General features: G+C 39.2%; 4 long non-coding RNA genes across 8 annotated transcripts; 1 reads left to right on the top strand and 3 right to left on the bottom strand.

Moving 5' to 3' along the window:
- Positions 1–38,383: 38,383 nt before the first annotated feature.
- On the bottom strand, positions 38,384–41,498 carry LOC110349133 (uncharacterized). Of its 2 annotated transcripts, XR_002394886.2 has the most exons (3): positions 40,898–41,340; positions 40,031–40,246; positions 38,384–38,798 (listed from the first exon to the last, which is right to left on the bottom strand). It is a non-coding gene; the product is annotated as an uncharacterized LOC110349133 (long non-coding RNA). The 2 variants fall into 2 exon arrangements; XR_015443532.1 differs by lacking the exon at positions 38,384–38,798 and having other exon boundaries at positions 38,975–40,246; positions 40,898–41,498.
- A 4,410-nt stretch (positions 41,499–45,908) lies between these two features.
- LOC147823572 (uncharacterized) lies at positions 45,909–53,205 on the bottom strand. Its single transcript, XR_015443535.1, has 3 exons — positions 50,452–53,205; positions 50,259–50,349; positions 45,909–47,921 (listed from the first exon to the last, which is right to left on the bottom strand). It is a non-coding gene; the product is annotated as an uncharacterized LOC147823572 (long non-coding RNA).
- Positions 53,206–53,221: 16 nt separating this feature from the next.
- On the top strand, positions 53,222–74,928 carry LOC101724169 (uncharacterized). Of its 3 annotated transcripts, XR_015443531.1 has the most exons (7): positions 53,225–53,432; positions 54,551–54,697; positions 60,687–60,848; positions 61,225–61,599; positions 62,288–62,449; positions 64,027–64,073; positions 74,654–74,928. It is a non-coding gene; the product is annotated as an uncharacterized LOC101724169 (long non-coding RNA). The 3 variants fall into 3 exon arrangements; XR_015443530.1 differs by having other exon boundaries at positions 53,223–53,432; positions 61,225–62,449; XR_015443529.1 differs by having other exon boundaries at positions 53,222–53,432; positions 61,225–64,073.
- Positions 64,373–120,657, bottom strand: LOC147823571 (uncharacterized). 2 transcript variants are annotated; one of them, XR_015443533.1, is made up of 4 exons: positions 120,545–120,657; positions 67,473–67,670; positions 65,401–65,510; positions 64,373–64,462 (listed from the first exon to the last, which is right to left on the bottom strand). It is a non-coding gene; the product is annotated as an uncharacterized LOC147823571 (long non-coding RNA). The 2 variants fall into 2 exon arrangements; XR_015443534.1 differs by lacking the exons at positions 64,373–64,462; positions 65,401–65,510 and adding an exon at positions 66,547–66,783.
- Between the last annotated feature and the right edge of the window lie 23,522 nt (positions 120,658–144,179).

Here is a 144,179-nt window from a genome sequence, read left to right as displayed (position 1 = left end):
CGTTCAACTTTGGTAATTCCTATGTATCTAGGAATCTGTCCATTTCTTCTGTGTTGTCCATCTTATTGGCATATAGGTTCTGGAAGTAGGTATTGATGATTCTCTGGATTTCTGCTGGGTCTGTTGTAGTTTCACCCTTTTCATTCCTAATTGCATGGATTTGGGCCTTTTCTTTCCTTTTTCTGATAAGGTTGGCTAAAGGTTTATCATTTTTGTTGATTCTTTCAAAGAACCAACTCTTGGCTTCATTGATTTTTTGTATCATTCTCTTAGTCTCCATTGCATTGATTTCTCCTCTGATCTTTATAATTTCCTCCCTTGTATGAGCTTTGGGGTTTTCCTACTCTTCTTTTTCTAGAAGCTTGAGGTTCAGCATCAGGTTGTTTAATTGGGCTCGTTCTGTTTTCCCAATATGCGTATTCGCTGCTATGAATTTCCCTGGTAAGACTGCTTTCATTGTGTCCCATAGATTCCAATATGTTGCATTGTCATTGTCATTTAATTGAAGGAACTGTCTGATTTCTTCTTTCATTTCCTCTGTGACCCGTTGGTTATTCAGAAGTGTGTTGTTCAATTTCCACGTGTTTATGAAATTTTTTGAGTTTCTTTTGCTATGGATCTCCAATTTCATCGCACTATGGTCTGATAATATACAAGGGATAACTTCAATTCCTTTGCACTTACTTAAACATGTTCTATGTGTGAGTATGTGGTCTAGTTTTGAGAATGACCCATGTACAGCTGAGAAGAATGTGTATTCTGATTTTGTGGGTTGGAAGACTCTGTAAACATCTGTTAAGTTCATTTGTTCAAGAGTTCGATTGAGTTCTAGTATTTCATTACTTATTTTTTGTCTAGTTGATCTATCTATTTGTGACAGTGGGGTGTTGAGGTCCCCCACTACAATTGTATTAGTGCATATATGACTTCTCATGTCTGTTAGTATTTCTTTTATATAGTTGGGTACACTAGGGTTTGGTGCATAGATATTTATGATTGTCATCTCTTCCTCTTGGATTCTTCCCTTTACAAGGATGTAGTGTCCTTCTTCATCTCTCTTAATCAGTGTTGGTTTGAAATCTACTTGATCCGCAAAGAGGATAGCTACTCCTGCTTTTTTTTGGGTTCCTGTCACATGGAGTATTGTTTTCCACCCTTTAACTTTCAGTCTATGAGTTTCCTTTTGAATTAAGTGTGTTGCCTGTATGCAGAATATTGTTGGATTTTGCTTCTTGACCCATTCTGCCAGTCTATTTCTTTTGATTGGTGAATTGAGACCATTAACATTGATGGTTATAACTGAAATGTATTGACTTGTCATTGCCATGACTTTTTCTTTTTGTTGGGTTCTCCCCCTTTACATTTAATTTCTTGTCATGCCAGATGGGTTCATTCTGCTTTGCTTCCTGGGGTTGTGATCCTCAATGTCTGTTCCTCAGATATTGTGTAAAATTCTTTGGAGTGCTGGTTTGGTATTCACGAAGTTCCAAATGTGCTCTTTGTCATGAAAATTTCTTATTTCTCCATCAATTTTGAAAGATAGTTTTGCAGGGTACATCAATCTGGGTTGGAGGCTGTTTTCTTTTAGGGCTTGGAATATGCCACTCCAAGCTCTTCTTGCCTTGATGGTTTGTGTTGAGAAGTCTGCTGTGATTCTGATGGGCTTTCCTTTGTATATGATTTGTTTCTTTTCTTTAACTGCTTGTAGAACTTTCTTCTTGTGTTGAGTTTCTGGAATCTTAACAATTATATGCCTATGTGTAGATTTTTTTTGATCAAGGCTATTTGGAGTCCTATATGCCTCTCTTATCTGTATGTCAAGCTCTTTTCCCCTGCTTGGGAAGTTTTCTGCCATTATTTCTGTGAAGAGATTTTTTATGTCATCTCCACTCTCTCCTGTTTCTTCATTGACTCTGATGAGTCTTATGTTATTCTTCTTTGCATCATCTAGCAGCTGCTGGATTGATTTCTCATGTTCCCTTATAATTTTGAAGCAATTTTTCTTTTCCTGGTCACTAATTGCAATCTTATCTTCTATATCTGAAATTCTGTCCTCACATTGACTCATTCTGCTGTGTAGACTTTCAATGGAGTTTTTCATATCCTGGAAATCTGTTTGCATCTGTTTTATGGATTCCATTTGTTTCCTATGTTGAGACTCCATCATGTTCCTGAGCTCCTCTCTAGATTTATTAATCATGTCTTGCACTAGGGGCACAATTTCTCCTGTTATCTGAGAAATTATTTCTGATTTCAATTTTTCCAAATCCCCTTCTGTTGCCAGTTCAGTGGGTCCAGGTGGTTGAGTATCAGAGTGTTCCATCTAATTTCCCCTTGGGGTTGTTGTAGGTGATCTGGAAGTCTGGTTTTGAGACTTATTTATGTTTTTTCTGATTTCACCTGGGGTGGGGGCTGTTGGCGCCTGCACGGATTACCTCCTCTGAGCTGGGAGAGGTGGGACAGGGGCTGGGAGCAGCGGTAGTGATAGTGGCCCAAAAGCCCTTTCCTCTGTGCTGGGAACAGCGGGAAGGAGGCTCAGCAGCCCCTACCTCTGGGCCGGGAGCAGCGGGATTCAGTACCGTGGTCTGGTGGTCCGGTGTCCTCTGTGTCTTTGTAGTGTGGAACCAGGTGGCTGTATAGGGGAGTGGGGGTGGTGGTCTAGTGGATTGGTGCTGGGGCCTGGACTGATTCGGCATGTTCTGTGTGACTCGGGACCTCGGTAGGGCATGCACAGACCTGCCTGTCTGCAGCGGGCTGATTCTGTGTGTTCCACGTGACTGGGGACCTCGGCAGGGTGTGTGCAGACCTCTATTTGTGGCTCTTTTAAAGATTACTATGAATAGATTTTGGGCAAGGACAAGAACAAAAGACAAAGAAAAGACACAGAACAGGAACATAAGAAAGGAAAAGAGGGCTGGGGATTTAGCCCAGTGGTTCCGCTGCCTGCCTCGCAAGTGCAAGGACCTGAGTTCGATCCCTGGTACCAAAAAAAAAAAAAAAAAAAAGGAAAAGAAAGGAAAAGAAATGCTAAGAACCTAGCTTGTCCATTCAATTTTATGGGTGTAGCAAGTAATTTGTGGAAAATATTTTTATCTTTAATTTTTGTCTTTTTTATTTTCTCTATGAGAAGTTACTATTAAATTGGTATTATGATGAGCTCTGACTGTTTTTATTTTAGTACAAATAATCAGATAAAATTATTTTTTTAAAATTAGTTTTGTTGGTGCATTTTAGTTATACAATATAACCACATTCATCATTGGAGATTTGTACCTTTACATAATATAATCTTGCTTCTTATGTTTTACTCATTCCCTTGCCCTCCTTTCAACCCCTCCACCCCTCTCTATTTACAAAGACTTTGCTTCCATTTTTTTCATTTTCTCATATTAATTCCATTTACTTCTTTCCTATCCCTTACCCCTCACTTCCCCTACCCCTTTGTCCCTTTAATAAGGATCAGATAAAATACTTTTTGAAAATTTATTTTTCATTCCAGAAAACGAAATCTCCTTCCATCTGATGGGCACATCTAGCAAAGATAAAAGGCAAGTGACTTTGAGCATCTTTTAAATCAATAAATGCAGAAGTTAGCTTTCTGGTTTCAGTGCTTGACTTTCCCACACGACTACATGTATATCTTCCTAACAATATATACTTGGATAAAAATAAGGGATGGAACATCCAAATGGGAATGAATCATTTTTTCATTAAGTACATAGTTCAAAGTTTGAATTCAACTAGAAATAGTATGAAGGGTTATGCTGCATAAGAAGTCACCTTTGAATCTCAGCACCTTGGATGAGTAAAAGCTGACTTTTGCCCATCTTACCAGTTGACCGTAGGTCAGTTGGGACTGTGTCCCTTGTCCTCTTCATTTTGAGATCCAGTGGATAGAAAAGACTCATCTGGGGACTTAATGAGCCTTGTATCAGAGAGAAATGATAAAGGTGTTGGAGCTTTGTAATAGCTCTCAAAGCTTCTGGGTGTGTCTCTTCCTCTCCATGTCATTTATCAAAGGAAAAAGCTTGATATAAATTCGAAATCCTCCTTTATGGAGAGACATTAGATGTTTTGAAAAAATATAATCTATCAGAGAACGTATGAGACACAATTATCTAATGTCTTGGTCTCTGCTGGAGAACTAAGTATCAGGCTGACCAATACCTTGCTTGTCCATCTCTTAGTTCATAACTGTCTTGGTTACTTTTTTCATCACTAAGACAAAATAACTGACACCCAGAAATTATTGGAGGAAAGGGTTATTTCAGATCACTGTCTGGAGAGTTTTCAGTCCATAGTTGGCTGGCTCTAAGGCAGGGTGGCATGACAGAGGGGCCTCTCAGAGGGGAAACAGTCCATGGCATAACTGGTAGAAGGCAGTGAAGCAGCAAGCAGCAGTAGCAGTAGTCTGCCTTCCCTCTTTCCCTTTATATTCCCTTCAGGCTATAAATCTATTGATTGGTGCTGCCCACACCCAGGGTGAGGTTTCCATTGTCCACACCAAAGCTTTGCTACTTCCAATCAGTGAACTAATTTAGTACCACACATCCTTGATCCCAGTATCATATACAATAGATACATCCACCTCCCAAAACCCTCACCTATTAGCACATGAGGACTGGTGAGGGGAATGCATCTAGATACAAGCCATGATAATTACTCTATCTTTTTTAAAACAAAAAAGGAAAGCTAAGGAGCAAGATTTATGGGAAGATATCTTGTTGGCATTCATGGTACCAAATATATTTCAAAGGAGTATTATGAAAAGACTTTCAAACTATAAACCAAAGACCATCTCTTCCAGAAAGACTTCTTGGGTTAGCCCTATATTATCCTGCTTACCAGTACTTCCCTTTCATTTCCTGTCCTCTGTGCATGAGCCTTTTTCCTTGAGGTAATATAAAACAAGGAGGAACATGTTTCATGTTTGTTTTGTCTATTGGAGTGGAAATGGTCTGAGAGCCAAAGATGGTATGCAGCAAAGTAAAAGACATTGCCTAACTGTGAAGTTCCTTAAAGCCTTAACAAACCCTGACTTGGTTATTCTACTCACTACCCCAAAGTAGGAATTAATTTGGTTTCAAGATCTTTTTATTACTTATCTTCCCGCCACTCCTATGGCAGCACAAAGCATAAGTAATATTCATACATCCATATTACAAATATCATGAGTCCATTGTGTGTCACACTCTGAGGAAGGTGCTGAGCTATGGCAACCTGGTGCCTGTGGACCCTACCTTTTAGTAGGAATGATCCAAGCAAATCAAATCATCACACAAGCATATTATCAGATAACAAGAACCACAAGAAAAACAAAAGAGGGTTCTAAGAACATAGATCTGATTTATTTTGTTTTGCTCTACAGCTTTGCTGAGGAAATATGACAATTGAGGTGAGATCTGAACACAAAGTAAAGAATGAAAGGAAAGTAAGACCACCACCCCCAGCACTAAGGAGGTGAGCCATGTGGGCACCAGCAGCTCACATCCCCCCTGCCCCGTTGCAATAAGAAGACACATAAACAAGTCTAAAAACTAGACTTCCAGATCACCTAAAGCAGCCCCAAAGGGAAACGAGATGGAACACTCTGGTACTCAACCACCTGGACTCCCTAAACTGGCAACAAAAGAGGATCTGGAAAAAATGAAATCACAAATAATTTCTCAGATAACAACAGAGATTGGGGCCATAGTGCAAGACATGATTAATAAATCTAGAGAAGACACAGATTAAAAATATAGAGGATCTGAGGAACATGATGGAATCCCAACATTGGAAACAAATGGAATTCATAAAACAGATGCAAACAGATTTCCAGGAGATTGAAAACTTCACTGAACGTTTACACAGCAGAATGAGCCAATGTGAGGACAGAATTTCAGATATAGAAGATAAGATTGCAATTAGTGATCAGGAAAAGAAAAATTTCTTTAAAATAGTAAGCAACCATGAGAAATCAATCCAGCAGCTGCTAGATGATGCAAAGAAGAACAACATAAGACTGATTGGAGTCAATGAAGAAATAAGAGAGAGTGCAGATGACATAAAAAACTGTTCACAGAAGTGATGGCAGAAAACTTCCCAAGCAGGGGGAATGAACTTGATATGCAGATAAAGGAGGCATATAGGACTCCAACTAGCCTTGATCAAAGAATATCTACACATAGGCATATAATAGTTAAGATTCCAAAAACCCAATAGAAGAACAAAGTTCTACAAGCAGTTAGAGAAAAGAAACAAATCACATACAAAGGAAAGGCCATCAGAATCACAGCAGACTTCTGAACACAAACCATCAAGGCAAGAAGAGCTTGGAGTGACATATTCCAAGCCCTAAAGGAAAACAGCTTCTAACTCAAAATTGATGGAGAAATAAGATATTTTCATGACAAAGAGCACCTTAGGAACTTCATGAATACCAAACCAGCACTCCAAAAAATGTTAGACAATATCCTAGGAAAAGGCAACAAAAATCATAACCCCAGGAAGCCCAGCAGAATGAATCCATTGGGCACAAAAAGAAATTAAACACAAAGGGGGAGAATCCAACAAAAAGAAAAGGTCATGACAATGATAAGTCAATATGTATCAGTTATAATCATCAATGTTAATGGTCTCAATTAACCAATCAAAAGGAATAGACTGGCAGAGTGGGTCAAGAAGCAAGATCCAACAATATACTGCATACAAGAAACACACTTAATTCAAAAAGAAACTCATAGACTGAACGTTAAAGGATGGAAAACAATACTCCATGCAACAGGAACCTGAAAAAGAGCAGGAGTAGCTATCCTCTTTGCAAATCAAGTGAATTTCAAACCAAAATCTGAAACTCTTCTGGTCCCAAGAATTTCAGATAAGGGATAGTCAACTTGTATGTAGAATTCTATTGTGAATATGTGTTTTCATTTCTCTTAAGTAAAAACTTAAGAACAGAACTGTTGGTTCTTAACAGTAATACAAGAAATTTCTATATTGTTTTCCAAAATGATTTTATCATTTTACATTCACGTTAGCAGTAATAGAAAGTTCTAACTGGTTGAAACCTAAGCTGACATTTGTTCTTTTAAAACTTTTAACTTAATTTCCCTAATGAGTGTATAATTCGATCTTGTTATTGTACTGATTAGTATTTTTCAGATTATAGTGTTCTACACATTTCCTTGTGCTGTACTTGCTATTTATCATCTTCTTGTGTCTACTTTTTAATTTGGTTGTCTATTAATGAGCTTAAGTGTTCTTTATATACTCTGGTCATAGGTTATATGTATTATAAATATGTTCTGTTTGAGGACTACTTTTCATTTTCTTAATGATGTCTTTTAAATTTCTAAATTTTGATGGAATCTCATTTATCATTTTTTTCTTTTATACATCATGTTTTTTGTATCCTAGGATATTCTTGCCTACCCTAAATTCATGAACATTTTCCTGTATAATTTCTTCTTAAAGTTTTATTGTTTTAGTCTTTCATATTTAGGTTCATAGAGCCTTTCAAATTATTTTTATATATGGAAAAAAAGGGTTGAGGTTAATTTTTTACATACAGATACCAGGTGTTCTAATACCATTTGCTGAAAACATTATCTTTTCCTCTGCTCTTGAGTTGAGTTTATGTGCTATAAAATGTTAATATTAAATAATCTTTCAAAAGTCAGTGGACCATATATGTGTGGTTCTATTTCTAGATTCTCTGTTTTATTCCATTGATCTATATGTCTTTCCTTACACCAACACTGCCTTGGTTACTGTAGCTTTAGAGGAAGTCTTAAAATTAGATAATAAATGTCTTCCAACACTGTTTTTTTTTTTTCTTTTTACTTTTCTGGGTCCTTTTACTCCTGCATAAGTTTTAAATTTCAATATCTAATTCTTCATTTATAGACCTGAATACATAGACCTGAATTTTTATATATACCTTGTGTTTTCTAATCCTGCTAAATTCAAATACAAGTTCCAGGGGCTCTAGAGATTTCTTAGTATTTTCTCTGTAGATGATCATTTTATCTACATATAAAGATTTTGCTTTTACCTTGCCAATCCTGTGCTGTTTGTTTCCTTTTATTGCTAGACTGTTTTGGTTTGGGACTATGTTTCAAAGTTTAATGAATAGATGAAGAGTAGGCATATCTGCCCTTGTTCCCCACCTTAGGGAGAAAGCATTGTATCTTTTTCCATTCATATAAGGCGTTTTTGCTGGAAGTATGGAGTACATGTCTTTTATCTGTTGAGAAGCTTCTGTTCTACTTCTAGACTCCTGATAGCTTTTATCATGAACAGCTGTAGAATTTAGTCCAATAATTTTTCTGCAACTAGTGACAGGATCATATGGCTTTTTCCTTTCCTTTGTTAAAATGATGACTTATGGGGGTGAATCTTCCAATGCTGAACCCACACTGCCATCTCTCTAATAAAACCACTTTCTACATGCACCCAGATTGGACTTCTAATAGTTTGTTTTGTTAAACAAATTTTTATCTATGTTCATACTTCTATTATCTTTATCCAGATTTTAGTATTACTACAATGTTGATTTCCTAAAATGAGGGGAGAAGTGTTGCTTCTTTTTTCTGCTTTAAATGTTTGATACAATTCATCAGTTAAAATGTGTATGAGCCTGTTTTTGTCATATAGGTAGGTTTTCAAGCTAGGAATATACTTTCTTTAATAGGTGCTATTCAAATTTTATATTCCTTCCAGAGTCCGTTTCATTAATTTGTCTTCGAAGGCACTTCATAGAAGTTGTCAAATTTATTTCAAAAAAGATTTTTGTAATATGCTTTCTATATCCTTTTAAATTCTGTCACATCTGTGGTAATGTCCCCTAAATCTTGATATTGTAATTAAAATCATGTATAATTTATATTGTGTAATAGGAAGTAAAGGTCTAAAGGAGTAGGGGAAGTGGGAGGGGTAGGGCAAATGAAAGAAGGGAAAAGAAAAAATATGAGAAAAGAAAAAAAATGGAAACAAAGTCTTTGTACATAGGGAAGGGTGGAGGGGGTGAAGGGAGGGCAGGGGAATGGGGAAAAAAACAAGAACTAAGATATGTCATGTAAAGATACAAGATTCCAATGTTGAATGCAACTGTATTATATACCTAAAATGTACCAATAAAATTAATGGAAAAAAATAGGAAAGCAATTCAAAAGGGGCACAAAGACATGTACAAAAGACCTGAGGTTGGAAGAGAGAGGAAAGAAAAGCCAACTGCATGGAAACACAAAGAGTAAAGAGGCACAGTGTGAGAAGCAGGGAGGGCCAGTTTGCTCAGGGTCTTGTATGTCATGTGAAGGATTTGGGTCTTTAGCGACTGAAAGCTTTTTAGAAGTGACATGACAAAAATCTGAATCTTTTATATGTCACTCTAGATGTGAAGTGAAATGATTTGGAGAGAGGTAAATGGAAGATGGGACACCAACAAAAGGTGTTTAGTAGTAGCATAGGTAAGAATTTTTGTAGTAGGAGAGGATTTATTTATATTACTAGATTTAGGACCCTTCACACTGGCGCATGACATACTTCCTCCATCACCAGATACCAATTCTGGTAATACAACCTGATTTGGTCAGAAAGGGTAACTGACTGCCTCTTTGCTGGTGAAGAATTTGCTAGAAGTGGAAGTCCAGCAAAGAGTGTATTTCCCAGTATGTCTGTGTGTGTGTGTGTCTGTGTGTGTGTGTGTGTGTGTGTGTGTGTGTGTGACAGAGAGAGAGAGAGAGAGAGAGAGAGAGAGAGAAAACTATTTCCAAGCAATAGAATATATATAGACATTTTTATCAGCACCTGTGTATAAGTTGAGTATATATCAGATGTGTCTATTTCTATAATCTTCCCATCTTCTGTAGTGACCGTGGATGTCAGGTTTAAAAAATGGTAACATCAAAAGATAGAAGAATCCATGATTTCTGAGTCATGGAGGCAGCCAGGAGAGCCATCCAACTATGAAGACCTGCATTGCATTTTAGTGAGTAAGAAATAAATTTTTGTTATCTCATGTAATTGAAATTTATGTTTTTTGGTTAGAGTGATGAATCTACTCTGGCATACAAAAATAACATTTTACATGGGAAGAGACAGTAAAATGGGTGCATTTACAGAGAAGAAGTTCCCTTCGGATTTCTTTCTGGAAATGAGGAACAGCACTATTTTTCAGGCCATAATTTCTTGGTGTTTGCAATGAGTAAGTCACTGAGCTCTCCCATTTCTTACAAGTCCCATCCTTGGCCGCTTGTCACATACAGCTAAGAAAAGTGACTTTTAATCATGTAAGACCAATTTTAGCAAGTTAAAGAGAGACTTGTTCTGAGTGGAGATATCCATTCCTTTATTTATGTAACAAATATTTTGTTTATTGAGTTTCATCAGTGTGCTTTAAAATGTACCTGGGATTTTGCTTTAATCAGATTGTGGTAAGGTGACAGACATGGAGTCATTTGCCTTGGAAAGATGAGTTTTTGCTCATAGTTTATTGCCCCCGAGAGTTTGAGGCACACCATGCGGTGTGGGCCTGCATTGGAAGCACCAGGCTTACTCAGGAGGCAGGAGGAGTAAAGGGCACGCCAGGACCTGTGTTTCCATTTTCACAGGAAAGGATGGCAAAGGTAAGGAACTGAGGAGGCCTGGGATTGAATAGCCTTTTGGGCAGGCCCTGAGCCACAGGAGTTCTTTCTATCAATACAAGACCTTGTCCTGGGGTGACTTATGGCAGGAGGGCAATATTCTAGACAGTGGGAGCCTAATAGAGGCAGATGGGTGTGGACTCTGGAGTGGTTTGTTTGCCTATGAAAGGTGCTCCAAGCCAGGTTGTTTAGTATTTTAGAAATTAGCTCATTCATCTCTAGTCTATAAGGCCCTAGAATGCCAAATGTCATAAAATATAAAAATTAAAACCCTAAATTAATGGATCATGTGTCAGACATATGCAAAATTAAGATAGTAGGGCCTATGTAAATCAAAATGGCTAAATAATTAGAAAGACACAGACTTAACTGACATTTGATAGACTCAGTTTATTATCCCATTACCTCCCTCCTTGGAAATCATTTTGACCACCGCCCATTTCTGCTAAAATTATCCACATAAATAAATACATCAAATTACTCAAGGTTAAGATAAAGTGATGAATATTTCAAATGTTACAAAGTAGTTCTTGAAGAATTGTGTGAGTACTTCCCTATTTAAGTTACAGTTTATATTGGAATATGACTCTGAAAACTATGCGAAGTCCATTGTGGTTGTAAAAGTTAAATGCAATCTCCCTTACCAAATCTCTTTAGCCTCCCTGGTTCCCAAAAGAACAACGTTCTAAAATACAGCCCGATGCGTAGAGCTCCTTAGAGGCTCCGCCTTTCCACTGCTAACATTGTCACATTTCAGTCGTCTAAGATAGTCGCCTTCTTTCTCAGTTTTTGCTATTGTTTTGGTTTTTTTTTTTTTTTTTTTGGTACCGGAGATCGAACTCAGGTCCTTGCTCTCGGCAACCTATGAAACCACTGAGCTAAATCGCTGGCCCAGTTTTTGCTATCTGTAGTACCTCTTTCTGTGTATTCCTAATTTTTCCTGCAGTTAATTTAAAACAGTGCTATCAACGTTACCTTCATCTTAAGCAATTTTTATACCTTGGTACTTACAGATTTAATGTGCTAGTTATGTGCTTTTTTTCTAGTTTGTATAAAAATCAATACAGAACTACTAAGTCTTTTCACATCCTTTTTCCACCAGTGGTATCCATGCCACCCTTTGGGAAATCCCGGCTGGGAAGGTGATGTTTCAAGAACACTGTCTAGAATCCTCATGAAGAAGGCCCCCATTCCCTCTCCACCATCTTCCTCAATGTTCCAGACCGCCATCATGAGGACTGCCTTAATTTCCAGACTGCAGTATGCTTTGCCTGGCCCCCACGCCTGCCTGAGCAGGTTCTATGCTTTCCATAGTACAGCTGCTCTAAAAGTCCCCCGTGGCTGTGTGTAAGGGCTTTGCTTTAAGTTCTCTCTCCTCCTTGCCCCAAGCCCGTGCTGCCTCCAACCTGCTTCCTACTGCTGGCTTTTGTCTTTATACTCGGTGCCTTTAGGATGATCCCTAGGTATCATTTTCTGCTAGGATTCAGTTCACTGCCACCCTTGGATGATGCTCATGGAACAATCCAACTCAATTGCTCCAGGTTTCCAGAACCCTTGTCAGGGTACAAGGTTGCAGACTGGCCCTCTCTCAGTGCATGCCTGCTTCCTTCTCTTGCACATCCTCCCTCTGTCTGACCCTCTGCTGTGTTCCTACTTAGCACACAAGGCTTGGTTTCATCATCACCACCTCCTGGAAGCTGTCCTTGCCCTCCCCAGGCAGGCTTAGGTGTGTGCTGTTCTGTCATCTCCGAGTACTTTCTGTCATAACTGTAATTCTTAGTCTGGACATCTGTTTCTCTTGTTTGTTTGAGGACATGCAAGGCAGGGAGTTTATTTAAGTTATCTTTGTTCTCCAGCATATAACACAATGTCTGGGTTCGTTGACAGTATTTATGTTTATGAAATGCATGAATAAATGCATAAACTAGAAATTTATCAATGTGTTGATGTATTTTGCAATGGGACTTTGAAATTTAGTTTCTGGGTGTGACATAAAAATGGTAGGAGAATGTTGCTATAATAAAATAATGCGAAAAATAAATATCCATTGGGCTTTCCCTGCCCGAACTCTACTATCCTATCTCCTACCCCTACCTCTACTTCTGGGCTGAGGAGACCCCAGGAATAGTGAGAGCTTTGACTCACGTGCTGGAGCAGGGAGCAACCTGTGACCAGAGGGGAAATGTCCTGTTCACACCCAATCCCAGGAGATCCACTAAGTCCTGTAAAGAATCCTATTAGGGCTAAGCTTTAAGAAAAACACTGGATGTTTACACAGTCCATTTTCCCCTGGTTTAAGATGAAGAAAAAAAAAAAACCTGAAAAGGGAGAAAAAGCCAAAATTGAATAAGCCAGCTGGTTTAACTTCTCTTTTTACATATTTTCCATTGGAATTCTCTCTTAGTCATAAAACCTTTCTCAACCACTTTACTGCTTTTCATTTGGCCGAAATTTTTCAGCTTTTTCTACATTAAAAAATGCTGAATTCAAGGTTGCATAGATTGTGCCTTGAGACTCTTCTTTTCTTCATCCCTTTCCGCCCATTAGACACACACACACACACACACACACACACACACACACACACAGAAACCCTCTTATTTGCTATCCAACTATGTTTGGTTAAAACCAGGTTTTGATAACAGCTACCGAGAAACAAGATCCCTGCATTTTCCTGAGAAAGCCCATCTTTCTTGAGGTGTAAAAACTGGTAGATGTCGCTCTCCGCGCTCACTGCCAGCCCATGTGCCTCCCTCCTGTCCCCAGCCCACTTCTATCAGGGCTTGCTGAGAAGCCAGGGGAGCAGCTGCTGAGCAACAATAGTTCCTGACAGAGCCAGGAAACAGACAAGGCCTAATTTTCTTGAACTTTTCCACCCCTGCTCAGTCCTGAGAATGAGTGTTTTGATTCCAGGCTGTGAGGGGGAAGGGGATAAGGGAGGCTCCTTATTCAATTTGTCTCTTTCTGCTGGGGGGGGTGTTTATTGGGGAACTATCAATCAAAAAATATATACCACATGGTGTGGCCACATGTACGCGCACGTGTGCATACCTATACCTTTAGCCGTTCTATTTTAAGAGGGGTTGCTCAATGAAAGCGGCCACGCTTTCTTTTGGAAGCTGGGTGATTTGTTCAGCAGAGGCAAATCTGGCTGGCATTGTTCTAACAGCTCTCTGTGCTGGATGAACAGGCTAATGAAGGAGACTAGGGACACTTGTGGCAGATCAGAATTTCCAAGTGGGTAAAAGTAATGTTAACTCCTTCGGAGAGTAAAGGAGGAAGCCATACGTTCCTTCAGCCCTCAGACAGGTACCGCCTCCTGATTGTTGTCCACCATGTGCTACTGAAGCCTTCCATTCTATGAACCTCTTGACAGGCTTTATTTGCATAGACCTCAAAGGTAAGGATGGGTTGGTGCTTTGCAGATTGCATTCTGGAAACCTCAATCCCGTGAATCCACTGCCTTATGAGTTTCCGACGGAGCAGCCTCATGTAGCAGATCCTTTCTTTGTGCAGAAGTTGGCGAGTGAGAAGTAAATCAGGGCTTTGAGCTTTGGCTGCTAGGCTGCCCGTGCTCACAGGGCTCAAAGGAGACATTGCTCTCCCTCTCCCCCTCACTAACAAAAGGCCCTCTAATCCCGATTTCCTTACACAGAAACAAAGTGTAAAGCCAGCCTAGGGGCTGCAAATAAAAGGCATGCTGGAGGAGCAGCTGGCACATTAATGCCCCCAAAAGCACTTGCTGGCACCTCAACATGAAACCCAATCGCCCTGTCTCCATGGGGGCTGGGGATGGATTTAGTTTTGCAATAACACGATGAAGTATATTTTACCAAATAAACACAATTTTGGCAGAAGTGTAAACATCTTCAGCCAGTAAATACTTTGTGTACTGCTCTCAACTCTTCAGCCCCCTCCCCAGCCACTGCCCCCACCAAGAATAAAATGAGAGCTGGGAAGAGCAGCAAACTCCCACCAATGCATGGATTCGGAAAAGATGCCAGGCCCGCCATTTTATGATCAACTATTACTTCTCCTGATTAGCCACTACCTAAACAACCCTCAGTGATTTTGTTTGCATTTTCTGCAGTCTTAAATCTTGCCTACTAGCTGGCCATGTTGGTATTTAATCACATGTTTTTGAATTTTGTCTCTGGTGTGTTTCACCTTTTCTTAAAGCAAACCCAGCCCAACTTTTGGGAAATCAGAGGCGGTTAAACAAAGAGTTGCGCTTTGAAGAGCACATCCCTTCTTGGAATGACTTGAGGCCAGTGTCGGGTGATTCTTTGGGACCCATGAGGAACAAGATTCAGGAATATGGCCAGCTTTTCTTAGAAACTCTGCCAGGCCCATGCTGGGAATTTGCAGCTGCTGTGTGTCAGCTCGGGGGAGATTTATTGGGAAGTGTAAGTTTTAGTTAATTCCAACAGCTCATGGAGTCACATGTAACTGTCACCCAAGGGTCCAGATACTTCCTCCAAGGGAGAGATAATTTAGGAGAGAGAAGTGAGAATAGGATTCTGAGAGCAAGAAAACAGAATCACAGAACAGAAAGGACATCACACGGGCTTCAGGCAGCCAAGAGGGAAAATCCCAGAGAAAGAATCTCTTCTCTTTTTCTGAATGCTACTCCCGATTCCCCATGGCTCAAAGCTGCTCATAATTGAGCTTTGAATTGGAGTGCCTCCCTAGCTGCTGAGTGTGATCACACTTAATTTCAAGTAGCAAAGTCCATTTCGACCCATATTTTCACACTGACAGGGTGAATCTGAATAATAGCTTGTATTGCAGCTGGTTTTGGAATGATTTGCTCAGCTGACATGAATGTTACTTTTGAAAAAGAGGATGTGTTTAATAGTTCAGAAACAACCTTTGCCTGACCCTAGAATCACTTCATGAATCCTTTTAAGGGCATCTCTTTGACTATGAGGGTGAGAAAGGATTATTATCTCCTATTGCTCCCTCCTGGGTCCAAATCACTCTGTCTTTGCAGAGGTATTTCACCCCAGCCTACTCTAGGCCCTGTCAAAATGTCCAGCTTCTTTTTAGTTCCCTGACACCTTGGCTTAAGAGCCCATCTTGATTTTCTTCGTCTTCCCATTTTCTGACCAAGCCTTCTCTGGGTTTCCCTAGCTTTGTTTCAGATCTCTGAATTGGAGTAATTTTCCAAGGTTTGGTTCCTGGTGCTCCAACCCAAAGAAGCCTGACTCTTCCGAGGCCCAGGATGGCAGAGCAATTCCGGGTCTTTTGTGAAGACAGAGGAAGAGCAACTTCCAGAGGAAAACTTGAGCCCATCTCTTCTCCTGCCTCCTTAGCCTGTTTGGGAGACTCCTATCTGACTCCCCCAATCTCATGGCCTTGTGCTCTTAACACAGATTGGAAGGACAGCAGCTGGCTGAGCCCAACCAGGATCCACCCTGGATCTGAACAGCTTCCATGGAAGCACATACTGAAGGCAAGGTTTAGTTGAACCAAATGGGAATTCCTTTAGGAAGCTTGAGGTGGGAATGAATGTTGGAAACCGGAACACTTCCCTTCTTTGTCTTTCCTTAGAATGTCATAGACTCTCTGGATTTTAATTCCCTGTCTGGATATGAATCCCAAGTCACTGGTTTTGGCCAAGATCCCTTCTTATCTTTAGCAACACATTCACTTCCATGTTATTATCTCTAATCCTACACATATGATTGCTATTCATCTTCTCTTTGCTCTCACCCACTTCCCTCAAACTGGGCCTACCTCTTGACTGCTCTACTGTTTATGGTAACACCATCCTCCTTGCCATATAGGGTCTTCCTCATAATCTCCCTTCCCCCAGTCTATATCAAATTAGTCACTGAATCCTATTGATTCTTTCTTGGAGGGATGGCTCTCGTACTCTTTTCCCTTCCATTTTTTAGTCAGCATTTAGCTAAGACCACATGCCTAAACCATTGGTTTGATAGACCTTTTTTCCTTTAGTCTCTTTCCCTGTGATACACATCATGAACAGTTACCAAATAAATCTTTCAAACAACCCTTCAAACGTGTCACTTTAACTCAAAAATCTTTACCCTATTATCTCAAGATTTAGTACAAACTTCTCAGGATCATATTCAAAATGGGATTCTTTTTTCAGTCTGAATCCAATCTACATTTGGAATCAACCTACTTTCAACAAGTTTTCCAACTACTACTACTATAGGAACCTTTCACCAGCCCTAAAGTTTCACTCATAATCTCTCCAAACATACTTCCTATTTAAAGAGAGATAGGATAGGTTTGATTCCATAGTTTGCCACGTTTGTTAGTCTTCAGGCATATCATTTTGCTTTTTGGAGACTTAGATTTTTAATCTCTAAGTGGTTTATAGATGAGGTATAATTAAGATCATGCAATAAAACATGTAAAGCGCACAGCAGGTTCTCAGTAAAAGTTTATTATTGAACCATGGGTGGGAGTTCTTGACATTAAGTATTAAAGTACCCTTTTAAAGTCAGGATCTGAAACTCTTGACCTGTCTTGGAAGTTTTGTCCCTTTCTTTTTACCTTTGTTCTTACGATTTCAGTAACAGAGACTAGCTTCCCACTCCCTGGACAACACAAGCTCTGCCCAATATTCATGCTTTTATACATATATCTACTGCTGACAAGGTTCTTCCTCCTTTGCCCACTGAGCTAACTCCACTCATCCTTTGGGAAAGAGATTCAAAGTACTCTTCTATAGACCTTCCTTACGTTCATAGGATAAATAAATAGATCCATTTCTCCTATGGGATCCGACATATATGTAGTTTTAGGCCCCTATTTATTCTCTTTGTCCATATGCTTACACAATGCCAAGGGTAATTTTATTCCCTTCAATCCCCCTGCACTTAGCTTGGGCCATGTTTAATAATTTCTATGTCTTTGCTTTCATCTCATTGTATTTTAATCCAGAGGAAAATGAGTGATCAGAGATTACTCTGAATTTAAATTTTTTTTAATAGATTCCACATGATCTCCAAGCTGCTAACCATGGACTGTAAGGATCTGTAGTTATGCTATGAATGTTTCTTCAGCTTCCTCCTGTATTCCAGACATATTGGTCACCTTCAGTTTTTCAGACAACCTGAATTATTGCTTCTTCAGGGCTTTGTCACGTGCTCCTCCCAGGAGCAGCTCTTTCCTTAGCTCTTCATACTTCTTGCTTTTCATCCACCACAATTGGCTTCTTTTAGAAGCTTCCCCTAAGCAAACTGTCCAGAAAGGCTACCCTAGCACTGTAGTTGCTCTACCATATACTCTCTCATGTACCTATGTATTGATTTCACAACATTCATGTGTATTGCAAATTGTCTTGTCTCAATGTTAATGTCCACTATTTGAATGTAAGTTTCCCTACATTTAAATCCAACTTCTTACTCAGCCTTACAAGGACTACCTTCCCCACCACGTCTTCAACCACTCTTCTCTTTGCTTCCCACATAGTGGTCTCACTGGGTTTTTTTTTTTTCACACTTTTCAGACAAGTAGCTTCATTCTCACCCTAGAGTCTTCACACTCAACATTTCCTCTGCTGGAAAACTCTGTCCTCGGCTCTTTTGATGGAGGTACTTTCCTCCACTCACTTCTCAGTGTGGACAACTCATCTCATCTCACGAAGTCCTCTTCTCTGACTTCCCTAAACAGGGGCCTAGTTCTATCTCACACCATCCTTTCAATTTTCCCAATAGGATTTATCCTCTCTTAAATTGTCTCCTTATTCATACCTAATGTGTCAGTGACCTTGATATCTCCAGTGTCTAAAATAATGTTAGATTAGAGGAAATGTCTATAAATATTGGTTGAATGGACAGAACTAATAGGTAAATACTCTCAGGCTGCTTATGACTTAAGTATATTTAATGGAAATGTTTATCTCTGTACTTATCAGTTATACTGGTTAGTGTGTTAGCTGCTTCCTTATAACAAATCATTCACAAAATTTAAGGGTTAAAAATAAAATCTGTCTTACTGTCTCTATAACTCAAGAACTGAATGTGGCCTAGGTGGGTATTTTGGCTCAAGATATCTTTTGAAATTTCACTTAGGTTGTGGGCTGGGGCTGAGGTCTCATGTAAAGGATCAACTGGATGGGAGATTCACTTTAAGCTCACCCATGAGACGCTGGCAGGTTTGGGCAGCTTGCCACATCTACATGAGCCTGCCTCATACCATAGCAATTGCTTTTCCCAAGATAAATGATCCAAGAAAGAGTAGGGCAGTTACATCCAGCATGGAAACCATAGTGTTTTTATAAGATAATTTCAGAAGCAACAGCTCATCACTTGTACTGTGATCTATTTATTAGAAGTTCTTCAAAAAGTTGAGCCTATAGTCAGGGAGAGATTACCAAGGGCATGAACACTCCTGGGCAGAGGTCACAAGAGTTCATGTTAGAAGGTGCCTATCACGGTCAAGACTCTCGGTTGGCAAGAGTCTAACACAAATTATTTTAAGAAAGCAAGAAGTGTTTGGCAGAATATTGAAGCACCTCATAGAATTGAGAAAAAGAGGTGAGAAATAAAGGCTGTCTAGGACTGCATGGGGCGCATCAGTTATCCTTGCTCACACACCTGGCTTCACACTCACCTGGGACACCATTGATTTCTCCTGTCCCTACATAGATGCTTCCTCTGGACATGTTTGCTAACTTTCCTTCTCATTCTTGATGTTTCATTATTAAAGTACTTCAGGGCTCACTCTTCAAACCACTTCCACTTTCCATCTAACTCCACTTCCTACGAGTTATCATGTAACCTCATGTTTCAAATATCCATGAAAGGGTTCCTTTATTAATGAAGATAAGACTGGCTGCTGTCAGGAAAACTTAAAAACATTTAATGATCAAATATGATAGACACTTATTTCTGGCTGACATGAAGTTTGGTCTGAGGGTTGTGAGTCAGTTGATGGCTTTCTTTGAAGTGGAGATGTAAATCCCTCCATTTTTTTTCCTTTTTTTAATTCTGGAGGATTCAACTCATACTTTTCAAGCTTGTCATATCTGGCAAAAAAAAGCGTGAGAGAATATGGAGGATCAGGCACAAGGAGTTTTTATGTGTCAGACCTGGAATGCCACCTACTTTTGCCAATTTGATATTGGCTGGAATTGAGTCATAAGAACAGATTAAATTACAAGGGTGACAAGAAACTTTGGACATAAACTGAGAAGGAGAAGAAAATAAATTTAAGGATGAGTTTCTAATTACACTTATCATTTTTGTCTTTTTACTTCTTATCTTAATCTTTTTGTTTCCTTTTAATCCTAACTCACATATCTATTTGCCTAGTTGGCATTGGCCCAGGTAAGAACCTACAAACAATATGACAAAGCAAATAAAAGCAGTATTTCTTTTGGGATTTAAGTTAAAAATATCCCAAGGATGACTCTTCCTGGATCTGCCTGGGTCACCTGAAGACCTCCGTGGCAAGACCACCTAACCATCACTGTGGGTAGGGACGTTCTGATTGGTCTCATCCATTCTGTGACTAAGAAGACTGAAATTCACCACATAAGTTGGAGGCAGCGAGGGGAGGAATGGGCTGAGCAGACACCACAAATTGTTTCTTCCTCACAAAGTGCTGATGCTGATGTATGGCATGGAAATCGAGGTACATAGTGCTAAGGTACAAACTTCAACTCAGCTAGTTGAAGGGGCCCAGGGAGACTTCATAGCAGACATGTGGCACTAATTCCTTTTGTTCATATATTTTATGCATAGATTCAGTGTTTATTAAGAATGTGATATATACAAGGACCTGTGTGAGATGCAATTGTGTTGCTAAGGGCATAGTAAGTAGATACTGAGGAATCACAACTGATTCGCTGTCATATTCCTGTACCTCAGAAACTGTCCTGGTTGGCTTCATCTTAGCATTATGATTCAGTCTATTTAGTATGACCACCTGAATACTTGAGGGGTTTCTGCTGGCGGTTCTGAAATGTCATTATTGGATGAAGAATGAAACTTAGATTTCTATCAGTGTAAGACTTAGCATAAAATAATGTAGGGTTTCCCTGATCTTTTTCAATGAAGATTGGTGAGGAGAATCTGATTTCAAGCTCATTTCCTCCAAAAGGGAGGTGAATAAGTTGCACTTATTTATAATTGTTTGAAACATTATCTCCCATATCTCAACTTTGTCAGTTCCCCCAAAGCAGGAGAGCTAGGAGATGGATAGGTTAGGGTTCTGATCTAGAGTTTGATTACAAATTGATCCTCTCACCCCTAAAAGCATTTTAGCTGCAGACATTGAACGGGTTGAGTAAAGCACTCACATTTCTTTTTTTCCAATGATATCTTAAGGGAATAGTTCTCAAAGTGAGGTTCTTCTGACCAATAGTATCAGCTTCACCTATGAACTTGTTAGAAATGCAAAGTTTTGAGTCTTTCTCCGGACTCGCTGAATCAGAGTCTCTGGGGTTAAGTCTCCCCAGGAGACTGATGTCAGCTAAAATTTTAGAACAAGTGACTTTATCTTCTCCACAATACTGATTTCTCAGATGATGAATAAAATGGAAACATAACCTTTTCTTGGCTCTGCATTTCTTATGGTCTTTTGTGCAAAAATTAAAGTGGTTTTAGTTTACTTGATATCTTACCTTTAATAATAACTTCGTTTATGAGGAATGAAAAAATATCTGAGCAGTGGGTGTCACCTATATTTTATCTCTTATTCAGTCAATAAAATGTAGGCATGGTCTTCAAATAAACCTATTTCACTCCCAGTTGTTTGAGTGGGACATAAATAGAAGGAATAGCTTTGCTTTTTCTTCCACTCCCTCCAAAAATCACATACCAGGAAACATATACCCAAAATGACTTGGTAACTTTTGCACGACAGAAACACAATTAGTTTGAGATGTGGAATTTGACTGGAGATAATATTATGGTTGTTGTTTGTCCCTATGATTAAAACAACAATAATAATGGCCTTTTGAACACCCCTTTGAAGAAAGGAATATGAGAGCATTATTATGGAAGGTCCTCAGGTGATGATTTAAATATTCAGAATTACACTTGACTATGCATAGATGTTCATGTAGGGAGAAAAAAGAAAGCAGAGGCTATCAGCTCAAATAGCAGAAGCTGCTAATATCATGGAAGGTGATAGGACTGGGACTCTTTTTAGGAATGTCACTCTAGAGTTGATCAATAATCTCAGTGGAGAATTTGTCTCCCGGTATCATTTCAGTGCCTTTCTGCTTCCCCCAAGCAGAGTCTCTGAGTGATAAAATTCTAGCCCTCATTCTGGGTGAGCTCTTTTGACCAAGAATAGAAAGCTGGTGTGTTCTTGTGGACATTAAGACTTCAAAGATGGGAACCAAGTGTAAGCAGTTCCTCAGGATTTTAGACTCACTTGGGAAACTGCCAAAGGGGATTTTTCACACAGACCTGACGTATTTCAATAACATAGTTCTAAGACAGGGCTGATGGGAATGTTTGTAATCATCTACTTAAACCCTTCATTTTATAAGAAACTGAACTAAGAGAGCTTTCACAACTTATACAAAGTTACTTAGAAGATCCTCTAGTTCCCACACTCATTACATATTTTAAATAAAATTTTTGAAACTTTTCATCTAAAAAAATAAGCATTTCCCCAAATAACTTCTCTTAAAACTTTAGCTCATTTTGACATATTACTGGTGCTCCTTGCCGCAGTATTTAGTCTCCACCAGGACACAATTACTAAAACCTATTTGGGTAAAGCAAACTTATTTTGGGGGCTTTTCTTTTCTTTTTTGCCACTTAGAGGTTATCTAGTGGAACAAGTGACAATTGTAAGACCTACATGAACTGCCTAGCACTTAGCCAGGCATGGTGACAGATGCTTGTAATCCAGGCACTCTGGGAGGCTGAAACAGAAGGATCACAAATTGAGGGTAACCGGGGCAACTTAGCATCAAAACAAAAGTTTTAAAGAACTAGGAATGCAGCTCAGTGTAAAGGCCCTGGGTTCAATCCCCAGCATCGCAGTAAGTACATGAATAAATAATGCTGGAAGAGTTTTGAGAAAGTGAGAGAAACACTGGCCTCTCCTAACTGTAAGAAAGAGTTTTACAAAAAGCCAGTGGCAAAACTTTAAATTCTCTATCTATGATACAGTCAATAACCGGGGCATTTCAATAATTGCTATCAATAAGTCTCTTATTTCTAGAAACCACATATCAAATGGAGACAGGTCCAGTAGGTTGCTGAATTACAATGAATTCACTGCTTCATCAAAATTTTCAAGTACGAATAATCAATAACCAGTAATTCAGATATTTTATATTGTTTTGTCTTAAGTCTTTAAGGTCTCTTGTACATTCCACATCTCCTTCACATCTCAATTCAGACAAGTGAGGTTCAGGTGCTCAGGAGTCACATGTCGGTTAGTGACTGCCACATGGGACACCATAGCCCTGGGCCACAATGTCAGGAAGCCCACTCACCTCCTCATCAGCCACAGAACTCAAAAACTGGTCCGAGGGGATCCTCGGGCCCCGTGTGTAAGTGAGCACTTGGGTAATTCACTTTCAGTACTTACTCCTCCTTTTCCCCCTAGCTCTCCCTCAGTCCACTCCTAAAAATTCACTGGGTACTTCTATGACAAGTTGGATGGTAGAGAAGAAGAAAATTCCCAGACTTTTCCATGCAATGAGCTGGTGACAGCTGGAAGGGACTTGTTGAACCTGGAAGTGTAGATCTGCGGGGAAATGGGAAAAGAAAACTCACCAAGGCAACTCACATTTATTTTCTTGGAAAACAGGCATGTTGCTTCAGGACTGATAACTGGCAACATTTACTATGTGTGGCTTGGTCTATAAATGAGAGATGACTTCGGACTAGAGTTAGCCAGTCTGCAGAAGAGATAAGAAAAGAAAGGCTGCTCTGCTCATATAGATGTACTCTATCTGAAGCCTGTAGTCTATGTCTTTAAATTCCAATAATATTGTATTATGGTAGGGTAGAAGCTGATACTTCTGCACTGCAGTCTACAGCAGTTTGGATTGTGACATACATAAAAGGACATGGCCACACCCACATGGTGGAGCCCTGGCACAGTGGTGTTTAAATTTTTGTCCTCTCATTTGAGGTCACTGGTTGGATTCTGGGTAATTGCCTTTTTATCCAGGACTTACAAATAGACAGAATACAGAGGCTAGCAGATGAAATAAGGCCTTGAGATTTAAAATTAAATGAAGAATTTGACTGTGGTCACCTGCACAGAATCTCAACCATAGCCCATGAACTGGAAGCCTACTAAGTTTTTGGAGAACTTGACAACCAAAGATATCCCAAGCCTGTCCTGAAAGAGCTTGTGACTGTCAAAATGGCTGCAATATTTCCTCTCCCTTTACACTCCCAACCCTCAAAACAGAGGTTGTGGTTTTGCTTTGTTTTATAGTTTCCCTATTCCTTTCCTTGGCACTTTGTATTTGGAGTAATGGGGAACTTCTCTTTTGGTCTTACAGCATCTAAGGCTGACCCAGACAGTCTGAATTTTGAGCTCTATGTAGTAAATGGATGAGGCTTCTTTTATGCACAAGAATGAGTACATGTGTATGTTTGACATCTGAAAGGTGGAATCTACTACTTGCAATATTCCAATAACTATCCTATCCTCCCCTTCTTGCTTACCGTAACCCTAGGCAATGGCCAATCTGAAAAATCTATACTTCTTACATTCCTTTCTAGGTAGGTGGGGCCATATATCTATGTCTGGCTAGCGAGATGTAAGCAGAAGCAATCCAAATAGAAAGTAAGGACACATTTTTCTTGTACTTGCTTTCCTTTTTGCTCTTTGGAATACAGATGTAGAAGTATCATCTATTCTAGACCATGAGGTGGTCTTGGTGACAGAAGTCACTTGGGATGTAAGAAAAAGATAGAAGTCTAGCCCCATATGACTTTGCAGACCCTATTCCAGCCCTAGACTGCTACCCTTAGACTTGTTTAATACGAGAGAGAAATATCTTGTGTGTTGAAGCCGTTGAACTGGATCTCTGTTACCAACAGTGGAATACTATTCTGTTAAGAGTTATTCATAGCATATTATGATATAAATGAGGTGCTTTTGTGAATTCTATTCATTGGAAATAACAGACATCCAAATTAGCACGCTTAAGGGAAAAAAAAAGACTTTATTTGATGCATACAGGATATCAGGTGAAGTGTAGTGAGAGAAAGTACAGCTAAACAGCAGCAGGAACTGGAAGAAGGAACTGGAAATCCATCAGGAACTACACACAGTTTTATCAACTTATCTCTGCTCTCTTCCCCAGCTACCTCTTTGTTTCTGCTTTTGTGTTTGTCCCTGCTTCATTGTCTCTTTATCTCAACTTCTCCACTCATGTGCTTTGTGCTGTCTGTATAGAGCACCTGTCTCAGCTCACCATTTACACCACCAGAGCCTTGAGCAGCAATCATCATTTAGATCCAATAACACCATCAACTTTCTACAAGCCTGTGATGTCAAGTTACACTCCTAAGAAATTAACAATGAGTTCCTAATGAATAGTTGTGTCCCTTGATTCAACTAGCTGAATGTCAGAATGTGCGCTGAGCTATAAAATACAGTATGTGGAGCCCTTTCCCAGTGGTTGGTTGGATATCGGGATGGAAGAGAGATCCTTAGGGGAGTGCTGGACACAGGGCAGATATTCCTCTATGTCTATTATATTTTATCAGAAAGGAGTGTTAACTTACAAATGTGGATGCCTTAGTGTAAATCTCTTACTGCTACATTCACAGCTTGCTGATATAGATGTATTTATAATATTACTATGTATTTTGGCAGTTTTAAAGTGATTTTTACATATTTATCTCATTTTAGAAAGCTTCTACCATAACAAAATGAATAGGAAGTAGGAATTATACCCATTCTGTAGAACAGGAAACTGAAGAACCAGAAGGCTAATTAGAAAGAAGCCACAGCTAGTATAGTGGCAGATTCAGGACTCTGGTCTAGGCTGGTCTTGAAGTCACAAGGCCATGTCTAAGTTTGTGCTACACCTCACTGCATTCAGAAAAGTCCATCTGCAGTTCTTAAATACTGATCTGGAGGCTGTTTTATCCTAAAGCAGTTTTCAGTGTCTTCCGGTGTCTTCAGTTTTCAGTGTCTTCAATCAATGGTAGTTTGATCTTGTTTTGGGTTTTGCCTTACTTGTCAAACGAGCATTCAGTTATCCTAAAGCTATAAGCCACTTCATTATATAGACTGGTTTGTGTGGAATGCAGCATTAAAGCCATAACACTCACACTCAGAAACTGGCCAGTTTAAAACACTACGATTCATAACATAAGTATGAAAAGAACTATATTCAGACCATTTCCATTCACCTGGAGGACAAATGGTTGCATCTGATTTGGGTAATTCTCAAATGACAGATCGAGCTCTTTAATTTATTTATTCATGTAACATTTCCTCAACACATTAATGCTTTACTTAGTTTACTTAATCTAGTCTTTAAAGTAGCTATGTGAGATCAGTATCTCTATTTTAAAGATGAGGAAACTTTCTCAAAGATTTTCTATAATTGGTCCAAGGATATATGTATTAGAAATTTCTCACTAAGGAAACAGAGAAAACAATTTAATGGCTTAGATAGTTGAAGATCAACTAGATCAAGTAGATCAGGCTTCAGTTGATCTACTAAAGTTGCTCATCAATGTCAGTACAACTCAACTTTTGCCCTCATCTGCACTGACTTTCAAGGGGACATCCTCATTCTAAGGCTAGCTCACTTCGTGCTTGCAATATAGTAGCCAACAATTCCCAACACGATGACTTTTCTGATTCAGTATTCGTAATTGTATCTTGCCTGAGAATTCTCTCCTAAGAGCAAAGATGCTGTAAGGTAGAAATGCTCGCAAATGAACATTCACAAAGGAACCTCATTGATCCAAATAAAGTCACATAGCTACTCTTAAACTAATCAAGGGCCAGGAAATTGGCATTGATGATTCATTTAAACCAATGAAGACCCACAGTGCTAGCTAAGAATAATGCCAATTCCATTCAGACTACATGATTAAACAAGGGAAATGTCAGTTTTAAGAAGGAAATCAGGCTACTAATCCCATGAAGAAGAGGCATATGAGGCAGAATTTGGGTCCAGATGTTTCTGGCTCCTAAACTCATGATTTGTAAATAAACAATACAGCTTCTGTTCTCCAAGTCTTGTGAGAGACAGGTAAACTTATTGCAGTAATATGTCATTGCTCTGAGCAATGCCTATGGCAAATGTTATGGTCCACATCATGGTGACACATGGCAAAGCAGTCTTTAAAGAGTCCAGCCAATCTTTCTGCTACCATTGATTGTGTGAGCTTAGCTCAACTATTTTACCTTTTTTTACCTCAATGTCTTATTTGAAAAATAGAGCTAATAACAGTAGCCACCTATAAGGTAGTCACGAAGACTAAACTTGTAAAGTGCATAAAAATGCATGGTATGTAATAAATACCTGTTAAATAAAAGGAATAGGGAGCAACTTTTGCAAGAGTGGTGATGACAATGACAAAATCATCTACCTCTATTCGGTCCCAGACACTGTGAAGCTCTGAGGATGCAAATGTGTGTAAATCACAGTTTCTGTCACCAAATAACTCATAGTCTATTGGCAGAGGGAAGCAAAAATGAAAATATGATGCTATAAAATATGCAGTGCTATAAAGTCAATGTGACATTTGAGGTAATCTGGGGCCTTCCTGGTGACTAGGGCCAGAGAAAGGAAACTGAGAAGTGGAAATCCAGTATTTCCATATCCAGTTATGCCTATCTCATTTGCTAATTTGAAATGGTAAATAGGGCTAAATCTTAGGAGGGCTTAGGGAATTGAGAGACTAACATAATTATCAGTTTTATGTGTATTTCTTTCTTTTCTTCTCTTTTTTGTACTGGGGGTCGAACTCAGGACCTTGTGCTTGCAAGGTAGGCAGTGGCATCACTGAGCTAAATCCCCAGCCCTTATGTGTATTTCTTTATCCTCAACTGTCTAGTTTGATTCCATCTTTTGATCATATTAGATGGTAGTTACACATCTGAAGTATCCCAACTGCCATGTAAAAGTGATGTAATGACTTGTCTCAGTTTCTCTGATGTGTTTAAAAGTAAAGCAAAATACTTTCCTTAGAAGCTTCAACAGGAAGACCTAACATTCAAATAACTTGAAAATCGAAGAAATTTTCACTTCCTAAAACAACTTTCCTAACAGAGCTAAGGTAGAAAACTCATTTTCTTCAAGAAGATGTTCCTGTATTTCTTCTTCCTGGCTCCAATGCTGTGACTTGATTTCTAGAAATATAAGAATATCATGCTTTTTACCTCATTCTTCCAAATTATTGTAAAACTTAAAACATCAGTGATATAGGATAGGACTAAATCTTATAGAAAGTATTGTGTTTATAATAGTTTTCTTATATACTACTGAGATAATACTTATTCATACATCTTTCCATTAGAATGGTGGCTATAAAATTGTCCAAAGGAAATGAATGTCAGTAGTTGTTATGGCTTATATCTAGATGTCCTCCCACCCCAAAGCCTCATGCTGTCATAGGTAGGGCTTTTTCAGAGGTGGCTGGATCTAGAATTTTTGATGCTGGAATTAAGGGTGTGTGATTGCCAAATTAAGTCCATTGATTAGTTTGACACCTGCCCTAAGCCGAGTAGCCTACATAGAATATAAAAGGAACAGAAAGAAGCTGCTATTGTCGCTTGTAGCTTGGTGCCTTATGCCCTCCATGAACTGCTTCTCCTCTATGAGGCCTGTCTGCCATGCCACCCTGCCTTAGAGCCAGCCCATTATGGACTGAAACCTCTACAAACTGTGAGCCAAAATAAACTTTTTCTCCTTTAACTTTGGGTGTTGAGTGTTTTGTCTCAGCAATGAGAAAAGTAAGACAGTAATAGAATGGGCTTTGCAGTTAATCAGCTGTCAACAATTAGCGGGAAACATGGTGAGGCTTCTGAATGTCCAGTAGGATCTGATCACATCTGCTTGTCACATCTATAATGATCTGACCCTTGTATTTGTTGGCAGATACAGTTTACAATGAATATTCTTCACTTGTACAATGTTTGGCTCCCTTTGTATGCTCCAGATGGAATCTGGGTATGGTCCAGTTAGCAGGATTTCTGAATGAGCCTGTTTTAGTACTGAGATTAGAACTCAATAGAGATTAAGTTTTGATTTTGGATTTGGGCCTTCAACTCATATTGATGTAGTTAGAGAAATGGGTGAATAGCCTCATCCCCACAGTGTACATGGAATAGGGAGTCATTCAGTAGAAGATAAATCTCTTTGTCACCCTTTAACCTTTAAAAACAAAGAGATATTTGAGGCATATTATTTTAAAGATGGAACTCTTTCCCTCGTATGGCAAGAATCTGCTAATAATCTCATTTAATCTGACTGCTGTCACAAAAATGATGTATGAGAAATCTACCTAGATGGTCTGCTTTGAATTTTCTTAATTTTGAACACTGGATTTGAAACACATTCAACAACAACAACAACAACAACAACAAACTAATTTCATTGTAGTAGTAGAATTTCTCTTTTTTTCTATACCTAGCTACCCCCAAAAGAAGGAGGTTTTCCCAAGAAATTCCAGTACTGAGTCCAGGGCTCAAGCAGATGCCCCCGCTCCTTTCCTACATATAAGCCTAAAATGGTTGAGGAATGATACCGTGATAAGATGGACAAAGCAACACCAGCAGGGTGCTTTTCTTTCCTTCTTTTAAGCAATAATAGGTTTATTGTGCAGGCCTCTAAATGACAAAATTGCTTTCTAAAACTGCAGGTTGGAAGGAGTTGATATTTCATTGCAGTTTAAAAGCCCTTTCCAAGCTTAGATTAATGCATTGATAATGGAAAACTATCTGGACATGTTATATGTTCTCGATGTTAATCTGAGGTTTTCATGAGTATCTACACCTTCAGACCTTCACAGTAGCTAAATCCTTAAATCCTTTCTGAAAGATAGTAGGGTAGAAATAAATCCATTGCCTAAATTAAATTAAATAAATACAGTTGCTCCACACATTTGTTGAGATGGCTTTCAATCTAGAATGTATGTGTTCCTCTTATCTAATCAGACTCATTAAAGATTCAACTGCCCAAAGCAGCTTTATAAGAGTATTATAGTGTGATATAATCCAAATCAAATTATTTCTTAGGGTAATGTTAAAGAGCTTCCAGATAATTTTACAGCATAATGAGCCAAAGGCACTAACTTCATTGCTACTTTTCTCTTTAAAAAGTTGGAATTTGTCTTTTCTGGAGAGATGTGTACCATAGGATGGTTTGCTTACAGTTATTTTCATATGAACATAAACATCTCCCAGCCACGGAATTTCTTATAAATATCAAACAAAAGAAGGCTCTGCTGAAGATTTTTTATTCATAAACTGCCCGAGGCATTAGCTAATATCAATGGCAATGGGATTTCTACAGTTTAGGCCATTTCAGTGACCACTGAGGGTAAAGTTTGGATACTTCCAGTACATGGTAACTGGGTCTATACAACTGCCCTGAAAACTTAACTGAGTATGAGGTTTTTCTATGTAGTTTAAAATGAATCTCCAAGCCTTAAAAACCACTTGGCCCAGAATTCACATGCTTACAAGTCCTGATGTGTTTTATGAGAAAATGTAATAAAGCTCTGGCTTGTCTTTTTCAATAATGTCACTCTAAATAACAAACACAGAAAGACAGACTCTCCAGAGAACAATTATGTTCACTTGGAAATAAGCAGGATACATTGTAGTGAGTAACATGCATGCCATGGAAACCATGGGCATAGTCAAGAAGGGGAAGTTTTTAAAGGCAAAATGAAAAGGATTACATAAGCTAGTTTGAAGCAATAATTCTTGCTACAAGTATCAATAACAAAGGTGGCATTGGTCCAAGGCTGGACAGGCAGTTGTGAGACAGATGTCCTTGCAGTATTTTCTGTGTACGGTTGTGGTGGCTGTTGTGCAGGTTGTGGTTCTGGCAAAGTCCATTGTGACAGCTCCTATTACCAGTCAGATGTACACAAGAGCCCCTTGCTCCATCACAGCAGCCTGGCTTGATTATTTGCTGTTGTTCTTGTGAAGTTTTGACAAAAGTGACTCCATATTGACCCTGACAACTTTCACACTACTCTGCTCCTTCTTAAATCATCCTTTGTTGCATCTTTTAGTTTGTTGCCTTGCCTTAAGAATTACATGAACCACCATTGTCACACAGTATAATTCTAATTTTCAAAGAAAGACTTGGATTTGAAAGCAGTTTTGTAATTTTCCCCACACTTCGGCTGGGGCATGATTGTATTCAGTCTGGCTTTTATAGAAACACTGTCATTAAAACTTCTCATGGCCTTTAGGGACAGGATTTGGAAATGCGACACAGGTCTTTCTGATTAGGGTTATGAGAACTCTCACTCATTTGCAATGGTTTTATTTTGGTTTTGATTTATAATAACTCCCAGTTAATGATCTTCTCTTAGTGTTATTTAAAGAAATATTGAATTGAAATTGTGAATGAACTAGATGAGTCCCAGAAAACATTCACATAAGAAATAAATTTGTGCCTTCACCCCAGGCAGAGCACAGTCCATAGACCTTTCTCCTTATTTTTTTTTTTTGTTGTTGTTGTTCTTTTATTGGTACATTTTAGGTAAACAATTCATTTACATTTATCATTGGGTGCTTGTACCTGTACATGATGTATCTTGGTTCTTATTTTTTTCCCCATTACTTGTGCTCCCTTCACCCACTCTGCCCTTCCCTATTTACATAGATTTCATTTCCATTTTTTTTTTTTCTCATAGTTTTTCCTTTCCCTATTTTCCTTTCCCCTTCCCCTCCCTTCACTCCTTCATCTTTGGACCTTTTTTCCTATTTCAAATGATCAATTATTCATTTTAATCATTTTAACTCTTGTTTACACTATCAGTATCTCACACTAGAGAAACTATTTGGTATTTACACACGTGTGTCCTATTTATTTCACTTAAGAGTATGGCCTCGATTTGCATCCATTTAATTATAAATGACTTTAGTTTTTCGTTCTTTATGGCTGAGTAGTACTCCATTTTATAAAAAAAACCCCACATTTTCTTTATCCAGTTTCCAGTTGATGGGCACTTGGGCTGCTTCCAAGCTTTAGTTATTACAAACTGTGCTGCTATGAACATGGGTGAGCATATATCACTGTGGTATGATTCTTTTAATTCTCTTGGGAAGATCCCCAGCAGGGGAATAGCTGGGTCAAATGGGACCTCCAGCCCTAGTTCTTTGCGGCATCTCCACACTGATTTCCATAGTGGTCTCACCAGTCTGCACTCCCACCAACAATGGAGAAGGGTTCCTTTCTCCCCACACCCCCGCCAGCACTTGTTATTGGTTGATTTCTTGATAGCAGCCATTCTTTCTGGGGTGAGGTGGACTCTCAGTGTGTTTGATCCTTTTCTTTCATTTGACTTGCTGCCTCTTTTCTCCCTTCCTATCACCCTCAGGGGTCTGGTCATGCAGCTGAGAATTAGGTATTGACTTCCTGTCGTTCTTTATTCCATGATGGTCCTCAAGTCCTCCGTTCTGTTCTCCTGTGTCCCCATTAAGTTTTCTTGACTTCTGCTTGCTAATCCTGTTCTATGTTGCTGTGCCATCTTTCTCTTTTTGTTCTTTGACCTGAATCTCAGAGTCCCTTTTCTCTGCTTTCTGCCTAATTCTGCTGTTACTTAAAAGTCACCTCTTAACCTTGGAAGGTTTTGTTAATGTTACTGTTTCCCGAAAATCAGTTTAAATTGAGACAACTCTTTTCTGGAACTCTTCAGAACAAAAATTTCTGGCCCAGCAAAGTAAACATCAAATTACCTCAACCTTATCTTATTTTTCAAGAAATTATTGGTTTGGTTTAGGGATAATAGCTAAATATGCTGTGGACAATAGATAACTAGGTGCAGGAGGCAGATGGGAGATCAAACTATTAGCTGTTGATGAATATTGATAGTCATAAATAAAACTAGACTAAAAACCCTGGTTTGGTCTATGGCCAGAACCAAGCTTCCATCTTAAACTCTGGCTTCTGGTTATGGACAGAACAGCTACATGATCAAATATGGAGCTCCTTCCCCAGGTGCCTTACAGCATGGAGGAGAAGAGGGTGGGTTTGCTTGAACTCTTGTTTTTCACCCTGACCAGTGCTCCTCAAACACTGTACCCCATGGGGGACATCATGGTGAATACAAGCACACAGTTAATTCTTATGCTCAGTCCCTTATTTTATTGATTACAGTGACTCATTTGTGGGAATTATCGTAATCCATTCCTGTATCGAATCATTAATACATTTTAAATAAAATTCTAACTGAGCACCTGGTGACTTTATGAACATCGTGGACACAAAAATGAGTTGGGCATGGACATTGACTTTTTCCAATGTGGTACAGGGGCATGAAAATTAATCATACATAATTATATGCAAAAATATTATTTTCTAGGAGTCTGGCATGAAAAGATCTCATGAGATAGAGCTATCTTTGTTTGGTAAATGATAAATCCAATTAGGCAGAATTGGTCAGTTTTGTAAAGTCTAAAGTTTATGAAATTTGGAGGGTCATTTTTGAGAAAACACATTAGGAATTTAAAATCTAGCTCAAAAGAAAATATGTAGAATGAGATTAAAAACCACAAGAAATTAACTAAAGCCTTCTGTCCCTTATTTCTGAGAACCCTTGAGGCATTTTCTCTGAAATGTTTTGTATTAGCCACCTAGCTTTTCCCTCTAGAATAATCTAACAGTTCCTGGCAGATTAAACATCTCTAAAAAAATCATATTTATTTTTATCCCATACTCCTCATCTATATCAGATTTCTATTAATGGCAGTTGCATCTATGTTGTTTGTCCAAAGCAGAATCAGAAGTCACCAAGTTCTGTCCATTGCACTAATGACTCTTCAGGTTTAAGTGATTGTTGTCCTTTGACCTACTCTGACCTGTGCTCTTTTCAAAAGCTCTGCTGTCTCCTAAGGTGATGACAGATGCCAATAATTTACCATGGTTAAGATGATGACGCAGGCCTGGGGTACAATATGCCCTCCTCTCACGGTGTCTGAACTCTAATCCCTGGAATCTGTGAGTGTACTACTTACATACGAAAATTGACTTTGCAGATGGAATTAAGGGTGCAGATCTTGAGATGGGAAACTATGGGCAGACGTTATTTAAAGGGCCTTACAGTGGTGAGGCAGGAGGATCAGATTACAAAGGAGACTTGACTCTCACAGCAGAGAAAGAGGGAGAATAAGGAGAAGAGGGAGAGAGATTTTGAAAATGCTGAGTGGTTAGAAGAAGCCAGCGGACAAGGACTGTAGACAGCTTCCAGAAGGTGAGAAGGCAGGGAAGCCGTTCTCCCCAGACACCTTCCACAGGAGCTCAGCTCCAGCCACACCTTAATTTGAGCCCAGTAAGACAACAGTTGTGGACTTGTAACCCCTAGAACTCTAGAATCATATATTTGTATTGTTTTAAGCCCTATTTTTGTGGTCACCTTATAGCAGAGACAGGCAACTATTACTATGCTGATGATTCATGGTTCATTCATTAACCTAAAGTATTAAAAGTTAAGATTGTTCTGAAAATATTTAAGCTGATCACAGAAACTTTCACTTTTTTTTCCCTATTGGTTTCTCTCTTCTCTTTGTTTTGGCCTAGACTTGCAGGAACCACTCTGACCAAAGGTCACTGCAGTCAGTGGTCAGTGATGGATTGTGGCTTGCATGCTACCTCAGTGCAGTCCTTCTAGGTTGGTGTGCATGTGTGTGCTGCTCTGGTGGCAGCTCTCTCCCTGAGAGAGATCTTGTTCTCACAAAACATCAAGCCACTTCCCTCATTTGTATCAGAAGATATTTACAGTCTTAGCTCCTCTGAGTTAGACCCTCCTGATGTTCAGACTTCATCACTGGTCTACATTCTTTCCCTAAGAAGGATCTTTGCTGAAATACCTCAGCTGGTATAATCTCCATCCACTAAAGATGTTAAAAATCCATTTAATTTTAAAGAAAAATAATGAGATATGTATTTCTTCCATTCTTTGGTCTAATGCAAAATTTGTCCTCCTTTCCCTGGGACCAGCTCTGTATAGTAGGGATAATGGGGAAGAAACAAGAGACACATTTCCACTTGCCCCAGAGAAATAGGTGCCTCTTCCCTTTATCTTTCCTTAGAAGCAGGGACAGCTCATTACCACAAAGCCCATTTTTAATATTATGAGAAGAAACAACTTGACTGCTGAAGGTTGTCACTGAAAGAGCGAAACAATGGGGAGTTGGACAATATTCTCAGGAGAAGGAGTGGTTAGAGTCCCTAAGGTCCCCATCCCTTGTGTAACCGGAAGTAATGTCTTCGCAACCAGTCCCAGCTGGGCTGCAGCTGGGCTGGATTCTGCCTTTAGAAATCAAAAATTGATGGAACTGCCATTTGCTAAATGCTCCAGTTTCTCAATGCGAAAGTATGCCAAAAGCTGTATTTGAAATGATCTTTTGACAATTTGAAAACTATCTTTTAAGCTGTTACCTTGCTCATTATCATTTTCTGTTTTTTCAAAAATATTTCAGCTGTACGGGAGTGCCTCAATTCTATTAAATATTCCCTGTTGTTTGGGTTTATTTTTATTTTTAAGATATTTAAAGATTGAGCTCTAATGGCAAGAAAGAAAAAAACTTTTATATCACTACCAACATCTACCCTTGTTTTAAATTTCTCTCCCACACTTTTGTCTAGGCAAAACTAAACAAACACAAAAATAAACAAGGGCCTGAAGAGTTTAAAGGAAATTTATGAGATACATTCTGTCTTCCAGGCACTGTGCCATGTGGCAAAAATAGAAAAATGAATTAAACCTAGTCCCTGATCCACGGAAGCTCCTAGTTTAATGGTGGAGCAAAGCATTTTGCCATAGTAAAATGTATAATCCGTCACTCAGTGTTTGATTTCCTACTGTATGCGTATTTCTGATGTTTCAAAACTGAACACAATGGATATGAAGGGTACTCACATGTACCTTAGAATCTGACAGAGTGAGCAAGTATTGAACTAATTATTACAAATATGATTGTTTTTCAATGGAAAAACAAGCATTTTATGCAGAATGTTGAATGGGAACATTCCAACAGCATTGAAGGACAGGACAAATGTCCATTTGGAAACAGTGGTAGCAACTGGAGGTTGAATGGGGGAAGTTCTAAAGTAGTATGTACAGAAATGTCCTTCAGGCTGGAATATGTATGATGTGTCCTGAAACCAAAAGGAAGACATCAGGGGGCTGGAGTAGAAGAGGGGGAAAGACAGTTGCATGGCTCATGTTTCATAATCTTAAATGAAGGTGAACTTTCTCAAGAATAAAGGGATATCAATATACAGAACACTTTTTTTTACAATAGCACAAGTGTACTTTTGCATATTAATGTAGATATTTACTCATTCAATAAATGGTTATTGACTATATTAATTATGTGCTGGGTCTCTGGTAGACATTGAAAACAAAAGGATGAATGAGAATAAGGCTGGTTTCTGTACGCACATCAAGTAGTTTGTGCCACAACATGGGCAGATAGAGAATGTGATAAAAGCAGAGATGAAGCCAGGCATAGTAGTATATGCTTATAATCCAACACTCTGGGAGGCTGAGGCAGGAGGACCACAAGTATGAGTCCAGCCTGAGCAACTTAGTGAGACCCTGTCTCAAAATAAGGTAAATAGATAAATAGGCTGCAGAGTTAGCTTAGTGTGAAAACCTTGGGTTCTACTCTCAATACCACAAAAATATATACATACATACATACATACATACATGAGCAACAGAAATGAGAAAGCAGTCTTACGTTTATATTATTTAAAGATGAAGAACACTTCTTAGGAAGCTCTTCTGAAATTTCTGGCCAAAATCAAGTCTAAAAAGTAAGAAAGCAGAATTATCTGGCTGTTAAACTTCACCCTGGTCACACATCAGAACACTCTGGGCAGAGATTTAGGACTCTCAGCAAGTTCCTGAGTTGCTCCTTAGATGTGACTCACTGGAGGTCCTGGGGACCTTCGAATCTAGAATTAAAAAGAAAATGTTCCAGTGATGTCACATATATTCTGCAAATAGCATTTGGGAGCCATTGAAACAGAGTACAGTACCTGTAAAGCTTCAGTCACATTTCTCCAAGTGTATTCTGCAGGCTGTTAATTGATGACAGGTGAAAAAGGGCTTAGTGGTATTGAATTGTCCCCACCTCTGTCCCCTATGAATCCATATGTAAATTCTAAGCTCCAGTACCTTACAATATGACCTTATTTGGAGATAGTGCCTTTATAGAGATAATCAAGTTACAGTGCAGTCAGTAGGGTGGCCTCTACTCTAATCCAAATGATGGTGTCTGTATATAAAGGTAGACAGTGGAGACAGCTCTACAGCAAGAGCTCCATGTCAGCTCTCTACAAGCCAAGGAGGGAAGCCTGGGAAAGATCTTTCCCTCATGGTCCTCGTGTTGCTGGGGTCAAGTTTCATGGTGACCAAAAAGGAAACCACAGACAGAGGAGGTAGGGTGCAACCAAATTTATTTTTAAAATATAAAGGCAAGAAAGTAGATGATATAAAGGCATGGAAGTAAAGCTCTTGCTAGCCAGGAGGGAATTCTAAATAGGATACCCATGAGAGGTTCTTAAGGGTTTAATGGGTGGTTATGGAAGCAATGTAATCTCTATCCTATAGGAGCCTATATTTTCTAGTGTCCAATCTATATAGTGTTTATACAGTGTCCATTCAGGGCCTATGCAATGAGCCAATGGCCTCTCTGATCACATTTTGTCAGATAGCCAAAGGACAATTGGCAGATGTTTTTGTAAGATCCATGGAGGGTTGTGACTCAGCAGATTCCATTTTGTGCTTCTTGACTCCATTTTCGATGTGCTGTCCTTACTGTCTAATAGAATCTTCACTCTTGTCTCTCTAATTTCTGTTACATTCAGAAGAGCCAACTCCACCAATACTTCAATTTTGGACTTCTAACTTATAAAACTTGAGGCAATTCATTTCTGTGGTTTAAATCAGCCAGTGGGTGGTACTTTGCTAAGTCAGCTTAGGAAACTAATGCAATACTTACATATATTCAGGAAAGTTAGAAGAATTTGTCTTAAAAGGAAAGGCTCCCAGAAGCTCAGATGTGCTAATGTGTCCCTAGCCATTCCAGGTGCTGTGGAACATGTGCATCACATTCATAATTGATGGCAGTGTGCTTCCCATTTGTCACAGATGATTTCATAGAACTGATTCTCTGTGGTCCAGATACACAGAAATATTGAATTTATTTCTTTTGAGGAATTAGCAGTGTTGTGGATCTCATGACTGATAGGTCTCTCACTACCTCAGCAGCTATTAGGTATAGTAGCTGCCCTCTTCCTTTTGTGCCTTGCCCCCTCCCCTGTGTGACATCATGCCAAGATGGTTGCTCCCACCAAAGAACAAACCCTTCTTCCCAGCATGCACCTGTTCCTGCCTAGAGAGTAACCCAATACTCGCTCACCTCCTAACATTTAGTGATGTCACCGGCTCCTCTATTCCCTAGTCACTACCTCACTCAACCCCGCCTCAGCCCCTACAAACCCCACCCCAGTCTCTATAAAAGACTCTCCCTATCCCGGCCATATTGCTTTTTGTCTCTCCTTTGTTCAGAGACAGACTGGCAGATCTGTTTCCCTAATAAAGGCTTGTTGTGGCCTGGTCTGGTCTTGGTTTTTGGCCTTTTACCTGACAATGACAAAGGTCAGCCTCATAGAGTTGAGCTACCTTGAGTAAATAAGGGTGAAAGTTTTTGAATGCATTTAGTTCAAATCCATTGCATCTTTTGGAAAAACAAATAATTCCAAATAAATAACCTATTGAAATTTATTAGAAATCATCTTTCTTGATCCATGAAATCTTTGATCCTATTATTTTATATCAGTGACTCAGAAGAAGCCATTTGAAGGGAAAAAAGCTAAGAAGTATTATGCTCTCTCCCTTCATGGAGTACTTCAGGGAACGTGGAGAAAAAATATGCCACAGTGATCGTATCAGCTGAGCACACCAGTGTATATTTGTCTTCCAAGTATCCATTTATTTCCACTGTTGTTCACTCATACCTTGCCAAAACTGATCTGACTTCCTGAAAATGGAACATTGTGAGAGAAATAGACCACAGTTATTATCAGTGGTTAAAAAAATAAGACTGCAAAAATTTAACTTGGGTATTTCAGTTAGCAAACACGTGCATACAGAATAAAAGAAATGTGCACCAGCTGGACAGACTTTTAAAACTCCCACAAATTGCAATAACTCAACTTCTTATTTACTGATGTGCTTTATATTATTTAAGGTTAGACTTATACATATGAAAATTTTAGACGATATTCAATCTACAATTGTGACAAATGTTTGTGACTATATCTGGTAAAAGGCTGGGATCGGGGAGACAAAACATTCATCAATCTTTGCTTCAAATGTTTAGGTCATCTACCTATCCCCCAACCCATTTCATCTGCCACCTCTCAAGAGGCTGAAGCCTTTCCAACCATCCTTACAGACATGATGATCTCACACCTTCATCATCATTCAATATATGCTGCCAACCCGAACAATTCCCTGTAATCAGTTCCCATCAAGCAAAACCACCAGTCACTTCAAATAAAAATGTAGTTTCATTGACTCTGTTTTCAGAGTTTCTGATTTTTTAGGGCTGGGTGAGTTGAAAAAGCTGTATTTTAATAGACATCCCATATGAGTCTGATGGTCAGCAGCTGTGCTAATGATCAGCTCAGTTTGAGAATCAATAGTTACACTGTCTCATACTATTAGTGAGCCTTTCTCATTTGGGGCTATCCTTTCCTTGATTGCATTTTTAAACAATTTAAAGACTATGATTTTGGACTCTGGTGTCTTAGTTACTTTTCTCATTGCTGAGACAAAGTACTCAACAAAGTTAAAGAGGTAAAGGTTTATTTCAGCTCATAGTTTGTAGAGGTTTCAGTCTGTAGTTGACTGGCTCCCAGGCAGGGTGGCAAGACAGAGAAGAAATAGTCCATGGCAAGCAGGCAAGTGACCACAAAGCAGCAAGCAGCAGCAGCAGCAGCAGCAAATAGCAAACAGCCTACCATCCCTTTTATCCCTCCTGGACTACTGCCCTTTTGAGTGGTGCCACTCACACCCAGGGTGGGCCTTTCCATTATCCACATCCAGAACTATGCTAAACCAATCAGTGGACTAATTTAGTAGTCACATACTCTTGATTCCAGCACCACACACCCTAGACCCAGCCACCTATGACAGCATGAAGCTTTGGGGGGATATCTAGATATAAGCCATAACATATGGAAACTTATTGGAGTACTATTTTTCAACCTTTAAATGCATTTTTATATTTTGTTAAACTTGTTGTCCATCTCCTAAGCAGGTCAGGTCATGATCTAAGGGGACAACTCTGCTTTATGATAAAATATTCATTGTAGTGTGTAGATTGTTTTTCCTCCTTCTGTCTGGAGAGTCCTCTTGAGATAGTTGTGATTTTCATGACATCCTTGGTCCTAGTTGCCTGGGATATTTCCTGGAACCATGGAGCTGCAGGAATGGAAGGAGATTCAGCAATCTCAGTCCATGCTACCAAACTGTCAGTTTCCAGCTAAGGTATCTAGAGGAAGTCTCTTTCCACAAAGCTACAACATGCTTCATCAGTCAGTCTCAAGGTGGAATGGACCTGAACTTACATTTTCCACCCCTTCTAAACTTCTCCAAAGCCAAGAAAGCTGGCAGGTCCACCAAAGATGACCATGTAAGCTAGCTGAATTTAGAGGTTTGCAGTTCTATCACTCAGGGCCTCAGTCTCTCCAGGATGCATGGCATTCTGATTCTTGATCCCAGGGTCATGGGAATCACCTTATCACTGGCTTTCTCCAGCTGGATCCCAGAAGATGGGAAGCCTTGAATGCAAACTCCACTCCCTCCCTACCACCTTGCTCCCAAAAGTGCTCTGCTTAATACATGTGGTTTGAGATTGATTAGAATTAGAATGGGGCCTCATGGGGGACAGCAAGATAGGGGCTTTGACCACCATTTTTCCCAAGAACTTATTGCTGTAAAACTTTCTCTGTGCCTGTCTGATTTCTCCAGCTAAGGAGCTTGGCATATGTTCTCTGTTGTAGCATGTTTGAGCTGTTACAACAAAATACCTTACACTGGGTAATTTATAAACAACAAACACTTATTGCTCACAGTTCTGGAGGTTGAGAAGTCAAAGATCAAGGCACCATAGATCTGGTGTCTCCTTCGGGTTCACATTCTGCTTCAAAGATGATACCTTGAATGCTATCTGCTCGTGTAGCTAAAGGGGTGAATGAGCTCTTTCAAGCCTCTTTCATAAAGGCTCCGATCCCCTTTATGAGGGTGAGGCCATTGTGACCTAGTTACCTCCTGAAGTCCCTAACTTGTAATTCCATCTGCTTTGTGTTTAGATTTCAACATATGCATTTTGGAGTGGTACAAGCCCTCCTTCCACAGCTTCTCCTAGCCTAACTATGCCTCACTTTTCTTACTTTGAAAGCAGAAGTAGTAATAACCTCCATAAAAAATTGGCATTTTAATCACAGCTGCCACTTAGTCCTCACACTTTCTGTGCCAGGCACCTGGCTAAGTGCTTTGCAATTGCTAATGCCAGATGAGATAATCCAAATAGCTCAGCACGATGCCAGGCACAGATGGGTGCTCCACATATGCCAGTTGTTCTTTGTTTCTGTTCTTAGCTGCTGATCTCTGTGGGATTCAGTCTTGCAACCTCTGTAACATGTCCTTTGAACAGGATAGTGAATTGAAGCTCTTAACATACTTGTTGGTTGACTAGCTCAGTAGATCATATACTTCCAAAGGTAATTTCTTTTTCTTCCCAACTTGGTAACCTCAATTAATTTTACATGTCTATGAAGCCAAGCTAAAAGTTCACTTCTTTTGAAAACTGCATGCAATCTCTCTCCTCTCATAGAATTTTTACATATTATAGAGATTGTGTAACCCCAATTCTGTCTCATATTCAAGTTCCTGATGCACATAAACCACATCTCTTTTGGGAAACTGCCTCTTTTCTGCTCCAAGACAAAGATTAAACTTTGGAGGATTTTCAAAGGAAACAAAAATTAGAGGAATCTTTCCTGTGTTCTTCTTCCCAGAGGAAAAACCCATCAAACTGGGAATGGTTCACCCAAAGCAAGACAGCTATGCAAATTAGAGGGTACACATATAGGGTGATTTGATAGAACATTCTGATTAAAGTGTTAGGTTGACTAACTTTGGACATTTTGATTTCTCCTATTTTTCAAATGAGTTTTTCCCATTAATCCTCATGTTCTCAGCTGCTCAAATAAATTTTCATTTTCATCTCAGTGACTCAGCTTTCCTCTTAGATAATTAACCAATATTTTAATACAGGCATCTCGTATTTTATAAAAACTTTTGTTTATAGATGTTTGGCATACATCATTTTGTGTGGCAAAAAGCAGGCTTTAATTTATGATCAATAGTTACACAACTTATGACCACTGGTTACAAAACCAGTAGGTGCTGGGCCTCTGCTTGATATAATACACATTTCTTAATTTTCTGCTGTGGGCTCTGCCCTGTGCTATCAACTTTCGGGAGAATCAAACCTGCTTCTGCCTTCAGTGATTGGAAAACTGTAGAGCTCAGGAGGAAAGAGCATGAATTTGGACATTTCACACTCCAGGGTAGGTGTCCTGAAATACCACTTATGTGCTTTCTGAACTCATAATGAGTCTGACATATAAGCTTTTAAATAAGTATAAAATAAGAAAATGAGATTTTTGCAAAATTTGCTAAAGCTCATGCTCCTACAACATAAAATCTTCACTTCACTTGTTTTTTCTTTTAATATTATACAGTTTCTTATTATAACTGTGCAGTTGGCCCCTTCAAGAATGTGACGTCACAAGACAGTGGCCACCAATCACATCAGGAACTACAGTTCTCAACTATCTTGCACCTACGCGTGGTTTTGTGATTGGCTAATTCCAGGTGGCAGGAAACAAGTACAGCATCCTTGTTTTGGACCAATATAGAGGACTAGGAATCTCAAAAGATGGTGAGCCCATGACGTGTAATGATTCTGGCTCTGAATCCTGAGATTCATTCATTGTGTTCTCTTTTCATAAGTGAAAATTAAGTTATCACGTCACTGAAATTTGGAGTTTATTACACTGTCTTGCATTTCTTTAACTTAATACTGCTGTTCAATAAATTTGTTGAAGGAACAAATGAGCTTTGTAACTAAAGCACAGTGAGTACAATGCCATGAGGTACCTAAATATGGATTTACACTAAACTTATTGATCTTATTGTATCCATCTATTTTTGACCTCACATCAAAACAGTTATAATTGATCATAATGCAAAGTAGGACAGGGAAATGGAATAGTGAGGCAATATAATAGCTTTTAAAAAATATTTTTTAAAGTATATTGAATCCTTGGGAAAAAGAAGCAGGCAAAAGAACCAGAGTAAAGTGGGGGTGGAAAGGTTCTTGTGTATTGCTGGTGAGTTTCATCTTAGTGGTCAACTAAAGAATGAATTAGAAGGCATTTCTCTTTCTATATCCTTTTAAATTCTGTAAAATCTGTGGTAATGTCTCCTAGATCTTAATATTGTAATTTAAAAAATGTATAACTGATATTGTGTAACAGGAAGAAAAGATCTAAAAGAGCAGGGTGATTGGGAGGGGTAGGGGAGGGGAAAAAAAGGAAAGGAAAAAATATGAGAAGAGGAAACAAAATGGAATCAAGGTCTTTGCAAATAGGGAAGGGTGGAGGGGGTGAAGGGAGGGCAAGGAAAGGGGAAAAAAAATAAGAACCAAGAGACTCATGTAATGGTATAAGATCCCAATGATGAATGTAACTATATTTTATACCTAAAATGTACCAATAAAGTTAATGGGGGCGGGAAAAAAAGAAAGCATTTCTCTGTATGCTTTCTGTTCAATCTACTGTGTATTTTTGTCTTTAAAAAGTAGTATGGGAGACTGCAAAATATGGCCAATAATTTCCTTGGTGAACTAAAAGAGAATTAGAAAGGCTGCTGATAGCTTTTGTGCTTAGAAGTATAATGTCTTCCAGTGAATTATTTTATGGATGGAGTATCTGGAATTGCTTATGAATAGTGGATTATAGATTTTTTTCCCCTTCCTTTTTCTTTTCTTTTTTTCTCTTTCCTTTTTTTTTTTTTTAACTGAGCGAACTTAAATATGATCTTTAAAAAAAGCATTTTATCTGGTGGTAGAAATGTTAGCCACATTTCAATTCATTCTTAAGCTTTCCCTAAAAGGAATGACTTTTATGCATAACAATAGCCTTGTTTTTATAAGTGGCTGGCAATATCTGCAAATGTGTAAGGCATTCATTATCCTGGAGCTCTTTTTTCCCTGGTAACACACCAGGAAATATCAGAGTGTTGTTATTGGAATTCATTCTTGTGCTCTGGCTCCCGGATGAATTGAAATTCAACTTCACAGTCAAATGAGTAGCCATTTAAAGCTCAGGTGTGTATTTCTTAAGACCCTCTCAAAGGGTATATAACTGCCTATGTCTTTCCTAAAGACAGCAAACTGAATTTTAATTGGATCTCACCTTTCCCAGGAGATCATTATACCTCTGCTCCAAGGCCATATATTATAAAGCTTCAGTATGAATTGGAACATGAAGCCTGTGTTTGAGTTCAGTATTTAAAGTTGAAGTTATAGCAGCTGACACCCCAGTTGTTACGGCAACTCCCTAATGAAAATTTTATTTAATTTGAGTCTCTGAATAAATGACATGTCAAAATTACATTAACTTTCAGATTATTCAAAACAGTTTGTTTTGCAAGAAATAAGTCTCAAATAGGATTGGTTCCAAATTTTTCTTCTTTCAACCCCACCTTGACATTGTCAGATGGATAAAAAAATAAAGCAGTGGAAAAGATTACATATATATATATATATATATATATATATATATATATATATGACTTGCTGATTCCAAACAGCGTCCTGTGAGATCTTTCTGTGACACAGAATAGATATTGTTATCAGAGGGCCAGAGACTGGCAAAATATCTTAAGGGAAACCCAGGCTTGTGGGAACTAATTCACCAACCCAAATAAAATAGCCATGTGCTTCTTTGTTTTTTATAGTTTAATGATCTGCACAAGTTTCCTAAGATAAATTAAGATTATAAGGACTAAGGTTAAAAATAATGTGAAAACATGCCAGAGCCTGCTAAAGAGTGAAATTCATTCTTCAAAACTCTGAAGAGAAAACATTATGGTCTTGCCTTATGTCATAACAAAGTGCCCCTCTTGTATTATACTTAGTTGAGATTGGTTTTGGAATTTTTTTTTCTGGAAATTTTAAGTGGCAGCCTTTATTCCAGATTTGAATGTTTTAGAAACAAAGTCTTTGTAAATAGGGAGGATGGAGGGGTTGAAGGGAGGGCAGGGGAGTGGGGAAAAAATAAGAACCAAGAGAGATTGTGTAAAGGTGCAAATTTCCAATGATGAATGTCATTACATTGTATACATAAAATGTACCAATAAAATTCATTTTTTAAAAAAAGAAATCTAGACTTTTAAAATCTATAGATAGAGATGTGGAATCCAACTGGATAGAGAATATATTTCTTAGATTTTCAGAGGTGTGGTATCTACAATTTAACATGAGGGATTGAAGTTGGTAATCTGTAGACCAGTTAGAATTGAAACATTTTGTGGTTCTAAATTTCAAATGGGCTTTTCTCTATTTACACAAGGCTGAAAGTCACCAGCCAACAGATAACCCTGATTTCAGCATTTTTCTGTCACGATGTGATGGAATATGTGGATTACACATTTAGTACACACAGTACTGGAATATTTCAGAGGCTTCACTTTGTCCATTTATTTTTACTTAATTGTCTTTCCCTGAACTTGCTTCTTTCATCATCTTTCTTAATCTTTTAATTGTATAAACAGTTTCTTAGGCTCAAAACCTTGCTCTATTTTTCATTCTCCTTTGTCCGTTCTCTCTTTCCTTCTCCTTGTTTTTGGGTACCAGGGATTGAACTCAGGTCCTTGTGCTTGCAGAGCAAGTGGCAAAACCACTGAGCAAAATCCCTGGCTGTCCATTCTCTTGTTCCTAGGTTTGAATCAGATGCAGTGTTTTGGGGTACATCTCTGAAAGGTAAGACCAGTTTTATAGAACAGAACTGCATAACTGGAAGGGACTTTATTTATGACTTCACAGATCTCATAGAATTACTTGAAGGATGTGTAGAAATATAGGCACCATTCCCAAAAGGGGTTGAAAATAAAAGGAATCAAGATGTATTATGTACTTGTATCAACTCCATACAAGAAATACAAACATTATGTATTGCAAACATGTACTAGTAAAAATAAAATGTAAAAAAGAAAGAGAAAAAATACAGTATACAATTTTGTATATAATTTCCAAGGAAGCAAAGACTTCATGAAGTACTCCATGCATCTCAGATTAAGAATCCCTCAACTCAGCCAAATGTCCCTGGAGGCAGAATTTCACTAACAACCCTAATTGGTTGAGTACTTCTAGTGACCCAAAGTTCTCATTTGGAGAATTTTTGCTTCCCTTGTTTGTAATGGAACTTTTATTGTTGGAAAGTTTATTTGGGATTAAAATCTTTGCCTGTGACTCACAGTTGACCTAGGCTTTCAGTGTTCAAAAGTATTTCTACCACACACACCCACATCTATTTTTCATGTTAAAAATTTAACATCTCCCCAGCTGTTCCTTTTATTACTTGCCTTCCAGACTCTCATTCTGGTCATCCTTCTCTAGCAACTGGGTCCAGACATTCCTTAGGTGTCTTGATATAAATTTGGTTCTTTCAGACAAATAATATTCTCTCCATTGGATATAAATACGCAGGGCAAAGCTCTTGGAAAAGTTCTCTCATTTTTAACACAGAGGAAAGGACATTGGAGCCACCTAACCTTGGTTTAAGTCTTGGCTCTGACATTTGCCAGCCATTTTGCCCTCCTGATGGCTATTTAACCTGTTTCATTTTACCATCTGTAAAATGAGAATAGTTACAATCTTACTGTAACTTGGTTATTTTAGAACATACTAGGCACACAGTAAATGGTATGTGTTATTTTCATTGATTCAGATTAGGAAATGTAACAGATTAAGATGCAACATTATGTTGATGATGGACAAAATCCCTAAAATATTTTAAAATAATATTATACTTGTCCTCTCTTATTCCCCAAATTTATGAAAATAATTTTTTGTATTTAAATATAGAATTTCATAATTACTTAATTTTTGTGTTAGGTTTGTTTCACATGCTACGCTTCTGAGATATGACTGAATTCTGATCTTGCCATTTAGTGTGTTACTTCACTTTCCCTTATTGGTGGTCTTCAGTCAGGTGTAGAACCACGTAACAAGCTCCATAGTACACACTAGCCACTGCTTTCTACATTGACTTTAATTCTCTAAACAACTCTATTGTAGTCAGAATTTGTAATGTACTTAGACTATGACATTAGTGTGGAATGAGTTTTCTGTGTGAATTCACACTAACTCAGTTGTTTAACTGAATTCTTTTGAAATGCCCTCATCCTAGCAAAAAGGCTCAGAATCAAGCAGGCTTTGAGGCCATTAGATGCATAATGTGTCTCTTCGTCTCAAAGATCAGACTGGAAACAGTTTAGGGGGAAGCCCAGCTCTCCTAGGTCTGGCTCAACCCCTTCACAAGTATGGTGGCATTTCCTTCTTCCCTAGAACTTCTATAGAGCACAGCAGTGGGTCTGTCACAGACTTCCAGGAAAAGTGTGGCTGGCCAGATATGAGGCTTCTATCCTCTTCTAAACTCTGCAATCATCCATAAATTCAGGAAGGTGGAAAAATGGTAGACTGGACATTCATTCTCTCTAAAAAAACTGCTGAATAGAAACTCTCTGAGAAACTCTTTTACAGTCTTATGAATGAAATTTTTAGAGTATTTTGAAGAACTTTCCTTGAGGAAGAGAGAAGACTCAATGCTAATACTCTTCACATGAGCTCAGTCTATGTTGTTCTTGCTTCCAACTGTTGCTTCCAACTGAGGGTCCTATTTGGAAGGACAGGTTTTTTCTGCTTGAATGGTTGTAGAAGGCAGTGGCCAGACAGGAGAGCAAGCCAGCAGACACACCAGCACAGGGCTGCAGCCAGTTCCTCTTACTCTTGGAGCATTGCTGCCTGCAACAGAATCCAAGGATTGGGACTCAGGAGTGCAGGAGGACTGTAACCTCTCTCAGAACTTGGCAGGGGAGCTTTCCTAGAGAACTCATTTGCTTAGGGTCCCTCCTCTTGGGGGCCTCTTAGCTCTGAATTTACATTTATTGAGAGCTCTGCTAAGATAACTGAGTGCACCTTCCTGTCCCCACTGCCTACAAGTAAGAGGATATTTAAAAAGTTTTCTTTGAATTAGATTTTCTTAGAATCTGTCCTAAAGTTTTAAGGAATACGAAATGTAGGACACAAAAGGATTTTCGTTCTCCAGAGAAAGTTGCAATATCCAGTCAATATTTTTATCTTATTTCAGCAAAAAATAAATATGCAAAAACATCTGGCTCTCATTTCCTGGACAAAATACAAGAATAAGTTAAAATTCCTCAAATATATACTTTTTTCCTGCAATTTAGCACATAGGATAAGGCAATGACTCCTTCCATTAAGTATTTAGTTCATAAAATAAAGCTTACCCTCATAAGAAAACTTAAAATAGTATCCTAGCCAAAAACAAGGAATTAATTTAGCTCTCCAAAACATCAAAATGTAGAATTTTTTTCTGCATCTAATTGTCCCCTTTGGAAAAGTAGCCCTTTTATATAATTTGCATTATTTTAAAAGAATGATTATTATTAAAATTGTGTAACTTAGTGCAAGTTAATTTCCATTTTCCTGTGTCAGGTTCCTAGCCTGAAAAAAAAATGCACCCCGCTCCTACGCTGCATACTTGAGAGTGTTAAGATGCCACTTGACACACAGCTCCTGGCATAGATGTCCTTGGCAAGTAGCAGCTGGTCATTCTGCTCCCTGAAAGACAGTCAGAAGCAATGGTCCGAGGTGCTGGCCTTGGACATACCCTGTGGTTTGGAGTAACTCTGCTGCAGGAGATTCCCCCACCTCGGGTGAAATTGTCTCTTAATAATTATCTTTTAATGTATCAGGCATAAATTCTTCCTCAGTTGATTTTTACACTGAACCTATCATGGGCTAACTTCCATTCATCTTAAGCATTGTTTATTGAACTTTCGGGATCATGGAAATCATCAATTCAAAGCACTTTTCCTCCCACACCATTTGGGATTCATAAGAAATTCAACCATTCTTGATTACTGTCAAAGGGTCCGACAGAATGACATTTCCTGCTCTCTCTGACAAGGCTACTCGAGTCTAAGAGACAGCAGAAGAAATGGACCAGAGGAGGCTCTTGGGTTTGTTTTCTCCTAAGGTGAATGCCATTGCTGATTATGTTGCTGCCACCTTGCCAGCCATACCCACTTCACTGAACTCACACCCAGATCTTTGAAGTGGATCATCTCATGTTCCTTTAGGGTACACACAATAGCAGCAAAAAGGAAGTGATAATGTAGGGAGGTAGACGAGAGACCCAGAAAATCATTTTACTTAACTTGGGTTTTTAACTACAGAAATTAAATAAACATTTCAAATTTTAATATCTTCCCCCAACTCTGAAGGTTATAAAAATCAGAAGATTCTGTTGGGTCAATAAATGCTAAGAAGCTATCCATTGATCACTTCCTCTTATTTGACATGTTTAACCAGGCTAGATCAATATTTCTTGGAGTATCAATGAATTTGTTTTAAAAAATTAACACTATTGGGTGTCCGCAGGCATCACAGGATAAAAGAATCCTGTAGACAATTTGTTTTTATCTCTTTTCCCATCATGGAGCATCTATGATTAGAAATCAAATGTGTATGAATATATAGTTACTGGATTCATAAAAGTCAAAGAAAAAGAATTGATTCTTTTTCTCATTTCTCAGTGCGTTTACTGTCAATCAAGCTCCCTTAAAAGACACATACGAAAACAAAGAATCTGAGTTTTAGACTAAGCACAAGAGATTGAAAATGTATAGCTACATAAAATGTCAACAGTCTTACCCACTTTTTACAAGAACCTGCTTAATTCAAGCATATTTAGGAAGTAGTTGCCCTGCCTAATGTGTTTCTATTCCACCACTTCATGGATAACTTGCAGGTTTAATCATTGTAGTTTAATGAACAAAATATTTCAACCGGAAAATTTGAAACAAACTTGAAACAGAGCCTTTTTTTTTTAACCCCTTCAGAGAAAACACTATTAGGGGATATTCACCACTTCTTTTTATTGTCACCTGGATTCATCACTGTGGAACCAAAGAGAGTTTCATATGGACAGATGGCCCTGTTGGCTAACTGGGGCAGGGCTGGGAGAGGAATAAAAGAGCGCTCTGCTTTTATATAAGCAAATGAAGGGCAGATGCAACCAAAGGGCTGAACCAGCCATAGTGAACTGGACAGTACCTTGAAAAGTACCTCAACTTTCCTGGGCAGGGATCTGCTTCTCCCCAAGCCAGCTTGTCCCAGATGCTCCTGCTGAAGAGCCTAGGAATATCTGCAGGGTAAAACATTGCGTTTTTGCTTGGTGCATTCTGGAAGCCAAGAATGCTGTGAAAGATAACCAGCAATAGAGCAGCGAAGGACTGAGGGCACTTACTTGAGCCACTCTGTATAATTTGGGTTGGAGAGCGCATCTGGAGCAGTATTTGGCCAAATGAGCAGGGCCTGCAAAGCCCTTGCCTCCCTGCAGCCTGTGGAGAACCGGGCCTCGATGCTGGGCTGGTGACCGACCCCTGGGGAGAAATCCATGAGAATGCTTACTGCTAAATGGCGCTGGGCGCTGTCAGCAGAGTTTGTTTACTTGTCTCACATGTGAAGACTGCAGCTGTTTCTTTCAGTACCAAGGAGTAGGAGAATGTAGTAACCAACCTCCCTTCCCCCTCCCCAAATGTCCGTGGAGCCCAACAGCTGTCTTTGGCAATCCTGTCACTCAGGATCGGAATGGGTCTACATAATCAGGGTGGAGTGGTAAAGCTGAGATTGTTGGCTGACTGGAGGTGGCAGGTGGGCATGAACTGTTCCTTTAATGGGCTCACTTGATCTATTCCTGCTGGGATTGACTCAAAACAGAAAGAAAAAAAAAAAACCATTTAAAGTGGTGATGAAGGAAAGTTGAACACACACGTCTTGTATTTCATACTTACAGATCTGAATGGCTGCGAAGCATGAATTCACTGGTTGTTAGAATTGGAAGGGAGTTGAAGGGTTCTCTTGTCTAGGAGTCTCAAATTATTTTTAGCAGCAAAAGGAGTTTTTTTCTGCCTTAAATGAAATCTTAGACCAGGATATCATGTGATAAACGAAAATACCTGCACAGAACAGCCAGAACATCAATGGAAAAGTGGGCTATGTGTAAGGAAAGCAAGTTCAGTAACAAGTGAACTCAGTTCTGGAATCATGGGGACTGCAGTAAACTCAATGTCCCCACAGGGACACCTATCACTGTCTTGGGTATACTGGTGCCTTTGCCAGGCTGTGATTCACTCATTCATTTAATAAATATTTATTAAGTGTTTACTCTTTACCAGCTACTATTTTAGGCATATACAAAACAGACAAGATTCCCTGCTTTCCTTGTATTCATATTCTAGGAAATAATATATGAGGAAGGACAGCTAAAAAAGGGGAAAACATAAAAAAAAGTGTATAAGCAGTGATAAATACAAAGAAGAAAACTGAAGCAAGGTAGGGGATAGGGAGAGATTTGCAAAAGTAATAGAACTGTCCATCCAGGGTGGATACTTAAGGGCATATATTTGATTAGAGAATTAAATGATGGGAAGGAATAGGCCATGTGCATATCTGTAGCACGATGACAGGGTTAGGCTGAGTGGGACTGGTGCTTTTAGATTATCTGGTGCTTCAAGAGCAGTTGGAAGTCTTTATTTTCAATTAGTAATTATTCAAATGAGAAAAAATGGCAGCTCCCTTGTACCCCAATTACCCAGCCCATAGGCCCCTGGTTTATATTCTGGTCTCTTACACAAAGCTTGCAGAAAACAAAGCAGAATTTGTCTCTTTGGAGCAGGGAGTGCAGGAGAAGAACCATCGTTGCCTGGACTTGGATGTTACTGACCAACCAAGCACGGATTGCAATTCTATTCTAATTTGATCTCTTCTGTTCATCCTATGTGAGAGGCCAGAGGCATGATTACGCTTGCTCAAGGTTACACAGGGATAAACTGGAAGGGGATCCAATCTCTTCCCACTCCCACGCTGCCCTTTTTCCTGAAAAGCATCTGCATTCTAAGTTTTTTCCATTCCCAGTCTATAAAATGTACAGGACCAACGTTTAAATGACTACTGTAAAGCAACACAAATAGCAGTAGTTTTCAATTAGGAATTTAAGGCAAACTTCTTTAAATTTTCATAGTTCAGTCCCAATTCACCTTGCCAATTCTACCATAGGGTAGAATTCTATGTGGTTAACAGACTTCTCATCTTCTCTCTGGTTTTTGCAAATGAATACAGTTTAAGTCCATCCAATAGATTAAATCCCACAACAACAGAGGAGTCTGGAATATGGAGGGGAATCCAAGTTACTAATAAGGAGAACAAAAAAAATCAGTTACTTCTGAACAGTTTTGAGAAGCCTGGTGATTTTTTTTTTAATATACAGTGATTATCCAGTTATCTCACATTCCTGGTTCATTTTCCACTCAAAAGTTAGGTCAGCCAGGATCTGAAATAACAGTCTTTGATTATCTCAGAGTTCAAAGAACAGAACACAACAGATCGCTTCTGCTCAGCCAACCAAGTTCTTGTTTTTCAGTCACGCTGACATCTAGTTCATGTGGAGGAAGAATGTTTACATATTGGAGTGGATAAAATTTTATGCAGGTGGTAGGACATGCTTCATCCTTTCTCCCTCAAAACTGGCTGCAGCCAGCACTCTGCCTATTTGGAAGGAATTCGACTTATGGACTGGCTCCAAAACAAAATACATAGTGATCATCCAGGAAGGGTGCATTTGTCCTCTGTTATGAACTATAGCTCCTCTCTTCTTACTGTTTTTATGTAATATTTTTATGTATTTGGTTTTTGCCCATACTTTAGTTGTTTTTCAAAAATTTAAAGGTGCAAGAATGACAGAATTTTGCTCAAAATAATCTTGTTTTTTGTAGTCTGTCTTCCTAGTCAGTGTTTATGAAAAATAGAATTATGTCTCATTTGTTGAAATCTTTGAAAATGCCATTACACTTCCCCAGATCCTCCAGATAGCAATAAAGGAAATTGATAGAGATCTCCCCAAGTGGGGGGAATTTAACCAGCTACTGCAACCTTCATTTTGTTTAACCAATTAGAAGGCAGGCAGTTGTTAAATATTTGCTATTAATTCATTCTTGGGTGCTTATTTATTTTTCAGTAACAGATTGTATTTAATAAATACCAAGACTATCACAATGCCCAAGGGGGACAAAGAACAAAGTATTATAATTTAAATGTCTCTTTTATTAAAAGTATAGTGGAAAATTATCTGGACATATGCATGAATCATGGATTAGACATCTCAGAAAGCTGCTTGCTTTTTTGTGTCTCTGCTTAGTGGGTGTCTACAGTGGAGAAAGACAGGAAAATGTGAGTACCACTTAAGTATCTTACATGGTTGCCTACAATCCCTGTGCAGATTGGACTAACCCATGAAATAATACAAGTGTCACCAAGTATAAAATTTGTGCTAAGAAAATTCCTAAGGGCTAAAATAATTGGGGAAGAGATCATAGAAAATGGACATTAGATTAGTTCTGAAGTTATGGGTATGGTTTAAATCTGTGGAGAGAAATGAAACCTGAAAGACAGACAACTAACAGCAAAGATGCAAACAGCACACTCTCCGTGGAGAGGATGGTGGTGAAGGGCAACAAGATCAGAGGAATAGATGCATGAAACATGTTTAGAAGTTATGCCCGGATTATGGAGAAACTTGAGTCCTAGGAACGGAATCTTGGCTTTGTTCTGGGAGATCCTGGAGAAACTTTACTGAATGTTCTGAGAAGATTACACTTAAAATAGTATGTGGAAGAAATCTGAAAGAAGCAGAGTCAACGTTTCAAAAAATTATCTAGGAGCTTACTGCAATATTCCTGTCATAGTGGTCCAAAAATAATGGTAGCAAAAGGAAAGGAAATCTACAGAAAAAAGGAGGCAGAGTGATGCTCGATTCTATCATCCTTGAATTTATTAGGTGTGGATTGGATTCCTCCATGTGTTGTATAAAAATAGCTGCTATTGCCGTCCCCTCCCACCCCTGCTATGAGCATAGACTCTAGGAGATCATAACCAGGACTGAATTTGAGACTTGTGAGTGGAGTTGTTAGCATAACATTATGTTAAATGACTCTCGTGGAAAGTGAGACAGAGTCCAGAACAATACATTAAAATACTTGGCAAGTGACTAGGTTGCTCTACCTTCCTCCAAGAGCCTGGTAAACTTGTGGGAAAGCAAGCAAGGAGTATGATGTGCTTGGTGAGTCTTCAGCTTGACCAACTTTAGAAATGGCTAGAAAATGAGCTCTGAACTTGCAAAACCAGAAACCACCCCTCAAATCCCAGACATCTTCTGACTTCAAAACTAGTGAGAAAATGCTTTGGGCCAGTAGTCACAAGTTTCCTTATTTGTCTTGACCCTGTCACTCAGTAGTATGACCATGGGAAGTCACTTCTGCCAAATCTCATTCAGTTTCTTTGTTCATTAGACCAATACTACCTGTCTGGGAAACTCAGAAAATTACCATGAAGATCAAAGGAGAAAAGATATATTAAGACACCAGAACACACTGTGATAGAGAGAAGAGAAGAATGGCAAACTCCAGTTGGGTAACTGCCTTATCCTAGTTATCAAGGTGTGATTTTCAACAGTATAGTTTGTATAATTTTTAAGATCTCTGAAAGAACTCTCTGGAACCTTAAGTATCTGCGCAATTGCATTCAATGCTAGCACTTTGCATTGAGCATACAGTACTGTTCTAAGCACAGTACTTAGGACTTTGTTGCCTATTTCTTGATCCTTTCATAACCACTCTGTGAGGTGGACAAAGATCCTGAGATACACAGGGTCAAAGTCATTTTCTATAAAGCATGCAGATCAGGTGTCAAGCTTAGCTATGACATTATCTGGAGAATTTGGCATTTAGTAGGTGATTAATAAATATTCACTGACTGAATTTACCCTGAGGCTGACTCCTATCAGAAGTCCATCTTGTAGTGATTAATACAGAAGTTGGCAAACTACAGGCCATAGGCCGCATTTGGCCCACAATTTGTTTTTGTCGATAAAGTTTTATTGTAACACCGTCCAATGAATTGGATGTTTATGTGGCCCTCACAATTTACATATTAACTCCCAAAATGATGATATTAGGAGATGGGGTCTGTGGGTGGTGCCTTTATGAAAGAGACTTCAGAGAGCTCTCTCACTTTCTTTCTCTAAAAGAAGGACACAACAAAACAAGAGTCTAACTCAGAAAATACTTTTACCAGTTGCCAAAAATGCTGGCACCTGGATCTAGGGAGTCTAATCTGCAGAACTGTGAGAAATAAATTTCTTTTGTTTATAAACCACTCAGTTCCTGTTACTTTGTTATAGGAGCCTGAAGTAAAAAACATATGTGTGTACATTTCTCTATATGTTGTCTCTGATTGTGTTCCCTCTACAATGGCAAAGTTGGGTATCTATGACAGAGAGTTTATGACTCACAGTTTCTAAAATATTCACTATCTGGCCCTTTAGAGGAAAAGCTTGTTGATCTTTGATCTGATGTAATGACTGCATTTTCTGTCTGTTGACTTCCCACAACAGAGAACCATTTAAAGTAGCTATGTTAGTCAGCTTTCTGTCACTGTGACAAAATACATGAGGTAATCAATTTATAAGGATGAAGGGTTTATTTTGGCCCATGGTTTCAGCCCATGGTCATTTGGTCCTCACAGCTTTGGATCTGTAATGAGGCAGAACATCATGGCAGAGAGTACAATGCAGAACAATCAAGGGAGAGAGAGAGAGAAAGAGAGAGAGAGAGAGAGAGAGAGAGAGAGAGAGAGAGAGAGAGAGGGGTGAGGGTCCTAATATCCCACTCAAAGGCACACCTCCAGTGATCTAACTTCTTTGCACTGGGATCTATCTCCTAAAAGTTCCACCACCTGCCAAGAGTGCCACAGGCTGGTGAACAAACCTTTAATATTTGGGCCTTTAGGAATATTTAAGATCCAAACCCTAACAGTAGCCATTCAGGCATGTGCAATGCCGGAGAAGCAAAGGATGAGCATTCTGGTAAGCTGTGTGAAAACATAACTGGTCTTCTGGCCACCTTACTGGATCTGTTTGAGGTCATTATACTGACCCATTTTAGTTTTTATTAAAATGTTTTAGCATGCTTATCCATTGGAAAGCATGGTCATGCATATGAGAGATTTTTAAAAATTTGTAATTGAGAAACTCAAGTCACTGATGGCTCAGAAGTGAGTGAATAATAATGATTTTACAATGGGAGAACGGATTTTTTAAAAGAAAGTTTGGGCTATCATCTGTCATGAATGAAAACAAAACAAAGTAAATAGTATTTAATTGGATGTTATTTATGTTAAAGGGATTACTTCAGGTTTGATTGTATTTTGTGGATTTTTTTTTCAGTAATTAGGGAAGTGGGTCACATACTACCTTTCTTTCTGTCAAGAGGAAAAAGGCCTTTTTTAGAACCCACATATTCATAATTAGTTTTGTTAATTCATATCATAGTGACAGTTTCAGGCCTCATTCTTCATTTTAATAACATATTTGAAAAGTTATTAATAGCCAATTATTTGCTTTCCAATGATACAGGAATATATATTAGACTCAAGAACTCATTAGAGAGTGAACATTATGAGATTGGACTCTGAATTTCAAAATGGCCACCTATCTTTCCACTGCTTACAATCATAGTGAACTGTTTCTATGGGTTGAGTTTCCCTTATTTATGGAAATGTGTATGAATTTATAATACAAGGGTATAGAGTTGTAAATATATGAAGCAGCAACTGAAAATTTGAATAGAAATTCCTGTTGTTCATTCACTTGACAAATACACATGGAGCACCGATGGTGTATCAGACGTAGTATTGGCCACCAGTCACGCAGGACGTCCAAAGCACACAGGGTAACAACTTCAACAGAGCCAGGGAAGGAAGATAAGAAGCAATACTTTATAAGCACTGTAAAGAAAATGAATAGGGCAGAATAATAAAGAAAAAAAAAGGGAAGAACCAACTAAAATAGGCCACAGTGGTCGTTAGGTGTGGGGAAGAGGAGGCATCTACAAAGGCCCTAAAGCATGTCTGAGCTTGGGACTTCCAGTGAATAGAAAAGGGTACAGTGCAGTTGGGAAAAGCAGAAGGAGGTAAGGCTAGAGTATGTGTGCAGGGATTTGGGGACCATTTCAAGAGAGAAGAATGTGTTAAGTTTTTATATATTTTGAAGTGAAAACATAAAATTTCACTTCTTAAAAGAGAGACTAACACAAGGATTATTTTTCTGGACAAACTTCAATGCATCTTTTGCAGGACATCATTTTTCATCTATTTATCCCTAAAATCTCCAAGGGAAAGGTCAGGATTGTGCAATGTGACTCACACTTTTGTGACTAATTATATAACAATGCTACTAGAGTAAAGCATTTAGAGAGAGGAGATAATTTTACTCTTTTCAACCTAGAATTTTCAGTAGACAAAAACAAAAACATTTCAAGTTTTCTCCAAAAACATTGCCATCTCTGCAGATTCTAATTACTGTCCTTTCTCCCTTTTACAAAAGAGTCATATCCTAATTTATCACACTAAAGAAAAACATTTTTGTAAACCCTGTGTATTGCATTCCTGAGTTGTCACAAGAATGAAGATTATTAATACACATATGTATGTATATATATATATATATATACATATATATATAGTTTTCTAAAAGTCTATGTGGTGTGGCAATTTATAACATAATAAGGAATTTGACAGAGAATTACAGCTTCTGAAGTACTAGTATTTTGCAGATGGTAATGTATGACACTATCACTTAGTATATGTAAAAATATGAACGCAGCAGGTATTCCAAGCCAGATGAAATTTAGAGAATTCTTAATAGAACTGATAAAATATTAATGATCATGATAATTATTAACACAAAAGTCAATTTGTCCTAAGGAGTTGGGCAGAAAAGATTGGTCAGGATATAGTGACCCTTCTGTCACTTATGTAAGTGGGCACCTTTTGTGTTGTGGATTACTCTACTTTGAACAGCTGGGTTTTGAATCACTAGATGATTGGCACTTATCCTCGTAATCACTAACCATCAAATGGGATCAATAGAGAAATGTGAAAGATAGAGTTTCAAGCTCTATGGTTTCCACCTGCAATTTCACCAGGAAGTGGGAAAGCCTGGATGTTAATTACTTAGAAGATTAAATCGCTCTTACTGTAAAGCTGGTACTGGGAACAGATTATATGCCCTTTAAAGCATGCTTTTTTTTTCCATTATGTTTATTGGTACATTTTAGGTATACAATATAGTTACATTCATCATTGGGATCTTGTACCTGTACATGATGCATCTTGGTTCTTATTTTTTCCCCATTACTTGTGCGCCCTTCACTCCCTCCACCCTTCCCTATTTACAGACTTCATTTCCTTTTTTTTTCTCATATTTTTTCTTCTCCCTTCTTTCCTTCCCTCTACTCCCCCCACTTCCCCTACTCCTTTAGACCTTTTCTTCTAAATTTAATTTAATTTAAAATTTTATGTTTCCTCCAGAGTCAGTCTCATTAATTTGTCCTCCAAGGTACTTCTTAGAAGTTGTCAAATTTATTTCAAAAAAGATTTTTTAATATGCTTTCTATATCCTTTTAAATTCTGTAAAATCTGTGGTAATGTCCTCTAAATTTTGATATTGTAATTTAAAAATATATAATTGATATTGTGTAATAGGAAGAAAAAGTCTAAAGGAGTAGGGGAAGTGGGAGGGGTACGGGAAATGAAAGAAGGGAAAAGAAAAAATATGAGAAAAGGAAAAAAATGGAAGCAAAGTCTTTGCAAATAGGGAAGGGTGGAAGGGGTGAAGGGAGGGCTAGGAATGGGGAAAAATAAGAACAAAGATGCATCATGTAGAGGTACAAGTTCTCAATAAGAAATGTAAATGTGTTGTATACCTAAAATGTACCAATAAAAGAACTTTTAAAAATTTGAATAGCACCTACTAAAAAAAGTATATTTATCCCTAGTTTGAAAACCTACCTAGATGACAACAACAGGCTTATATACATTTTAACTGATAAATTGTATCAAACATTTAAAACAGAAAAGAAGGAACACTTCTCCCTTCATTTTAGGAAATCAACATTGTGCTAATCCTAAAACTGGATAAAGATAATAGAAGAAAAAAGTATGAACATACATAGAAATTTGTTTAACAAAACAAACTATTAGAAGTCAGATCTGGCAGGATGTAGAAAGTGGTTTTGTTATAGGGATGGCAGTGTTGGTTCAGCATTGGAAGATCCACCCCCAAAAGTCATCATTTTAACAGAGGAAAGGAAAAAGCCATGTGATCCTGTCAGTAGTTGCAGAAAAAGTATTGGACTAAATTCTACTGTAAAGCATGCTTTTTTGGGAGAACTGTGTGGTCTTGCAAAGAGTAAGATTAAGCATCAGAAGACGTAATCTTGCTAAGCTAAAACTAAGTATGACCTTGAGCAAATCACTCAAGCTCTTTAATTGCCAGCTTCCTCATCAGTAAAATGAAAATAAACCAAAAAAATTGTCTTTTGTCTGCTTTAGCATGTTTTTGAGGTCAAAAGAAACCATTTGGCTCTCTGTGAAGCATTATACATGTGTTTTAAGCACTGTATTTCATTTGACAGTGGGAAATCAAGAGAGGACCCTGTGATTGCTTTAGTGTGGTCAATGTTTATCCCAGGTCACACTGAGTCGTCCCAATTTTGGGGGTCCATGGAACATCTTACCTCGGTTCATTGCTCCTCCTCGCCCTCCCCCTCCCCTCCCTCTCCTTCTCCTCCTCCTTCTTCCTCATCTTCATCTTCTCGTAATGAGTAACACTCTCATCTCATTCTCTGCCAACCCTGAAACCCGGCGGTTAGTTTAGAGTTTGATTCTTGTTCAACTGCCACAACTAAACCCAACGCCAGCCCTTTAGGGTCTGTTTGCATCACCTAGCCTCATATTCTGTGCCCTTTGTGCTGCCTCTGCCTTGATGCTGATTCTTATTTCTTGCTAACTCATCTCCTCTGATGAGCTAGCGCTTATCATTGATGGCAGACTAAACTTCCTAAAGTAGAGACTTAGTCAAACAATTTCATTATTAAGAATTTTCTAATGTTTCTAGAGCTTTCAAAATACAGCATTTTGGCACACATGATTTTTATTCTCTAGCACTATATTAACCAAGTCTCATTCTCTCACATTCTCTGCATGTCCTTTACTCTGTTTATATCAATACCATTTCATGCTTCTGCGAGTTCGCACATGATCTTAACACAGTCTAGAAAATTCTTTTCCCTACTGGATGCCTGGAGCACTTGTTCATTCTTCAGGCTTTAACAGTATGGCAAACTCTTCCCAGAAGCCTTCCAGATACCCGTCCCTTCTCTGGACGGATGTGACTTCATGTATACCTTTTCTGTTCTTATTAATCCTGATCCCAGTCCTCCTGTTTTCCTATGCATCCCTAGATTCTAACAGGGACTAGTACATTAGCTGGCATTCAAAATCTTTCTTTTTGAATAGATAAACAGGCCAGATAGGTGATCAAGTTAAAATGAGGGTCTAAACTAATCTGTCTCCTGTTCCTGTAAGAACTTCGAAGAAATATGGACACAGAAAGAGACATCAGGGATCTTCATGTGCAGAAGAAAGATTGTGTGAAGACCAAGAAGGTGGTCACCTGGAAGCCACAGAGTCCTTCACAGAAGCCAGACCTGCTGACACTTTGACCTTGAACTTCTGGACTCCAAACCTGTGAGAAAAATAATTTCTGTTGTTTAAGCCCCTTCTAGTGTGATATTTTTATCATGGCATCTCTAGCAAATTAACAGAGAGGGACAGAATAGTAGATAAAGTCTGAGAAATAACAGAAGCTCAGCGGGGGTTATGGAAGAAAATTATGTTATGATACGCTTGTAAGGATTTACATTTCTATTTTAATGAAAGGGAAGCCATTGAAGGATTTGGAGATGGTAGCTAATATGGTCTGACTTTCACCTTCATAGTACTAGGAATTGATTTTGCAGGAGTTATACGACTGTCAAAATTATCGACTTCATAGGAGAGAAGGAGTGAAAAAACAGTAAAATGGAGAGAGCATTCAAGATGCTTCTTTGCTTCTATTTTACAGCTGAGAATACTGAGGATCCAGAAAATGAAGTGAATTACCCAAGATAATACAGTAATTGTATAGCAGTCCCAGAAGTAGGAATCAGGTATCTGATGCTCTTCACTACCTTGGGCTTGGAGGGAAACACATTGGCTTCTCACATAACGAACACAAGTTTGGCTTCCTAATATTTTAAGGAGGCTGCCTTTCTTCTTGTGAGGAGATACTACACAGGAGTGAATGACAGTGACCTTTTATACACTGTAGGTCTCAGCTGCTCACCCATATCTCTGTGACCCAAGGAGCTTGAGAGACTGGCAGGAAGAAGTGGAAATTTTTCACGGGCTCCAGTCAGACTGTTTCCACAGATGTCCTTCATGTTGGATCATTTCATTGGTAGAACAATTTTCAGAGATGATAATAAGAGGGATAAACTAGGAGAAGAACCTTCTGGTTCTAGATTAACAAAGAATTAGTGTATGTGTACGTATATATGCATATTTGTATTGTATACGTATGTACACCCTATTGTATATACACAAAATAGAGAAATATCAAGTATATAGATAATAAAATTGGCTTAAAGTGTACATACGCTCAACACCATTCATAGGCACTGGAATACTATAGCATAGAGATCTGAATTCAAATCACAACTCCATCTCTACACAAACTTGGAGAACTTAACTGGATTTCAGCAAGATGCAGTTTCTTCATTTGAAGTATAGGATAATAATCACATAACTCATAAAGTTGTGACAAGATTGGAAAAGGTATTGGGCATAAAAGGGAGAAAATAATGCCTGGGTCACAGTAAATGTTCGATAAATGTAGCTTTCATTTTTATTGTTTTCCCTTTTGCTTATTTTGGATTTAACATTCTCTTCTTTTTCTAGTTTCCTAAGGAAACTAAGATCGTTGATTTGAAATCCTTTTTCTTTTCTAATGTAAACATCTATTTAATACCATAAGCTCTAAGAACTGTTTTAGTTTCATTCCACAAATTTTGCTATGCTGTGTTTTTGTTTCTATTCAAGTCAAAATGTTTTCTAATATCCTTTGTGATTTTCTTTTTGTCCTGCAGGTCAGTCTCTAAATATTTGAAGTATTTTGCAGATATATTTCTGTTGCTGAGTTCTATTTAATTCTCTTAAGATTCAGAGAACACACTTCATATAATATTAATCCTCTTTAATTGACTGGGACTTGTTTTATGACCAAAATATTGTCTATCTTATTGAATGAGGTAAGCGTATTTGAAAAGAATGTGCATTCTGTTGTTGGATGGAGGGTTTCATCAATTTTAATTAGGTCAAATTGGTTGATAGTACTGTTAAAGTCTGCTACATCTTCACTGATTTTCTGTATACTTTTGTTATCACGAACTGTGAGTGAGGGGGCAGTTTTCTAAGTGTAAAAACTATACAATGTTATCTTATTACTATAGCCACTTCATCTTCCTTTTGATTGGTGCTTGCTTGACATAATTTTTGCTGTTCTTTTATTGTTAATTTTAAAAATCTATATGTTAAGTGGTGCCTTTCAGCAAACACGCAGTTGGGTATTTTCTTTTAATCCAATTTAGTAATTCAGTTCAAGTATACAGACTTTTAGCAAAATAGTTATTGATATTATTGATTTTATATCTTCCATATCACTATTTAATTTCTAGTTATTGATATTCTCTGTTTCTTTATTCTTTTCTTATTTTTTAAAATTAGGTAAATCATTTTTATTATACTACTTCACACATGATGTAAGAACATCACATCAGGACACACTCATTCATTTCCCCTTCCAACTTTTATGCTATACTGCCATACTCTTTACTTCTACATAAGACAGAGTCCAGAATTCACTAGATTTTTTCTTGAAGAATTATCCATCTTTTAAAGAAACTAGAAAACAATGTTTTATATCATAATTATTATATTTTTCTCTTTATATATTCTTGTCATTTTTTTTCCTACTTATTGATTTTTTTCCTGGCTTTATGGATTTTGTTCTATATATTTAAGTAATACTAGTTTTCAGTTGCTTCTGTTTTATTTCTTGGTATACAGTTAAGTTACCTGGAAGCAGTCAAATCCTATCAAGATCTGTTAGGATGGGTTCAGAACAGTCATTTGTCTAGAGCTCATTGGCTTCCGGGGCTAAGATAGTGCCCTCCGAGGATTCTACCCACTGTTTATTGAAGTATGAGGCATTTCCCTTCTTGCTTTCAGGATGAAAACTTAATCCCAGCCCCGTGTGAGCCCCAACAGTTTTCCAACTATTCCTTTCTGATGTTTCTTTCCCCAGCCTCTCCGGAATTTGCAGATCAGAACTCAGCCAGTGAGTTGAAGAAATCCTCTGTGTATCTGAATAGCTCTACCTCTTTCTTTGTGCAGCTTTCTTTTTTCTGGTACTCCTCAAATTCTATCTTCCTCAGCTCTCTAAACTCCTACCTCTATCTCCTCCACTCAAGACTGGGTAGCTACATTTAGGTCTCCCCCACTGTTTCCTACAAGCAACCAGGTAGTGAAAGCACAGGGTTTTAGGTGAACAAGTTATCCTGGTTTGTCCAGGACTTTTCTAGTCTTAGCACTGAAAGGCTCTTGTTCTGGAAACAACGTAAGTCCTAGGCAAACTGAGATCACTAAGATAGTTGGTCACTCTATATCACATTGTTGTTTTCCCTCATTTAGGGATCATGGTGCTGTATTATCTTTGTTTTACATCTGGGAAAAAATACACATAATCTTCTGTTTTCTGATTATTTCCAAATTACCCTATTACTTCATTTTGGCTACAAATTGATGACCTGATTTTTTTTTTTTTAAGATTATTTGTTCCAAATGAAAAAATCAACTGGAGAAGGCAGAATACAGGTACAAAGACTAATTGATACCTATGATTATGCTCTTAGCTGAGGGTGACCTAGAAATATGTAGTGATATGTATGGTCAAAAAAGTTAGGAGTTAAGAAATATTTGAGAAATAATTTGCATAAATAAAAGCTCTAAAAACAACTTGCTACAGTAGATATTAAGTGCTCCCTAAAGATCCATGTAGTGGAGGCTTTGTCCTTGGCATGGCATTGCTGAGAGGTGGTGGGCCCTTTAAGAGGTGAGACCTTTAGGTCATTGGGGGTGTGGCCTTGCAGGGGGCAGTGGGGACTCACCTCCTTTCACTTCTTTCCATTTCATCCCTGGCCATATGGTGAACAGTTTTGCTCTGATGCACATCCCCCACCATGATGTGCTTCTCTCCCCAAATCCTAAAAGCAAAAGGACCAGTGGGTTATAGACTGGAAACTTCAAACCTGAGAGTCAAAATAAACTTTTTCTTTTTGTAAATTGACTATCTCAGATATTTATTGCAATGATGACAAACTGACTAACATACAGCTCATAAAGCAGTTTTTAGGTTGATTTCATGAATTCAAGTAATTATGAAATGAACTACTTGTTATGATACATCCTTTGTATCTTCACCACATCAAATCATAGGTATGATCGTTAGACCTAGGGCTCACATCTATTGGACAGAGAATCTAGTAAGCGGGGAGGAACTTAGTAGAGGGGAATTAGCAGTTCATAGAGGGAGCAGGGTAAGTGATTGTATTTCAGGGGACAGGGTGGGACATTTGAGACTTTCCTGGAAAAGTCTCAATGGAAATTCCTACTGAACCTGTGATGACCAGTATGTAAGAATGACTGCTTACATGTCTAGAGCCATTGGACCATCTCTTTCGACATCTGATGTATTCACAGCTACTTGGTGAAGATCAAAGTCCTTGCTAATCTACATTATGTAGAAAGCTGGACATCATCATCCCAGGGTCCAGGGTAAAATGTCTTATTTGCATCCTACATATTTTTCTTCTCATCATGTATCAGAATTTACATGCCATAGTTAACTAGATGTAGACCTACTTATTGGGAACAGAGGAGCTCCACTGCATATAAAACTCTCAGAAGAGAATATATTTTAGGACATTTTATTTCTTAAGGTAGAGGAATTCCTGTGACTTAGTACAGGCCTCTTCCTTCAACAAGATCTTGAAGACCTTGGATTTGTCCTGTTTTGAGGAGGGTATGTGCACATGTATGTTTGTATACTGTGTGTACATGTGTGTTAGCTTGGTGAAGAAGAGAACAAGAGCCCCAAACTGTCTAGCAATAATCAACACATAGCAAACATCTATCAAAATACCTTCCAGTAAATCCAAACCAGTCAAAATGCCTGATGTCAGAGCCCTTCTGAGACAAGAGGGGGAGAAAAATGTGGTGATTTCATGACTAATACAGGGAGAGGAGTCAGACCTAAAGAAGTAAAAAAAAAAAGTGAAGGACTTAAACTTTTACTGAGTATTTTAAAATCCTTATCTAAAACTGATCAAGGATATAAAGAACTAAAGGAATAAATCACTTCTGTTATACTTGATTGTGACCCCCCCCTTTTTACATTTTACAAAAGTACACCCATTTTATAAGACAACTTCAGGTGATTTGTATCTGTTTTGACAAGTAGTTTTGCAGTATCAGAAATCTGGAAAATGGCATAAAATAGATCTCTCCAAAGAGAATTCCAGACTAATAATTGAGGAGTAAATAAACAATTCATTAGGTTAAGACTTTTACAGAGGAGACTACATCTACTTTATTTAATTGATCCCCAACACTCATCCCTATGCTTGCATATGATAGATGTCCAGCAAATATTAATTGAATGAAAGCCTAAAGTCTTAAGAATAATAACATTCCACAGACAAATGAGTTTAAAATTGTTACATCAGGCATTCCTTTTCATAGATTCACAACATGCATTAACCTATTAAAGGCTCTAAGAAGACCTACAGTAAATATATATATACATATATATATATATATATATATATATATATATATATATTTTTTTTTTTTTTTTTTTTTTTTTTTTTGGGTACCAGGGATTGAACTCCAGACCTTGTGCTTGTGAGGCAGGCAGCAGAACCACTGAGCTAAATGTATTTTTTGACTGAGTAAGTTCTTCACCAGTATCTTTGACCATGGAACTGGTTTCTAAGGAACATCTATTAATATCTTGCAGGAATGTTTCCATAACCCAATATATCTGTTTTTTGGGTTTTTTTTGGTACCAGGGATCGAACTGAGGTCCTTGTGCTTGCGTAGCAGGCATTGAAACCACTGAGCTAAATCGCTGGCCCAACCCAATATATCTTTGAAGTAGCAAAGCTGATCTTAAAAATGAAGATTTTAAAAGATGACTCTGACATCACATTATACTCTTATTGAATTGAATTCACACTACATTTTATCCATTTAATTTGAAATGGTTTAAAATATGAGTTGGACTGGATTGCAAGTAGAAAACAATTTATATTTTACTCATTCCTTTAAACCTGATATTTTGACTACTTTCCCTAATTCCCAGGTTCTACTACCCAGTAAAATTCTGGATAGTTCTCTGTTGGCATTTCCGATTACCAGTTGAAAAATATCTTTGTTCAAGGTAGTAAAAAGTCTAGTCCACAGTTTAATCCATGTAAACTTCAGCTTTGTCTCATCCACAGCTGTTATCACTCAGGTTGAAAATCTAGGGAGAGAAAGAGGAGTCAAGCTGGTTTCCTCATTTCTCCTCTCTCCATCTGACTCTCCTTCCCTAGCTAAGATTTCTGTCTTCCCCAGAGATAGAGGGATGTGGTGGAGCAACGGAAGGTGAAAAGGTGAGATAAGAAGTTCTAACTTGAGTGGTACTGTTACAGTCTTTCCTTGGGATTGTGGAGCTACCAATGGATTTTTTTCTCATGGGATATTTTGTTGAGCTTTTTTTTTCTTTTAAAGATACTTCTCTTTTCTTAAAGATCTCTCACAAAACAAACAAAACCACAAAAAACTATTCCCTTGGCTCCATTTTGCCTTCTTAGTTGAGTTACTTATGATTTCTCCAGTGTCAGCTTGTCACGGTACCTGACCTACCTTTCCACACAATTTCTCTAAAGATGACCCAATCTGCCCCTTTTGAGTAAAATTCTTATTAGCCCCATAAAGTTTTGGAAGTGTTGATTATTCACAACACAGCCCTGCTCCAGGCAGTAGGCAGGGACCACTCTGCCACTGTCTCTGTGTTTTCAGGTATGAGTCACACATCAGAACATCTGTTGCCAAAAGTCCAGGAAACATATATGCAGCTTTGCAGGTGATCTCACTGAAGTGTTCTCCCTTGGCTCATGTTAAAGAAGAAAGACACCTATCTAGGGAGGGGGTGAGGATGAGGATTCTTACTGAATTGGCAGCACCTTCCAAGGAAATCCTTAGTGTCAGCTTTCAAGTCTCTCTCGACAGGCTGGAGGTGGCCAATGTGGTGTCATGAGTTGAACTACCTTCACATCCTCTTCCCATGTCCATCTCTAGCTGAGCTACCACTTCACTTTAGATGGAGGGCTTCCTTGGCACCAGCTGTGTGGGCCTCTTCTGATACACCTAGACAAAAGGAAGCGCACCACTGAATGTCCCTTTGTACGTGATTTAATATACTCAATCTGCACTTGCAGCTTTTATGAAAAATATAACGAATAGCAAGAGGAACCACAGATGAAATAAGAACTAGCCATGGATATAACCACTTGGTCTTAATCGTGTTACTTATAATGCATAGGGCTTATGAAATAAGGAAGGAAACAACTGAAAGTATTACTTTTCTGCATCATTTATTAGCTTCATATGGTGGGTTTTACAGCCATTAGAATTCAGACAGAGATTAAATTACACTTGCAAAAGCCTTACTTTGCTCTATTGCCCAGTTCATGGCCATCAGACCACAAATGAATTTCCCCTATTAATACCTATCTGTTCTTGGGCTTGCACTTGTCCTTTTGTTGTGTTTGGCTTTTGCTATAATACCCATTTTTCCCATCGTCTCTTGTTAGCTGGCTCTTTGTGAGCCCAAAGACATTAAGGCCACCAGCAATGATACTGGAGAGTCAAGAGTGTCATTAAAAAAAGAACAAAGAGGGCCAGGAATTTAGCTCAGTGGTTCTGGTGCTTGCCCAGCAAGCACAAGGACCTGGGTTTGGTTTCTGGTACCAAAAAGAAAAAAGAAAAGGAAATAGCAGTTCATATTGAGCATCAATTCTCTGACCTACATTCAGGAATTATTTACATAATTTATCACATTAAAACTCACAGCTTTCTGAATTCTTAAATTTTCTCACAATATTCTAATACAGAGTTTCTCAGTCATGGTTGCATATTAGAATACCTGGAGGAGCATTTAAACTTCCTAATCCTTATGCTGAAACTCTCTCTATTAGATCAGAATCTTTGTGTTTCTACCAAAGTATGAGCAGTCAGTGATGAGTGTTGCTATCAATACCTCTGGTCTGGAATGTAACTTCTACTCTTTCATAGCAGAACAACTATTAAAGCCCTTATGAAACCTCATCTCATCTATTGTAAAGAAAACATGGAAAGATGAAAAGTATCTTGTTTAGACTGTATGCTTATTTTTGCCTACTCAGTATCTCTGTAAAAGTTAGACCCACCATTTAAAAAAATCAGCAGTCCTGTCAGGCATGGTTGCACACATATGTAAATCCCACAATTCTGGGAGGTTGAGGTAGAAGGATCGCAAGTTCACAAGTTCAAGTTCAACCTGGGCAATTTAGCAAGAACTTGTCTCCAAAGAGGACAAAAGAAAAGGAGGTAGGATGGGGGGGGTGCTTGAGGTGTAGCTCAGTGTGACAGCTATGGGTTCAATCCCCAGGATTGCGAGGGGATGCAAGAGTCCTAATGACAGAAGTCTAAATATTCAGTTTCTCTTGAAAACTCAGAAATTCTGTTGAAAGTAGCTTACTTCTCTGGATGACAAGCAGCCGGTGCTGGTAGCCCCCAGCCCCAGCCCCAGTGGGCTTCCACTTTGCCCACTGGCCTCACCCACCTGGGATCCCAGCCTGGCCCTGAGAAGCAGAGCTCTGGGCACCTGTTGTTGTCTGCATTTAGAGCAATCTGTCAAAGCTCCCTTTGGCTTTTCCATTTCAAATGCAGCAGACTCCAACTTGTGCCAAAAAGCCTTCTTTGATCTGAATGACTCAAGCCATCCCTTCACCCCTGGATTGTTTAAAAGGTTATCAGGTTCCTCTCTTCATTCTCTACCCGCCTCCACCTCAGAGAGTTTGTTCTGTTCCTTTGCTTTTAAAATGAAAACAAAGCATGACTATATATCTATTCTCCAAAGACTGCAGTTCCTGAAGGCTGAGAGCCAGACGCCTGATTTGTTTTCCATCTAGACCAAGGCACACAGAGAAAGTCAAGGCAAAGCCATTCTGCATTTGACCTTCCTAGGGCTGAATGCACGGCTTGTCAACAGTGGAGCTCAAAACAAAACTCAGGATTTTCAAATCATTGTTCTGCTCACTGGCCTGTGCTTCCTCCCATAAGGACTTGGTTAAGCAACGTCCTGTTTTGCAAAAGCAGAAATCATAATGTACGTATGAGAAATTGGACAAAGAAGAGACATGGGGCCCACCCTTGGGAAAGACGCACTGTAGCCTAAAAGCAGGGTGACTTCATTTCTAGTGGTATAGCTGCTAAGTTGGATGCACTCAACATCTGTGTGTTGAGTCATGTTGTGTGTGGTGTTCTGACCAAGTTTGCACTGGGTGCCAAGAATGTCTTTTCCTGACAATCCACAGAAAGAAATTTTAGAATACTAGAAAGGTTATCTGACAAAGACAGACCTGAATGTAAAGATGACGGGGGGCCTGGAATCTGGTGCTGGTTTTAAGGATAGGGTGGCAAGTGTCCTGAGGATTGGTGACGCTGTCCTTCTTCACTCAGGTATGTGGAGAGACCACAGAGGGCAGATAGATCTACACAACAGGAGGTGTTAGAGGTCAACAGAAATAGAGAGATGAATGTCTAACAAAGGAACTTTGATTTAAGAATAAACAAAAAATGGGATCACAATCCATGACATGCATACATCAGCCAGGGTGGCATCCAGTATGTCCAGAGAACAAAGGAAAGGTTGGGAGTTCCAGCAGGACAGAGAAATCTACATGGAAAAATTCATTGGTACTTTGGGTGCTGGCCAGAGTTGGCAAGCTCTGATTGGTGGATGGGGAGAGTGTTATGTAAAGCTAGTTTTAAGGTTATAGTTGGCAGTTTCTTGTCAATTGCTAAGAGAAAATAGTCTCAAAGATAGAGAGGCCATTGTTTTGGATTGCTTCTGGAGGGTAGTTCTGGAGTAGATGTCCATGACCTGAGTGTTTCCTGTTCTTCCACTTGGGCCCTTGACTCAGTCTTAGTGGGGTGTGGTGGACACTTGCTACAGTGACTCTTCTCACTGATACTTCCTGAGCTGGTGTGCAGTGAGCAGCTTGAGAGCACGGTGCACAGTTGGCATTGCTGTTGCCCACTTGTCTGCACAGCCCATCCCAGAAAGACAGTGAAGCAGAACTAGAACCAGACTTCTGAGTCTGAGGCCGGGCTCTGTCACCTCCCAGCTACGAGACACTGGAGAAGTACGTTTTGTCTCTGTGTCTCAGTTTGCTCACCAGTAAAACAGAGATGAAAATGACAATTCTTCCTTCAAAAAGTAATTATAAAATGTAAATGTTACCACTTGTGAAGTGCTTAGGAAAATACTTGGTCCCTAATAACCATTCATTATGTTTAGTTAGGGGCAATCAACACACATTTTATGAGTAGATAATTATCGTAGCTAACAATGTAGGATACTTGGAATATAGCAGTTGACTTGCTAAGCACTTTACATGGATCATCCCACTTAATTCCAGAAATATGTGCATGACATCCTTCATTCTATTGCTCCATGTTGCAGAGAAGGCAACTGAGGCACAGGAAGAGTAAGTAACTTACTCAAGGTTTCACAACAGAGATGTGACAGAGGGAAGATAACTGTATGTTCTGATGCTATACTTTTGACCACTGTTCTGCCAATTCAGCACTTATTTCCTAGGATGGGCTTTAAGGTAAAAGGTAAAAGCTGTTTTATGAGGCTTAAATATAATCATTTGCTGACATTTTGAAATATATATATAAATAAACACAGCAGAAATCCTGCACTTATTAGCTTCGTTTAGCAAATCAAAAGGTGTTAAAAAGAATAATGAGCCCTGGGAGCTAAGGAAAGAGTAAAGCCAGTCATTCTGACACCAAAGAGCACCAAAGTGCAGTTTCACAGGTGTGTGTCACCTACTTAAGACAACAGCCATTGAATAAATTAATGTTGAGAACTAGGGCACCATGCTCTTTTGCTTTGTTGTTTGTGATTCTTAAAACATACTTTGCTGAGATGTTTTTATCTTCTCAGATATTAGTTGGAGTATTCTAGTGTTATAAAAAACAAACCAGACTTGACGCTGGGAGATGAGAGTTCTAGTTCCAGCTTCTCTACCAAGTAATTTCCTTGAGATTCTACAGCGAGTTTCTTAATAGGCCTGGGCCTCAGATTTCTCTGATTTAAATATAGCTTTGGATTATCTTATATGTGGATTATATTCCATATGGGTTATATTTGCTATTGATTATAAAATTCTTAGTACCTTTAAATGTCTTTCTTTTCCCTTCTGGGAATTTTCTTATACAGTGCACTTTCCCCATTCACACCCCTACATATATATTTTAATTTTTTGAAATCCTATTGTTTCACAATTAAAACATACATTAAATTTAATGGTTTCCTTTTTCCTTTTCCTCCTCCTCCTTTTCCTTCTCTTTCTTCCTCCTTTTCCCTTGTAAAGTTGTGGTTAAGTTGATTGTATATCTTAGAATGAAAGCAAAACAACAACAACAACAACAACAAAACCAAAAAAACCCAAACACAAACAGCAGAATCACCACACTCGCAAGCATTAACTAAAGCTGCTCCAGAGGCTTGCAGATGTATTAACGGACTTGCTTGATGTATTAGGGGACTTGGTTCCTGAAAATGAGAGGAAATGCATCTAAATTGTTTCTTTTTAATTTTTTTTAGACCCCAGGCCCTCTTTTTTATTTAATTTTATTTTATTGGTGCATTTTAAGTGTACAACATAATGACATTCATCATTGGAAATTTGCACCTTTACATAATCTCTCTTGGTTCTTATTTTCCCCCCTTCCCCTGCCCTCCCTTCAACCCCTCCGTCCCTCCCTATTTACAAAGACTTTGTTTCTGTTTTTTCATTTTCTCATATTGATTCCATTCCCTTCTTTCCTTTCCCCCACCCCCCCCCCACTTCCCCTTCCCCTTTGCCCCTTTTCTTCCTATTTCACATTATCTATTATACCTTTTAGTCCTTATTTACACTTTCAGTTTCTCACACCAGAGAAACTGTTCAGTATTTGCACATGTGTCCCGTTTATTTCACTGAAGAGTATGGCCTCAATGAGCATCCATTTAGCTATAAATGTCTCTAATTTCCAGGCCCTCTTTCAGGGAATAGCTTATAGTTTATCTGTAGCAGTTAAGATACCTGCCTTTCCCCTGCCAAGAATGACAGCTCTGTATCAGCAGCAGCACAGTTCTTTTTAAAATTAAAATGTCTCCACGAGTTTGACGCTGCCATCATCTGCATGAACCAATGGCGAATCTGTGAGTCACTTTTTTGTAGTTGGGTGAGAAGACTGGAGGACCCCTCCTTTCTCTAGGCATAAACAAGTAGGAGAACAGCTGGTTTTTGTTTCACAGAAAGATGGGGCAAAGGTTTGCTCATGGCTAGTTTCCTGTTTGTAATGTCTGAAACCAAGGGAGGTGACAACAGCTTTGAAGGTTTCATTAAAGAGGAGAGACTTCTTGCTGGTTGAGCTGGAAGAAAAGTAAGATCCACTCTCCAGTTGATGTCTTGGTACCTCAGATGCATGTAAGATGGATTGTATTATTTCCCTGCTGGCAAGCCTGGAATGACTCTCCTTTGTTGGCCAAGTAAAAACCACACATTTTAGCACTGTAACTCTACCCAGAAATTCCTACAGTTCCATGAACTCTTCTTGTCACTTTGTGCTTGGAATGATTTTCCCAAAGCTTCACCTGGCAATTTGTTCATCGAAATTCCAAGATAGCTCAGATGTCATCTTCCCTGGGTAGCCTTGGGTACCTTATTCATGAGATCAGGTGCCTTGTCTTTGTGATCTGCAATCACTGTATGATTCCTTCTATTATCAAATGTGGCTGCACCTGAAAGCTGTCAACACCACCAATGCACAGGCATTGGATTCTTTTGCTATGGATTGAGGTGGGTGTCTCTATCTCATGTACCCGGATTATTCCAAAACGTGGTCACTGCTGAGAACCACTGCTTTATCTTAAACCTTACTACATATAGTATTGAAGATTTTGTGTTTATCTTCCCCAAGATTAAGTTTCTTGAGAACTGGAATTATTTCGTATAGAAATACATAGTCCTTGAGATGTAAAAATGTCAAGTACTAGAAAGTGTTCGATAGGCAGTTTATGAATGAAGAATGAATGGATGAACAATACACATTCTAACCCCGCACCCACCTATATTTCGAAGCTCTCTTATGTTCACATAGTTGTTAGAACTTATGGAAAATATCAGAATCAATGTGGACTCAGGTATCGAGAGATAAAGGAGGTAGTCTAAGAGAAGTGTCTGAGAAATCAAATAAAACACAGCCTAAAAGAAATCAGGGATAGTTTGAATAAATTAAGAGCAGGTGCTGAGAAAAATAGAATCACAAAGTCCGACCTCAGCAAAAACTTTGGGAAAAAGGGGCCGGGGATTTAGCGCAGTGGTGCCTTGCAAGCGGAAGGATCCAAGTTCGATCTCCGATACCAACCCCCCCCCCACAAAAAAACCCCAAAAAACTTTGGGAAAGAGACAAGACAAGAAGTTCTGGAGCTAGAGATGAGGACCAGGAACATCAGCTCAAAATGTACATTAGCTTCCACTTACATAAGATAGACATGGAAGGTATTCAGAGGAACTTCCTTTGAGACCTAGACTCCGGGGCCTCAAGATCAAGATTTTGAGGGAGCCTGGAGGAGAATCAGGTGAACAGAATCCCAGCTCGAACATCACAAGACTCCATTGTGCTCTTCTTGCTCTGTGAATCTGCATTTGGGGTCAGAGCATGTGCTAAGTGGTTTACATCTTTCCTCCTATTTAATGTGCAGGATTAGGCTTATGACACAGTGTTTAGTATCCTCAACTTGACACATGAGGACAGTGAAGTTAAGAGGGATTGAGTAAGTGCCCCAAATCACCTGCCCAATAAGTGATGAACTTCTAAATGGGAGTAAGCATCACCGACCAGGGAGAGAAGGCCTGAGAGCAGATGGAGGGCTGGGCTGGGCTGGGCTTCCAGATTATCTAGCTAGGAAGAGGGATTTACGGCTTACGTCTGGCAGTGAACTAGGAGGCAACAAGTGAAGGGAACTGTGGCCATGGTTGTCTTAGTATTTTAACTCCAAAAAGCTTCTACCTGTCTGATCCTAGACCACTAAGCGGCCTTGAAGAGTGAGGACAAAGCAATCTTCCTATCTGGACTCCCAGTGAAAGTGTTTTATGGAGGCACAAGCCCCTTCTCGAAGGAAGGATGGATAAGAATATGTAAAATCCAGTAAGTCTGTACTATAGAAGAATGTTTGCGAATAAGGCCTGTGCTGTGATTACATGCAAGGACCCGAGTTCGATCCCCGGTACCAAAAAAAAAAAAAAAAAAAAAAATAATGAGCTTTTACTATATTACTCCCGTAACATGTGAATTTATTGTCTCATCAAATTTTTGTCTTGAAATATTGGTTTGCCATGTTAAGGGGAATTCCCTCTTCCTGGTCCTCTCTCTTCAGTGTTTCTAGTTTGTGTTCAGGCAAGCTTGTCTTCTTTCTTATCTTAATAAACATTTAATTTCCCAGACAAAGTCTAATCTAATTATTCATCCAGCCAATCAGTTTAGTCTGTCTGCCTTAAGGTGTGGTGAAGATGCCTGGAGATTTTAGTCCACTAAAAATTATCTTCCCTTATTAGTCCCTTGTTATGACTAGTTTAACTGGAGTAGCTTATGCAGTCACAGCCTTGAGATCAAACACATGGGAACTGCTGGCCTCTCCCTGAACACAGCATTCAATTCCTGTCTGGGGAAACTATAATACCCTTGCTGTAAGAGATGCCAGGAATAACTTGGCATTTGGGAGATTGCTTGGGCTCATTGAGAAATAATCTGGAATCTGAACTCAGTTTGATCTAGTTCAAATCTTGACTCTGCCATTTGCAAAAAAAAAAAATATTTCTAGGGCCAAGGAAAGTCCAGCATATATTGGTTTCTTTCCTCATCCACCTGTGTTAAAAAGCAGTGTATTCTTCAATCATTTCCATCACCGAGTTATACATACATTCAGTCCAATACACCTATGCAAAAATGCACATAGTTATGAATTTTACTCTCCTCTGCCTTTGGTTTTCTAATAAGGATGTTGAATACAGCTTACAAACAGTCTGTATTTCATGGAAGTTTATTATCTTACCTTTCCTTAGAATGTGGATAGTATATTACCCCTGGCTTCCTGATGTGTGAAAAAATATGTCCCTTCTCTATCAGTCTGTGTCTTCTGATAACAAGTTAGGATGAGCTGTTGCTAAATAATAAAAGAGGAGGTGGCTTCCACAGACATTTACAACTACTGTATTTCAAGAATTTGGTTGGGCAATCTTTACCTCATTTTCAAAATAGATGCAGTGTGTATCATGAGAAGGTTTCTCTGGAGGTGATGAGAGTAATTGGCAGTGTCTGATCTTGGCTCCTTCACTCGTCCCTGCTGGTCCTGTTTTTCCCTCTGTGAAAGGGAGATAGTGCCACATGACAGCTACCGTCCATCCTCGCCTACAGCTCTGTGTCTAGCTCCTGCTGATTTATAAGAAAATAAGTTGACTTGCCGGAAGATAAAAAGATATTAGATGGCAAGTATTTCACAACAGAAATAGTCTTTTTCTGTTCTTATTCTCTTTTCTGTCTAGTTTGTAAAATTATTATAAGGATTGCTTTTTATCACCTGCTTAATCCCCTAAAATATCTCTCACTATGTAAATGCACATGGTCCATTTCCCTGTAGCAATGACTCATTTTACTCATGGGAATCAGGTCTTTGCTAAAGCTTTTAAGAGAGGGTGCCTGTTAGCAGACTTTATTTTTCTCTCTGGCCAAAGGTTTTCCTATGCACAAGACCCACTCATCATCAATCCATTGTCTTCTAGGGGAGAGTTACCAACTAGGATTACGGTGTTCCGAACACAAGTACCATGTGCAAGGAGAATGGAGGAAAGAAGGACAGGAATATTTATGTATTTATTAGATCTCTTGGTTTAGGTTGGTATAACAAAATACCATGGACTGGGTGACTTTAACAGCAAACATTTATTTCTCATGTTTCTGGGGGCTAGAAGTCTAAGATCAGAGTGCTGGCATAAGATTCTTGGTGAAGACCCTTCTGGTTATATTTTGACATTTCCTTCAGAAGTGCAGAGGAAGAGAGACAAGGGACAAAAGGGAAGAAAGAAGGGAGAAAGGGATGGGCAGAGAGAGAGAGAGTTAGTTTTGGGGGAATAATCATTCAGTAACTAGCAGTAAAGCAGACAAAACATAATAGATTCTCCCTATTTTGCCTCTATATTGCTTGTGTTAAACTAATTCATCTTGTGTGATTATCTCTTACCTTCTTTTTTTACATGCACACCCTGCCCCACCTTCTGAGCAAGTCTTATACCTCTTGCATAGCTGAGAATATAAAGCCTCAAAGATCTTGGTGATATTAATGACTTATCCATGGTCTCCTAGGCCCCTGGATACAAACCCTGTTTCATTTTATTTTTTGTGATGAAGACTTCCGGGATCTCCCAAATGTGTCTTTAGCAGGGAAAGAAAAATTGTTTTAGGATGTGGAGAAAGCACTGACTGAGGCAAGACTGTCTAAAGGGTATATTCTGTACTTGCAAGTTTCAAGGAGAGATGCCTCAATGAACTTGGAAATAAGTAAGGAAATTAGATACCCCACAACAAGAGGGGTTTAAATTCTTTTCCCAAATAAAATCACAAAAGTCAGATATGATTTGAGATGTAATAGTAACAGATACCATTGGTTGAACTCATAAGGCTGCTTTGGTTGTGAAATGTTCCTTAGAAGTATTGTCTCATTGACTAAATGATGGCCCTATGAGATGATTGCCACCCTCTTAGACAGTCATGGGCATTGAGACTTACAGAAATATAAGCTGGTGACGTTATGTATCTTGGGAAGATGGGAATTTGGGTATATCTGAATCTAAAATAAATTACTACACAGTGTGTCCCCATTGAAGGTACAATAGGGCTCAAGGAGTTCTTTCTTTCTGCTGCTCACCACTTCAATATGATAAGTAGCCCTCGCGGGAATCACCATTGTGAATACAGAATGTCCTTGGCTGGGAATTGCAGTTATAAGGAAAGCCAACACAATTAAAAGACAAGAAGGAAAAGGGAAAAGTCCCTCTCCCAAATGAGGCTCTTTGAACAATAGAACATTCTTGGTAATTATTTAGAGAGAAATGAACTGGTGAGACATCAGAACTAGAACTATGAAGAGATCTCCAGAAACCACTTTCCTTGCAGTGTTTCCCTGGAAGGTCACTTGTTTAGTTTGTTTCAAAAATAATGAAGAATAATAATATCTATCAAACTAGACTGATTAGAAAAGATTACCAAGAATGGATTGTTTTCAGCCAATTATAGCACAAGAAAGCCAAGTCTAGCTGATTGTCGTTAAGAAAATGGGTAAACAGTGTTCTTGGATTCCACAGTGACAACATTGAAGCAGTCAGTCACTTGCAGTCTGAGTCACTAAAAGCTCAGCTTATTTTTTATCATGGCTTCCACTTCTCACCAAGAGCTGATTATGATAGCAGATCCTTTCCTGGGAACTGAGTGAATTTAAAACATGTAATGACATATCAGTTTATTGGGAGACAGGGTCACAGATAGGAAATGAATCAGAGTTGGCAAACGACCTGGCCACTTATGTCACAGCTGTGTGTGATGAAGGGTAGCCAACCACTGCAGTCCCTGGAGTCCTGTAGAATGGATGAAAGCTTCTTTGTCTTCAAAACTCAAATATTGAAGCTACAGCCCCCAGTGTGATGGCATATAGAGTTTGGACATAATTATATTTAGGTGAGGTCATGAGAATAGGGCCCTCATTATAGGGTTATCATTTTTATAGGAAGAGAATGAGAGAACAAAGATTTCTCTCCACCACGTAGGGACACAGCAAGAAACTGGTCGTGTGCAAGCCAGCCGGGAAGCTTTGTCAGACCCTGACTATGACCTTGATCTTAACCTCTGGAACTCTGAGAAATAAGTGTCTGCTATTTTAGCTATGTTTAGTCCAGGGTATTTTTTTCTAGCAGCCTAAGGTGAATAACATAGACTGGTCTTGAAATATTTAGCAGTTCATTCCTGTCTGATCACCATCACTCACCTAACTTTCTCAAAACAGCTTAAACAAGAGACTCTGCTTATACTAATTTAGAAACAACCTCCTCCCCAACTTCCTGCTCACTCATAATGCATACAGGCAATTTTGAAGGTGATGGGAAACAAATTCATTCACTTTTCAAGTATGTGTTGAACACCAACAGATATGTCAGCCATTTGGAGCATCTGGTATAGGTTGAAGGAACAAGACAAAGCCTCTGTAGAACAAACAGCAATGCAAGACAGTCCACACTGACTTCAAAAAGAGGCAGAGGACAGAAATATAAAGCTATGATGCAACCACTTGTAGCTGAAGACTTAACAGCACATTGCAACGTAGACTATATGTCACAGACTATGCTAGATGCTGGATTCCTAGTCTAGTGGAGAAGACCCTGGAGAAGGCAGAGAGAGAGAGAGAGAGAGAGAGATGGGGAGAGAGAGGGAGAGAGAGATGGGTGACATACAAAATGTAGCAAAATGGAATATCCTTTGTCTAGAGAGGGAATGACAAGAGCAGAGATCTGGAAATGGGCCTGGTTTGGTATATGGATTGGTGGCAGCCCATTAGCACAAGAGGGCCTTCCTCATATAAGAGAATCCACTCAGTAGGAGCTAGTCTGAATTTAAAAAACAAAAGTGTGGGGTAATAGAATGAATAGGGATTCCAATCCTCTGATTCTCCTGCCAATCCTCTTTTCTGTAGATCATTCCATAACCTCAGGGAAGACCAGTAAGGAGAAGTTATTAAGACCATGAGGGTAAACTGTGTGCCAGATGGTTTAGGTCAATCCTAGTTTCACACTTTCATTATTCCATTATTCCCAGTACTCTCATAACACGTCCACACATTTTAGTGCATGTTGCATTTGGAAGTGTGTAGTCTGAGAGGGACTTAGAACCTTCCCTTTGGAAAACCTTTTCACCTCTGGCCTTCTTTTGGGCTGTGAGCTAAGACCGTATATAATAAGCTTTAAATTGTAACAATAACTGAGTCCTGTGCCAGGTGTTATAAAGGGCAGAAATAAAGAGAAATTAAAGAAATATAGCCATAACTTTCTGAAAGACAATGAGAATTTAGGGCAATCTTCCTATTTGCACTTGCAGTATGGGGAATGAAGATATCCATCGCTCTGCAGCAGGGAATTTCCTGACTCCTCCAGTGAAGCATTTTCCACAAACCTGATATTCTTGGAACGTAGGGTAACACCATGAAGTTTCCCTAAACCTGAAAACAGGCTATTATTTTTGGTTTTTCCTATTTTAAAAAACATATTTTCACTTCCCTAAAGAAACAGATCTATGAATGGAGAACCTGTTATTTGCACTTTCTTGGGATCCCAGCCAATTTTCTCTATCAATCTACATCCTCAAGGGGTTGATGCCATCTGTTCTTTAAAAAAATTCTTGTCATCTCTGTCTCCTGACCATTCACAGAGATCACCTGGCTCATACATGGGATGTTGCCAGCATCACAGGAACCAGGAACCAGCTCCATTATTAAAAATCTAGATTGCATTTCTAAATTAGCTAAATTAATTGCTAGCATTGCTAGTCCCAAACATTTCAGAGATGATGTTAAAATATGTCTTTAAATCTTCTATCAGAAAGAAGAATCAAGAGATGGAATTCAGGTTCCATCCCTCAAACTTGGTAGGTCTTTGTGGTTGCGTTGACAAACCTAATGCTGAGAAGAGATGGTGGGTAGCTTTTAAGATTGGGCTGGAAATGTTCATACAGCCACTGCCAGTCTCTCCCTGAAAGTCACTCTGGAAGATTTTACCCCTTTGGAAGAAGTCCACCTGCCGTGTGCCACTACGTGGAAAGACCATGTGGAGATACCAAGTAGAGAGAATGATTTCCAAAGAGCCCCAGGTGCCACAGCTCCCAGGTGTTTGAATTCTCTCAGTCTAGATATCAGATGTGAGGGCAGAAGACTTTGTGATAATCCCAGTCTCAGTTACCATCTGACAACTGGATGACAATCCCTAGACTGGCAAATAAAATAAGTGTTACTGTTGTTCTAAGATATGATCTGAATATTTTACACAGAGTAAATGATGATAGCAATGGGTTCTAAGAAATGAAAGTTAGGTGCTACTGTAACAAAACCTAAATATGGGGCATGGGCTCTTGGAGGCATGGACAGAAGTAGGAAAGGAGTGAAGGAGACCCTTGCGCTTGGAGGAGGCTGTCAGTGATAGTGTAAACAAAAGTGAAGAGACTTGTCACTGAAGACTGGAGGAAGGGCTCTTCCTTATATAGTGGCAGAAAGCCTAGCAGAACTGTCATCTTCCAGGACAGAGAAAATACAAAATATACCTAATGAAATCATGGATTTGGCTGAGAAAAATTTCTACCAGAATGCAGAAAATGTCTGGGGATTTCTTGACATCACATGTAGTAAGTGTGTAGAGAAAAGTTTTTTTAAAAAGATTGTTTCACTAAAGTATAAAGAACATATATAAATGATCTGGGGCTTGTTACACTCATATATAAAATTATTTCTCTTTCTCAGACTCTTTCTACAGGATTTTCAAATTAAGAAAATGTTTCAGGTCAAAGGTCAAATCCAAAAGCCAAAAACCCCTCCAAAACAAAATTCCTCTAACGATCTGAAGGGATGCCAGCAGATTGTCTCTGTTAATGAACAGGGCTGCTAGTCATCTTAGGGTTATGGTCCTGTGGCAATCACAGGGAGCTGAGTATAGGCTAAAAAGAAGCATGGGAACTCCATAAAATTTCTAATCGAAATATATATTGCCAGCTTGGACTGAAGAGGACAAAAATACAATTAAACAAAGAAAGGTCCAATAACCCAGAACCTAGCAGGAAAACCCAAAGGGATTCTCCTTCACAGTGAAACTTGGAACTAAGAAAAAGGTAGTGGTGTTTGCTCACTGGATTTTAGAGTTTCTATGAACCAATGACTGCTATGTGCCTTATTTTCCTCTGCTTTTAACAACAATGTCTATAGTGGGTGTCTTTTATATATCCTGGCTATCCTGCTGGATATGTAGGTTGCAAACCACTTGTCTCTTCATTTACAAGTTTTTGGTTTGAGAGGATTAGTATGCAAGAACCCTCACTGAGGGCTTCATGAGTACCTGCATCTAAGAGTATTTTGCATGTGGGATAAATATAAATAATTGTCAACCAGTAGTTGGACTATGGAATTTAAAACAAATTCACAAGTTTTTCCACACTTGTCCAATAAGAAGCATCATGTAAGTCCTGTCCCTTTGAATGTAGGTTGGCCTTAAAAAAAAGATAAGATGGTACTGGAAGTGATGCTACATCAGTTCTGAGGCTAGGTCTTTGAAGGTAACTCAGCTTTATCCTGATGTTCCTAGGAATCTCATCCTCAGAACACAGCCACTCTTCCAGGAGGAAGCTCAGGTCACACATAAGGTCCCAAATGGAATAAGCCAAAGCCACCACTCCTCTACCTCAGTTCAGCTCAAAACCACAGCCAGCACCAGCTTTTCAGGCTGGGGAGTAAACCACTGGGGGCTGAGTGCTCAGCCCGCCCTTTAGCCTCCCCAGGTGCAACCACTTGGAACAGAGATAATCCTCCCAGGCAGGCCTCACCTAAACTGCAGAGTTGTGTGCAGAATGAAGGACTGGTTTGTTTTAAACCTTTCCAAGCTGGGATGCTTTGATGCTTACTAATAATGAAAAGGACAATTTCAACATTAATTTTTTACTCTGTTCTTTAATTCGATCAGTGTCAGGTAATGCTCCACCCTCACAATGCTAACCGGTAGATCAACATTTGATGACAATGAATAAAAATATTCAGCAAGCCTATGTATAGTTGAAATTTTTGGTGGAAGCCTTATTCTGTATGTTGACATATGTTCACTCATTTCATTCTTACAAATCTGGGAGAAAACTTTTATTATCCTCATTTAATAGATAAGAAAATGGAGGCATGGAGAAATTAAGTAATGTGACCAAGATGCACTGGACAGCTAGAAGACATTGCTGTTCCATCTCCATCATCATACCCACCAAGCTTCTCTGCTTCTTTCAACTGCCATCTTCTGCTTTAATCTTTGCACTTCCCATCGACACCACACAGCTTCTTCACTTCCTAATTCTACCCTTGAACTTCATGCCACTGCTAGGGAAGCCACAATCTAAATTTTGTCCCTAAATGTCAGATGCACTTAGAGGGGGATATAAAATCTATGCCCCATGGGCATGCCACCTGCTTTGGTAAATAAAGGATTGTGTGTGTGTGTGTTGTTGATTCTTAAACACAACCACACTTTTTCTTATGGATGCTTTTGGACTACATGACAGCAGTGAATAGTTGTGACAAAGATCATATGATCCACCAAGTCTAAAATATTACTATCTTGTCTTTACAGGAAAAAAATTTGTTACCTGTGACTTAGATCCTTTTGTTACTGAATTATCAAACAGCAACTGAATTTTGGCATTGTTATCAAAATGGCACATGCATCTGTATACCCCCAGCAGAGCTGTAGACTGCTAGACCTGGACTGAAACCCAGCTCTGTTACCTACTGTGGACTCAGGGGAATCTCTTCTGATGTCTGAATCTCAGTTGTCTCTTTTAAGAATGGGAAACAAGGACTGGGGATTTAGCTCAGTGGTTCCGGCGCCTGTCTCGCAAGTGCAAGGTCCTGAGTTTGATCCCCAGTACCAAAAAAAAAAAAGAATGGGAAACAATAGTAAGATCTCTGTCTTAATGGATAAGTGCTAATGCACACATAAAATATTCTTAATATGTGAATAGTTTAACCAATCTTTTGGATTAATCAAAATTTAGGAGCTACATCAATAGAGACAAATGAAATAAAGGATGTCTAGTGCTTTGTTTTAAGAAACACTTGTCATTGTTGGGGGCATGAAGAGAAAACAGCAGTAACAGCTTCTGTTAGGTGTAAGACACATGTAAAAATTGGCAAGTGAAGGCTGACCAATGAGGCAAAAGCCCAAGTTGCAAATTTCCTTCCACAATCCAGATTTAAAAAACCAAAAATTCCACAGGCAGGGATAGCTTTGCAGGAAGTAGTTGTCCAAAACTAAATTCTGATTGACTAAATGTCAAGATTTAAAGAGAGAGCTTCTGGGTGCTTATGGAGCCCCATGACTAATCCTATTTTCCCCAGTATAACTGCATATTTTTCTTTGAGAATCTGAGTAAATTTAGAATCCCAAAGGTAGAGTGGTTTGACCTGATTAAAGGTATTTTTTTTCATGTCTGCAGATATTCCAAGCAACTGTCAGCAAGTTAGTTATTGCATCATTCCAACAAAAATGACTTAATATTTTGGGGGTTGAGATTTTTTTAAAGCTGATGTAATTGGCTGAACTGAGTGATTGGCTTCAGTTCTTTGGAGAGGTGAGCAGCCACAGCCTAGTTTCTTGGGGGTGAATTGGGGATGAGTTGGGAGTGAGATTTGGAGGCATCATCTCTTTTTGTGGTATTGTTGCTGGGAGACTTCTATCCTGGATGGAGCCAGGGCTCCATCAAGCCTCAAGAGAGCAGGTCAGCTTTGCAGTTGTTGGTTGCACAAGTGTGGGTGGTGATGAGGAGCAAAAGCGTGCAGCAACTGAGCGTCAAGGACCAGAGCCATCCCAGCATCACCTAGGTGAGCCCTGTGGGTGCTAGCAGCACACCCCCCAACCCTGTTCAAATTAGAAGACACTTAAACAAGTCTCAAAACCAGACTTCTAGATCACCTAAAGCAACCCAAAGGGGAAATGAGATGAAACAATCTGATACTCAACCACATGGACTCCCTGAACTGGCAACAAAAGAGGATCTGGAAAAAATGAAATCAGAAATAATTTCTCAGATAACAGCAGAGATTGGGCCCATAGTGCATTACATGATTAATAAATCTAGAGCAAACACAGATAAAAAAAGATATAGAGGAGCTGAGGAACATGATGGAATCTCAACATAGGAAACAAATGGAATCCATAAAATAGATGTAAACAGATTTCCAGGAGATTAAAAACTCCACTGAAAGTTTAAGCAGCAGAATGAACCAATGTGAGGACAGAATTTCAGATATAGAAGATAAGGGTGCAATTAGTGACCAGGAAAAGAAAAATTGCTTTAAAATAGTAAGGGACCACGAGAAATCAATCCAGCAGCTGGTAGATGATGCAAAAAAGAATAACATAAGACTGATCAGAGTCAGTGAAGAAACAGGAGAGAGTGAAGATGACATAAAAAGCTGTTCACAGAAGTGATGGCAGAAAACTTCCCAAGCAGGGGGAAAGAAATTGACATGCAGATAAGAGAGGCATAGAGGACTCCAACTAGCCTTGATCAAAAAACAAAAATCTACACATAGGCATATAATTGTTAAGATTCCAGAAACCCAACAGAAGAACAAAATTTTACAAGCAGTAAGAGAAAAGAAACAAATCACATACAAAGGAAAGGCCATCAGCATCACAGCAGACTTCTCAATGCAAACCCTCAAGGCAGGAAGAGCTTGGAGTGGTGTATTTCAAGCCCTAAAGGAAAACAGCTTCCAACCCAAAGTTGATGGAGAAATAAGATACTTTCATGACAAAGAGCACCTTAGGAACTTCATGAATACCAAACCAGCACTCCAAAAAATGTTAGACAATATCATAGGAAAAGACAATGAGGATCATAACCCCGGGAAGCCCAGCAGAATGAATCCATGGGGCATGACAAGAAATTAAACACAAAGGGGAAGAAGCCAACAAAAAGAAAAAGTCATGACAAGGATAAGTCAATAGGTTTGCGTTATTACCATCAATGTGAATGGTCTCATGAATCAAAAGAAATAGACTGACAGAATGGGTCAAGAAGCAAGATCCAACAATATGCTGCATACAAGAAACACACTTAATTCAAAAAGAAACTCATAGACTGAATGTTAAAGGGTGGAAAACAAAGCTCCATGTGACAGGAACACCCCAAAAAGCAGGAGTAGCTATCCTTTTTGCAGATCAAGTAGATCTCAAATGAACAGTGATTAAGAGAGACAAAGAAGGATACTATATCCTTGTAAAGGGAACAATCCATGAAGAAGAGACAGCAATCATAAATATCTACGCACCAAACACTAGTGTGCACAATTATATCAAAATAATACTAATGGACATGAAAAATCAAATAAGCACTCATACAATAATAGTGGAGAACTGCAATACCCCACTGTCAAAAACAGATAGATCAACTGGACAAAAAATAAGCAATGAAATACTAGAACTCAGTCAAACTCTTGAACAAATAAACATAACAGATGTTGACAGAATGTTCCACCCCACAAAATCAGAGCACACATTCTTTTCAGCTGCATATGGGTCTTTCTCCAAAATAGACCACATACTCACTCATAGAACATGCTTAAGTAAGTGCAAAGGAATAGATCAATAGCAAAAGAAACCACAAAAATTTCATAAATGCATGGAAATTGAATAACACACTTCTGAATAGCCAGTGGGTCACAGAGGAAATTAAAGAAATCAGATAGTTCCTTCAATTAAATGACAATGACAATACAACATATAGGAATCTATGGGATGCAATGAAACAGTGTTATGAGGGAAATTCATAGCAGTGAATACTCATATTAGGAAAACAGAGCGAGCCCAATTAAACAACCTCTTGCTGAACCTCAAGCTTCTAGAAAAAGAAGAGTGGGACAAACCCAAAGCTCATACAAGGGAGGAAATTATAAAGATCAGAGCAGAAATCAAAGCAATGGAGACTAAGAGAATGATACAAAAAAATCAATGAAGCCAAGAGTTTGTTCTTTGAGAGAGTAAATAAAATTGAAAACCCTTAGCCAACCTTATCAGGTAAAGGAAAGAAAAGGCCCAAATCCATGCAATTAGGAATGAAAAGGGTGAAATTACAACAGACCCAGAACAAATCCACAGGATCATCAATACCTAGTTCCAGAACCTATATGCCAATAAGATGGAAAACACAGAAGAAATGGACAGATTCCTAGATAAGTGTGAATTACCAAAGTTGAACGAAGAAGACCTAAAAATTCTGAACAACCCAATATCAATCAATGAAATTGAAAACATAACTAAGAACTTGCCAACTAAGAAAAGCCCAGGTCCTGATGGCTTCACTGCTGAATTCTATAAGACATTTAGAGAGGAACTACTGCCACTACTGTTTAAACTCCTCAATGAAATTGAAATGGAAGCAATACTCCCAAATTCATTCCTGGAAGCAACCATCACCTTGATCCCCAAAGCAGAGAAAGACCCAACTGAAAAAGAGAACTATAGGCCAATCTCACTAATGAACATAGTTGCAAAAATCCTCCATAAGGTACTGGCAAGCAGAATGCAGAACATCATCAAGAAGATCATATACTCTGACCAAGTGGGATTCATCCCAGGGATGCAGGGATGGTTCAACATATGCAAATCAATAAATGTAATACACTATATCAATAGCACCAAGGACAAAAAACATATGATCATTTCAATAGATGCAAAGAAAGCATTTGACAAAATTCAACACACATTTCTCATAAAAACCCTACAAAAAATTGGAATAGATGATCTCTACCTCAATTTGATAAAAGCCATCTATGAAAAACCAACAGCCAATATCATATTAAATGGTCAAAAACTGAAATCCTTCACACTAAATCAGGAACAAGACAAGGATTTCCACTATCACCACTCCTGTTCAATATAGCTTTGGAAATGTTAGCCACAGAAATTAGACAAGAGAAAGAAATAAAAGGAATAAAGATAGGAAATGAAGAAGTCAAATTGTCATTAATTGCAAATGACATGAAACTATATAGAAGACCCCAAGAACTCCACCAAAAGTCTCCTAGACTTAATAACCAAATTCAGTAGAGTAGCTGGGTACAAGGTCAACACACAAAAATCAATAGCTTTCCACTACATGAACAACAGACTCACTGAAGGAGGTATAGGGCAAACAATTCCTTTCACAATAGCATCCAAAAAAACTGAAATACCTAGGAATCAACCTAATGAAAGAAATGAAAGACCTCTTCTCTGAAAACTATGGCACTCTGAAAAGAGAGGTTGAAGATGATATCAGAAAATGGAAAGACATCCCCTTGTCCTGGGTAGGAAGAATCAACATAGTGAAAATGGCCATACTTTCAAAACTGTTATATAGATTAAGTGCAATTCCAATTGAAATTCCAGTAGCATACTTCATGGACCTTGAGAAAACAATCCAAAAATTCATTTGGAACAAGCAGAGACTTGGAATAACAAAAGCAACTCTAGGCAACAGAGACATGGCAGGGGGCATCACAATCCCCAACTTGGAACTACACTACAAAGCTACTGTGATCAAAACAGCATGGTACTGGCAAAGAAACAGACCCAAGGACCAGTGGACCAAATTCAAAGATGCAGAAACAACTTCAGACAAACTCAGACACCTCATTTTTGACAAGGGAGCCAAACACCCTCACTGGAGGAAAGATAGCCTCGTTAATAAATGGTGCTGGGAAAATTGGGTTTCAACTTGCCAAAGATTAATACAAGACCCATATGTCTCACCACGTGCTAAACTAAAATAAAAATGGGTTAAAGATTTAAGTATTAAAACAGAAATGCTGATCCGGCTGGAACTGGGGTTAGGTAGAACTCTTGAAGACATTGGTGTAGGAAAAGATTTTATGAATAAACCCTCAGTTGCCCATGAAGTAGCACAAACTATCAAGAAGTGGGATTTCTTCTTACTAAAAAGCTTCCGCACAGCAAGAGAAACTACCAATAGTGTGAAGAGACAACCCACAATGTGGGAAACAATCTTCACCATTTGTTCCTCAGACAAAAATCTACTATCTAGAATCTATAAAGTACTTAAAAAAAAATCAGACCTCCCAAATTTAAAGACCCAATCCAAAAATGGACATCTGAAATGAACAGACATTTGTCCAGACAAAGATGTAGAAATAGCAAAGAAACATGTGAAAAAATGTTCATCATCACTGGTCATTCGAGAGATGCAAATGAAAACAATGCTTAGGCTCCACCCCACCCCAGAGAGAATGGCTGCTATCATGAAATGAACCAATAACAAATGCTGATGGGGCTGTGGGGAAAGAGGAACCCTGCTCCACTGCTAGTGGGAGTGTAGACTGGCACAACCACTGTGGAAATCAGTATGGAGATGCCACGAAGAACTAGCACTGGAAGTCCTATTTGACCCCACTATTTCCCTGATGAGTATCTTCCCCAAAGAATTAAAAGAATCATACCACAGTGATATATGTGCACCCATGTTCATAGCAGCGCATTTTGTAATAGCTAAAACTTGGGCACAGCACAATTGCCCATCCACTGGAGACTGGATAAAGAAAATGTGGTTTTTAAAAACAAAATGGAGTACTACTCAGCGATAAAAAATGAGAAATTAGGGACATTTATAGCAAAATGGATGCACATTGAGGCGATACTCTTAAGTGAAATAAATAGGCCACACGTGTAAATACCGAATATTTTCTCTAGTGTGAGAAATTGAAAGTGTAAATAAGGAATAAAAGGTATAATAGATAATGTGAAATAGGAAGAAAAGGGGTGAAGGGGAAGTGGGAGGGGTAGGGGAAAGGAAAGAAGGGAATAGAATTAATATTAGAAAATTAAAAATGGAAACAAAATCTTTGTAAATAGGGAGTGATGGAGGGGTTGAAGGGAGGGCAGGGGAATGGGGAAAAAATAAGAAGCAAGAGAGACTATGTAAATGTGCAAATTTCCAATGATGAATGTCATTATATTGTATACCTAAAATGTACCAATAAAATTAATTAACAACACCAACAAAAAAGAAATGTGCAGCGACCGCACTCTGACAAAGGAACTGTGGGTCTGTCACACATACGGGATGAGCAAGACACAGATGCTGGCACAATGATGAGGCAGGAGGGGTGGGAAGCACTGAATGTCATCTTCAAACTGCTCTGCAGATTCTGGGTTTCCTTACTTGAGTTTCTTTTCTTTCCCTGTTTTCCCTTGTCACACACATAAAGGGCAGTGAAATTCCACCGTGACCCAACCGAAAGGCCTGGAGATAAGAAATTGTAAAAGAACATAATGATTAGACACCTGTGGAGATGCCTAGAGACCCTCTACATTGTGCTTCATGTGTCTATTTAAACTTTTATCTAGAAAAAGTGTTCATTTAATATACACATTCTGCTTTACAGAAGGAGAGATGGAGAGAGAGAGAGACAGAGAGAGAGAGAGAGAATACAGAAAATAATTTTGTCTCCAACCACGTGGGCATGGTTTTTGGTATTGTACTATTCCAACTTAGTAGATCTTTAAAAAACTCATGGAACTTAAAAGTGGAAAGTTCATTGGAGGTCACTTTGTCAAAATTTGTGCTCATGTAGAACTTTCTTTGCAACCACAAAAATATGTGCATTTATTCATTCAACAATATTTCTGAGTGTGATCTATACCTAGTTTCAATAGCACCACAGGGCTGAGCTACAGAAATGAATATTTCTGTCTTCACAGAGCTCCGCTAATATTCCAGGGCTTACACATCTTCAAGGATCACCAGCTAGAGATTTAGGTGGAGATAAATCATTTCTTACAATGTTTAACAAACTCGTTTGGAGCAGCATTTTAAGCAGTTAACAAATATGAACTCACTTGTTGCTCTTGTTGCAGGGCGGATACTACTGTGATCATCGCCCTTCTTCTACATCTGAACAAACAGAGGCACAGAGAGTTCAGGGAAACATTGAAGGACTTCACAGGAGGGAAAGAAATACCCACTGGAGCCCACAGTGGAGTTCTGGAGTCTGTTTTTCACCACTAGACAAAAAAACCAACTCTAATCTCTTGAGTTATGTGACTTATATAGGAAGAGTTACTACCTCTTTAAGAGGGATGACTACTGGTCTCACCAATCTCCCTACCAAAGTAAAAGGTCAGTGCCTGGTACATCCTAGGTCATTCCCCAAAATGGCAGCTGATGCTATAATTTCATACATTTCTGGCTCTCTGGTCCCCTAAATTTCCAAATTTCCTTCCTTCCTTCCAGCTCAAGCCTAGGGTAGATCTCTAGGATAAGGAGTCCATCAGACTTTATTGGACAGATTTTCTTAGAATTTTCCCTGAAAGTGAATAAATGGGAGAGGGCCTCATGAGGCTGAATGTAGAGATACTTATTACCAGTCACGGAAAGTGGGCAAAGGATGAAGACCAGGAGGCTGAGAACACTGGAAGTCTCCCTTATATAGGGCATCGTAAAGGCCACCTTCCACAGCTCTGCAGCCAGTCATCTGGTCCCTCCCTGCAGCGTGTAGAAATAAACCAGCTCTGCTTAGGTAGAGCTCTTGCCTTGAGTGTAAAAACATGATCATAGGAGTTAGATACAATTTGAGTAAGGTAGCAAAACTTTTTTGGGTTTTCTGCATCCACTCATGTTCAATCATAAGGTAGTGCAATCCTTTGTTGGAAAAGTATAAAGAATGTCAGATGCCTTCTCATCTCTAACAGAATAGTCCCCAAACACCTCCCAAACATCAAACTCAATGTTTCGGGCTCATGACTTCTCTTCCTGTCATCAATGAAATTAATCCAGTCTACTTTCTTCTCATCTGGCTTTATGAGCCTCAGCCAAAATGACTTCCTTTTCTCTTAGTTAATCTTCCCTTCTGAAAATTTGGCCTATGAAAGTATAGTATTTTTGCTTCTCATTTTTTTCCTTCTCTCATTGCAAGTAGAATTAGCTATCTCTTCTGCTCATGCAAAGCCTACCTTGGGCTGTCTTCTCTTGTATGGCCTTCCTTGAGTAAGCTTCTAATCATAACAGGCAGCTATTCCCCAATCTGGTATTTGCACTTCAGTCTTGTGCACTGGGCCATTACTCAACCCCCTGGGCCCATTGATGGGGGTGAGTACGTCCAGCCAAAGTGGTGGAAATAGCTATTTCAAAACTAGCCTTCTTATAATTGCCAAGATTTTGATATACAGAAGGCAAAAACAACAGCTACTCAATAGGACATTCCAAAGATTATTTATGTAAGCTTGTGAAAGAGAGCATCCTTTAAAAATTTTTCATTTTATTGATATTAAAAAAAAACCTTTAGAACGTTATACACCTCTGCAAGAAAACCTTGTTTCAGACTAATAAATTTTAGCTTCCTTGATGCTCATCTATGAAATATTACTTACTCTACTTTTTCCAGGATAAAGAAAAATTTGCAGAAATAATTTTAGACATTTACCAAGGACACTCAAAGAATTAAGCTCAGAATTGGAGCCCCTAGGGCCAAACATCAATACTGACAGGTGGGTTCCTATTTCATCCAAATGAGTTGAATCACTTTTTTTCCTGGCTAAATATTGCTAAGTGCTTGCTGGTTTTTAGTCAGGCAAGAAGTGTTTTTGCAGGTCATTAACTTAAATAAAACAAAACCCAGAAAAAGGGCATTTCTCCTTTTGAATTTTTCCCGAATGCTTTGCATGGATTTCTATGACATTATTGGTTGAGTATAGTCTTGCCACAATAATCCACTTTTAGTAGCTTCATTTACATTAGCTAGCACTCTGGAGAGCCATAGTAACAGGCTGCTGAATTACCCAGGAGAAATTACTCTTGAAAGTAATCATTGTGGATGAATTTTCATCACTTGGTCTCACCATTTCATGCTGTTTTGTCTTTCTTTTTTGCCCCTGATAAAAGTTAAGCACAAAGAGGGCTTTTCTTATGATCTCATTTTCTTTAGAAAACTTAGTGTTATTAATCATAGCGGTTGGTTTATAGCAGAAACCAAAGCCATTCTCTCTCTCTCTCTCTCTCTCTCTCACACACACACACACACACACACACACACACACACACAGTGTTTAAATTGGATTTCATTTTCTTGTGGGGCACCTTGTTTTAATTTACTTTAGTCTACAAAATCTTACATAAATTTGATTTTCATGCAATCTAACTCTTGCAAGGAATTTGTTGAAGTACAGGGATTTGAGATATTTAAACAAGAAAGCTGTAATGAATCTGTTTCAAGTTATCAAAACATAAAAATGTTGAAATTTTAAACTCTCAGGTAAAAACTTAGAGTAAAGTAAGAAGCAATATTGGTAAGTATTTTTTTCAAGTTCCTATCCTACTCAGGCCCTATTTTTAAAGACTTTTGAAGAATTGGTAGCTGTTGTTGTTGGTTAGTTTTCCATTATTTCATTTAAATTTATAAGCTTGGTGTCATAATTTTTCTTATTTCTCCCCACTTTTCAAATGAGAAAACAGGATTTCAAAAGATAAATAAAACTTGATTTGCATAGCTTTCACAAACTCCAGTAAGCCATCAAGTGGTAGACCCATAATTGAAACCTCAAAAGTCTAATTTCCTAACCTTTCATTTAACTGTATTATATGTTGTCTGCTAATTAATTCTAAAGTGAGTGGGGGAAAATCATTGAAATATCTTTTTAGTATCTTATATGAGATTATAAAGCAAAGATAAAGATATAATTGTTGAACCCTTGAAAAACTTTCTCTGCAAAATATAATTTTCCATGTATTCAAAATAGAATTGGAATTTCCCGTAAATTGTAAGGTTTGAATTTCTTTTATTTATCTTTCTTTTAAAGACTAAGCCAACAATGAGATAATCGTTAGGGAAAAAGACACCAACAGCTGTTCTCTTCACTAAAACACTGTGTTCAAGGTCACATTCAGCAGCATAAAATGAGAGCTTTGTAGATTGAGAAACTGATAAAAGCTGCCATTAGTCTCTATTTTAAAAAAAATTAAATTGTAAGTAATTTTTAAAGATTTCAAATATTATCCTTTTTCCTGTTGTTAAAATTTTGGTTACCAATATTGTTTGAAGATGTTTATTCTACAGTTAATGCTTTCAACTGGTAGCTGTTGAAATCTGCTCCATGCCAAGCACTATTGAGGCCCCAAGAAGACAGTGATGAATATAACAGACAACTGCCTCTTGGTGCTTCTACACCATAAGAAACAGACAATTGAACTCATTGAAAAATAAGTATGTACCAGGAGGTGCTCAGTAGGAAACAGACAATTGAACACAATTGAAGTAAGTATGTACGATAATGCCAGGAGAGAGTGACTCCAATGAAGAAAAACAGAAAGCTCAGTAAAGGATAGAGGCCAGTATTCAGCAGAAGCTCTCAGAAACAAGGACATTTGAAGGCTTCTCTGAGGATGTATCAGGGTCAATGTAAAAGAGCAACAGGGCATTGGGCAATGCAAGGCATGAGGAAGGCCTTTCTGCACATCATGAGGGTTATTATCCCTTAAAACCTGAACATCTCATTTTCCACTTGTTTTTTACTACTAGTTTCACCCTCCAGATACTATTCTTTCTTGGTAAAATCTAATTGTCATGTAAGTTCACTATTATTATATAGTGAAGAATTGGAATTTTGAAGTAATTATTTTATTTTCACATCTGGGAAAAGAGGCAAAATTCAAACAGATATTTGTGAATTATTTTTCATTTCATAAAGATTGTGAAAATTCCAATGTGTTCTGATACAACATTTGGTATTTTATTTTTCTAAGCATTTGCTAATAATATACTTTCTGACAGGACACAAGATTTTTCTCTCTTCTTTCTTTTCCCCTATGGATTTCAGTAATAGGATACTTGGACAAATGTCTTGCTGTCCAACATAAATCAACTTAGTCATTAAAACTAGCCATTCATAAAAGTAAGCAGAGTCCCTGCTATGGTTGAAATGTATCCTCCATATGTTCCACATGTTTGGGAATTTACTCCCCAAATTCATATCTTAATGGTAGTTGGAGGTGAGACCTTTGGCAAGTGTCTGGGTTGTGACACTTAGCGACACTTAGCTCGTCCACTGACTCAAGGTAAAAGAATATAGAAATCTAAAATAGTATCTCAAAGGTCATTTGCTAAACCATATTCTGTTGACTTGGGAAAAAAATAGTGCAAAGTTTGTTTAGAGTATTGTCTGTAGATAGAACTCAATTACAAATATTGCTAAGGTTAGAAAGCAGACAATACCACAAAGGCTGGTAGCAGAATTGTTTGAATTTGAGTCTATAAATAAATGACAAAAAGAGCATTTATTGGACTCCTAAAGGGCCTGAGACATAATTATTATGATTCCAATTTTACAGATGAAAATGTTGAGGCTCATGAAGATGGAGTCTTTCACTAATGGTCATACAGCCAGTGAGTAGCACAGTGAAGAGAAACACAAGCCCTGACCAAAGCATAGGTTTTCTCCTTGGGGCATGCTAAGTATGGAAAACAGTCACGTGCTACCACAGAGCTTCTCAAACTTTAGCATGAATATGAGCCCCTAAGGATCATGTCAAAATATATATTCCAGTTCCATGGGTCTAGGGTGGGGCTAAAGATCCTGCATTTCTACAGGCTCTCAGGAGTTGCTGCTGTTGGGGCTTGGACAGCAAATGTTAAGGAGCAAGTTGCAAAGATTGAAAGACAATACTTATACCTTAAACCAAAATTGTTACCTCCTCCTCACATTCTTTATTTTTGGTTATTTCTTTATTTTTTTTCTTGAAGAAGTTTTAGCAGCCTCAATATACTGTTTATCTAGCATTTTTTAAGTTATGTACTCTATCTTTAAATTTTATTTTTAATAGTACATGTTTGCAGTATATAGTGATTACATTCATCAAGGGAAATTGATACAAGTACATAACACATCTTAATTCTTCTTCTGTCTTTTCCCTTCCCTCCTCCCTCCTCTGTCCCTTGGTTCCCTTCCATTTTCCAAAGGATTTACTTCCCTGTTTCCTGTTATTTATCTTTTATTTTGCTCTTTAATTCATTTATGCTTTGGGTTTCTTATATAAAAGAAAGCATGTGATATTCAAGCTTGAGTGTCTGATTTGTTTCACTTAGCATAATGATCTTAATGAAATCTTAGGTTGTGTTGCTTTTCATTAGTTAATAAAAAAGAAATGTAGTTTTTGAAATCTGTTGAAAGAAAATTTAGTCTCTTCCTGTCTTTATTCTCTGCCTTTGATATTTCTATTTTTCATCCCTTTCATATGTGAGTTCTCTCTTTCATTTACTTTTTTGGATTTGTTTTTAATATTTTTACACTGGTAATACTTAATTTCTAACATTTTAAAAAAACATTTTAAATTCTCCATTATCACTTTACACACTATTTTCGCCCTTTGATGAAACAGACCCCTAAAGCTCATTTTAATTCCCTTGACTTTTTAGCTAGAGAGCCTCTATAATTCAGGAGTTATCAAAGCTGGAAAAGACAGTATGATGTTATTGTACCCGAGTTAGACTGTCAGGTTAGTAATGTGGGTTGACAAGCAGATTTAACTTGGGCTTGATACCTAAACTTTTGGAACTCCAAGTTCCCCCTTCTGTAAAGTGAGATGATAATAGTGTGGCTACTTAGATTATTTATGAGAATTTAATTGAATAAAAAGATAGTCAGTGTAAAAGATTTAACATAGTACTTTGAACAGTGCTGGTTATATCTTAATTAAAGAGTTGTATTTACCCATGGGGCTGGATAATTTGAAGTGACCCAGTTCCCTGTCTCTCTACTGTTTGGCCTACTGTGGGAATTTCTCTGAACTGCTCAATCACACACCGTAGCACTAAGTGCCCAATAGTTGTCCTCTAGGTTGGACCCAACTATGTTAGTTTACAGATCCATTATGAGCTCCATTGACCTCAGACCTTCATTTGACTAATGTGGCCACGTCATTTATTATCCAAAGTGAGAGGCTGCTGGGAGTAAAGGGGAAGTATTCATAATTACAAGGTGGTAGCTAGACTAAAATGCAAGTGATCTAGGCAGATTAGGACATACATACGAGCACTTCTTCCTGAGTCAGTCCCTCTGGTTCTTTACAGACTGTGTTCTTCATACAAAACATGGAGGTACCAGCCCACACAGAGAGAGCAAATTCTCCCTTCATTTACCTTTTTGCTCTATTTGGCCATCTGCTTTACTCAGTTTTCCAATTCAGATGTTGTTCTCCTCCCAAACACCCTCACAGACACACCCAGGGTAATGTTTCAGCAGCTCTCTGGGCATTGTAAATCAAGTTGACACATATAATTAACTATCACGTGTACAGACTGAGTAGTGACTCCCCATTCTTTGTGTTACTGACAGTGAAGAGGTGTACATGGCTGGTGCGTCTACTTGGTTTAATGGTTACTCAAAGGTTTGGACCAACACTCAGTAGTTCAGTTTGGTCACCCTAGCTCAGCCTTAACTTAAGTCTCAACTAAATGTGCTGAAGCAGTGAGTTCTTTGAGTCTTGTTCCTAGAAACCAGGAAATAGAAGCAATAGTGACTCTGTGTCTCTTATGGGGGAATTCTCTTAGTGGGCTTGATAAAAAGTTTGCCTGCAAATGATAACATTTCAGAGGAAAGATGAAGAGCTTTCATTACGTACACCAGAGCAGTAACAAGGGGAAAAAGACCCTTGGGCAACATTTTTGGGATGAGGGGAGCACAAAAGGAAAGTACGGATGGGTGAGAGAGGTCAGGAGAAGGATTTGTGGAAGGGCAACACCAATACTAACAACAATACTAACCTGAAAGCTAGGTCTAGTGTGTAAAACACTTGAGAAAGGCCAGTGGAGCTACAAGAGTAAAAACAACTCCAAAAAGAGAAAATAGAGCCACAGCAGATGTTGTATGTGACCACATAGAACCCGACCAAGGCAACAGAGTGAGAGACAGACACTCTCAGAAATAGTCATTATTATTGAGCACCAAGTTTGCATAGAATACTGTTCAGAGGATAAAGTGAATAATGATGGGGACAGGTTTTAATGAGAGAGTGAAATATTCATGGGCATGGACAGTCTTTGCAATTATGCTGTTTATAATAGAGACATAGTTGGAGCCTTATTTGGAAAGCTTAGCTGGAAAGATTTGATCTAATGCCCTTTTTTTTTAAAAAAAATGAGTGTCACCACTGTGAAGACTGGCTTTGATGTGTATCTCTGTCCACTTTGTAGCATTGGCAGTGCCAGTCTCTGTAAGGTAGGCAGGGAATAGGTAGATGACGTTCTGGGAATGGTGAAGGTTCCACCTTTCCAAATACTCTCTCCTCCCTCTGCCTCCATCATACTATGGAAATGATTTCCTCTCGTACCCTAATGATTCCTTTATTCCAGGAAGTATTTTATTAGCTAGAAGCAGATACTTCTCTAGCCATGTATTAGGAAGAACAACTCAGATGATCCCATCTTCAGAAGGCAGGAATGAAGACGATGAACAGTTGTGAGATAATTTTCCTTTGACGTAATTGGGAAAAAGCTGTAAGAAATCTCACTTGGAGCAGCTCTAGGGAAGGGAGAGAATATGAGGTTTCTCAGCAAACAGGGTTCAAGACAGGTGGGAGGAGATGCCAAAGCAGAGCACTGAAGTAACATCTATGATGAATTCACTCTTGTTGCAATTCAGCTTTTACCCAACCTGACTAGGGCAGTGAGGAAATCAGTGGGGAGCAGGGGAAAGTTTTATTAAGTTATCTGGATAACAGACTCATACAGGGCAACCCAATCATCCAAGTTTTCCTGGAACTTTCCTAGTTTGGACAATGAATATCTTATATTCCAGGAATCTCCTCAATCCTGGGCACGCTAGAAGGGTTGGTCACCTTAGCTCACAATCCAGATACTGAGAGTACTACCATCTTATTCCTGCATGATTTTGCTAGGAAATCTACATAAAGCCATCAATATGAAGGGTTTGGTGAAATTGTAGGTATATTATGGTTCTCCAGAGAAGTAAAACCAATAGAATTATGGAAATTGGTTCATGTGATTGTGGACTCTGAAAAATTTCATGCATGATCTGCTGCCTACAAACTGAAGAAGTGAAAGCTAGCAGAATGCTTCAGCCTGACTCCTCTGGCTTGAGAACCATGGAAGTTGATGGTGTAAATTTGGGTTATCAGCTAAAGGCCTGAGAATGGGGGTAGCCACTGGTGTAAATCCCAGAGTCCAGAAAACCTACACATCTGATGGCTGAGAGAAAGAGAAATTAGATGTTCAAGCTCAGAATGGGAAAAGGAGCCTGTGACAGCTAAATGTTGTGTCAAGTGGAGTAAGAAATGTCCAACTGATTGTCTTAGTATAATTCTGGGTGTGACTGAGTGCATTTACTGAAGGTGGAAGAACCACCCTGGTGTGAGTGGAACCATCTCGGCCTGAATGGAATAATAAAGGGAAAGAAGGAAGGCTCACTTGTTTCTTCTGAGAGGCTCCAGTCTTCACCTTTGCCTTGTATATCCATCTCCTGGCTTCCAGTGCTCTTCAGCCTTCTAGCACAAATCCTTCAGCCTTTCATTGCAGAATCTTCTGGCCTTCTGTTCTCTTCCACACCTGACTCTGTAGGCAGCCATTTTAAGCCTACCTTGTATAACTTATATTAAATCCATCTCTCTAGTGAGGATTGACTGATACAGATTTTAGTACCAGGAGTCGCTCTAGAGAAACAGAATTGTAAAGATGAAATTCTTTAGTGGCTTTAGTGGTTCTTGGAGTTGATTCTTTAATTTGATGAGACCTAAAGATGCCATGATCTTTCCTTGTGATAATGTGTGGAGTGCTGATAATCCATGACACAATGTAGATCCATTTTATTATCCTAATTCACCACTTGTGAGGTAGAAGAAATTTAGCCACTCCATATACAGTACTTTTGAATATTTTTGGCAGAGTGGGAAATATAATGATTCTGGCTGGTTGTTCTTAGCATCTCTGGACAAACTAGTGAAAGAAAATAAGGAGCTCAAAGATTCAAATTCCCAGCTGCAATAATACAGAAAGAATCTAAAAGTTTCAAAGTATGTCCTGAAAGAGAATCTTTTCTCCTTTAGCTGCAGGACTGAGATTGCAGAAACCCAAACACAGCCCTCATAATTCAATTGGACAAAATACAGCATAAATTTAACACTCATCAGTGCTCACCAGAGACAGATTCAATACAAGATATATGTGAGTTTACAAGGTAGGCTTACAATGACTGCGGCAGAGTCAGATGTGGAAGAGTGCAGAGGCTGCCTGCGTGCCTGGAACTCACTGTAGAGTCCTTGCAAGTCCATATCAGAGAGCCAAAGGGTCTGCAGTGGACACCATGAGGCAGATGTCCAAGGGGAAGGCGAAGACTGGAACTACTCCAAAGAAACGGAAGTGAGCCTTTCTTCTTTCTCCTTTTTATCCCGTTCAGACAACAAGCATATTAGTTGGTGCCATTCACACCCAGGGTGGGTCTTCCACCTTCAGTAAATCCATTCTGCCACACCCAGAACTTTATTAAGTCAATCAGTTGGGCATTTCTTACTCAAGTTGACACAACAGCAAACTATCACAGACTTCATCCTTTGTTGTGGTTGATATCTAAATGGCCCTTCAAAGCCTCATACAGTCATAGGTGGAGCTTTTGACAGGTAATTGGATCATGGGGATGCTATAGCTAAATGTGATGTTAGGAGATGGGGCCTTGTCAGACTAATCATGTGATTCAGGGTGTGACCTGGAAGGATTGTAGCTCCCTTCCTGGCTGTCTTCTCTCTCTCTGTTTCCTGATTGCCATGCCATGAGCAGGTTCCCGTGTGCTATGCCCCTGTGCCATGCTATCCTGCCTGGCAACTAGTGAACCATAGGCTGAGAACACTAGGCTCTCCTCCTTTGAGTTTTGGGTGTTGGGTATAGTGTCCCACTGATATGAAAGTGATTAAGACACCCTTCTTTTATGTTTTTGTTCTACAGGACACTCAGCAGGTTTGCTGATATCCAGATGCCCATCCTGGTTGGTAAAGAACATCTGATCTACTCACTCTACTTATTCATGCACTTATCTCTTTGGCAAACTCCCCCCAGGCACACCCAGAACTAGTGTTTTACTAGCTCACTGGGTGCCTCTTACGTCAATCAAGTTGAGCTAGAAAATTAACCATCATTGTGTGGCTCAGACTCAAATCTTTTCTTTCTTTCTGCATTTGCCTGAGTTTCTGGATCATCCTCATAGCAAGGTGTACTCTCTTTGGCTTTTGGTAACATTCCTGTAGAATGTTTCTTCCCCCTTCTCCACACCCTGGAATTGTTTTCATTTTTAATTTTAGAAACTGATTCACTCGAGGAATATCACTTCCTCAGGTTATTGTTTGCTGCTTTGTGAGAAGTCTCTCTGGAGGCTCTAATAGGGCTGTGAAGCTGAGAGATTTCAGGGGTGTCATTCTCAATACAATGCAGCAGTGGCCACCTATTTCCACGAGGAGAAAAGTGTAAAATGTGGTGTTGATTTCAGGATCGTCAGGTCATTGGTCCTGAGCGACAAATATTTACTGAGATTTTTCTGGAGCAGGGTGGGAGGCTGGCATATTCCAATTTGCAAAGCACTTGTAAAATGTGTTTGCCCTTGGTTGGACCAGTCTTTGTTTGAATTATAGTTTATGAAAAGATACTAAATCATAGTTGTGTTACACATCCTGAATAATTGGGAGGAACTGTGGCAATATCATAAAATCATTTCTGAAATCCTTAACTGGAGAATATTTTCAAAAAGTTTTACAATGAGATTAAGTAATTTACTAAAAAAGCCATGAAGGTGAAATAGAACAGTTCTGTTAATCTGAAAATATTTGTGGTAAAGTTTTATTCCATAATAATTTGTTTGTACAAGATACTCAAGTCCTAATGTCATTAGAAAGGAAAATAATTAGAACATTTATAACTTGGAATTTTTTCATAGAATCATTTCATTAACTTGATTATCAGGGAGAGAAAATGCATTGCTTTCTTTTATAAGCTGAGTCATAGTTTTAAAAAGTTGTTAAATTATGGTTCAAAACTCAATCAGTTAAAATGTACACAGTGTTTAGAAATACACTTACTACTGGATGGAGCTAATCCAAAGACATTGGATTAGGACTATCTAATACCAAAAGGTTTTTGTATGTCAAAATAGCCCACTATTATTAATGTTTCTTAGCTAATCATACTTCAACCAAATAATGGAACAGTAAGAATCTTAATAACTGAAAGTTACTAACTTTCTGAAAAATTTTTTGGATGTATAGTTCATTTAAATCATCACAATAGCTAAATCTTGAAAGCAGTCTGTTTGTCCATCAACAAATAAATGGAAAAATATGTGGTATTTATGTACAATGCAGTACTACTTTGCCATAAAGATAAACTTGAGTCATTTGTAAAAAAATGGATGCACCTTGAGATCATAATGCTTAGTGAAGTAAATGGGACACGTGACCTTAAATATCACATGGTTTCTTTTATATGGGAAACTGAGTAAAACTAAAGAGCAAAATAAAACGTAGCAGGAATAGGGATATAGGTCGTTCTCAAAGGGGAAAGAGATCAAGAGGTGCAGGAAGGGGAGAAGGAGGGAAGGGAAAGAGGATGAAAAATGGGAATTGGGATATGTTACATGCATGTCCCAACTCCACAAAAGGAATGCAAATACTATGCACTGCAATCACAAAAAAAGAAGGGAACATAGAGATGGATGGAGGAAGAAGGAGGGATGGGAAAGAGGATGAAAAGAGGAATTAAGATGTGTTGTGTGTGGCCAATGCCACACAAAGAATGGAAGCATTATGTCCTACACATATGTACTAATAAACTAAAGTTAAAAAATGAATATCATCAGCCATTGTACCAGAAATCTCTCAGATTTGTATATTAAAGTCTAGTAGTTCATGTAAGAATACATGTATGGTGTACACACACACACATACACACGCACACCCCTAAAAATTAACTGTCATTTTGTTTTCATGAACAGTATTATTACTCTCCTGGTGACTTTGCAGATTCAGAACCCTGCTCTCATAGTTTAGCCTGAGCAGACACACTAATTTTGTTTGTTTGTGGAGCAGAAGTGTTCCTGGACACTAAAAACTTGGGTCTTAATAAGAGTCGTAAAAATTGGATGAGTCTAGAAAGTAAATTAAGCCTTCTTGTATTAACACAAATACATTGGAGATTTTAATGATCCCCCCAAGGAAACAATAGATTCAACTCACGATCTTCGTGTGCTTTCTATTGTTACAATGGCCACAATCAGGACATAGGAGGAGCTGGAGAAGAGCACATTTCAATTCATGGTGTCCTCCTAGAAATGCTTAAGTTTTGAAGAAGTAGACATTGAGTTGTGTGAATGTCTTTGTAAGAATATTACCAAGGATGGAGCTCTCTCTTCTTCGCTGTCTCTCACTCCTCCCTTCCCTCCTCTCCTTTCTCTCTTTTCTTTATTTTCCCTTCTTTTTCTGAGATAGCATCCCACTGTGTTGCCCAAGCTGGCCTTCAACTCTTGAACTCAAGTGATTTTCATGTTTCATCCTCCTAAGGAGCTAGAACTATAGGCTTGCTCCACCAATGCCTGGCTGCTAGGAAGTTTATTTAAAAATGAGATACACACTGTGCAAAAGATGACTTACATGTAGATGTGGTGGAGAGACTGGCTAAGCCAGGGAGTTTTAGCAGAGAAAATGTTCATTCTTGTGGCTTAGTGAAGTAGAGCAAGTCTTTGGAAACCACGGTTTTGACAAATTTTTTTCATGGTATTAAACAGATTTTTCTTTTAAAAAAAACCACTGACATAAAGTTTACTGGCTAATTTTTTTTCCAACATACTGTCAGGCATGTTCCAATCTTCACACAAAAGTGAAGAGATGAGAGCACCTTGCCCATCCTGGCCTGGGAATGGCCACCCCTATTCACACTGCCCCTAAGGCAAAACCCACTGCTTACCTCTTTCCCTCCTTCCTTGTTATTTCTGGAAACGTATTTTTTCTCATTTCTTTTATTCTCTCTCTTTTATGTCTCTAAATCCCATTCTTCCTCCAGTCACAAGCCAATTCCTTTATCCTAGGCTTCAATCCCCCTCCAGCCCACAGTAATTTCTCCTTTCCTGACTCCTCAAATTACGAAATGCCTTTGCCAAAGTGTTTGGCTCATGGAAATTCTAGCTCATAGTATTGTCAAGTTGTATTTTATGTTTAAATCTAGGTCCTGCAGCTAGATCCCAAACTTTTGAGACCCAGAAAGCAAGCAAATGTCACTTTTTAATTTCCAACAGAATTTATAACCAGTGCTCAGTAAACATATGGTATTTTTAATTACATTGCAATTTTTTCTATTATCTCAGTTGAATATATTTCCTTGATTATTCTTGCCTAGCCATGCCAATTTTTATTAGCCACTCTTTGGTAGGATAGGGGAGAAAAAAAGAAGTAGCAATCACAGCCAACTTGTCCATCTGTGGAAGGAAAAGTATGAAAGAATATTATCAACTCTACTGAAGAACAAAAAGATGAGCTAATAAATTAAATTCAGTCTAAAAGTTTATTCATAGTTCATATAGGAAAAGTAGAGACAGTTATGTTCCCAAAATGTGGACAAGTTGCATTGTAATAGATCAGCCAGGAGATCTCCAAAACTAACCAGAGAAACCCCCAGACAGGCAATGTAAATTTCAACTCTAAAAAGTGGCCACTTGAAACTTGGCTGTGTAGAAATGATTTCAATTCCTAAAAATGCCTCCCCTAATTAACGTGAACATCGCTTATGTTTGAAATGATTGTCAGACTTTGTGTGTGATATCAGTCATGTGGTTGAACATGATCGGTAGGGTTTTACATTTTATAGCCAAATAATACTTTTAAGAACAATAAGACTTCAGGAAAGGAGAATAAAATCCTACAGAGGGTGATACGGGCCAAAGAACAAGTAATCATCAGCTCCAGGCAATCTGAGCAGATTTTCATTGAAAACATGTATCTGATAAACATTTTGAAACATGTGAAAACATGTTTGATCATACTTTGATTTTTTGATTTAATGAAAACAGCATGAGCCACCTTGGGGTAGAATATTTTAAATTCAATCCCATTTCTCTTCTTTCTGGCTATGAGAGCTTGGGCAAAATACATAATACATTTAAATATTATTTTCTTCATCTTCTAAGAAGATATATATATGTATATATATATAATAATATTAAAAATGAGCTTTTAAAAGTCACATAAGAAAAAGTTGTAAGTTCTTAGCAATGAAAAGTTACAGGTGCCTTTTTTGCACTATGCTTTCAAGCCTCAGTTTTCTCAAATTTCTCAGGACCGGACTGACAGGGCCATGATGTAACAAAAATGATTAAAATTTGCAATGTGAGACTCAGAGACACAACCAAGGAATAAGAATGAATCTATGAATTAGTCTGACGAACTGGGCTTCTCTCTGTATGCCTTCCATTGAGGTGACTAACACCAGCACTTTCCTCTGAAAACTGGCCAGAGTTACAGATATTTATTATGGCACAAACCCATGGGAAGGCAGGCTGAGGGTCAGCCACAGCATGCGTGGGTTTACAAAGTGTAAAGCACTAAACCCCACTGGGCAGTGATGGGACAGAGTCACCCCCAAACCAGGACTTGAGGCGACAGCATGCCTGAGCAGCTCTGAAGTCAGGGCTCATCCTAAGGCGGTGGACAGGCCAGAGAAGCTTCTAGACTCGTTGAAAGATGACTTCTTGCCACATATACCTACCCTGTAGCACTCATGTGGGCCACCACTGTGCTCTGCATGCACTATTTGGTTGAGCCCAAGCCATGTGAATCCAAAGTCTGCTCTCTTAACCCTTCTGAAGCCAAACACCTTAGACACTTTTACATGGATACCATGGGAGGTAGTTTGTAGATCTGGGATTGGGAGCAGATGGATGTGTGACGAGAAGGCCAGTTTGGGTGGAGAACCCTATGTGATTTCATCAGTCTGGTATGCTGCCTGAATGTCATGAAATCCATCTCAGACACTGCTGGCTGGGAACATCTGGTGATAAGAATGAATGAACTGCCACTGGGCTATGTGCCACTCAGACAGGCTGGGTTGTCTATTTCAGGTCCTCTCCCCACATGAACCAGGTAAGCACCAGACACAGAAGCACAGGTGCAAGATCAACTGGTCCATTTCTTGGGTAAACTTTTCCTCTTTAAAAAAAAGATGCAGGAAAACAGCAGCTTCCTATGATCTCATTCTGCTTCAAATTCCTGGATACGCCTTTTATTTCCTTTCTGGTCCAAGAATTTTTCTTACTTAGAGACTAAATTTAGCTTCTTTAAAATACGCAGGTATCAACTTCATGAAGAAGTGATGTTGATTTTTGTCTAGAACATTCTGAACTATAAAGCCGAGGAATCTTATTTAATTGATCCTCACTAACTGCCTGATTCAGTTTTTGACCAGATGGTCAACTTTTTCTCAGAAAGTGCTTCCTATACTTTTGCTTTAGAATCATTGCACAGTCTTTCATTCTTAAAACCACTTACTCCATGCCTACTATGTGACAGACATTGACTTACGGACCCTTCCCCGCACTTCTGAGTTAGTGTCTCTGGAGATAGATATCTTAGTCTGTTTTGTGCTATTATGACAGAATACCTGAGACTGTGTAATTTATGAAGAGCAGAAATTTTCTTCTCACAGTTCTGGAGGCTGGAAAGACCAAGATCAAGACTCTGGCAGATTCCACTCTCTGGTGAATTCTGCTTTCTGCTACCAATATGGCACTTCACTGGAGCATCCTCTAGACAGGAAATACTCATATGCTCACACCAAGAAGAGCAGATAGAATGAATCTGTTCTCACATGTGCCTCCTTTTCCTGCACTGGAGATTGAACCCAGAGCCTCATGCAAGCAAGGCAAGTCACTCTACCACTGGGCTCCATCCCCATCCCTTTTTATTGTTTTTGATATTATGTCTCAGTAAGTTGCTTAGGTTCACCTCAGCAAACTTCCTGCCTCCCCCAAAGCCCTGCTATAGGTCACTAACCTTTCATGAGTGTGTAGAACTCATAACTTCATCACCTGCCAGAGGCCCCGTCTTCCAACATCATTACCTTGGTGATTGTGTGTCCATGTGAATTTTGAGAAGATACCACATTCAAACCTTAGGTGGGAACCTGAAAATTCTTATTTTTAACACATTCCTTGATAATTTCATGATCTCCATAGTTTGCAGACCACTGGCCTATATTACAAGCTCTCCAAATAGAGTATGGGTTTTTCTGAAACTTTGTTTCTAGCCCCTGACAAAGAGCCTGGCATGATGGTGTTGATGTGTAACTGTCTACTGACTTAATGAAAAAATGAATATCCAATCTCAGGGCTTGGAGTGATTTAGGAAGATTAAACTCAACATTTATTCTCTTTCATCTTTTCATATTTCCTAATTTGCTGGTCTTGAGCTTAGCTACTTAAATACCTATCAGTCAAGAATCTACTCGTTTCTGAAGTTAGCCCTGGATGCTAACTCTAACGGGACAGAATAAGGATTCAAGGAGAGAGTTGTTGCTTTTGTTTTCCCAATACCTTATCCTTCTTTTATTAATGACTTCTTGATGTCCCTTGGAAGAATTTTCCTTTACTCAGGGAAATCCAGTTTGTTGAGATTGTCAGTCAAAAGATAAGTATCATAGGAAGAATAGTTCCCCAAAGATGTTCAAGACCTAATCCCTGGCATCTGGGAATATGCTATACTACATAGCAAAAGAGACTTTGCAGGTATAATTAAGGCTGTGGAACTTTCAGCAGATTATTTTGGATTTTCTGGTAGATGCAATAGAATCATATGAACCCTAAAAAGCATATAATATTTTGTAGCTGGAGTCAGAGTGATACAGTTTTTTCATTCTGGAAATAGCAGAGAGATTAAAAGTTTGAGAGGGATTCAACATATCACTGCTGGAGAGAGCCACATGTAAGATATGAGAAAGGATATTGGCAGGTTCTAGGAACAATTACTCTCTTGGCTGACAGTCAGAAAGGCAAAGATGACCTCAGTCTTACAACTACTAGGAACTGAATTTGGCCAATGATCTAAATCAAAGTGCAAGAAGATTCTTTCCCCAGAGATCCAGTAAGAAACCCAGACTCACTGACACCTTGATTTAAGCCTCATGAGATCCTAAACAGAGGAACTAGTTGAGTCTACTCAGCCTTCTGACCCACAGAAACCCCATGGTAGTAAATTTGGGTTGTTGTGAACTCTAAGGTTAGTTTATCACAGCAACAACAGAAAATGAATACAGTGAGGAGTTGGCCAGCCAGAGCCTTTGTTCCAGGAATTGGAATACTGTATTATGTGGCTACAGAGTAACAAATTTTGAAGATGGTCCCTGTGCTTTCTAAATCCTAGCTTTCACCTTTTACTAGGTTGTCTTTTAGCTTTTTCATTGTTGATTCAGCTCACTGGAGTCAGGTTCCTTTCTCTCCAACCACATGACCCCACATGGTATAATGTGGATGGGGGAGCTCTTTGCACTCAGAGCTGCAGTGGTGCATTGACGCCTACACTGACAAATGTTTCTGAGCAGCTAAGCAAGGCTGTGACCTGCTAGCCTGGTATAACTTCACTGGGCCAATGTGTTTAGCTAAAGATATTTAGGGCCAGGCTCAGTTTCAGCCATGTACATTCCTTCTAGCTTAACTATAGCTGGGTTGCATATTCGATTAGAGAGCTTCTCCAAGAATAGTCTGAGGTACAGCAGGAACTTTTCCTTCATTGTATTGATTTTTACAGTGTGGCTTTTTTGGAGGTCCAGTAATGTGCTAATTACTGGGTTATGTGTTTCTTTCATGGGATATCCTCAAAGTCTATTTTGCTTCTTAATTAAAAAATTAAAGAATATTGAAACCAAATACTCCTTAGACGGTGACTATTTCAGCTGTTTGTTAAGTGCTTAAATTCTTCCCATGGTAGATTCTATTGGAAAAGAATAACTGCTTTAATAAACAACTTCCAAGTTTTCACTGGTTTCACCACAAAGATCATCTCACACCTGCGTCTTATATCTTGCAATATAGATGAGCAGGAGGAGATTGTGCCACTCAGGAGCCCAGGTTCCTTCCATCTTGTGGCTCTCTGGCTCATTTACATAACACATTTTCCTCTTTCAGGCAGCGGACTGAGCAAGAGAATGAGTATCAAAGAGAATGAGTATCCTACACAGCAATGAGGGGTGTGGGGGGCAGGGATTTAAAGGCAACCTGGCTATGTCATATACACTTTCACCCACACTTAAAATGTCAGCCAGAACTCAACATTGGCCCACCCCAACTGCAAAATGTACTGAGCATACCTACAGTCCAAGTGTGCATCTAGTAAATGGAGACCATGGATAGTGGAGAAGATGAGTCACCTCTGCCTTAGACTCAAGTTGGTTATCTGTCTCTCCTAAAATGATTCTAGTGACAAGGAACTCAGTACTTGTTCAATAAGATAGCATATTTCACCTTTAAACATTCTTGAGAGTTTGTGATTTCTTCTTTTATTGAGTTGAACAGTATTTGATTGTGCTGGCAAAATAACATATTACTTAAGAATGTGGGCTCTACTACTTGAGTCTGTATCCTAACTCTATCAACCATAGGCAGTTATTAGTTATGCAGAGTCTGCTTTCTCCTAAGTTATCCAACTATTGCCTGGCTTGTGCCTGACCCATAATAAGTTCTCAATAAATATGAGTTGAGTTGTCATAGATCAGACTTTGTTTCCTCCCTATAGTCACAGAAACATATCCTTGTCTTTGGATATTTGAAGATATCTCTACCCTGTTCTAAGAATCTTCCAGAATCTTCAGTGCTGCTTATATGACCTCATTTGGCAATCCTGCCCTACTCTGGTCACTCTTCATGGATGGTGGTACAGTGTGTCCACAGCCCTTTGAAGATTGTGGCTCTCTTTTGCACACCGGATCACAAGATCCCGGCATGCTCTGACCAGGGGCAGCGGACAGGAGTATAAAATGCCTCATTGTTAGCAACTATGCATCTATTTATGCACCCTAAGACTACCTTAGCTTTTCCACTTTCCACTTCCCCCACTTGATACATACTGCTCTTACTTTCAAATTTTACATAAAATTTAAAATTTTTATATAAATGTAACTGATGAGCCAAATCTCTTACATTTCTACAAGATGCTGTTTTGAGAGAGCACAGCTATATGTAGATCTATTCATTTTAGCATATTCTAGCTGACCTTATATTTTCTATCTACAAGGATCTCTGTACTCATTAGACTCTACTGCAGCTGCTGGTGGCGAGTGTGATTTACCAGTGCACAAGCTCATCAGGAAGGGCTATTTATTAAACTGGTGTTTAGGATTTCTTTTTAGCATATTTTAGAAAAGCTAAAAAATAAAACGCCAGCACACCGTTCTTTGGCATGAAGATGCACACCCATGTCTGAGCTTGGACCTCCTCAGTCTGGCCTTCCTTGTGGGCAGGACATTTCTGTGCTCCTGCTGCCACAGCTTGCAGTGGCTTGCAGTGTTCGGGGAAGGAAAAGAGGAGACAGAATATGTGGGAGAAAATGCAGGCAACAGGCAAATAGCCCTTTGGGCAGGATTTGCACCTAAAGGGCTCAACTAGGTGGATTGAAGGCTCCTTGCAAACCTCTGAATTTCATCATCTGTGTCATAAATAAGTGAATTGCAGCTCCAGAAGCTTCAGTAAGAACATTCTGGTTTTTGAAGTACTTATGCTAAGTACCCTCTCTTCAGATCAAGAATGCTTTGCTTTGCTTTTCTGTGCTAGAGGTTAAACCCAGAGCCTCACACATGCTAAGCAAGTGCTTTATCACTGAGCTACATTCCCAGCCCTCTTTATTTTCCTTTGAGACAGGATTTCACTAAGCTGCCCAGGCTGACCTCAAACTTGTGATCCTCCTGCTTCAGCCTCCCAAGTAGCTGGTAATACAGAGGCATGTGCCAGCATGCTCAGCAAGAACGATGTGCTTCCTTTATGTCTCCTCGATCACCATGACTCCTTTCACCTGACTATGAAAGCCTCACTGCGCAGCCTAACTCAAAGATCTCTGTTTTGGTGGGGGGTTTTTTTGTTCGTTTGTTTACCAAAGTTGGTCTTTGGTGGTGATTTGTTGGAGACTGAGGTGCTGGTCCTTTCTGTAGTAATAGCGACAATAATAATAGTAATATTGATAGCAAATGTTAATTAGGCACATACTATGTGTCAGGAACAAATTATGGAGCCAGTACTACATTATTAACTGCATGTTATAGAAGAAACCGAGGCACAGAAAATGTTAGTAACTTTCCCAGGATTGCACATGGCGGCAGCAGTTAGATGGGCACTGCTGATTGTAGAATGCAAATTATCATTCTCAAGGGGATGCCAACCTTATTAGTCACCACCACCTCCAGAGCCTGAAAACTCAGCTGCCAGACAGCCACAGTATTCTCAGGTGACATGTATCCCATACCTTCATGGGGGGATGCTTTTCACTATTCACTTCACTTTGACATATCGTGCTTCAATAAGTGTCTGCTATTATCGTGTGATGATAAAATGATCAGCATAAAATGCTGGGCAATACTTGAATTAGTGGCCCTGAAAATTATTCTGGGAGAGATCAGATAGCATTTTAACATGATGACTTTAAAAAAAAAAAAAGTGATTACAGGCCAAGGCCATTAATCCCTTTAGTTCACTTGGACTGGGAGTGGGGAAACTCCAAATAACAGGATGACCCAATCACCTTCTCCAGCAGCCCACATGCACAGATGATTTCTGAGAAGTGAACTGAACTTTTAGAGGTTTTGTGATCAGCTGCTGGATGACATCCGGCATCAACCTAACCACTAATCTCAGATCTCACAGCAACACAGACCTCCTGGAACCCAAAATAGTCCTGGCTAGTGCTCTTTGCACTTCTTATCAATTGAGCAAGAGCATACGTAGGAAAGGTGTCTGTCAGCCAGCAGCTGCTAATTTTCAGAGAAATGAGTGGAAGTGTGGCTGGTTCCATTTAATCAGTCACTATCTATCCCAGCAGTAGCCACCTTTATCTGTACATATTTCCTTTTATCCAAGAGTCTACTGGACTCTTTCAAACTCACTTGATCATGTGATGTTTTCACAGAGTTTGCCACTGAGTGAAATCCTCTTTAATCCCAACCCTTCTCCACATTATTTCTTAACATTTTCTTTTTGTAGAAACACATTGGAAGCTAATACCCAAGACCTTGGGAGAGAAACACACAAGAGAGGTTTTTGGACTTTGCTACAAGATCTTTACTTTGCCTCAAGCCTTAGATATCATCTGATCACAGCTTATTCCTTCATCCTGTGATCTCAGTTAGAGATGCTGTCACTGTAAAGTGGATTCCTCCTGAGTAAGGGCACAGTTTCCACATGATAGCATGGCTTCCATCCATGACTGTGTAAGACCCACAGCCTGAGAATGCTCTGTTCAATAGGAAGTATGGTGCACTCTGAATTACAAATCTTCTCTAAAGAAAATGCTCTGGATTTGCAACAAACAATTTACATCAGAAAAAAGTAATAATAAAGGAACCCAAGGCCTCATGTATGCTAAGTGTGTGCTTTACCACTGAGCTACACTCCCAGCCCTCAATAATGAATTTTTAAGAGCATATTCCTGAATCACCTAAATGATTGATTCACACACTAAATTTGACATAAAGGAACAACATGAAAATCCTTATTCTTCTCCTAACTTCTACCCTGCATTTCTTGAATATAAATTGTTCCCAATACACAATTTTTTGAATTTATGACAGTGTGAAAACATGATTTTAGTATAAGCTGTACTTTAAGTTTAGAATTTTGAACTTACCAGAAGCTGGCAGTATGGGGTAGAAAACCCCCTCATCAGAGTGGCTGGCAGCAGCAAACTTCAGCTCCCCATCAGCCAAATGACTACGAGGGGTCAAAACCTGGTGCTGTGCTTCGAACTGAGTTAATAAGCTACGATTCTCCTATGCTGTTAGCTAGGCTGGTTGTGTTAAATGCATTTTCAACCTAAAATATTTTCAAGCCATACTGGGCTTTTCAGGACATGATCTCACTGTAAGTCAACAGCTTCTGTAGTTATGTGGTCCCTCCATGAACAGTGTCAATGGAAGGATGCGGATGGTCATATTTGTTGTCTGCGATGCCCATACATTCTTGCTTTAAGCTTTGAGGGAGACAAGGGACCGTATTTTTAAATAGAATTTAAATTCCACCAAAAGAAATCTTCAAAGCTTGAAAAGACTCTTGCATAAGAAAGTTTGTTCTCAAAGACCAAAATGAGGCACTGTAAGGCAGAGGAACCAAAGTTGGTAGAATTGGGCAAGTGAGCCATCACTGATTGCTATGGATGAGGCATTTGTTTCAGTGAGGGGAATTGATCTGACATTGAATCAAACTTGAAGGAGAGGAAGAGTAAGACAAAAAAGATGCAGAAAAGGAGCAAGAGGAGGAGCAATGATAACACCGGTTAAAGAATCAAGGAGCAGCCCTGAGAGTCCCCTCTTCGCTTCAACAATGCAGTGTCAGGTGTTGCTCCACTTTGCTGCCAGATCAGAGGATTGGAGAGCAGCGAGACACCCAAGCATCCAGATGCTTTCCTGAAGCATTAGAAGGGGACTGATACTACTGTGTTCTTGTTGCAACCATTCACCCTCTTTGGTTCTTTGCATGTCTTAGATGTGTCATTTCATTTAATCCTCAAACCCGCAAGGTAGGCAATGAAGGTCATTTCAGTTGTTACAGATTAGGCTCAAGAAGTTCAAAAACTTGTCCAAAGTCATGCAGCTAACAAGTGAAGACCTGGATGCCCGGACTGCGGGCATGGACCTGTCCCAGTATCTCATGTGCATTTTACCTTCTCTGCTTTGTCAGGAGATTGACCTGGTATCTCCTTTTGAATTTAATGGTTCTGGATACCTGGCTCAGTTTACCCCACAAGAGGCCTCCTGTGTCAATCCACATCCGGGTACCCCACTGGTGAGCCTCAACCCAAGCACGTGTAATTTCAAAGTCACCTTTCCCATGTGGCATTTCCTGTTGTATTTATGTTTCTTAACACCAACCAGAAGATAGACCATTCCTCAGTCATAAACACTAAACTCACAGCCCACTGGGCACATTGATAGGCACCCAAAGATTGAAAATCTTTTACCAAAAATGTAAATTCTAGGAAATATGTGGAAAATTGATAAAGATAGCTCTTCAGTCATTTGATGATATTGGCTTAAAACATCTCTGTTTTTTGTTTCTGATAAGATTGGAAATTGATATCATGCATGGTGCTACTTTGAACCATCAGTTTGAGGATATTTTTAATGAAGTAGGGGGCTCTCCTCCTGTGTATCAGTGTGCCTTTCAACTGAAATGGAAAAAATATCACAAGATTGTTGGATTCAAATGGTATTATTCAAAGAAAGAGTGTCAGGAAGAAAATGTATCATCAAAATCCTATTAAAGAGAGGAAAAGGGGATCGGAGTAGAGAGGATTTAAATTTATTGAGTGTTGACTCTGTCAGGCACTTGGCTTAACACTTGGCTAACTTTATTTTCTTCATTCCTCTTCACAACCCTGGAAAGTATCAACATTGTACACACACATTGCCCCACCACTCTGACTCATGGAGCAACACGTTTTCTAGGCTTCAAGAACTGTTGACCGATGGGGGTGAGATTTGAACCCACGTCTGGGCTGCTGTGACTAGGCTGCCCAATCTCCTATCCAGTAAGGCTCTTTTAAGCCTGGGAATTAAAGAGTAACAGGACATGTGATCTGCATTCAGGAGGCCTACAATCAAGTTAACAGCTATGTGTAAAAGGTCAATAGCAACCCAGGCTTGCAGAAAGGCTAAGCACCAGCAAAGGTACAGAAGCCCAAAGGGGCTATTAACTACAGAGACCTCAAGTGGTGCAGTCAGTGTGAAGGACAGACTTGAGTGAGGCTTAGAAGAAAGCTGAGGAGTGAGAAACGAAGAGGAGGACCAGCTGTTCTCCCAGAAATGGGGTCATCTTGAGTTAAGAAGGTACATGTTGAGTCCAAGAAGCCAGTAAGTTGCTGTTGCTTGCTAAGTGAACACTGCAGAGGGATGGGAAATGCCCCTTTGGAAGTTATGTTACATCCTTGCTGCCCCAAGTGTGATCTAAGCCCAATTGCTGTCACCATCATCACCTGGATGCCCGTTAGAAACAAAATCTTGGGCCCTGTGTCAGAGCTACTCCGTCAGAATCTGCACTGTTACAAGATCTCACATCTGGTTTGGAGGCATATGAATATTTGAGAAGGACTACCTTAAAGAATTAAGTCCACTCTTCTTTGTCTTTCTTAGATCCCTAAATAAGACCAGAGAGAAAATAAATATTTTTTTCTGACTTCCTGTCCTCTTTCGTCTTCCTTTCTACTGCCTTTCCTAAAGCCCAATATCTTTTTCATACCACTTCTGCGTATTGTGCTCCTCTTCCACCTCCCTGTCACTCACTGAGAATGTCTCACTGGAGAATGTGAGCAAATCCAGCAAGTTCATCCCAAAACCTAGAAAACAACTCAGCCAGCTTCCTAGGAGTCAGTCTTCAACAGAGGTCCTGTGTGTAAAAACAGCTGTGAGTGTAACAGAACATTCTGTGTTAGCATTGCCCATATTCAGCAGTGGGCTTTAAACAGCAGTGCAGCCCTCGGTGGGCCTGTTTGGGAAGACGAAAATCTCAAGAAGAGAGAAGCAGTTCCAAAGTTTGGAACCTGCCTTGGAGTTTATCCAATTCATTTGCTCCAGATTCTTGATTCCCATGGCTTTTATTGGTTCTTGGAACCCAGTTTCCATTTATGAAGATTCCAGGTTCAAGTGAAATCAGAGCGAAAAAAAGTATTACATTAGGAAAAAAACGAAAACAAAACACACTAACAAAACTAAGAGCTATTCCAGTTTCTAACACAAAAGGTAAAAAATTTGGAAGTCATCACTTTTGTCCCCACAAGAAGAAACAGACTGAACTGAAAATCAGCAACTCTTTTTAGATCCTTCAGAGAGCTGAGGTCATAGACTGCTGCCCTAAAACTAGAGAGACAGACAGATGGACACAGAGAATTTCAGCTTTCCAAAACTAGAAGCGCAGAAGTGGAAGCCTTTGCAGAAACCAGTAAACTGAACTATAATTGACAAACTGCTAGAGCCCTTGTGTAGACAAGTTTGAGAATTAAAAACTCTAGGGCCTGGATCTAAAAGGGTCTCCCACACTTTCCTGAGTTTTACCCCGTCTGAAAAGACTAAGGCAAAAATGCCCTCCAGGTTCCTGCAGGGGGCGGGCGCGGGGACCTGGGCGGTGGGGAGGGAGAGGGGGGCAGCCATTTTGAAGTAAGCCCGAAACGGTCTGTTCTCCTTGGTAAGGCCTCATCTCAGCAAGGGAAACTAGTTCACTAGAGCTTGATTCACAGGGGTTTTACCAGAGGCCTAACCACACTGGGGAAGGGAAGTACCTAACTCATCCTCACTAAAAGATGGACACTTAATTACAGGACTGTAAAATGCTTCTACTTCTTCTATACCCCGCCAAAAAAATCAGTAATGCCCTTATGTGATGTCCAGACATCACAGTTCAAAAACTGCAAAAGCCTCAACCTTTTTTAAAGGAGATCCCAAAGACAACAGGTTAGATGAAAACAAAGAGAGATTTCAGCCTCTGACACAGCTCCCACAAATGGTAAATACTACCAAAATCCTGAAACTTGACAGTAAATTAGGGGGGAAATCTGTACTGAATTTTCATTTCACCACATATAGGCTCTACTCACATACAGCATTCTACCTGTAGGCTCTCTGCTTAGAACAAAGGCAAAGAAACAACCACACAATTTGGAGATTTAGGCAGAAGGGAAAATCACCTTCCTCAAAGCTTTTTCTTCTTTGAACTTGGCAGTTGTCATCTAGCCACAAGCAATTATTTATCTGCAGTGTTTACCATCCTGTGAAATAATCACTACAGCAGATATTTTAGAGATTACAGAACCCAGTGGATTTATTTGTTGCAAGTCATCAAGAGTTCTTCGGAGGCTTTGTAATTTATGGTGGTGGTGAGTTCAGTTAATTAATGCTTAATATTTGTGGTGACAATTTTACTATCATTTTACGGATAATTTTACAGATCTTACAGGTTCAAGTGTTTCTACAGACTCTTTCCCCGAAACTGCCTGCCAGTGATTATCATGGGAAAAAGAAAGTTACTCAAGAACTAAGAGGATTTACCTTCTAGTTCTGATTCTGCCATATATTTGTTGTGTAATCAAGGGGAAGCTTGATGTCCTTCCTGGGGCTCAGTTTATTAATGTAAAGGAAATAATAATTGTTGGCCTATTTCAGCCCCAGAGTTAGCATTATATAAGGTTGTAAGATGCCTTATCCATGCATAGTTATTAATGTCTGAAAAAGAAGTCTGTATATTTATATGTACATAAAACAATGTGAGTAAAAAGTCATTGGAACCAAATATAATTCAAATACAACCTAAAAGTAAATTCTCAAACCACATGACTATTTTAGCAGAAATCTTGAGTTTCCCTAATTTTACTTTATTTTTCTGATTTCTGTACCGTCTCCTCTTGAGACTTCACATTCCATCTCCCTTTGCATATCTCTGTAGAGTTCCACTTATGTTTAGAAGGTATTTGGGGAGAAACAGAGTTTTGAAATTTGCAAATGTCTTTGGGGCACTCTAGTCAGTTTAAAACTGGACATATGTGGATTTTTCTCTGAAAGGAAATCAAATAAAATATTCTTGACATGGCAAACAAATAGCCATCCTTCCTGAGGGCAATGTTTTTAGGAGCTGAGTGTGAATAAATCAGAAGCATCCGTGGTGATTTTTTTTTAACCCCACAACACAAAGGAAGTTAAAAATAAATTTCTCATCCCAAATGCAACTTGGATTTACTTAACTGCAAACAATTGTGTAAAATGTTGGGGCCATTTGAGGATCACATCAGGCAGTTACGGTCCAAATCTGCCTAAAAATCTTAACCACTTCCATGTAACACACAAGTGCAGGTTAGCTGAGCAAGAGCAAAGTATTCCAGTGACTCAGGAGAGGGTAAATGTGGAGAAGCGTAAGCATTAGTCACCCCTCCCCAGGCATGCTCAGGAGGGCAGGGCCTGCAAGAGGGAAGACAGCAACAGGCCCGGCATTGGTTCTTGTTCATGTGTCAGTGGGAGGGGCCTGAGAGCCCGGTGTACATAGGCTGGCGTCTGAGAGGCTTGAGGCTGAGTCCCCGAGCAATGGGCTTGACTAAAACAAAGGAAATGGATCAATGCCAGGGATATTCATGTGTTCAAGATAATACAGGCTAAAAGGCAAGTTCAGACAGGAGTATGTATGAACTCTGAACGGAGTGTTAGGGCATTCAGGGGCTGGTGGGTTTGGGCTTCTACACCTGCTGTCTGGTAAGCAGAACAAGAGTGGTGATGGAATTGGAATTTGGAGTCAGACTCTAGGCTCAAATGTTTGACTCATCTATCAAACAAATTCCTAAGCCTTTCTGTTTCAGTGTCCTCAACTATGAAATAGTGAATATGAATAGTGAATATGAACAATGAAATGTGAATAGTACCTAATTCAAGGGATTGTTCTAAATATTAACAGTGATAATCGAGGCCAAACAGAGCTCCTACACCATGTGCTGTCCATAATAGTTATGGTTGAACATTCCTCCTTCTTTCTCTGTTCTGTCCTGAGAGTTCTCAGTTTTACACCATCTGAGGCCTCACCCAGCCTTAGCATCCTATCCAGTAACTGAGGCTCTAAGCAACCTTTAGCCTTCCTCAGGCCAATTTACAAAGGCTTTCTGTGGATAGCACTTTTCAGCTCTAAGAGATCCTGGGAGACCCAGATTCAAGGAAGGCCCTGCAGGGCTGAGTAGATCCCTAGGATGTTCTGCATTTCTAGCAGGCTCATCTGCTGAGGATCCAAGGCCCACACTTTGACTCTAGGTAACTGACTATCCAAATGGACGAGCAATTTTTTTTCTGGACTGCTGGAATGATTGAATGATTCAATAGGACACTGATCACTTATGTTACACAAGCCATTGAGTTCCATTCAGTCCTGGAAATCAGGTACATTTTTTGTACGCAAAACTTAAAATTAATTACATTAACTCCATCTAAAGTGTTTGTGAGAAATGACACCTTACTGTGTGACTCAGTCAGGGAGTAATTTTATATCTAAAGAAGTCTGATCTCAAAATAAAATGTGCAGCTGGAAATTTTAGGTTTTGATGTATGTGTGTGTGCACACACATGTGTGTGTGCGCACATGTGTGTGTGTGTGCGCAGACACTTTGTTAGCAGGTCTGAAGTTGCTAGACAGGACCTTTACAATGGCAACCTGTCCAGTGGCTGATGGGGAACAATAAATAGAGAACACAGACAAAAAATGGTTCTATCAAAATTCAAATTTATCCCACTACACTTGAAAACAGGGTCTTTGCAGATATAATTAGTTAAGATGAGGTCATCCTGGATTAAAGTGGCCTTAATCCAATAACATGTATCTTTATGCGAAGTGACACACAGGCAGACCAGAGAGAAGGAGGTGATGAGAAAATAACGAGGAGAATGACATGTGACAATTGAGGCAGAATTTTGCTGCCACAAGCCAAGAAATTCCAAGGGCTGATGGCCACAGCGGAGGTTAGGAGAGAGACTTGGGACAGCCTTTTCATCTCTGGCAAATGAGCTAGCAATGGATGAATTAGCTGTCTGAATGGGGATGATACCAGGGTGGCGTCCTGTCCTACTTTGCTTTCTCAGATCAATAGGGACAGCAGGAGGGGAAGGGACAAACTGTTTTGCTCAAGGACTAATCTCTTCAGTGCAAAGAAAACTGAATGCCCAGGATCCATCCTTGCAGCTTTTACATCTGTCCAAATCCCCCAAACACAAATGCATGCAGGAAAGTCTCTGGCAGGTAGAAAGGGAGACCTAGCAGTGGGAGAGACACTGAGCAGACAGCTGGGTGTTGTTCCCTTGGACAGGCTGTAAGAGAGATGGCAGAGACCCTCAGGAGGCAAAGAGAATTCAGTTAGTGAACAGAATGGAAGCAGTACAATGTCCGTGCTATTTTAACCTCCTCACAGGAGCATTTGCTCGTGCTTCTAGTTCCCGCACAAGTCTTCTCCAAGGCTTTCACAACCTCAGACAATTTGGACACTTTCACTTTGACTCGTTAAGAGCTGAGATCCACATTTATCTCAAGCAAACATACTCAGTTAAGGAAAACATACTCCCCACCCAGGATTATTCTATATTCAGTACACTGGTTAAACACAGGCCTTCTGCCAAAAAGAATCTTCAGTCTGTTTAAACGGACCGAGGAAAATGCCTAAAATTATTCTCTTCCCATTTGTAGCCCAAGGCCTCCAGACTTCCTTTCTTCCCCTGCATGGTTTAATGTAGAGTAGTGCACTTGGAAAGCACATTTTATTTACAGAAATGAAAATATCCTATCAAGGTGCTCTAAACAGACTTCTCATTTGCTAAAGTTGTATGTAAATTTCCTTGCCAAGGACTTGAAGGAATTGTCAAATTCTTAAGAGATTAAAGTCCCAACCTCTGTCTACTGTTGACAGTAACATCAGATTTGATGTTGAAAAAACTGTTTTGAGTTCAAGATGTGCCAGTTACCAGCAGCCTTGAAAAAGAACATATCTTGAAAGTTTCCGAGCCTCAGTTTGTACACATAATGAAATTACTCTTAAGTTTGCAGAGAAGACTTAATAATAGATTTGTAGCTTGTATAATAAATTAGCTAAACAGTAAATTACTCCAACTCATCATCTAAGTGTAGAGCTACCGAAGAGAGAACTTCACACTGACCAGCAACTTTGTTTTCGTCGTCTGATGAAACCATCTTCCTTTCTGTAGGAAGTTCCTCTTTCTCTGATTATTTATGTTGCCTGAACTATGTTTAAATGGTACAGCCCCATCTCTTCTCCAAATATGGGCTGACTTGCAACATGCTTTCTACCCATCAGCAGCGTTCTGCTTTCTGTCTTTAGAGCTCCATGCTTACCTTTGTCTCTACTGGCCGTCAGGAACTCGTGTGTTTTAGTTCCATAAGCCTCTGCTGTCACTGGAGTTTGAACCAGTCTCGCTCTTCCTGGTGTTTCACACTGACCCACTACTCATTCCCTTGAGACTTCTGATCCTACCACGTGGTCAGTCACACTGCCCATCATCGGCGAAGTGGACTGTTGTGCAACAAGGGCACGTAAACCAAAAACAATAAAATACTTTTGAGTGTTGCATAGAGAAAATGAGATACTACATTTGAATATTCCTTTAAAAATTTGAAAGCTCTGTAGAAATGGATTCAAATAAAAAGGGAAAGGAAAAAATATGAGAAAAGGAAAAAAATGGAAATAAAGTCTTCATAAATAGGGAGGGGTGGAGGGGTTGAAGGGAGGGCAGGGAAATGGGGAAAAAAATAAGAACCAAGATATATCATGTAAAGGTACAAATTCCCAATGAGGAATGTCATCATATTGTATAAAATGTACCAATAAACGTAATGATTTAAAAAAATGCTTTCTTCATGTAATGACAATTTTTAACCAATAGAACCTAGTTGTATACTTCTACAGTAGGGTTTTCAACCTTCCACATTTCTCTCTGGGTCCTCAATTTTATTGGAGACTCAGGACACTGAAAATGTCTATGTTCATTTCTTCAACAAATAGTTTTCAGGACCTAGGTACTATGCAACTAGTACCCTTCTGAGCACTGAGTACAGCACGGAGATAAACAAGAAAGTTAGAATCGCTGAGCTCATAGGACCTATATTCTAGTAGTGGAAACCAACCAATAAGCAAGTGAACTGATGTGATTATTCCAAGTTGGATACATGTTATGAAAAAGATGAGGAACAGAAACAAATAAGGGAATGACAATTTTAAATGTTCCTCCTGAGAAGATCTCCTCTGAAGAGGGACACTTAAGCTGAAACCAAAGGATGAAAAGGAGCACTGTATAAATCCTGAAGGGAATAACTTTCTGGAAAGATTTGTCTGTGGTATTAAATAGCGGCTGAATGGAGAGATGTGTAGCTGCAGTGAGGTAAACTGGGGAGAGATGAGAGAGGATATAGTGCTGGATCCTACAGGACCCTATAGGGGCCAGATGTCTGAATTTTATTACAACATTGATAATCAGCCATCGAAAGAAGTTAAGTGCACAAAAATGAGTTGGAGGTAGACAAGAATGAAAACAGAGAAACAGATGTGAAACCATTGTAGTGCTCACAACAAAAGTAATGATGATAGCAGGAGTAATCGGACAAAACCAGATATAGTTGAAATTCTTTGGTGTTACACTAAATAAGACTAACCATTGGATTTGATGGAAGTGGGACAAAAAGAAGAAAGAATCAGGACTTGTCTATTTTTTGCATCCTTATCCCTTAGCAAATTATCTACTTCATAGTAGATGCTCAATGAAAATAGTCATAACTGATTTTTCTTCCCCATAAAAGCTAGGTCTCTTAAACTGATGAAAGAACAGGAGAGTATAGAATAAAAAATTAATTAATTAATAAAAGGATACTTTACAGGATGCATACACGGGAAAACAAAGACAAAGATTTCATTTTGGAGAAGCTGAGTGATGACTTTTCTATCAGCGGATCAAGGTTAAAGTCTTTCAATCTCTTCTCCAGGCATATTTCCAATAATTGTCTAAAGAAGTCCCAGGCCAACAAAGGCTGAATTGAATACTGGATGGTGAGTAAGGAATAGGGCTGTATGTAGAAAAGACATCTTTAAAGTGAACTTGTGATTCAGGAAGTGATTTTTCATCATCTCCTTGGCTGACTTTGAAGAAAGAGCTTAAGAATAAAGAAGACTATCATGCACATAGTCTGAAAATTATAGAACCAAGTGATTCTGTCTTGGTACATTGATTCAGATATTACTGAAGGCATTTCGTTAGCACTCTGTTTTAGCATTAATATCACATTTACCCAGACACATTCTATTTCAACAAGACTGCTAAAAAAAACCCTGAGATAGACAGTATAATCCTTGTGTGGATTTTAATAGGAAGCACAAATATTCCTTTGCTTCAGACTGGTGAAGTTGGATGAAAAGACACGAGGGTTATATATTTAAATACAAATACAAGTAATTATAGGCACCCATATTTTTTCAGCCCTTGTGGCTTACTTTGGTTTGTTTTAGAAATTCCAACATTCTCAGAAAGGGATTTCAGTCATTCATAGTTATCTCCAGTCTATTTTTTTAAGATTCAATTTATGAACTGTTATCAAAACTTTGCTACTCCTCATACATAGTTTTGAGTGATGCCTTCTAAATTCCCTCTAAGTGAATTTACAAATAAAATGCACTTGCCTTTGTGGTAATACTATTTGGAAGCTTAAAATGGCATTCACGAGTTTAGTCTTGCTAAACTCAGCTGCATTACTTTGTCTTCAGAGTATGATTGAAAGGCGGGCTTTGCTCCAGCAATGAGCTAAACTATGGACCTCTCTGTTCCATTTGATTGGAACAGTGCCTTTTGTAGATTCTGTTTATTCTCTGTCCCTCACCTTGGCTCCTTCACTATCTTTTAAACCAAGCGTTATCTGAAATATCAATAGCTTTGCAAAAGGAATGCATGTTTATTAAGGGAGGACTCAACTATTTCAAGGCTGAAAGGAGACAACAATGGCCTTTTAAAGGAAAGAAGGAATACTTCTAAAGCATTGACTGGTGGTATCAGTAAATACTGACTTGTGGGCTAAAATGTCTTTTGAAGGGGTCTCTCAAATCAGGCACTTGACTTTCAGTTGTCTTAATGCTATGCAAGGTCTGGACCTAGGACCTTCTTCAGAGGCACTGCTATAGACAGTGTGGGAGCCCTTTCTCCTGTGGGACAACTTTCTCTGAGCAGGATTTCTTCTAAAATTGAACTGGACATTCTTTCTTCACCTCATAACTGCTCTCTCACCCTCAACCTGGAATAAAATGATAAGATATTACATAGCCCATTTATTGATGCACAGTCCATAGTAAATATTTCATCTCTTGTGAAAGTTTTTCTTTTTCCTGGTTCCCCACCACTTTTTTACATGGCTCCTTCCTTTGAGTCATGCACCTGTACTTATTCTTTTTCTCTACTACACATAATATTTTATTGTACTTACTCATATTTAGTAGGTTCCCTTATTAGTTTTCAGATTCCTTGACTTTAGTTTTTTGAGGTCAACCAGAGTCCAAAAACAAAATGAAAAGTTCCAGAAATAAACAATTCATTAGTTTTAAACGGTGCCTTGATCTGAGTAGTATGATGAAATCCATCTTGTCTGAAAGAAGAAGCGTACCGCTGTCCAGTGTACCCACACTGTATATGTTACCCACCTGTTAGTTACTCAATAGCCATGTTTGTTACCCAATTGACTGTCATGGTATCGCAGGACTTGTGTTATGCAGCTGCCTAATGCTACCTCTCAATGTCTACAGAGCTCACTTCCCTTCATCTCAGCACATAAGCTTTGTATTGTCTCACAGTAGCACAAGAAGAAAGGTGAGTATATGCAATATAATATTTTAGAACTAGAGAGACTATGTTCACATAACTTTTATTACATTGCATTATTATAATTGTTCAAATTTCCTCTTTTCTTTACTATCCATGGTTTCAGTCATTAGTTGGGGATCTTGGGAGATACTCACCACAGATAAGGGGTGGCTGAAGTGTGTTGTCTGTCTTCCCTGCTAGTATTACTGAGAGAAAGGAATAATAATAATACATCCTCTGCCATTTTATCCTCATGTTCATAACATGCTATTTCAGTGCTCCACTGCCATGGAAAGATCAAGAAAGCTTCTCCTCTGTATGAATCCCTGTTAAGTCTTCTTCTTCCCTCAAGGCACCATAGATTAGTGACCCGCCAGGCAAAACTGGCATTCAAACACGCTCAGTCTGCACAGTTTCAGATCCTTAAGAGGAGTGTGGAAGTTTTCATGGACCCACACACAGCACTCAACACTGCTGTCCCCCACCATTGTCCCAGCAGTGGAGAAAAACAGAGAGATGTGGTTCTGGGATCATCCATGCTGAGCTCTGGGTTCTGCTTCTGGCTTGGGAAGCAGCCATCCAAACTCTGCCAGTTAGTCGGGTACCAAGGGAGCCACAGTATGTACATTCTTGCTGTTATTACAGTCAGGTGACACTTTGCCTTAGCATCCCCCATTTGCAGCCACAGAGCACAGGAGTCAGTAGTTCATGCTTATTTTAAAACAACTTCCTTGAGTTGGCCATCACTATTTGTGAATTTTGAACAGCACACTCACAAAGCCAGAAGTCAACAGGGTCATTTCAGAAAAAGAATCCTTGTCAGTTGACTTCTACTCAGAAGGTCAAGTCTCTGAAAATACAGCAGTGAAAGCTTTACTTCAGAATAACTTCCTGTATCACCAGGACTCCTAACAAACAGGGTTTCTAATTTAATCAGTGTAACAGTCTCCAGCCAGAAAGAGAGTGACCCCTTTACAGCGGATCTTCTGATGTCACTGAGGATAGCGCCCAATCAACATCGGGCAAATGAGTGAGTGAATCAATGAATGGCCTGATTCTCTTCCACTCAGTGTTCTTCCTGGTCACTCCCCTTGACAGCAGAGGCCACATATCTAGGGTCACAGACTGATATTACTTCCGGAAGACAACAAACCTAAAAAAGGAACTTGGCTGTTCGGTCACAAAACTACTAGAGAAGTTTTAGATGACTTCATAATGATCTTTCTTTTCTTTCTTTCTTTCTTTCTTTCTTTCTTTCTTTCTTTCTTTCTTTCTTTCTTTCTTTCTTTCTTCTCTTTCTTTCTTCTCTTTCTTTCTTTCTTTCTTTCTTGTAATGGGAATTGAATCCAAGGCCTTCACACTAGGCTTAATCTTCAGGTCCCCCTCTCCTTTTGATTTTGAGGCAGGGTCTTGCTAAGTCTGTGAAATTGCCCAATTTGGGCTCAAAATTGAGATCCTCCTGACTCAGTCTCCCAGAGTGCTGGGACAGTCTCCCAGAGTGCTGGAATCATAGGTGTGTTGTCAGCACACCCAGCTCCCAAAGATGACTTTTGTTTGGGCTTTTTTTGTTTTTTTTTTTTTGAGACAGAGTCTCACTGTGTCATCCAGGTTGGCCTGGAACTCACAAAGATCCTCCTGCCTCAGCCTCTGAGATTTGAGGCATCCATCACCATGCCTCCCCCACAAAGGTAACTGTTACTGACATTTTAAAATCTCTTTTTCTAGGGTAACATAATACAGTCAGAATTCAAACCCCGTACTGAAAGACTACAAGATCGATGGTCAATGCACTTTATCAGTTTGTTTCTTATATCTTTTAAAAGTCATTGTTGAAAGTGGTAATAATGTCTTTTGAGTATTTTTAAGTCAATTTTAAAGCTAATGAAAAAGAACAAAAAACTTGAAAAATATGTGATAAATTAGGAAGGCAGCATATTTCTGTATCCCTAAGCAAAATACAGAGTAGAGGAAAACAGAATTTAGCAGAGATTAAACATTGGTTTCTTCAAGACTCTTCTTGATGCATTATAATAATTGATCATGTGTCCCTAAAAGCAATAATATAATTATCTGGATGTGATCATTTAACAATGAAATGCAATTCTGAGACATGATATTCAAAGACAGCAATGATGGCCTCCAGGGACAGAGAATAAAAAACACACATAGGGCACTTGGGAAGGGATGCCACTCACAGAAAAGCCCAAGATATTTTAGATCTGACTGCCCTGATTAGCTCCTTATCCATTGGTATATGTTCCTCTGATGATAAAAAATAATGAAATGTTTGCATTTCTGTTAGGGATTTTCAGTTGAATGGATGACTGGTCAAATGATTGAATGCTCTCAGGATAGGATCCAAAATCCTCAAGTAACTGTCCTAGAAACCATGTGCAATTGAGTTCTCCAAGCCTTCCAGCCTGGTCTCAGCCACTCAGAACTATTTCACTCTCAGTTCTTCTCTGCTCCTGCCCTTGGTTTTGTCCAGAGTACCACACCCCTTTCACTTCAGGATCTTTCTTTACATTTTGTTGTATATTTACCCATCCCACCCCCACTTCCTCTCCTGTCGCTTCCACTGTTTTCACCTCTTCTTCTTCCTTCCTTACTAGTGTACAGGTTCCTTTGCTGAGAGCAGTCCCCAGCTAGCACAGGCCTGGTGTATCCCCAACCCTGGCCTGAGTGCTTGCTGGTAACAGACATTGCTCCAAGTGCTTTGCATGTGCTATCTCATTTCATCCTCACAACAGTACATGGAGGTGGCCCTACCCTACCTCCCTGTGGCAGCTGAGGAAACTGAGACATAAAGCAATCAAGAAACTGGCCCAGAGTCAAAGATCTGGGAAGGAGATGATGAATTCTAAAGCCCACCATTTCTCACCCACTAGGCTGCATCATAGCTTATCAAGTCTACATGCTGCTCCTAGCATCTTTCTCTTGGGAGCACTTATCCTTATCATTTTTTAATGAAGTTATTTGTTTTTAATCGACCTTTCTTACTACAATCTCTATGAAATCAAGACCTAAATCTCAACCACAGCACCTGCATCTTGCCTTGTGCCTAGACTACAACAGGTGGCCAATAAATATTTGAAGAGTAAATAAATAGGTGGTTGAATAAAGGAAGAAACAGATGGACAGATGAAAAACGTTGTTCACATACACTTTTGAAGCATGGTGCCAATGAATCTTGAATTTTAAGTTCTATTGACACACAAAAGAAAAGCTTATCCCTGGATCAGCATTGTCATCTGGTACCAAGAGAAGGTGCTTAGGAAGACATACTTTAAACAGATTAGGTCTTAGTGAACCTCAATTTCATTTTTAATAGGAAACACTGATGTTATAAGAAGCCCCAGATCTGACCAAAGTTTTAAGAGGTCAACAATGAAGTAGTGCAACATTCTGAGCAGAGACACAGTATGAGATATTTAGTATGTCTGAACTGAAAGAGACACCAAATCTACCTTCACACTACAGTAGACGAGGCAGTAATGATTCTTCAAGCATCTCTTCATCCGTTTTTGGCACAGGTGAAAGAATTCAGGACTGTTGCCCCATGGTCTGCCTATCTGGCATGTTCTGCTGCTGTCAGCCCAAGATAAGACACATTTTGGAGAAGCCACAAGACTGTGATACTGACCCCTTTCATCCAGTCTGTGAGAGACACAGTGACTGATCATAGCTTCAGAACGTCCTCTGCTTACTAACTGTCTGAACTCAAGCACGCATCAGCAGTCTTAAGGTCTAAAGCAATTATTTCACAGAAGTGCGAGGTCTGATCACAGGCTTCTGAGGAAAAGGTATTTTGCAAAGTTATTCCATTTGAAAATAGCAGGGCAATTTGTGTGAAGATCAAAGCCTGATTTCACAGAAAAGACCTCCCCAAGTATTTTTCTTTATTCTGACATCTGACACGTGTAGAAATACAACTGCAAACTGAAAGGTTGCATAGAAAAATACAGTACTTCATGGAACTTGAAAGTTTGAACCAGAAGACTACCTTTTCTGTAGCTACAACCTTGGGCAAGCCGCTTGATCTCCAGACCTCAGGGCTAATATCTGTTAAATGGAGCCAGTCCTTCAACAAACACCTGTACAGTAGTGTCTTCTGTGTGTGAAGTGTCATGCATGACGAGACAGCCGTGTTTGTCAAGTTCATACCACGTTCTGCGTGTTTTACTTCTATGTCCTCACCCAATCCACACAGCAATTTTTCTGGAACCCCAGGCTTGGCGAGTTCAGCAGCACAGGGAGTGGAAAAGCCAAGATTAAACACAGGTCCATTGATCCCCAAACCTTTGATCCGGCTACTCACACAGGCAGATGGATGAGAACAAGCTTGAAAACTCTGAAGGCCTGGATGTGAGGCCACTCCTGTTTTGATGTGCAGTTTTAACTGGATATATGCTCTCCTCCTAAATTTTTGTTTCTTTTCTTATCTTTTTCTCCTTTGTTAGCATGCAGTACAATCCTGTTCTTTACCTGCCAGAGTTCCTGAGAAAAGATGTGTAAAGGAGCCTGCCTGCCTGGTTAGCAGACACTTTAGATGCACTTATTTTCTGGAGAATAATTTATCTTTAAAGGCCTCAGATGTTCGCGGTGTTGGCAATTTCAAATGGTGTTGTCTCAGCTCCTGTTTCCTTCTCATGGCTGTGGATTGGAAGGGAGGGTTGGTTCATTCTCCCACCAGCAGGAGCCTACATCTGGTCAATATTCAGCAGCAGGAGATTCTCCTGGTTCCTACTTAACACTGCTTTGTGATGAACTCAAATTGGCTTGATGCTTCCAAAGTGCCGATACAAAAATTGAGGACATACAAGGTCCAGCATCATTGGACATAATAAAGTGATGAAAAGCATGAGTAAATGCACTGCTTAGTGAATGGAAATTGGATGAAGAGATGGAGACAGATGAAAAGATGGACCAACTGAATAGCCGGCTGTTTTCTCTCTCAGGGTGATATTTTCCTCTGTAGATGGATATGATTTGCTATGGTGTTGCATGATTGTATCGCCCCAAGTGACCACATAATGTACAGGCCAAGCTGTGTTACTTTTGAGAGTAGCAGGAGGTGTTACTCCTACTCCCAGATGACTGCTTTGCACAAACCAGGATATACGGTTTGGTTGGGCAGCTTGATATTGCCCAACTTGCTCATCTTGCTCACTGAGATCTGGCTTCAATATAGACTGCACTGTGGCCCGATGTATGATCGCAGCTCATTAATGGTGGCCTTCCTTCATCCTGGCCCTGCTCTGCTGCCATGAAACTTCATTTTCTCAAATGTGGACATCAAGAGTTGGATTCTGTAATCAAACAGACCTGGGGTTGAAATCCAGCCTTGCCAATTACTTGCTGTGGGATTTGGGCAAAGTGCTTGAACCTACCAGTCCTCCAACTCCTTGACTGTGGGGCGGAGACAGTGCTGGTGCCTGTGTTCTCTGGGCACTGCGTGGATGTGATGAAATGAAGCCCATGAAGTGGCCACTAAGTGTGGCGCAGAACGAGTGTTCGGTACTGTGCTGTGTGCCATGCGATTGCCTGTTCACTGCTAATGAAGCAACAGAGACATTACGACTCCTCATATTTTACTCCCACAGCCAATAAATACCTAGAATGACATCTTTCTGCCCTCCCAGTAAAATTAATTCCTTTTCCCACTTGACTTGTACTCTCACACTCCCAGTATAATGTTTATAGTTCATTATGGCCAATGTATGTATTTCCTCTTCTTCTTTCCTGTATCCCCAGGTGCCTGGCACTGCCTGGTACATGGTTTATGCCCAGTAAATATTCACTGAAGTCCATTGAGAGGGCGGTTTGTAAAAGCTTGCCCAAGCTCATTTCAACCTGGTTAAGTAAATGCATCACCTTGCGTCATATCTTTGAAACAGTCCCCATTTAATCTTTTGGGGGAGGGGATTTACACTTTAAATTGGAGGTTCCCACAATAGAGACCCACATACCAGCCATAAATGTGGAAAATAAAAAATGTAAGGATTTTTTAAAAATGAGTAACATAAACATAGTTCCAATAAACTTATTCCCCCAAGCAAAACTTTAAAAATTAATTGTTTTTTTCCAGAAAGTCAGTTGTTAAAGATTTACCAGCCCACTATGGCTCTTATCTTTTATTATTTCCTCATATTAAGAGCCCAGTGCTGGGTCTTGACTCTGTAGCAGTCTTCAAGGCAAGGTTTGTTGAATGTGAAATAAAAATGGGGATAGAAACAGGGTGAGGGTGGCGAGGGATGGAGGGACAGGGTGGAGGGTGGCACAACTGGGTAGAAGAGAAAGACCCAGGAGAGAAAGGCTGGCACATGTTTCTAGGGAGGCATGGACCCTGGCCACACAGAGATTAGGAAAGAATCCAGTCAGCAGAAGTTCCAGGTGCCAACAAGGATGAACTTTAACGTATACTTCACAAAAGAAGACAGGAATGGCCAATGATGAGGGTTAATATCATTACTCATCAGGAGAATTAAACCCACAGCAGGAAATACATTTCACTCCCAGTAAATGGCAAAAATCAAAAGACAGATGGGGCTGAGACTGGCACTCAGCAGTAGACACTTGCTTGATATTCTCAGGGCCCTGGGTTCAATGCTCAATACTGCGGGGGGAAGAACTGCCAAACATGAAAAGGGTATGAAGTAACTGGACTGCCAGACGTTGCTAAGGGTAGTGCAAAATGAAATAAACTTTTTGGAGAAATCTTTGTCAGTTTCTTATAACATCTATATTATCAACCATACTGTACATCTATAATATCAACTACATTTCTACTCTTAGAAATTTACGCAGATGAGAGAACATACATCCACAAAAGACTCTGTAAGAGTAGCAGCCTTACTCAAAATAGCTAAAAACTAAAAAAAAAATGGTTTTAAACATGCATGTCTGATTTATTTCACTTCAGAATATGGTCTCAAGGTGTGTCCATTTAGCTAGAAATGTCTTGAGCTTATCCTTCTTTATGGCTGAGTAGTAGTCTGTCATTTTTTTTAAAAAACCACATCTTTATTTACTGGTTGAGGCATTTGGGCTGTTTTCAAGATTTAGCTATTACAAACTGTACTGCTATAAACATGGGTGTGCATATATTGCTGTGGTATGATGTTTTTGATTCTTCAGGAAGATACCTAGAAAAGGAATAACTGATCAAATAGAACCTCTAGTTTTAGTTTTTTAAGGAATCTCCACACTGATTTCCACAGTGGTTGCACCAGTCTATTCTCCCACCAACGTGAGAAGGGTTCTTTTTCTCCACAGCCTCTCCAGCATTTGTTATTGGTTGATTTCTTGAAAACAGCCATTCTTTCTGGGGTGAGGTGGAGTCTCAGCATTGTTTTCATTTGCATCTCTCAAATGGCCAGTAATATTGAACATTTTTTCATATATTTATTTGTCATTTCTACTTCTTCAACTGAAAAGTGTCTGTTCATTTCAAATGCTCATTTTTGGATTGGGTCTTTAAATTGGGGGGGTCTGCTATTTTTGAGTTATAATTCTAGATATTAGTCCTTTCCCTGACAAACAGCTGACAATTTTTTTTCCCACACTGTGGGTTGTCTCTTCAGTCTGTTGGTGGTTTCTTTTGTTGTTCAACATCTTTCTAATAAGATAAGATCCCAGATGTTGATTCTTTGTGAGATCTCCTAAAAATTAAAATTTTAAAAACTCAAATATCCATCAATAAGAGTATGATATGAAGAAACAAATTGTATGTTCCTAAAATAGGATACTACTCACAATAAAATAAAAAGGAACAAATGATTGATACATGCAACAATATGGATAAATTTCCAAAAAACCATTACAGTAAGTGGGACACAGAACAATACATATTGAACAATTTCAGTTAGGTGACATTCAAAACTAGGCTAAACTTATCTTTGGTAACAGAAACCGAAACAGTGATTTTTTTTCTGATAGGAGATAAGAGTTAATTGGAAAAAGGCATAAGGGGACTTTCTGGGGAGATAGAAAAGTTGTACACACAATGGCCAAACATTTAAATGAGTGCTCCAGATCAGTACATTTTACCATATGTGAATACTATTTTGAAAATAATAAAATGATACATACCACTGTACCAACTGTCTATCGATGTTTAACCACTTACCCCAAACTTAGAGCTAAACGAGTGAACACTTATGATCTCAGGTGGTTTCTGAGGATCAGGTATGTAGGAAAGGGCATGGCTCAGGACAGGGCAGTCATCTCCCAGCCTGGATGGCAGTCTGCAGTCTCAAGACTTGATTGGATGGAGTAGAAGGATTTCCTTCCTGACTCTCACATGGCCGCTCAAAAGAGGCTTCGTCTTCTCACCATATGGGCTATGACTGATGCCCCAGGCTGAGTGACCCTAGAGAGGAACCACTCAAGTGGGGGAAATGGCAGACCATCCCTTCTGCAGTCTTTCCCGGTCACAGAGACCAGCCCAGTCCAAGACGGGAGAGAGCGGCCCACAGGTTTGATGCCAGGTGGCGAGGATGACTGAGTCATCTCCCAGCCTGGTGCCCCACAGACTGTCTTAAGGAGCACTTAAGCCCTGCCCAGCACACAGCAGCAGTTTAACCAATACCAGCGGTCATGATTTGGTGCCCAAGGCATATTGAGATAGAGGTCACAGCTCATGGGGGCATCTTGGGCATCAGAAGGAGTCACGGAAATCAATTTCAGCTGAGCAGAGCAGGAAAGGCAGGGAGAAATGCACATGTCAATAAACCTAAAGGGGAGAAAATTCAATTTTTCAAGAAAGCAGCAAAGCAGTAAGAATGTTGGCCTGACTCTTATTTTATTTTGCCCGACTGGACTGCTAATTTTTCACTCAATGCCTCTATCTCTGGCATTGTATTTTGAGTTTATATATTATTTGTTTTTATACTTTTTGTAATATCTCACACATAGTAGGCACTATAAATATTCATGAAATGAAATAGCAGATGGCAGCAATTTGAATTCTTTGTCCTCTATCCCAAAATACAGAAAACTCTATATTCTTTCTATGAACCACCCACATAGTCATCTCTAATTGGAAAGAACGTCTCCCCCTCCTTATGCGGGCTTTATTCCCCAGGGAGTCTTCGTGACCTTGACCATGATGGTGACAATTCATATTGAGATTACAAAGAGCGCAGAGGAATAGATTGCCTCTACAGACAAAGAATAACCCTGGCTCACAAAAAGAACACACCAGATAGCTGTGCACAACTCAGCAGCTGAATCAGTGATCTCATAGGCTTTTGGTTACCGAGTCAAGTTCTTATATTTTTCCTGTTCATGTCTGCGTAGTCATTGTGTTTGCCACTCTCCCTAAGGCCCACTTTCATCATTGCTCCTTATAATTTTAATTAATAATCCCCAACCTTTTCTTCCCTAGAAAGGAGTTTTTATCTGCAGAATGTTCTATTAAACCCTTGCAGTTTGGGTCATGTGATGTTCTATCTTCTCCAACCACTTTCTGAATCCCATATACTTCTGTGAGGTACAGGGGCAGCCATGGCCAGACATTGTATGGCCCAACTTCAAGAGTGTCAAGGATTTTCTAGGTTAGAAGGAAGACTCATAATGACCTCACTCTTCGAAGCTCAAGTACGCTAATCATACCAGGAGAGTCCCAACAACAGAACAAAATTCAGTGTGTGTTGGCTTAACCTGCCACATCACTGAGGTCCTTGTCCTGGAACTGAAACCCAGCTCATTTTGTGAGTCAACTTTGACCTAGGTCTGAAGGAAGTAGAGGACTTGATCCTTACCCATGGAAGGGCTCCCGAGTTAATTAGTCCTGCCTGCTCATCCGCAGAACCTGAGGCAAAGCCTTTCCCCATAGCCTGCAAGGCATTTTATAGACACCATTTAATGGGTGAATATGAGGGTGAGACTTTGTGCTTCTGCTTCCCCACTTAGTTCTTTACTTGGATCCAGCGGAGTATGTAAGAGGCAATGTGAAAGGCAACAGTCAATCAGAATAGCCCCATATCTGAAGTCAAGCTCACTTGTATTCTTCCTCACATTATTATATTTTATCACCTATTTAGAATATTTCCATGAGCTTTTCTCTCATTTGGGAGATAGGAGAAACTATTTCTCTCCTTGCAAGTTTGTGTCCCACATTTGTAGTACCAGTTTGTTTCAGTAATTAAATGAGCAGGGTGGGAAGACCCTAGCCTGCAGTAGGTGCCCGATAGTGTTATTTCTGTCTTCTATTAGGCTGGGGTTTTCCCTTCAGGCCCAACAAGCTCATTTCAAATATTGCTCCCCAGATTCTGTTCCCTGGTACAATGTAACAGTGGCCCAAATCAAAGATTTTCAAAATCATAGGCTACTTTGCTCCTCTGGATTTACACTGGATAGGTCGCTGATTCCATTAGAGAACAATATGGTAGCTGACCTGGTTTTCCATGCCATAGCTCTCCATGGACCCAGACCTGCCCTCCTCTCTGCAACACACAGTCAAGCAGGGGGGAGTAATGCTCACGTGCACAGGCTTTGGTCTTGGAAACCTGAGTTTAAATCCCACTGCCATTTCTTCCCCACAGTGTGACCCTAGGCAAGCAACTTTACTCTCCTAAACTCTCAGCCCTTTTTCTTCAAGGGAGCTTAATTATATTATCTAACTCCAAGAGAATGGGGAGGATCACATGAGAAACGTGGAAGAGGCTCATAGCAAAGTGCCTGGCACATAATGAACACTCAGTTTAATATCAGCTATTATTTTGTGATTTGCAGCCAAGCCCAGCCATGGAACTTCTAGCTTCTGTGTGATGAACTTTGGGTGAAGGAGGCTGAGAGGCATGTTGGGCATGGGTATATCTGAATATGTATTTATTCATTTATTTTATCTCATCTATTCACAAGTGATCTTAGAATCTGGATTTAAAATAAGAAAAAGTGATTATATTCTATGTTAGTATAACATATTTGTGATCTACAAGGAGAAACTGAGTCTAGAAAAAAGGTGAGCAGAAAGGAGGTGACTCTAATAACCCAGGTGAGCCAAACAGTGATCTATGAGGACAAAACTCCACATGGATTCTGGACTTTGGAATGCCCGCATGGCACAGGCAGAAAAATCTACATTTGTTGGAGGACACAGGGGAGGCTTGAGACTGGAGTCCTGTACTCAAGGCCAGCACAGTCTGAATGAAGCCCTAAAGCACCCGCTCCTGTGGCAAGCATCACTGGGGTCCTGAGAGAATCTGCACCCAATCAGCTGGCTTCGACCTCAGAAGGTTTGTGTTTCGTGTTATTGACGATGCGTAAGTCACACACTGCTTAGGAAGACAGGGTGCATTTCAATGGTAGGAGCATTTAGATAAAGAAAATAAAAACACACCACTTGACTATCCATTTTTTTCCTTTACAAAGTATGTGTGAAGCGAGAATTAGGCTCTTTATACTGTTAACTAAATGCCCACAGCCCTCTAGAATCGGGATTACTTTACATTTTATAAAAGCATTAATAATACTTAGTCACATTTCTAGAAAATAAAAAGTTTAATAATCTTTATATTTTGAGAATTATAATTAAGCTTTTAAAATAAACTATGGAATTATACTTCTTAAGTACAATTCAAATTATAATTTTCTGAAATAATTTGAATGTTGAGAAAACATTCAAATTAGAAAAAAGAAAAAACCTTTTGAAAATCTGAAAAATAATTTTTATATTCTAGGTTTGCTTTGTTTTCTATTTTTGATTAAAATATAACCATATTTTGTATGTTTGGGACATAATAGTTTAATTTTTAATACTTTAGATTGATAGAATTAAATAATGTATTTTAATGGAATGAAGACAAAATGAATTTTATGAAATTAATATGAAATAATTTTAAAATATTATGTATTTTTACTTAATTATCCAAATTTTGGCAGCTAGTCAACTGAACTCCTAGACGTATACAATATTAAATTTCATTCTCTTTGATGTTTCAGTTTTTCAATCATATGAAAGGAATAGATTTTACATGTAAAACTTTTTTGTCATTAGAAAGATACTTGCTGAGGAAAAGGATAGAACATATTTTGTAAACCATCTTATGGTAATATTTAGATACAAGGCAGATAGGCCTTTATTTGGACTCCGGACATGGGGCTACAAGGTCAGAGCATACCTGCCTGCCAATGCCACATTATCCTCTCATCCAAGATTGAGGAGAGAGAAGCAGGAAAGTGGAGGCAATGATGTTAGTTTGAGTCAACCAACCAACCACCGACCCAAGACACAGAGCAGATACCAGCTGGAAGTAGCCACGGGACCTGTTTCTGCTTGATCACGTTATGGGCTTTACAACCTGAACATGGTTACTCTGAACTCTGAGTGCATTGTCCATAAACTTTTAGGCAAATTTATACTTTTAAAACTTTAATTTTTAAAGAAGAAAGTCAGGTGCAACCTACAGGCTTTCTCATTCCTAATTTGATCATGTTCCATCCATTAACTACCTGCTATTATTGAAGTGGAATTCAACTGTGATGTGGTTAATTCACAAAGTCAATATCCAGATATTTTGACGTTTTTCAAATCTGAGAACCCACTCTAAAGGTAACGATCAGGGGTGATCAGGGACATGGAAATCCAATTGAGAGAAATTGACTAGAAACTCAGAAGGGCAAATTTCTCATCTTGGATTCGCCACTGACTCAGTGAAAAACGTCTCCTGGCTCCTGTTCAGATTCCAAATGACATTACCTCTGTACCATTCAGGCCAGCACTGTCTTTCCAGAACAATTTGGTGGTCATTAAGGTAGAAGGCTGCTGAAATGCGCAGCAAGCAGATGCACAACATGCATGCACACACACACAGACACATGCACGCACACACACACACACTCTCTCTCACACTCACACCGATGTGCACCCACTGCACAAAATACCACATTTCCAGTTCTGAACTTAAGGTTCAGAGCTATGCTACACATTTTTATGTTTTTAAAAATGTTGCATAGATCAATGGATAGTTTATTCTTCCTGGAGAGTAGCTATTTTAGAAATTAGTGGGAATTAGGAAACCAGTTTTTAAACATCTCTTTGGACTTTATAAAGTTGTATGAAACAATGATGTTGTTGTTCTGTATAGGAGTCTGGTTTCTTTGGGAATAACATTTTACTACCTGGTTCCAGTGCTTTGTAGTGTGTGTATTGAGTCTGACATCTATGTGTAACCCACAGGGACAAATGGATCCATCTTGTAAGTCCGTGTGGCCACAGTCTATGTTTATAATCAGACCATAAGTATGGTGAGTATGTGCCAGCCCACCGGAGGGTAACGAGTGCCTGTTGAGATCCACGATACTGGAGAAATAGTGTGAAGAAGCTGTATGAATGGAGCTCATTGTTTGTCTGTATTTTAAAGGTTCTCATTTTTCACAACATTTTATGGAGAGCTCTTAAAAGGCCCTTATTGATAGAGATAGTCATTAAATGTCAGTTTAAAAAGAAGTGTTGTTGATGTAATGTAATATAATCTGCTTTTGCATAAGGCCTTTTTATCCCAGGGTATTTAGGAGTACTTGACCAACCAACCCTAACACCAGAATCCAAGATGTAATTCATAGAGGCTATGCAATCCCTCTTTCTAGATTTAAATTCAGAAGCGTGATCCCATTTATTAGATCAAACACCTCAAAAAGACTGGCAGAAATTTGGTAAGTGATTTTCTTTCTGTGTGATAGCTAGTCATTAAATATTTACTCATTCAATAACTATTTTTGAGTACCTACCATACCTGAGATACAGTGCTTTGAAGTGAGATAAGAAAGCTAATGTCCATACTTCTCTTGGTGGCAAGAGGCTTGCAAATGAGTTGATAATGATGCGAAGAATCTGTGTACATCAGAGAGTTTGAAAAGAGCATTGATTTTCAAAATGTGGTCCTAGGACCAGCAGAAACAGCAGCACCTGGGAACTTGCTAGAAATGCAAATTCTTTCCACAAACACACACACAAAAGCATGGCAGTTAGTGGGGATGTTAAGGAGCTCAACTGAACCATTCCACAGTGCATATGTATATAAAAATATCATGATGCACACCATAAATACATTCAATTTTATTTGTGCATTAAAAATAAAGTTTGTCTGAAAAGAGAAAAATCATTTATTAAAGATATCAGCAACACTCAGGAAGCAAGCAAGCAAGCAAGAGAAACAGAAGGGGAGGAGGGAGTGAGGGAGGAGTGAGAAAGGAAAGAAAGGAAAAAGGAAAGAAGAAAGGAAGGGGAGGGAAGGGGGAGGCAAGCAAACCCTTAGGCCCCAGACCACAAAATTCTCAAGTCAGGGGGTGAACCTGCTCTTTACCAAGCCCTCCAGCTGATTCTGATTCTCAGTCAAGTTTGGAAACCGCTGTCCTAGAGCAATGATCTTCCAACTTGGATTAAAATTACCAAGGGACCACTTCAAACTCCCAAGGGCCAGACCACATCTCCAAGCAATTAAGTCAGAACCACTGGGTGTAGATGAAACAATGTCTGTGTCAGGTTTTAAAAGCCAAGTACAACACTTCCAGGAAGACACAGGGAGCGGGCATTCTGGCAGGGGGAAGAGCCCAACAAGCCACAGAAGCAGGAAACTGCTCTGTATTTTGGAAGTAAAGTCTACACTCTTACTAAAGCGTGGCATGTAAGGGAAAAGTAAAGGAAGAATGGGCCAGAACAAAGGTCATTTCACAGAGAGCCATCCAGCAGTGACTGCCCAGAGGAAGAACTGGATCATTTTTTCTGTTCTTTCTTGGGAAATCGGCTTGGGTACCATTTAGCTACCTTCTCACCTTTGCTTCTGGTCTTGGCTTCCTTTCAAAATCCATTCCTCTTAGCTAAGACTGTTTATAATTAAGATCAGTGATTATTTAGCCCTTAACAAAATTCTGTCTCATTTGGCCCTGAAAGGGTCTCAGAATTGATAGCCGGTAGAGAGACAGAGTTGGTAGCAGGTAACTCCGAAAAGAGGATCCCAGACAAACCAGAACTATGGAAAAGGAAAGGATTGCTCTGGACCATGTTCTGTTTTCCTAGCTGAATCAGGGAAGGACCTTGGGACAAATGCATCTGCCCCCTAAGAAATCAAAGCCAGACACAGGAAGTGGGTGGGCAGATGCTTCTCAGGCGCCTCAGCTGCCACATCCTGCAGCCCGCCCGGCAGCTGCACAGACCCCACTTGTTGCGAGACAAGGCAGGGGTCTTTCAGTCCCATGACCTTAACTGCAGCTCCACTGGTCGGGGAGTGAGAAGCTGCAATTCTTCCTGTGACTGAGCACGTGAGAATGTGACAATTATTCGGGGTAACAGGTTTCCTGCAGACCTAGTCTTCAACCAGGGCTGTTGTGTGAAGGGTGAACCCTCTTGGCGGTGTCAGGGGAGGGAGAAAAGAATAGCAGGGAGGCAAGCGGGCTCCATTCTTTCATTTATGTAATACAAATATTTTTGAGCAGCAGAGCTGGGTAGAAATCATAAGCCACAGCTGTTATCTATCTTGGCAAAGGGCACCATGGTCGTGGAACGAAGCACCCAGAACCCCCTGCCCACCTCTCCTTCATCCCATCCCCTTAAACATTTCTGGGCTCTCTAGTGCTCCAGTGGAGTTTGCCCTCTGAGTTGGATTCCCAGTCGGCCCCAGCTGGGTGTTTACATCTGTGACCCTAGCACAGACACTTTCATAAACAAACAACTGTGAATCAGCTACGGAGGTAAAGGCCGACACCCAAGCCTCTGCTAACTATGAAGCTCATATCTCTGTCTCGACACCACATGAACTGGAAGGAAGTGGAACAGCATGTTTTGGACCATGTGTGTTAGCAAGCGGAGCCCGAGTTTCTGCTGAGCAGTTTAAGCCTACCCCCAAGGTCAGCCTCCTTTGGAATTAGGGTAAGGAAGTTCTCTCTTGAGGGAATTTGCCAAGGTACTCATCATTTTGTTTCTTTTTTTAAAAAAAACCCCTTATTTTTAATTGACAAAGTTTCATGTATTTTCATGTATGACCTGATGTTTTGAAACACACAGACATTGTGGAATGGCTTGATGGAGATAATTAATCCATGCATTACTTCACACACTGTTTCAATGCTGGGAACTCTTTTATTTTTTGGTACTGGGGATTGAACTTGGGACCTTGTGCTTGTGAGGCAGGCGCCGGAACCACTGAGCTAAATCCCTGGCCCCAATGCTGGGAACTCTTGAAAGCTTCACTCAGTAATTTTCAAAGTACAATAAATTGTTATTAACTATAGTTTTCCTGATATAAAATAGATCTCTTGAATTTACTCCTGTTTAAATGAAATTCTGTACATTTCGACTCACATGTCCCCAATATCTTCCCAGCTCCACCCCGCCGAGTCCCTTGTGACCACCATTCTGCTCCCCCTTCCATGAGTTCATCTTTTTCAGATTGCTCGTTAGGGAGTCAAGTCATGTGGTACTTGTCTCTCCATGTCTGGCTTATATAATTCATCACAATGTGTCTTCCAGGTTGAATCATGTTATTACTAATAACAGAATTTTTCTTTTGTAAGGCTATTTTGTATAATATTCCATTATACATAGATACACTTTTTAAAAATCCATACATTCATTGGTGAACACCTGTGGAACCAATCTATCATAGGAATGCAGACATCTATTCTACACACATTTGTGTCTGAGCTGGGCTATACCAGCTGTCTTCCTGGTAGGCAATTTGGCTTTGTTCTTCAGTTAATGTTTCATGGATCTGTTCTACTTGACTCTTCATTATATACAGAAGCCTAATTCCGCTAAGCTGTGGTAAGCACTTTAGACAGCAATATGACAGCACAATCCTTAAACTACAGGCTTTAAAATCATTCTTCAAGGGCCAAATCTTAGCCTTACCACTTTGAGCAGTCCCTAATCTAGTATAGTCTCAGTTTTCTCATATGCCAAATGAGAAAAATCATCTCACTGCATTAATAAGGGTAATGAACTTCTTTGTGTAATGTGCTGACTACAGTGCCTGATACAGAGTAGGTGCTCAACAAATGCCATATATTGTTATGAACCATCCTTTCCACAATCCTAAGAGGAATGCACTCTTCTCTCGAGGGGCGGGGGGGAAGGAAGAGAGAACAGAGGGGCGTAAGTTCTCATTCAAAGTCAAAATTTGCATGTGTTGTAGGAGATTCAGGGTTTAAACTGAATTCTGAGAGCTCAGCTCAGGTTGTCAAATCTTATCCTGGGCAGCCACTACCAGATAGGCACTTTTTATTATTTGACTTCTAAAGTCATGTTTTCTTTCCTTCTCAAAATGATGGTGAGTTTGTCCTATGCACAGTTTATTCACAACCTTCATGCTTTATGCCCTCCTTGCTTCGTCTTCCCTGTCTGCAGTTTCACTGCTGTGTGCCTGCACTCACAATAAATGCATTTTACTTCCACACATTCCTACCCAAAGAGACTATTGCATTAGAAAAGTAGGATAAAAACAGGAGCGGATCCTCAGCTAGAATCATCCCGGTGTGCAATGAATAGCTGAGCATTTACAGAGCCATTATACTTTCAAGTGTTCCTTTTCTAGGTACCTAGCGAGGACTCCTTAACACTTCTCCAGGCAGGTAGCTGGCTGTTGCCGTCTGGGTGAAAAGCCTCAAAACAGATCTGTGCTCCATTGCTTGGCAGTGAGCACAAAAGTGGTGTATTTCAAGCGATAGCCATGCACTTATCTATGTGTGTAAATTATGCATGTTCATATGTGAATATGCATGCACACCCCCTCCCTACACCACCATTGTGCAGTGTTAGAAAAGAGAGTGTTTGGCTTTTCTAGGTCATATCCACAAGCCACAGTTGAAAACCAAACAGTTCAGTCACCTGACAACCTACTGGATTGAAGCCGTTCAAATTGGATGGTTTTCCTGGGACTATTTATGTATAGGTGATTTGGAAAGTCAATTATTGCAGGTTAATTATGTCATGTGTGTCTGATGTGAATCAAGTTCATTTTTTAATTTATACTAATAAAAATAAATAAGTAAAACAGGTTCATTTTAGATTTACAATACCAAGTAGATTCTTCACAAGGCAGCGACCGTGTATGTATTTGTGTAAATGTTATCAACCGATACACTGTTTTGTTTGAATTTCCAGTTTGCCTATCACTGTAATGCCTTAGCAGCAGAAGAATATTATGCTCATAATTTCTGCATCCTCTCCAAAGATGTGGTACTTATATGATTTTTACTCACTAAATAAAGAAGTATAATGAACTGAGATTCTGCTTCTCTCCCTCTTTTTTAACCTGCTCTTTTATGGGTTAAGAAGCTTCAACTTTAAAAGTTTCTTTTTAAACTAAGTAGCTATGTAACACTTATTGAACATACATTGTGTCCAAGATGTGCTTTGGAGGAAGGTAAGAAAGTATTGGACCAAAATGGATAAGCAGACCTGTGTTTTCTGTGTTACAGGTCTGTGTCTAAATAATTATCAAGCTGCAGATCTTGACTCTTGGCTGTGAAAGTCTAACCATATTCTAGAAACAGACATAGCCTCATTTCCTGTGTTAGAATTTCACAAACAGAACTCTTATTGTATATCCTATGGTCTTCACCCTTCTTTAATTTAGCTTTACTGAGTTTTGGGAGAATTCAGGAAAACCACATAGGAGGTTCAATTTATACTGGTTTTCAGTGGATGAAGATACATGATAACTTACAGCAAGAGTAAAAAACAGCTCCTCCATTGACATAGATTTTAGGCACATGTCCACGCTTTCTCCAGGACTCTATATTTTATACAGTGGGAGATTGATCTGATGGTGATCATTTCTGGCAGATAAACTAGGGAAAATAGAATTCAATATTAGGTCCCTAAAATACACCAGAATATATCTACTACATCATGGGACTATTTCATCAGCTGTCTGCCTCTTTTGGTATTTATTTCACATACACCTTCCTTCTTGTACCAGGTTTCATTCACATGTTCAGAAGTCATACAGGAAAAAATAGTGCCTGTCCATAAGGAATTTATATGGCTGGTTGGATTATTTGAGTGCCACACATGTGTAGCACCCACTCTTACCCTTCTAAATGAACAACTGTTAGGTTCTGAAATCATATACAGTATTTGATTTAAGAGGCTACAGCACAGGAAGTCCTGAAATATAGCACAGAATACAAATAGGTTGCAAATGATATTATACTGCAGCTTAATATGTGCTATAGCCAAGGGCAAGATATCTCATAACTAATTATATTCATTTTCTACTTAACAGAGACATTCAGAGTACAGATCTTAAAATGTGCCAGTTGAACTTCTGCTAAAATTACACTCTCCCTATGGAAAACAGTCCTCTTCCCTTGTTATACTTTAGGCTCCATTTACAGCCTGCCAAAACACTTCATTTCATTTAGGGGAAAAGTTTATCCAACTGTTGCCAAGGATCATGTAACAACTAGTTGTTTTGCTGATTTTTTTAAGAACCTAGTAACTGTGCATTTGTGTTCTGGGGACCCAGAGTTAGACTGTAGGAGAAAGAATTCAAAGACTTGATTCAAATGGGGATGCAAAGGAGTCTATGCATCTGTACAGATCTTATCTCACATACATTATCTCATTTAATTCTTCCAAAGGCTTCTCAGAGAGAGGCACCAATTTCCAGAGAGATTTTCAGTTGAAAAGAAGTGTCAGAGGTAGGATTCAAACACAGGTGTTCTGACTCCGATTCCTGGTATTTTTCTATATCGTATTTCTAAAATGTGCTGGGGTTGATCTTTGCCAGAACCATGTTTTCATTCTGGTTGTTGATACCATTTTGCCAGTGTTGGTTAGTTGTTTTTGTTTTGGGTTTTTTTTTTTTTGTACTGGGCATCGAACTCGGAACCTGGCACTTGCCAGGCAGGCGGCCGCACCACTGAGCTAAATCCGGGGCCCCAGCGTTGGTTAGTTTTAATGTAGCATATGCAAAAGTCAGAGTTCTAAGCTGGATTTCTCTAGAAGGAGCTTCCTGTGTTTCTGAGGTCAATAGGGACTATTTGCATTGTAAGAGTCAGGAAAACAGCATGAGCCTTTATTGGCAGCCTTAAGAAATGTTTTTAATTTTGAACTTGGCCTTGCATTTATCTGACAATGGATCAGGGAGGGAGTCGGGAAGAACCAGCACTTGTATATGAAGCCCCTG

This window comes from Heterocephalus glaber, unplaced genomic scaffold (genome assembly GCF_053883595.1).
Source record: "Heterocephalus glaber isolate CG9 unplaced genomic scaffold, H.glaber_assembly_v1.0 deba00001572, whole genome shotgun sequence".
NCBI classification, from domain to species: domain Eukaryota; kingdom Metazoa; phylum Chordata; class Mammalia; order Rodentia; family Bathyergidae; genus Heterocephalus; species Heterocephalus glaber.
The sequence above is the reverse complement of the archived record's forward strand: the minus strand, read 5'-3'. Positions and strand labels throughout refer to the sequence as shown.